Genomic DNA, 144,179 nt, shown 5'->3' with positions numbered 1-144,179 from the left:
GTAGAGCAGGATTAAGCAGGCTGGAGATACAAAGAACAACTGACATCCGGCAACAGCCTGCAATCAGACCAGGACTTAAATAAGCAGAGAGTTAGGAAAGGAAACACCCACTGCACAACGCACCTGGTCTCTGTAAAAACCCTTCCTGGCCACCAGAGGGAGCCTCCCAGCAGCCAAGACATAACTAACATTCACAACAGGTTCCGCTCTTCTAGCGGCAACGTCTTGAGGAGGCCAAGGACCAAATGGTTCATCTTCTCACACATACCGTTGGTTTGGGCATGGTAAGGCGTGGTCCGGATCTTCTTGCAGCCGTACAGCTGACAGAACTCATGGAACACATCCGCTTCAAAGGCTGGGCCTTGGTCAGTAAGCACCTTCTCAGGGTATCCATGTGGCCGACAGAAGTAAGCTTGGAATGCTCTAGCGGCGGTACGGCCGGTTAGGTCTTTGACCGGGACAACCACTATGAATCTTGAATAATGATCCACTATGGTGAGAGCGTAAGTGTACCCACTTCGGCTGGGGGTGAGCTTCACATGGTCCAGGTCGACCAGCTCCAGCGGTTGATGTGTAACGATCGGGTGCAGGGGTGCCTTCTGGCTGGCCTCGTCCTTCCTTCTCAGCGTACACGGGCCACACTCTTGGCACCAGGCCTCCACAGACTCCCGCATCCCACTCCAATAGAACCGCTCCCTCAACAGCATTTCTAATTTCTTCCATCCAAAGTGTCCGGCACCATCATGGTACGCTTGTAGAATGGTGGACACATTAGCTTGGGGAATCACCAACTGGCGGATTTTCTCATGAGTCTTTGGGTTAATCAGCTCACGGTACAACTTCCCTTGGTGTAGATACAGCCGGGTCCGTTCTTTCCACAGGCGTTGGGCTTCAGCTGGGGCGGCAGGGTCTATTCCAGCAGCGCCTTGCTCCACCAGAGTCTTGACTAGGCGGACGGCGGGCGCCTGGTTTTGAGCTTCCTGCCACTCCTGGCTGGGCAGTGGATCCAGGTTCACCCGTTGTTGGTGGACATGTACCTTCTCAGTTGGTGGCTGGTGAAATGCAGGCAACTCGATCTCTTCGAGGTCGTCATCCTCGCACCCTTCTTCTGACAAGTGGGACATCCGAGAGAGTGCATCAGCATTAACGTTGGCACGACCGGCCCTGTATTTAATTGTGAAGTCGTAGTTGGCTAGCCTGGCCACCCACCGCTGTTCCAACGCACCCAACTTGGCCGTGTCCAGATGGGTCAGCGGATTGTTATCCGTGAAAGCGGTGAATTTTGCTGCGGCCAAGTAATGATGGAACCGCTCGGTGATAGCCCACACCAGCGCCAGGAGCTCCAGCTTGAAAGAGCTGTAATTTTCAGGGTTCCTTTCAGTCGGTCGGATCTTTCGGCTAGCATAGGCAATCACTTTTTCCTTCCCATCCTGGACCTGGGACAACACTGCCCCCAAGCCCACATTGCTGGCATCGGTGTAGAGGATGAACGGGTGGCTGTAATCAGGATACGCTAGGATCTCCTCCCCGGTTAAGGCCGCTTTCAGCTGATGGAAAGATTCCTCATGCCTCTCTTCCCACACCAGTGGGGCTCCGAGGGGTCTACCACCTTTGGTCTGTCCCACGAGGAGGTCTTGCATGGGGGCAGCCATCTTCGTGTATCCCTTGATGAAGCGACGGTAGTACCCTACCAGACCCAGAAACTGCCTTACTTCCCTCACTGTGGTTGGCCTCGGCCAGTCTTGGATGGCAGTGACCTTCTCGGGGTCGGGGGTGACACCTTCTGCTCCCACCACATGCCCCAGATACTGCACTCTGGGTTTCAGCAGATGACACTTGGAGGGCTTCAACTTCATCCCGTACTTGGCAAGGGACGTGAACACCTCGGCTAGGTGTTCCAGATGGGCTTCATATGTCTGTGAATACACAATTACATCATCCAGATACAACAGGACGGTCTCAAAATTCAGGTGCCCCAAACAGCACTCCATCAGCCGTTGGAAGGTACCCGGGGCATTGCACAGCCGAACGGCATACTGTTGAATTCACAGAGTCCCATAGGGGTGGTAAAGGCAGTTTTCTCTCGGTCTTCGGGCGCCACGGCCACCTGCCAGTACCCACTGGTGAGGTCAAGGGTGGAGAAGTAGTTGGCGGTTCTCAGCGCGGACAAGGACTCCTCGATACGGGGCAGAGGGTAGGCATCCTTATATGTTATCTGGTTAATCTTCCGGTAATCCACGCACATCCGCATGGTGCCGTCTTTCTTCTTAACCAGCACCAACGGGGCAGCCCAGAGACTACAGCTGTCCCTGATAACCCCTGCCTCCCTCATATTCCTCAACATGTCCTTGGCGCACTGGTAGTGTGCAGGGGGAATGGGCCTGTACCTCTCTTTGATAGGGGGATGTTCACCGGTAGGGATATGGTGTTGGACCCCTTTAATCTGCCCAAAGTCTAGGGGATGTTTGCTAAAAACTTGCTCGTACTCCCGTACCACCCTGTATACCCCTTCTTTGTGATGTGTAGGGGTATCGTCAGTGCCCACGTGTAGCTGTTGGTGCCACTCCTCCGACTCCTCTTGGGGCGGGTGAGTGCTGGCAGTAGGTAGTGAAACTGGAGGAGCTGCGTCATGGATGGTGTGGGGATCTAGGGTGAGCAACTTGGCAAGTGTAGCATACCGGGGAAGCCTGACTTCTTCCTCCCCACAGTCCAGCACCCTCACGGGCACTCTCCCCTTCTTTACATCTACCACCCCTCGGGCGGCCATTACCGTGGGCCAGTGTTCGGAGGGCATGGGCTCTATCATGGCAGGGTAGTCACACCCCTGAGGCCCTACTGCTGCCCTACACCAAATCATCATCTCACTCCTAGGGGGCAAAGTCAACGGGGCAACATCCATCACTCTCACTCCACCAATCTCCCCTCCCGTCGAGTTTACATGCTGGCGGTACATCAAGGCTCGGATCTCACGCTGCACAGCTCTTTTTCAGCTCCCCGCCGCCGTGGCGGCCAGCTGCTGTAGTAGGGCCAACACATCACTCATACAGTGCTCCATCAGATTAGTTCCCAGCACTATCTTCGGGTTATGATCACTGGGTTCATTCATGATCACAATCATACCCTGGTGTTGCAGTTCAGCTCGCCCCACCGTCATGGCCACTTGTTTATATCCCACTTGGGTCAGTGGGAGTCCATCAGCAGCAATCAGTGTTATACTAGTATCTGGGGGAGCCAGCTCGTCTGTCCCCCAGTACCGTTAGTATAATGTGTATGGTATGGTGGTTACCTGTGATCCAGTGTCCAGGAGAGCCATCACCGGTATGCCGTTCACAGCCACGGGGATGATGGGCCGGGCCCCGATATACCGATCCCGCCAGTCTGGGGGGCCACGGGGTTCTACTCCTGAGGATTGGCCCGTGGCCCCAGGGGTTGCTCGTTTAACGGGCACTGTCGGAAGTAATGGCCAGGCTTGCTGCACCTGTAACAGGTTGGAGGTCTGTTCCGCGAGTTGTTAGCACTTCTCCGCTGCATCCAGGGAACATCCTCAGGGCTGTCGGCGAGCTGTATCTTGGTTGGAGGCTGAGAATCTTGGCGAGGTCTCCATCCATGCGGCGGACCTGGGCAGACAGTTCTTCCATCGTGCTGCTTGGAGCTGTAGGTACTGGAGAGGCTGGTAGGGCAGGGGCCACCACGACGGGGGCCGTCTCAACTGGCCACGGGGCTGGTCCCAAGACTTCCGAAGCTGGGGGTTGCAGAGTTTTAATGGCCCGTTCCTTTAACACAGCAAAGTCCACATCAGGGTGTTCTAGGGCCCACAGCCTGAGTTGTTTGCGATCCTCAGAGGACCTCAACCCCTGCACAAATTGCTCTACTAACATTTTGTTGCTGTCCGCCTCATTGATGATGTCCACCCGCTTCAGTGTGCGGAGGGCGGTTTGCAGACGTAAAGCGTAGTCCCGAATGCTGTCCACAGACCTTTGCCGACATTGGTAAAACTGCATCCTCAGCTCAGCTTCGGTACGGGTCTCAAAGGCAGTCTGTAGTTTCTCAAAGATGGTGGCGACAGAGAACCGGTCCCCCTCGGCCCAGGTCTCCGCCTCCTGCTCAGCCGCGCCGGTTAGCTGGCCCAGCACTACCGCTGCACGTTGCTTATCATTCAGGGGGTACAATTCCAGGAGCAGGTTAAGCTTTTTCCGGAAGACCTGTAACGCATCAGGTTTCCCGTCGTACTGCGGTAGCCAGGTAGCTCCGGGCACATAGGGCAAGGAGAACGGCATCACCTGAGCGAGAGCTGGGACCGCGGCACCCCCCGCCAGCGCGGCCGGGACCTGGGCAGGCCCATTCCCATCCACGGGTGCCGCTGCGGCTGCGACCGCCGCTCCTCCAGCAGCTCCGTCAGGCGCAGACATCTTGCTTCCGCCCCCTTTAGCCTCTTTCCGGCTCCTCCTCTATCGGGGCGCGGTTTTGGCCTTCGCGCCTCCACTACTCGAGAAGACGCTCGAGTGGGAACTTTTTCGCGCCAAAGATGGTGGCTTCTGAAATTTTCCGGCCGGACACCTCCGGCGGTAACAAGACGCACCTCTACCAGACGGCAGAGCGGTAAGATCCTGTTCGTGACGCCAAGTTGTCGCGGGCGGAGGAAGGGACGCTGCGCTCTCCCTCTGCTCGGGTCCGGCTGCCGCTGCTGCTGCGGCCTCTGCCGCTCGGTGGCTCGTGCGATGGGCCGGATCCCGGGGACTCGAGCGGAGTGAAAAGGGGGGTTTGGTTTTGGGGATTTATTGTCCGTGACGCCACCCACGGTTGTGGTGATTGTGTGGACACCACCGCTGCTCTGTATGGGGATCCCAGGAGCGGCGACAGGGAGCAGCTTTGTTGTTATTTCTTCCCTCCGTGGGTAGGGGGTTGGTTGTCTCGGGGTCTGGTGATGGGGTAGGGGTGGATGGCAGGCCGGGTGCAGGGCCTGGTGAGGTGCAGGGTCGCGGGGGCAGCGCTGTGCCGTACGGCACGGTGGTACTCACTCAGCCTGAGATGTTGACACAGTTCTCGGTAAAACACACAGCTGGAAGGACGGTTCCCATGGACGGCTGCTGTTGCTTTTCCCCGGTAGTTAGCGGTGACTGTCTCTTTTCCCTGCACCTATTTTCAATGTTGGTAGCGATGGATTCCCACCGGTTACCCGCTCCCCGACTTGGTTATGGGCCGGAGGAGCCCCTCTTTGCCCGCAGGCGCTGGCCCTGAGAAACTGGTGCCTTGACGGTGGCGGTGTCTCTCTCATACGGTTGGACTGTTGCCTTCAATCGGGACTTAGTTGTTTGGAGACCCGGATGTCCCCTTCACTGACGGATTTGGCAAATTCACGGTGACTCCTAGCCTTGCCGGGATCCGAAAGGCCCCTGCCAATGGTGCTGGCTTCTCCTTGTGTACCGGTCCGGTACCGCCGGGCCACCACCCGTCCACGGTCCTCACGGAAACTCCGATCAGCCTCCACTGCAGACGGTCACCGCCGTCTGCTAACCTTGCTGTCTCAGTCCGGGGCACACACCCGGACCAACTTCAGGCTTTCAAACTGTCACTTTTCTCTTTCACCACTTTCCCTCCTTCTGCTTCTAACTCCAAACTCACACTTCCTCCTCCAAACTCTAACTCTCCTCTGCACTCAAGCTCTGCCTGAGCTCAACTGCCTGTGTTTTCCTGGCTCCAGGACTGTGAACTCCTTGGTGGGTGGAGACCAACCGCCTGGCTCCACCCCCTGGTGTGGACATCAGCCCCTGGGGAAGGCAACAAGGATTTCTGGTCTAGCTTTGATGTGCCTAACCGGGGTGTAGGGTGTGGTGATGTCATTACCTGTGACCCCTGGCTTGCCCAGGGCGTCACATTATCACTCACACACTATCTCATACTGGTCACTGGAAGACAACATGGCTCGTCATGGCAAAGAATTCTCTGAGGATCTGAAAAAAAAATTGTTGCTCCACATAAAGATGGCCGAGGCTATAAGAAGATTGTCACCACCCTGAACCTGGGCTGCAGCACGGCGGCCAAGACCATCCAGTGGTATAACAAGACAGGATCCGCTCAGCACAGGCCTCACCATGGCCGACCACAGAAGCTGAGTGCACAAGTTCAACGTCTAAATGTGTGATGCCGGCATTGCTCCAGAGGTTACAGGGGTGGGGGGTCCACGTGTCAGTGCTCAGACCATACACCACACACTGCAGAGGTTACAGGGGTGGGTGGTCCACCTGTCAGTGCTCAGACCATACCCCACACACTGCAGAGGTTACAGGGGTGGGTGGTCCACCTGTCAGTGCTCAGACCATACACCACATGCTGCAGAGGTTACAGGGCTGGGTGGTCCGCCTGTCAGTGCTCAGACCATATACTGCACACTGCAGAGGTTACAGGGGTGGGGGGTCCGCCTGTCAGTGCTCAGACCATAAACTGTACACTGCAGAGGTTACAGGGGTGGGGGGGGTCCTCCTGTCAGTGCTCTGCTCAGACAATATGTCTCACACTTCAGGGGTGAGGGGTCCATCTGCCACACACTGCATCCCATTGCTCGGCATGGCTGTTGTCCCAGAAGGAAGCATCTTCTAAAGATAATACACAAGAAAGCTGCAGTTTGCTGAAGACATACAGACGACTAAAGAAATGGATTACTGGAACAATCTTGTGCTCTGATGAAACCAAGATAAACTTACTTGGTTGAAATTGTGTCAGCATGTGTGGTGGTAACCAGGTGAGGGAGACAAAGACAAGTGTGTCCTGCCTACAGTCAGGCATGGTGGTGGAGGGTCATCAGGGTTAGGATTCAGCCGGTCCTGTCCGGTTTGGGCGAACCGGTTGTTAAAATATCAGCCGGTTTCCCGAACCGGCAAGAAACGTCTCTGGTGATCTGGTTCCCTGTATTCACTTGTGTTAGTGTCTTTAAGACACTAACACAAATGAATCCCTGTACCTCTGGGTTCAGTGGAGCCTGTGCTCCCTGACTTGGCGTGCAGCGACGTGCTGACGCTGCAGAGAGGTCACAGCAGTGTGATGAGGTAGCTCCTCCTGCTGCCGCCTGTCAGCGTCAGTGTACAGAGAGCAGCGGAGGAAGGAAGACAGAGGAGCAGCCGCCGGTGCTTGGAGCAGGTAAGCGCTCATAGAGCCGAAGATGCAGGGAGCATGGAGAGGAGCCGCATAAAAATGAAAACTATATGGGAAGAGGAGGCTGCATAAAGATGGGAATATATGGGGAGAGGAGGCCGCATAAAGATGGGAACTATATGGGGAGAGGAGGCTGCATAGATGGGAACTATATGGGGAAAAGGAGCCAAATGGGACAGGATCTGCATGGGAAAAGGAGCACATGGGATGACATCTGCTGGGGAAAGAGGCCATGATGGGATTTGCAGGGGAAAGAGGCCATAATGGGATGGGATCTGCAGGGGAAAGACGTCATAATGGGATGGGATCTGCTGGGGAAAGAGGCCATGATGCGATCTGCAGGGGAATGAAGCAAAGATGGGATCTGCAGGGGAAAGAGACCACATGGGATGGGATCTGCACGGGAAAGAGGCCACATGAGATGGTATCTGTAGGAGCAACATGGGATGGGATTTGTAGGGGGAAAGGAGACACATGGTATGGGATCTGCAGGGGAAAGAGGCCACATGGGATGGGATTTGTACGAGGAAAGGAGCCACATGGGAGGAGATCTGCAGTGGAAAAGTAGCCACATGGGATGGGATCTGTATGGAGAAGGTCGTCCGTTCCAATTTTAGCAGGGCTCCTTTAGTAATGATTTTTAAAAATTGTAGAAAAAACGTTTAATACAATATGACTGACAGCAAGTGGAACAAGTGGTACTAGACAGGAGAGTGAAGGTAGAGGAAGGGAAGAAGGGGAAAGAGATTTTACTTTAAATTACTTGTATTTTTTGGTAGAGGAAAGTGCGTGAAAATGGGTGTGGCTAACAAAATGGGTGTGGTTACAGAATGGGTGTGGTTTTCAAATTGGCGGGGTTTGCAGAGAACCTGTTGTTAAAAATTTGAATCCCACCCCTGAGGGTCATGGTTTGGGGCTGCATGAATGCTGCCAGCTGTGGGGGGCTACAGTTCATTGAGGGAACTCTGAATGCCAACATGTACTGTGACATACTGAACCAGAGTAGGATACCCTCCTTTCATTTTTCAATATAAAGACCCTATATACACCTCTAACACCACCACTGCCATGCTAAAGAAAGTGATGGTAAAGGTGCTGGTGTCTCCAGACTGAAAGCGTATTAAACATCAGTGAGACATCTTCAAATGTAAAGTGGAGGGGCACAAGGTCTGTAACATCCACCAGCCTGGGAATATCATCATGGAGGATGGAAGAGGAACCAGCAGGTCTGTGGCGCCCCTGACCTGGTCAGGCACCACTGAGTACTGCACCCACACTGGGTAAGTGCAAACAGGTAATCCTGATGGCTGAAATAGGGTGTGGACACACAGACACATAGTGACCAGGTCTCACACATACCTTGAAGGGACCCCTGGGCAGACCCAAAAGGGGGCGTGGCCTCCACCTCCATTCATGGGATGCGGTAGAGAAGCTAGTTGCTAGGTTGCAGTTGCAATATAAATCCCAAAATCTTTTAAAAAATACATTAATGCCAAAAGGAAAATAAAGGATAGTATCAGCCCCTTAAAATATAATAACAAGTTAGTTATAGAGGACAATCAAAAGACTGAGATATTAAATAGGCATTTCTCATCAGTGATCACCAAGAAACTGACTGTTCCAGGAATCATTCAACAAGTGAAAAATCAAAGTTCACCATCCGATATAATTAATTTAACACAAAAAGAAGTACGCCTGTGTCTGAGTAAATTAAACATTGACAAATCCCCAGGGCCAGATGGCATTCATCCACGAATATTGAGGGAATTGAGCTCCGTAATTGACAGACTGCTGTATCTCATCTTTTTAGACTCACTTGTAACAGGGTTGGTGCCTTAGGATTGGAGGATTGCTGATGTGGTACAAATATTTAAGAAAGGTAAGAGGGTGGATCCAGGCAACTACCGTCCAGTAAGCCTGAGATCAGTAGTATGCAAATTTTTTGAGGGCATTTTAAGGGATGACATGCAAAAATATGTTGCAGAAAATAATATAATAACTGACAGACAGCATGGATTCATGAAAGATAAGTCGTGTCTAACCAACCTGTTGGGGTTCTATGAGGGGGTAAGTGCAAACCTGGATATTGGTAATGCAGCTGATGTGATTTATTTGGACTTTGCAAAGGCATTTGATCCTGTGCCACATAATAGCCTTATACTAAAGCTCCAGAAGCAAGGACTAGGGGACACAATATGCAACTGGGTGAGGAATTGGCTAAAAGATAGGAAACAAAGAGTCGTCATAAATGGTACATTCTCTAAATGGGCTATAGTCAGCAGTGGGGTGCCGCAGGGATCTGTACTGGGAGCAGTGGGGACCGCAGGGATCTGTACTGGGAGCAGTGGGGGCCACAGGGATCTGTACTGGGAGCAGTGGAGACCGCAGGGATCTGTACTGGGAGCAGTGGGGGCCGCAGGAATCTGTACTGGGAGCAATGGGGACCGCAGGGATCTGTACTGGGAGCAGTGGGGACCGCAGGGATCTGTACTGGGAGCAGTGGGGACTGCAGGTATCTGTACTGGGAGCAGTGGGGACCGCAGGGATCTGTACTGGGAGCAGTGGGGGCTGCTGGGATCTGTACTGGGAGCAGTGGGGACCGCAGGGATCTGTACTGGGAGCAGCGGGGACCGCAGTGATCTGTACTGGGAGCAGTGGGGACAGCAGGGATCTGCACTGGGAGCAGTGGGGACCGCAGGGATCTGTGCTGGGAGCAGTGTTGACCGCAGGGATCTGTGCTGGGAACAGAGGGGACCGCAGGGATCTGTACTGGGAGCAGTAGGGACCGCAGGGATCTGTACTGGGAGCAGTGGGGACCGCAGGGATCTGTACTGGGAGCAGTGGGGGCCACAGGGATCTGTACTGGGAGCAGTGGAGACCGCAGGGATCTGTACTGGGAGCAGTGGGGGCCGCAGGAATCTGTACTGGGAGCAATGGGGACCGCAGGGATCTGTACTGGGAGCAGTGGGGACCGCAGGGATCTGTACTGGGAGCAGTGGGGACTGCAGGTATCTGTACTGGGAGCAGTGGGGACCGCAGGGATCTGTACTGGGAGCAGTGGGGGCTGCAGGGATCTGTACTGGGAGCAGTGGGGACCGCAGGGATCTGTACTGGGAGCAGCGGGGACCGCAGTGATCTGTACTGGGAGCAGTGGGGACAGCAGGGATCTGCACTGGGAGCAGTGGGGACCGCAGGGATCTGTGCTGGGAGCAGTGTTGACCGCAGGGATCTGTGCTGGGAACAGAGGGGACCGCAGGGATCTGTACTGGGAGCAGTAGGGACCGCAGGGATCTGTACTGGGAGCAGTGGGGGCCGCAGGGATCTGTACTGGGAGCAGTGGGGACCGCAGGGATCTGTACTGGGAGCAGTGGGGGCTGCAGGGATCTGTACTGGGAGCAGTGGGGGCCGCAGTGATCTGTACTGGGAGCAGTGGGGGCCGCAGTGATCTGTACTGCGAGCAGTGGGGACCGCAGGGATCTGTGCTAGGGCCGATTCTTTTTAATCTCTTTATTAATGACCTTGTGGATGGGATTGATAGTAAAGTCATACCTCCCAACCGTCCCGGATACAGCGGGACTATCACGCTTTGCATTGTTTGTCCCGTTGCCACGGGCGGGACGGCCGTATCCCGGGCTCCGCCCACCCACTCTCTCCCCACCTCCCTGCTTTTCCCTCCTACCATCCTAACACGTGACGTGGCATAACAGAGAGGAGCGCGCTGCCCAAAACTAGTCTCTGTCTGCTCTGTGCTGCTGCTAAGGTAAGTAAACTGAATCTCCCCTGCGCTGATTCCCCTCCCCTCCCCTCCCCCCCACCGGCCGGAGCCTCTCTGTGCGGTCGGCCGGCCGCCTCTCTCTGCGGGCGGACGGCCGCCTGTCTCTGCGGGCGGACGGCCGCCTGTCTCTGCGGGCGGACGGCCGCCTCTCTGTGCGGGCGGCCCGCCGCCTCTCTGTGCGGGCGGCCCGCCGCCTCACTGTGCGGGCGGCCGGCCGCCTCATTGTGCGGGCGGCCGCCTCTCTGTGCGTGCGGCCGGCCGCCTCTCTGTTCGGGCGGCCCGCGCCTCTCTGTGCGGGCGCCCCCCGCTGCCTGTCTGTGCGGGCGCCCCCCGCCGCCTGTCTGTGCGGGCGCCCCCCGCCGCCTGTCTGTGCGGGCACCCCCCGCCACCTGTCTCGCCTGTCTGTGTGGGCGCCCCCCGCCGCCTGTCTCGCCTGTCTGTGCGGGTGCCACCCGCCGCCTGTCTGTGCGGGTGCCCCCGCCGCCTGTCTGTGCGGGCGCCCCCGCCGCCTGTCTGTGCGGGCGCCCCCCGCCGCCTGTCTGTGCGGGCGCCCCCCGCCGCCTGTCTCGCCTGTCTGTGTGGGCGCCCCCCGCCGCCTGTCTCACCTGTCTGTGCGGGTGCCACCCGCCGCCTGTCTGTGCAGGCGCCCCCCGCCGCCTGTCTGTGCGGGCGGCTCGCCGCCTCATTGTGCGGGCGGCCGGCCGCCTCTCTGTGCGGGCGAACGGCCGCCTCTCTGTGCGGGCGGCCCGCCGCCTCTCTGTGCGGGCGGCTGGCCGCCTCTCTGTGCGGCGGCCCACCGCCTGTCTGTGCGGGCGGCCCGCCGCCTGTCTGTGAAGGCGGGCGGCCGGCCGCCTGTCTGTGAAGGCGACCGGCCGCCTCACTGTGCGGGCGACCGACCGCCTCACTGTGGCTGCCTGCGTCTCCGTGCTGGAGGCCCGCCGGCTGCCTGCGTCTCCGTGCTGGAGACCCGCCGGCTGCCTGCTTCTCCGTGCTGGAAGCCCGCCGGCTGCCTGCGTCTCCGTGCTTGGGGCCTGCCGGCTGCCTGCCGGCTGCCTGCCTCTCCGTGCTGGAGGCCCGCCGGCTCCCTGCGTGTCCATGCTATAGGCCCGCCGGCTGCCTGCGTGTCCATGCTGGAGGCCCGTCGGCTGCCTGCGTGTCCATGCTATAGGCCCGCCGGCTGCCTGCGTGTCCATGCTGGAGACCCGCCGGCTGCCTGCGTGTCCATGCCGGAGGCCCGCCGGCTGCCTGCGTGTCCATGCTTAATGGGTGTGGATGGGGAGTGGATATGGGCGTGACTGTGAAATGGGTGTGGTTAGGGGGCGTGGCCTAAAGATTTGCCGCGGCGCACTATGCGCGCCGCAAACTTTGTCCCTCTTTTCCTTCTTTAAATGTTGGGAGGTATGGTAAAGTGTCAGTCTTTGCCGATGACACCAAACAATGTAGGATATTAAAAACTGACCTGGATAGTACAATATTACAAAAAGATCTGGATAAGATGTCAGAACGGTCAGATACTTGGCAAATGAGATTTAATGTTGATAAATGTAAAGTAATGCACCTAGGATGGAGTAATCCTATAACTGCGTATACATTAAATGGAAGTAAACTCGGGGCTACAGAACAGGAGAAAGACCAGGGGATTATGGGTACAAGTAACTGAGCAGCAGCACTCAATGTCAGGCAGCAGCTGCTAAAGCAAACAAGATTTTAGGGTGTATAAAAAGAGAGATTAGATCCCGTGATCCCATCGTATTGTTACCCCTCTATAAATCACTTGTAAGGCCACATCTGGAATACGGGATCCAGTTTTGGGCTCCACATTTTAAAAAGGACATTCAGAAATTAGAGTCTGTTCAAAGCGGGCAACTAGACTACTATAATGGAGGCCGCCTGTATGATGAATAATGGAGGTCGCCCGTATGATGACAGGTTGAAAAAGTTAGATATGTTTAGCTTAGAAAAAAGACGTCTCAGAGGAGATCTCATTTATATGTATAAATACATGTGTGGTCAATATAAAGGACTGGCACATGACTTATTTCTTCCAAAGACAATACTAAGGACCAGGGGGCACTCACTGCGGGGGAAGACAATACTAAGGACCAGAGGCAGTCACTGCGGGGGGAAGACAATACTAAGGACCAGGGGCAGTCACTGCGGGGGAAGACAATACTAAGGACCAGAGGCAGTCACTGCGGGGGGAAGACAATACTAAGGACCAGGGGCAGTCACTGCGGGGGAAGACAATACTAAGGACCAGGGGCAGTCACTGCGGGGGGGAAGACAATACTAAGGACCAGGGGCAGTCACTGCGGGGGGAAGACAATACTAAGGACCAGGGGCAGTCACTGCGGGGGGAAGACAATACTAAGGACCAGGGGCACTCACTGCGGGGGAAGACAATACTAAGGACCAGAGGCAGTCACTGCGGGGGGAAGACAATACTAAGGACCAGGGGCAGTCACTGCGGGGGAAGACAATACTAAGGACCAGAGGCAGTCACTGCGGGGGGAAGACAATACTAAGGACCAGGGGCAGTCACTGCGGGGGAAGACAATACTAAGGACCAGAGGCAGTCACTGCGGGGGAAGACAATACTAAGGACCAGGGGCAGTCACTGCGGGGGAAGACAATACTAAGGACCAGGGGCAGTCACTGCGGGGGAAGACAATACTAAGGACCAGGGGCAGTCACTGCGGGGGAAGACAATACTAAGGACCAGGGGCAGTCACTGCGGGGGAAGACAATACTAAGGACCAGGGGCAGTCACTGCGGGGGGAAGACAATACTAAGGACCAGGGGCAGTCACTGCGGGGGGAAGACAATACTAAGGACCAGGGGCAGTCACTGCGAGGGAAGACAATACTAAGGTCCAGGGGCAGTCACTGCGGGGGAAGACAATACTAAGGACCAGAGGCAGTCACTGCGGGGGAAGACAATACTAAGGACCAGGGGCAGTCACTGCGGGGGAAGACAATACTAAGGACCAGGGGCAGTCACTGCGGGGGGAAGACAATACTAAGGACCAGGGGCAGTCACTGCGGGGGGAAGACAATACTAAGGACCAGGGGCAGTCACTGCGGGGGAAGACAATACTAAGGTCCAGGGGCAGTCACTGCGGGGGAAGACAATACTAAGGACCAGAGGCAGTCACTGCGGGGGAAGACAATACTAAGGACCAGGGGCAGTCACTGCGGGGGAAGACAATACTAAGGACCAGGGGCAGTCACTGCGGGGGGAAGACAATACTAAGGACCAGGAGCAGTCACTGCGGGGGAAGACAATACTAAGGACCAGGGGCATACACTGCGGGGGGAAGACAATACTAAGGACCAGGAGCAGTCACTGCGGGGGAAGACAATACTAAGGACCAGGGGCAGTCACTGCGGGGGGAAGACAATACTAAGGACCAGGAGCAGTCACTGCGGGGGAAGACAATACTAAGGACCAGAGGCAGTCACTGCGGGGGAAGACAATACTAAGGACCAGGGGCAGTCACTGCGGGGGAAGACAATACTAAGGACCAGAGGCAGTCACTGCGGGGGAAGACAATACTAAGGACCAGGGGCAGTCACTGCGGGGGAAGACAGTACTAAGGAACAGGGGCACTCACTGCGGGGGAAGAAAAGTGATTCCGACAGCTAAATAGGAAAGGGTTCTTTACAGTTAGAGCGGTCAGACTGTGGAATGCCACCACAAGAGGTAGTAATGGCCGACACTATAACAGCTTTAAAAAAAGGGCTGGATGATTCCTCACTACACGGCATTGTTGGTTATAAATGACCAAATGAGAACTGGTGGAGGAAGGGTGAACTAGATGGACCTAGGTCTTTTTTTCAACCTAAGTAACTATGTAACTTAGGAACATCTGCACACTTGTGCATGGAGGCAGGCATACCTCCCAACATTTAAAGATGAGAAAGAGGGACAAAGTATGCGGCGCGCGTAGCAATTTTAGGCCACGCCCCTAACCACACCCATTTTGCAATCTGTCACGCCCACATCCAATCCTTTTCAGCACTGCTGATCACATTGTTTAAGGCTGCGTGCCCACGATCAGTATTTGCAGCATTTTGGATGTAGCGTGTTTTTGCTGTGTCTAAAACGCCGCATTGTACAGTACAAGCACAGTGGAGGGATTTCTAGAAACCCCGTGCCCACTGTGCTTGTTTTTTCTGCAGCAAACACTGACCTGCGGAGCGTCTTTCCAGACTGCAGCATATCAATTGTTTGCTGCAGTTGCATGCGTCCTCCGTAGGGAGAACACAGCAGGAGACCGCAGCGCACTGAACCCTGATCGTGGGCACAGGCAGCTGCGTTCTCCTGCGGAGGAGACGTGCAGTCCGCAGGTCAGGACCCGCTGCCTCCAGGACACAGCGAGTCCTGATCGTGGGCACAGGCAGCTCTGGTCTCCTGCAGAGGAGACGTGCAGCCCCGCAGGTCAGGACCCGCTGCCTCCAGGACACAGCGAGTCCTGATCGTGGGCACAGGCAGCTGCGTTCTCCTGCAGAGGAGACGTGCAGCCCCGCAGGTCAGGACGCGCTGCCTCCAGGACACAGCGAGTCCTGATCGTGGGCACAGGCAGCTGTGGTCTCCTGCAGAGGAGACGTGCAGCCCCGCAGGTCAGGACCCGCTGCCTCCAGGACACAGCGAGTCCTGATTGTGGGCACAGGCAGCTGTGGTCTCCTGCAGAGGAGGCGTGCAGCCCCGCAGGTCAGGACCCGCTGCCTCCAGGACACAGCGAGTCCTGATCGTGGGCACAGGCATACGCACATATACGGTACATATTTGAAGACAAATTCCCTAAAATACATATAAACAGACAAATCTATACACAGTCATCTGCACTGACATAAACAGATATATACATCATACATATACACACATTGGAGGTAATAACATGGGGAAGCCGGCAGCAGCCGCACTCACCTACCCCGCTTGTCTCTGTCCAGCTCCTCCTTGGCATGTGATCACTTGGCAACACTTTAACAGACCTAGCCACGCACAGTGCACACTGACACCGCTGTGTATGTATCACAAGGGAGGATGGGGGTTTTATATACTATAATATATATATATATATATATATATATATATATATATATATATATACACACACACACACACACTGTATATATACAGTATATACAGCACAAGAGGGGCTGGGGGCTACAGTATATACAGCACAGGAGGGGCTGGGGGCTACAGTACATACAGCACAGGAGGGGCTGGGGGCTACAGTATATACAGCACAGGAGGGGCTGGGGCTACAGTATATACATCACAGGAGGGGCTGGGGGTTACAGTATATTCAGCACAGGAGGGGCTGGGGGCTACAGTATATACAGCACAGGAGGGGCTGGGGGCTGCAGTATATACAGCACAGGAGTGGTGGCTGGGGGCTACAGTATATACAGCACAGGAGGGGCTGGGGGCTACAGTATATACAGCACAGGAGGGGCTGGGGGTTACAGTATATACAGCACAGGAGGGGCTGGGGGCTACAGTATATACAGCACAGGAGGGGCTGGGGGCTGCAGTATATACAGCACAGGAGTGGTGGCTGGGGGATACAGTATATACAGCACAGGAGGGGCTGGGGGCTACAGTATATACAGCACAGGAGGGGCTGGGGCTACAGTATATACAGCACAGGAGGGGCTGGGGGCTACAGTATATACATCACAGGAGGGGCTGGGGGCTACAGTATATACAGCACAGGAGGGGCTGGGGCTACAGTATATACAGCACAGGAGGGGCTGGGGGCTGCAGTATATACAGCACAGGAGTGGTGGCTGGGGGATACAGTATATACAGCACAGGAGGGGCTGGGGGCTACAGTATATACAGCACAGGAGGGGCTGGGGGCTGCAGTATATACAGCACAGGAGTGGTGGCTGGGGGCTACAATATATACAGCACAGGAGGGGCTGGGGGCTACAGTATATACAGCACAGGAGGGGCTGGGGCTACAGTATATACAGCACAGGAGTGGTGGCTGGGGGCTACAGTATATACATCACAGGAGTGGTGGCTGGGGGCTACAGTATATACAGCACAGGAGGGGCTGGGGGCTACAGTATATACAGCACAGGAGGGGCTGGGGCTACAGTATATACAGCACAGGAGGGGCTGGGGCTACAGTATATTCAGCATAGGAGGGTCTTGGGGCATAGACAGTACTTGAGGGGCATACATATTAGGCCTGTTTCAGATGTCAGTGATTCTGGTATGTATGTGCTACTTTTTATACGTACCAGAATCACTGACTTATGCAGACCCATTATAATCAATGGGTCTGCACACACATCAATGATTTTTCACTGACCGTGTCTCCGTGCGGCGTACATGCGTATCCGTGATTGCCGCACAGAAACATGTCTGTTTTTTTCTGGCATCACTGATGTCCCACAGACCACACTATGGTGTGATCCGTGAAACACGTACCAGAAAAACACGGACATTTAAAATAAAAATCTTTTTCAACTCACCTTCTCCAGCGATGCTGAATTCAGCAGCTGCTCTCTGCTTCTTCCTGACCGGCACATTATGGCATGCATATTCATTTATGCAGCCAGAGCCGACCCGGAAGTAGCTGCAGAGGTGAGAGAGCGGTGGCTGGATGCTGAATCGTGGGACTCTTCAGCACCACGGAGAGCAGGAGCGGGGGCAGGTGAGTATATGTCCATGTGCAATCACGGAGTATGGATCACGTATCATGGATTGCACATGGACAACCACTGTGTGCCGTGAATCACGGAGTATGAAGGGACATATGCGTGTTTAACACGTCAGTGAAGAACGTCTGTGTTTTTCACTGAGGGGCATACACGTTACTAAGGGGTACACACATTACTGGGGTAAATACACTTTACTGTGGGGCATACAAATTACTGGTAGCATAGATATTACTAAGGGGCATATAGCTCTGGTGTTGGGGCTTATACAGCTCTGGGGGCACTTACAGCTCCGATGGGGGGGCTGGGGGCATACAAATCTGGTGTGGGGGCTGGGGGACATACAAATCTGGTGAGGGGGGGTGGCTGGAGGCATATAGCTCTGGTGAGGAGAGGGCTGCTGGGGCATACATATCTGGTGAGGGGGGGCTGGGATACATATCTGGTGGGAGGGGGCTGGAGGCATACAGAGCTGGGGGATGCTGGGGGGCATATAGATCTGGTGGGGTGGCTGGGGGTATACAAATCTGGTGTGGGGGCTGGGGGACATACAAATCTGGTGAGGGGGGTGGCTGGAGGCATATAGCTCTGGTGAGGAGAGGGCTGCTGGGGCATACATATCTGGTGGGAGGGGGCTGGAGGCATACAGAGCTGGGGGGTGCTGGGGGGCATATAGATCTGGTGGGGTGGCTGGGGGTATACAAATCTGGTGTGGGGGCTGGGGGACATACAAATCTGGTGAGCGGGGTGGCTGGAGGCATATAGCTCTGGTGAGGAGAGGGCTGCTGGGGCATACATATCTGGTGGGAGGGGGCTGGAGGCATACAGAGCTGGGGTGTGCTGGGGGGCATATAGATCTGGTGGGGGGGCATACAAATTTGGTGAGGGGGCCATACAGATGTGGTGAGGGGGTGACTGGAGGCATATAGCTTTGGGTAGGTGGGGGGGGGGGGGGTCACATACAGCGTTCCTTGGTGTTCAGCTCCTCTTCCTGCAGTCTCTTTATCTGTGGACAGAGCTCAGCATGTTGCTCGGTAGCTCCGCCCACAGATGCACTTCCGTACACAAACAGCCCAGCAGTGAGCAGTGAGTGCACGCTGAGCTGCAGATTTAAAGTGCCGGCAGCCAGAGTGCGGCTGCCGTCCACCCATAACAGCGGCAGCACAGAGCCAAGCAGTGAAGCAGCGCTCGGCTCTGCTCTGCTCATGTGCATTAGGAGGGGGAGAAAGTCAGACGGGGAGAGAGCGGGTGGGCGGAGCCACGGGCGGGACAAAAGCCTCACAATCGTGACACCGGGACACCCGCTGAAATCCGGTACAGTCCCGCTGTATCCGGGACGGTTGGGAGGTATGGGCAGGCTCCAGACCACTAAGCAGTACCAGTGGGGACGGATTCCCGGACGAGCTCCCCCGAGTGGCAGCGGCACCCAGTGGTTTACTTCTGTGTCAGAGTCTGCTTAATGATTACACCAACATCCACACAGCCTGAGTGAGTACACTGCACACCCTGTGTCCTACCTGCCTGCATAAACTGCACAACGCTATCTGTGGTGCCCCTGACCTGGTCAGGCACCACTGAGTACTGCACCCATGATGGGGGCAGTACAATACAGGTAATTCAGAAGGCTGACCGAGGTGTGACTACACAGGCGCATAGTAATCAGGTCTCCCACATTGACCTTTGAGGGGACTCCTGAGAGATTCCAGGAGGGGGCGTGCCTCCATGTCCACTCAAGGGGTGTGTTAGAGAGCCTGGTTGCTAGGTTGCGTAGGCAAGAACAGGAGAGGAGGAGCAGTGAGCCAGTTAGTGAGTGCAGCTCAGGGAGAGCAGTCGCATGCAGCAGACCCTGGAGTCTGTCACAAGCTGACAGAGTACGCACAGTGACTACCGACGGGGGAGATCAGTCACCTGGTAGTGCCACCCAAAATCTACCCAAGGCTAGAGAGAGCAAAGGGGTGGCAGAGTAAGGGGACTGCCAGGGAGGTACCAGGCCAGCAAGGATAACAGGTCCCAGTGCAGAGATAGATTCACCTTTCTTCTGCCAAACCTGCCTGAGGGGGCACTTCAGACCCTCAAGACAACACTGCAGCCACGTAGCAAAGAGAGGGCCCATAGTTCACAGGAGGCAAGCAGCCGGAGTGACCTAGTCCAGGCTACAACCAAACGAGCCGAAACGAGAACAGGTAGCAGCAACTTCCCTGGGTGACCCCCGTAGGGACTTCAAGTCAGGGTCACCACAAACACAAAAGGGCTAAGGAAGGCGAGTTGGTAGTCACCCTCATCAGCCAGCCGGAAGGATACCTAGTTCCAGCCTGGTTCATCCCAGCTATGCCCGCGTTACTCACCCTGCCACCTAATGTGAGTAAAACCCCTGAAAGACATTCTGCTTGTGCGTGTGAGTCATTCTGCGACTTGTGGTGCCACACACTTACACAGGCCCTGGGACTTGCCTCACTCTCGGGAGGCCACTACAACTGACTGCACCCACCATCAGCTCCAGGCATCCCTTAATCTGCAGTGGCGGTCACCCTGACCGCAATACCGAGAGTGGCGTCACGAAAATCCTAAAAGAAGGTTCCCTACCTGTGACCAGACTGTTCCATCCACGTGGAGTCTCTGAAGGTAATGCACCGACACAACACCTGTGGGGCTTCACATGTGGCGTCACGAACAGGATAAGGACTAGACCTGTTAAGACAGGTGACCATGTGCCTGGGCGGTCCGCTTGAAAAATTGGAAGTGCCGCCATATTGCCACCATGAAAAGCGCTCTGAAAAACAACAGAAGCCCATGCTAGAAGAAGTTACCGCCCACGAAGAGGTGTGGCTACCCAGAGAACCCCTGCAGAGTCCTGACCTCGCAAGTGATGAGAGCGGAGGTGTGCAGAGACGGCGGGAAGGAAAGGAAGCCACAAGCCTGCTGCTGGGAGAAGAGTTACAGGAAGTGACAAGCCTGCTACTGAGAGAAGCTCTGGAGAGCAGCGACGACGCAGAGAAAATGGCGTTCACACGCAGCGATCCAGAGATGGGCTCCGCTGCCAAGTGGAACTGGGAGCTGGACCAGTGGCGTGAGAGGTTGGAGGCGAAGGTGATGCAGCAGATCCGGGAGGCACGCACAGAGATCAGCGAGATGGCTGGAGTCACCTGGGCCCATGAGAAGTGGACGGCGAGGCAAGCGACGCGCGGAGCAGCGACTACCCGAACACCGGAGATGCTGCTGAGGGGGTGAGTCATCTAATGCCCCTGCCGGCGTGAGTGCCCCGACCCCCACTGCCATGCCCGTGGTCCCTGGAGAGATGCCCGACGCAGCGACGCCGACCCAGGCCGCAGCCACGCCAGGTGCGGCCTGCCAAGACCAGGCCGCAGACACGCCAAGCCCGGCCCGCCAAGATCCCTCCGCAGCCGCGACACCCATCCACACCACAGGAGCGATGCTGAACCAGGCCGCAGCCACGCCAGGCCCGGCCCGCCAAGATCCCGCCGCAGCAGCAACGCCCATCCACACCACAGCAACGACGCCCAGCCCGGCCCGTTCAGCTCAGGCTGCCGCAGCGATGCCCTGCTCGGCCAGACAAGATCCCGCCGTAACAGCGACGCTAATCCACGCCGCAGGAGTGACACTGACCCAGGCCGCCACCATGCTAGGCTCGGCCCCGCCAAGAACCGGTCGCAGCAGCGACTCCAATACAGGCCGCTGCCATTTCAGGCTCGGCACGCCAAGACCAGGCCACAGCAGCGATGCCCTGCCCGGCCCGCCAAGACCAGGCCGCAGCCACGTCAGGCCCAGCCCGCCAAGACAAGACCGTACAATCATCTACCCCGGCCTGTAAGGCCAGAGCAGACACCGCTCCCCAGCCCAAGGAATTGGACCTCCCGTCCCCACCGGGCGAGGACCTGAGGCTTAAGGCTGATCTGGAGGCTCATTTCCCGAAGGAGATGGTGGACCAGTATCTGCTCCCTCCGCATCCCCACAAGAAGATTCTAGTAACATCCACGATAAAAAGTCCACCGCCCTGGCCTGCTGATGAGGACCCATCCCCAGCGCTACAACGGGAGGAGTGCTCAAGAGCACTAAGGGGGAGGAGAGGCCCAGAGCCAGAGATGCTGTCGTACTGGGATGAAGAGAGCCCAACACCTCCTGCTGATGAAGAGCTGACAGTACTGGCCCCAAGCAAGTACGTAGTCTGGGAGCCTGCAGTCATCAAGAAGTCCATGTAAAGTGAAGTAAGAAACACAGCAAAGTTACCAGTTTAAAGTTTGCAATGTTTGAAAAGTTCAAGAATGTACCCACATGAACTTATGTGAGAACCCTTTTGTGCACCTTTTACGAACCTTAAGGCTATGAACTGGCTATAGCCACAAACTCTCGCAGTGTTAATAGTTATCCCAGAGGTACAACCACCAGAGCCAGCCTGTTTAGGGGCCTGGCTCGCCTGTGACCAGGGAGCATGCTTGTTTATGGGGCCTAGCTCTCCACCACAAAGAGGGTACCTGGTCAGCACCAACTGTGGAGGCCACCTCTACATCCTGCCAGAAGAGGCTGAAGGTGCGGCTCCACCAGGCCACGTATACCCTGAAACCACCAGACCACGAAAGCCGCCTCTACATCCTGCCAGAAGTGGCCGAAGGCGCGGCCCAATGGGAGAGGAAGATTGGAGGAAAGGTCTGGGGAAGCGGATGGCCCAGACCTGGTTACCAAAAGGACCAGTGACCTGCCTCCTGAGAGGGTTTTGGGTGGGTTAACGGACTTGTGGGTGGAGGGTGGTGATGTATGGTACCTGGTGGTTTTATAATGTTTTAAATGTTTAACTGTTTTATGCATTTTAAAATGTTGTCTTGCAGCCTGAGGACGTGCTGGTGATAACTAAGGGGGATGTGGTGCCCCTGACCTGATCAGGCACCACTGAGTACTGCACTCATGCTGGGGGCAGTACAATACAGGTAATCAAGAAGGCTGACCAAGGTGTGACTACACAGGCGCATAGTAATCAGGTCTCACACATTGACCTTTGAGGGGACTCCTGAGAAATTCCAGGAGGGGGCGTGCCTCCATGTCCACTCAAGGGGTGTGTTAGAGAGCCTGGTTGCTAGGTTGCGTAGGCAGGAACAGGAGAGGAGGAGCAGTGAGCCAGTCTCCCCGGTGTCTCCCCTACCCGTGGAGGGATCATCACCTGGCTGCCCCACTCCATCTCCCCGGGTACTCCCATCGGCAGCGGCGGTACTCCCCACGGGTGGCGTCACAAACTATCCCTTGTAAATAACCCCCCTTTTACATTTGAAGTGGCCGCAAGCCCCAGGGTCTGGAGACCCTCGAGCCATGGCAGCTCCGGATCCAAGCAGTTTGTCTGCTCCAGGGGGTGGCACATAATGATGACACCAAACAGGTACTACTTGAAGATGCAGCCTGACAGAAAAGCAAATATGAGAAGGGGGAATGGAATAACTTGAGGCCTGCTCTTGTAGCTATTTGGCTTCCTTTTCCTAAATGTACAGGTGTTGTCGCTTTCTGTACTGATGGAGAGCCGTAGATTCTTAAGGGGGCTTTACACGCAGCGATATCGCTAGCAATCGCACCCGCCCCCGTCGTTTGTGCGTCATGGGCAAATCGCTGCCCATGGCGCACAAAATCGTTAGGAGCCGTCACACGGACTTACCTGCCTAGCGACATCGGTGGTGCCGGCAAAACGCCTCCTTTCTAACGGGGCGGTTCGTGCAGCGTCACTAAGCGGCCACCCAATAGAAGCGGAGGGGCAGAGATGAGCGGCCATAACATCCCGCCCACCTCCTTCCTTCCCCATTGCCAGCGGCCGCAGCTAAGCTGTTGTTCGTCATTCCCGAGGTGTCACACGTAGCGATGTGTGCTGCCTCAGGAACGACGAACAACCTGCGACCTCAACAATCAACGATTTTTTGAAAATGAACTACGTGTCAACGATCAACGATAAGGTGAGTATTTTTGATCGTTAATGGCCGTTCGTTGGTGTCACACGCAACGACTTTGCTAACGATGCTGGATGTGCGTCATGGAAACCGTGACCCCGGCGATATATCGTTAGATACGTCGTTGCGTGTAATGGGGCCTTAAGTCTATACAAGCCTGAATGTCCTTAGATTATTTTCTGTCAAACAATTAAGGCTGCTTTACACCAGAAGATCTATCGTGCGATAGATCGTCGGGGTCACGGTTTTTGTGACGCACATCCGGCATCGCTTGCGACCTCGGCCTGTGTGACACCTCCTAGCGACGCAGTATCGCTCACAATTTGTGAGTCGTGTACTGCTCGTTAGGTTTCATAATATCGTTTAATTTAATTGTTCATAGTTCCCAGAGTAGCACACGCCATTCCGTGTGACACCCCGGGAACGATGAACATCGCTTAACTGCGACCTGCGGCTCTCGCCGGCTATGTGGAAGGAAGGAGGTGGGCGGGATGTTTACATCCCGCTCATCTCCGCCCCTCCGCTTCTATTGGCCAGCGGCCGTGTGACGTCGCTGTGACGCTGAACGTCCCTCCCACTCCAGGAAGTGGACGTTCGCCGCCCACAGCGAGGTCGTCCAGAAGGTAAGTACGTGTGACGGGGGTTACCGACTTTGTGCGCCACGGGCAGCGATTTGCCCATGACGCAAAAAGGACGGGGGCGGGTATGATCGATTGTGAAATTGCACAATCGGTCGTACCATGTAAAGCAGCCTTTACTCTCAGCAAGTAACACTCACACAACAGTTTCCTGCAGGTGTGATGCCCTGGACTATCAGGTCGTCACAGGGTATTGTGCAATCTGCTCTTCTGCACAGTATCCAAATCCATTTTGGTTACGGATCCCTGTCCTTTGGTGTTGCTAAGAACAGAGCCAGTCAAAACCCTAGGAACAGACTGAACCACACCCACCAGACACACCAATGGGGTGCCTGAAGGAAATGGGGCTGCCCACTTGGGGGGTTAGTAGGAGAGAGTCAGAGGTGTTAGAGGAGTCAGTTGAGTGGAGTGAGTGGTGTTGGAGGGAAAGGAGAGAGGAGGTCAGGAGCAGGGCTCCCTGTAGACTGCTAGGTGGCAGATGTTGGTCTGGGCCTGGTAGGAGCTGGAACCCCGGTTGCAGGGGATCGTATCAAGGGGCACGGATCTGCTGAGAAGGGCAGCCGGCGGCCTTGAGCCATCTTGAGCCATCTCTGGGCAGTGGCCAGGGCACGACGGGGTACATGGACCCTAGCAGCTCGGCCGCTGACATGAAAGCGGTACACAGGTACAACCTGACACATCACAATAGCTTTAAAGTGCTTTAAGATCTTTTTCACCAACAGCTCACGGAGCATCACTTGCTCCATAGTAATTGACAGAAAAACTAGATTTTTCCCCAGAGGATTAATTAGTAGCACATCACTTGTACCGTCTATCATCGAAGTCAACACCCTCCTCCTCTGAAGGCATCACTACCTCGGACACCTGTTTCCCAGGTCTGGTCCATCACAAATCATCATGGCAGCCTCAGCTGACTGTAACCTCTGTGTGCTACTTTCCCTCTTGCCTGATTCTGACCTCAAGAATTGCCCATACGCAAAGTGCTATTAGCACCATGGACCCATCAACATGGCTAGGCATTAAACCACTCCTCATCATTCGAGAACAAAGGTTGACTACTCATCTCTTCCAATCAACTGGAAGTTGTTCTGGTGTAGTGTCTGCCTTACCTCAAGTTCCTGGAGTGCTGTGATCTATGGGAATATGGAGCAGACATAGATTTCATTGATGGATTTATTATTCTACTATGTAGAACATTAGGTGTTATGGTGATGGGAGTGGACTGACAAGGGCACCAATTGAAGCTTTGTTGCTGATGGATAGGTATAAATAATCGACTGCATTCTAATCCAAAAAAGTTGTTTGTCATGCGTATGTCATGAGAGTGCTATGTGGGTGTGCGATCATTTTTGAGCCTAGTATCCATATGCCATCAATATGACATGTGTATGCCATCCATATGCAATGTGTTTTTTTTTTCTCAGCAGCTATTATTTTACAATTAATTACAGGACCATTATAAGTATTCTATGCTGTAGAATGGTAAGATTTCTATAAACATCAGACACGCATATGGATGTGTGGCGCCCCTATGGCTTCAGGCGCTACAGGGTACTGCACCCCAGCCGAGGTGCAGTATTCATCTCGGGTAGGGAGGAGGTCATTCACCAGTGCACATCACAATTCATTCAACACACAGCTTAGTTGCCATCACCACTGGGACTGGTCTAGGGCAGGTGCTGAGGCTGGCCATCACGAGGTATGCGACCTCCTGCCCGCTAGTTTAGCAACCCGGGAGACGCGGCAACCTAGGGGGAAGGGAGTAGCAACATTTCAGATAGTAAGTCAAGCCGGGACCACGGTCCAAGCAACAGGAGTGAATAGGAGAGGAGCCACAGCAAGGGACCCGTGGTCTGGAGCTGGAGCTCGACAAGGGTTCTTCAGAAAAAGGGGGATCCCAGGGCTTTCGGAGCGTGCAGCAGGCACCTGTGACCAATTCCATGGCCCAGGAGCTGGGGTGGAGGGAACACTAACAGAGAGGACACACAGGAAGAACACTGGCTGTGACCACTGAACTATCCGGGATCGGCTGGAGCCCATAACAGTGGAGCCTGTCACTCCAAAGGCGTTGACAGCTTAGTCAGTAAAGACCTTTGACTGCTGTCGTCCCATCTCTGCCGGCGCCCTGCACTCCAGTGCCATAGACTACCACCATTATCCTCCCTCATTCTACCTCTGGAGAGCTGGAACACCCGAGCTGCGTCACCACCCACCCCAGAAGAGAGACTTCCCGCAGCGGTGCCTAGTAATTGGCGGCACACTACAGGTGGCATCATGAATAACTACTCCCCTCATCCCGATCCCCATCTTTCTTGACACCGCCGGGGTCACGAAACCGGGCCTGGCCGCTGTGACATCCCAAACCCTACCCTGGCTCAGTGACGAGTAACCCCCAAGACCCTGTGGGTGCGTTAGATGGACTATGAGAAGTTTGTTTTTTTTACTTGCACCCATTGACTTGCATTGGTGAGTCTCGGCTGTTTTACGCATCATGGGGCAATTTTTTCCTCAGGCCGAATACAGTGGAAAAAAAATAGCAGATCTGCTTTGTTTCATTGAATAACATTGATCTGAGTGCAGTGCAATTTTTTTCTCACATTGCACTCATCCGTTTTATATGCCAGTGTGAGTGAATTCTCGGTGTAATTTCTTGTTCAACTTATTGCTAACCAGATTGATCTCCCCTTCCCAAAAAGGACAATGTAACCACAAATGCCAGATTGGTATACAGCTTCCACATGCAGCAACAGCCCACAGTACAGGTCGACCATTGCTAAATGGACTAGTAAAACAGATATGCAAAAAGTAAAATGTCTATATTATTAAATTTTGTTTAAAAAATTATTTACTCCACCCATGAGAAAGCCATTACCAAGAATGCTAAGAAGGTTGTAAATGCACGATTGGATTGTAACCTGCTGCGACAGCTGGTGGCATTCTGCCAGACCATAGCGTTGTTACATTAGACTAGTACAATAAGTATGAAAAGCATTCAGTTTATTTCTTTTATTCTTTTCCCGATCACAAGCGAAGAAAAAAGGCTCCTGTGCTAAGGAGATACACATCGGGAAAGATACGACAACAGCCAGATATATTATTGTGGAGTGCATTGTGGACAAATTGGACTATTAGAACAGGTGTGCAAAAAGTGTGAGGACTTTCTTATTAAAAGATTTTCAGAGGGGCTAAAAAAATATCCTCTCTTTCCAAAAAATGAAGTGACAAGAAATGTTAGGCAGGATCACGGTCCTAAATTAAGTATCAGCAATAAGGGGTAGATTTGTGTGGTATGTGCGGGAGTAAAACTGGACTAATACGAGGGTACAATGAAGGAGACTTTTTTTGTTACAGGCACTTTGTGGGTGACAGTTGTCTTTAAAATAACAGGAATTTTAGAACTTTTCTTTTGTTAAAAAAAAAAAAAATACATGAACTTCAATATTGCTATACACATTAAAAATGTTAGGTACTTAGAGTTCAAAACCCATCTAACCACATTAAGATGTACCTAAATAAGGATGGGTCCCTAAGCACGACCGTCCGACCTCTCCATGTGCCAAACGGCTTCATCTGAATGGGGAGTGAAAAGACCAGGCAGCCCACAATTAGTCCTCCTTCACACATCTGTGTAAAAAAAAGTACGTTTTTCATGGTCCATTTTGGACATCCGTATGTCCGTGGGATACGTTCGTGTGACATGTGACTGACCATATCTGTCATTAGTATAAAACCTGTGTGACCGGCACCGGAAAAAACTCATTATACTGACACAAATGGGTTTTTATATTTAAAACATATCCAAAGGCAGAAAAATTATACATAGATAGATGATAGATAGCTAATAGATACAGTAGATAGATAGAAATAGATAGCTAACTAGCTTGTACAGCTATTTAAAAGAGTTAGTAATTTAAAAAAACGTGTGTTTCCCCCTAATTTTCATAATCGGTAAAGCAGCAGATGCGGGCAGCAACACTGAGTTGTCTGCTGTATCTTGGCTGGTATGGAAAAAAATAAGGGATCCATGCAGATTTTCAATTATTTGAAACCAACCAATGTATTGCGAGGGGAACCTGGGACATGTCTATAAGAGCCATCGTCACCAAGCTCGATAATGTGCTGATGCTCCTCCTGGTCGGCAGACAGAAATGACCACGTCATAGCCTTGACGTTCTTCTCAGCTGGGTGGAAATACAGAACAAAGTCGAAGCGGGAGATGAAAAGTGACCACTGGGCTTGGTGCGGGTTCAATCTCTGCGCCAACTGGAGATAGGCCAGGTTCTTGTGGTCGGTAAAGATGATAACTGAATGCCCCGCTCCCTCTATAAGTTATCGCCATTCCTCCATGGCCAATTTGATCGCCAGCAATTCTCGACTGCCAATCGAGTAGTTTCATTCAGTCGGAGAGAAGTCCCTGGAAAAGAATTCACAAGTTAGTCTTACCCGTAGCATACTTCTGCATGAGAACCGCACCGGAACCAGAGGATGAAGCATCCACCTCCAGGAAAAACTGCTCGCAGGTCTCTGGTCTAGCTACTGGGTCCGAAGAGAACAACTGCTTGAGGGTGATAAAGGCGTCTTTTGCTTCTAGTGTCCACGCTTTCGGATTCGCCCCTTTGCGGGTCAATGCAGAGATGGGAAGGACCAGTGACAAGAACCGCGGGATGAATTGCCTATAATTGCTTGGATCACTTTCAGACCGTCGGGACAAGGCCACTTCAGTACCGCTGACAACTTGTCCAGATCCATTGTTAGGCCAGGATCTGAGATGATGTAGAGTAAGAAAGTTAGGGAAGACTGCTCAAAAAGGCACTTCTCATATTTGGTGGCTCTCCCTTAACCTCTACACTACCTGACGAACATGTTTGTAGGCAGGTCTGGTGAGAATACAAGAATGTCATCTAGGTATACCACCACATACAGTTAAGTCCAGAAATATTTGGACAGTGACACAATTTTCGCGAGTTGGGCTCTGCATGCCACCACATTGGATTTGAAATGAAATCTCTACAACAGAATTCAAGTGCAGATTGTAACGTTTAATTTGAAGGTTTGAACAAAAATATCTGAAAGAAATTGTAGGAATTGTCACATTTCATTACAAACACTCCACATTTTAGGAGGTCAAAAGTAATTGGACAAATAAACTAAACCCAAACAAAATATTTTTATTTTCAATATTTTGTTGCGAATCCTTTGGAGGCAATCACTGCCTTAAGTCTGGAACCCATGGACATCACCAAACGCTGGGTTTCCTCCTTCTTAATGCTTTGCCAGGCCTTTACAGCCGCAGCCTTCAGGTCTTGCTTGTTTGTGGGTCTTTCCGTCTTAAGTCTGGATTTGAGCAAGTGAAATGCATGCTCAATTGGGTTAAGATCTGGTGATTGACTTGGCCATTGCAGAATGTTCCACTTTTTTGCACTCATGAACTCCTGGGTAGCTTTGGCTGTATGCTTGGGGTCATTTTCCATCTGTACTATGAAGCGCCGTCCGATCAACTTTGCGGCATTTTGCTGAATCTGGGCTGAAAGTATATCCCAGTACACTTCAGAATTCATCCGGCTACTCTTGTCTGCTGTTATGTCATCAATAAACACAAGTGACCCAGTGCCATTGAAAGCCATGCATGCCCATGCCATCACGTTGCCTCCACCATGTTTTACAGAGGATGTGGTGTGCCTTGGATCATGTGCCGTTCCCTTTCTTCCCCAAACTTTTTTCTTCCCATCATTCTGGTACAGGTTGATCTTGGTCTCATCTGTCCATAGAATACTTTTCCAGAACTGAGCTGGCTTCATGAGGTGTTTTTCAGCAAATTTAACTCTGGCCTGTCTATTTTTGGAATTGATGAATGGTTTGCATCTAGATGTGAACCCTTTGTATTTACTTTCATGGAGTCTTCTCTTTACTGTTGACTTAGAGACAGATACACCTACTTCACTGAGAGTGTTCTGGACTTCAGTTGATGTTGTGAACGGGTTCTTCTTCACCAAAGGCCCCCTTCACACGTCCGTGAAACACGTGCGTGTTTGGTCCGTTTCCGTATATGCCGGAGACACGGCCAAACGTGCACCAATGTTAATCTATGATTGTGGTCACACGTCCGTTATTTCATTATGTCCGTGTGTGCGTGTCCGTGATCCGTATGTGTGTGCGTTTGGCACGGATGCATGTCCGTTATCTGCACGGAGCACGCACACGTGGACACAATGAAAGTCTATGGGTATGTGCACACACGTTAGTAAACACGTACGCATCTACCTATAGTCCGTGTCCGTTTGGTGTTTTTATTTCTAGTGATGTCGGCTATTCTTTCTATTTCTGTGTATGTCGGTCAATCTCCCTGAGTCCGTCGGTCAGTCTCTCTGTCTCTCTGTCGGTCTCTCTGTCTGTCTGTCCCTCTCTCACAGTCTGTCGGTCAGTTTCCCCCCCTCTCTCATACTCACCGTTCCCCGATCTCCGGCGCAGCGCTGCACGGCATTCACACTGCTGCGGCGGCTTTTCCTCTTTTGAAAAAGCCGGCCGCCCATTAAACAATCTCGTATTCCCTGCTTTCCCCGCCCACCGGCGCCTATGATTGGTTACAGTGAGACACGCCCCCACGCTGAGTGACAGGTGTCACACTGCACCCAATCACAGCAGCCGGTGGGCGTGTCTATACTGTGCAGTAAAATAAATAAATAAATAATTAAAAAAAAACGGCGTGCGGTTCCCCCCAATTTTAATGCCAGCCAGATAAAGCCATACGGCTGAAGGCTGGTATTCTCAGGATGGGGAGCTCCACGTTATGGGGAGCCCCCCACCCTAACAATATCAGTCAGCAGCCGCCCAGAATTGCCGCATACATTATATGCGACAGTTCTGGGGCTGTACCCGGCTCTTCCCGATTTGCCCTGGTGCCGTTGGCAAATCGGGGTAATAAGGAGTTATTGGCAGCCCATAGCTGCCAATAAGTCCTAGATTAATCATGTCAGGCGTCTATGAGACACCCTCCATGATTAATCTGTAAGTTACAGTAAAAAAACACACACACCCGAAAAAATCCTTTATTTGAAATAAAAAACACACACAAATTCCCTCATTACCAATTTATTAACCCCGACAAACCCTCCATGTCCGGCGTACTCCACAGTCCTCCAGCGTCGCGTCCAGCTCTGCTGCATGGAGGTGACAGGAGCAGCAGAAGACACCGCCGCTCCGGTCACCTCCACACAGCAACTGAGATGAGTAGCGCGATCAGCTGCTGTCAGTCAGGTAACTCGCGGCCACCGCTGGATCCAGCGGTGGCCGCGAGTTACCTGACTGACAGCAGCTGATCGCGCTACTCATCTCATTTGCTGTGTGGAGGTGACCGGAGCGGCGGTGTCTTCTGCTGCTCCTGTCACCTCCATGCAGCAGAGCTGGACGCGACGCTGGAGGACTGTGGAGTACGCCGGACATGGAGGGTTTGTCGGGGTTAATAAATTGGTAATGAGGGAATTTGTGTGTGTTTTTTATTTCAAATAAAGGATTTTTTCGGGTGTGTGTGTTTTTTTACTGTAACTTACAGATTAATCATGGAGGGTGTCTCATAGACGCCTGACATGATTAATCTAGGACTTATTGGCAGCTATGGGCTGCCAATAACTCCTTATTACCCCGATTTGCCAACGGCACCAGGGCAAATCGGGAAGAGCCGGGTACAGCCCCAGAACTGTCGCATATAATGTATGCGGCAATTCTGGGCGGCTGCTGACTGATATTGTTAGGGTGGGGGGCTCCCCATAACGTGGAGCTCCCCATCCTGAGAATACCAGCCTTCAGCCGTATGGCTTTATCTGGCTGGCATTAAAATTGGGGGGAACCGCACGCCGTTTTTTTTTAATTATTTATTTATTTATTTTACTGCACAGTATAGACACGCCCACCGGCTGCTGTGATTGGGTGCAGTGTGACACCTGTCACTCAGCGTGGGGGCGTGTCTCACTGTAACCAATCATAGGCGCCGGTGGGCGGGGAAAGCAGGGAATACGAGATTGTTTAATGAGCGGCCGGCTTTTTCAAAATAGTAAAAGCCGCCGCAGCCGTGTGAATGCCGTGCAGCGCCGGTGATCGGGGATCGGTGAGTATGAGAGAGGGGGGGACACTTCAGTCAATCGGGGGATTAGCGGTCAACGGTGAATCCTTCACAGGTGACCGCTAATCAGTACTCGACACAGACAGAGCCGCGGTATGAGGATGAAGTCGGGTGAAGTTCACCCGAGTTCATTCTCATCGCGCAACTCTGTCTGCTGTCAGCCGACATTTATAAACGACATTGTGCATCACACACACGGACATTACACACGGACATTACACGTACACATACACGTTAATTCCACACGCACACACGGACGTTCTGCACACAAACACGGCTAGCATACGCAATTCACACAGGTGCCACACGGACCATAAAAACGGACACAAAAACGGGACACGGACCCGAATAACGGCCCGTAACACACGTGCGTGTTTTTCACGGACGTGTGAAGGGTGCCAAAGAAAGTATGCGGCGATCATCCACCACTGTTGTCATCCGTGGACGCCCAGGCCTTTTTGAGTTCCCAAGCTCACCAGTCAATTCCTTTTTTCTCAGAATGTACACGACTGTTGATTTTGCTACTCCAAGCATGTCTGCTATCTCTCTGATGGATTTTTTCTTTTTTTTTCAGCCTCAGGATGTTCTGCTTCACCTCAATTGAGAGTTCCTTAGACCGCATGTTGTCTGGTCACAGCAACAGCTTCCAAATGCAAAACCACACACCTGTAATCAACCCCAGACCTTTTAACTACTTCATTGATTACAGGTTAACGAGGGAGACGCCTTCAGAGTTAATTGCAGCCCTTAGAGTCCCTTGTCCAATTACTTTTGGTCCCTTGAAAAAGAGGAGGCTATGCATTACAGAGCTATGATTCCTAAACCCTTTCTCCGATTTGGATGTGAAAACTCTCATATTGCAGCTGGGAGTGTGCACTTTCAGCCCATATTATATATATAATTGTATTTCTGAACATGTTTTTGTAAACAGCTAAAATAACAAAACTTGTGTCACTGTCCAAATATTTCTGGCCCTGACTGTATATGTACCAGTACACTAATTGGACTAACTGTCCCAGGAATATTATTAAGTAGTAAATAGTTCAATTATTCCAATTTTATAAGATTTTTTATTAATTTTGTATAAATCAAAACCACATACCACCAACGTGCATATATAACCATAAGCACTAGACCAACGGTCGCATATATCAATCAAAATACACAGACAATATGTACAATAAACATATACAGTTTGTCAAAAAAGTGAAGGTTCACAAAATAGGGGATAGAGTCAGAGCCCAAACTTATCCTTGGGACCACACTGAATGGTTCAGGCAGCGCCACATGGTATGGAAGATTTCAATCCTTATAAGTCCAAGGAGGTATATAGGGGTGCTCTCCAACAATTCCCTTTGCATTGATAAAGGTGAGCCTTCAACTTCATAGATTGGATTAACTCCACATCAATCAGATTATCTCCACCTCAACGCGTTTCCCCATACAACACAAACGTATGGTTCATCAGGAGGCCAACGAGATATCGTTGGCCTCCTGATGAACCATACGTTTGTGTTGTATGGGGAAACGCGTTGAGGTGGAGATAATCTGATTGATGTGGAGTTAATCCAATCTATGAAGTTGAAGGCTCACCTTTATCAATGCAAAGGGAATTGTTGGAGAGCACCCCTATATACCTCCTTGGACTTATAAGGATTGAAATCTTCCATACCATGTGGCGCTGCCTGAACCATTCAGTGTGGTCCCAAGGATAAGTTTGGGCTCTGACTCTATCCCCTATTTTGTGAACCTTCACTTTTTTGACAAACTGTATATGTTTATTGTACATATTGTCTGTGTATTTTGATTGATATATGCGACCGTTGGTCTAGTGCTTATGGTTATATATGCACGTTGGTGGTATGTGGTTTTGATTTATACAAAATTAATAAAAAATCTTATAAAATTGGAATAATTGAACTATTTCCTGACTGTATATGTATAGCAGATCTTGGAATATGTAGACAAATTCCTGAAAGATCGCCATGCATTGCTAAGGCCGAATGGCATCAACCGATACTCATAGTGGCCGTCACGGGTGTTGAAGGGTATCCTCCATTCATCTTCAGACCATATCCGGACCAGAGTGTACACACCACGGAGGTCGAGCTTGGAGACAATCCTGGAACAATTGCAGTATAAATGGTTGTGGATATTTGTTCTTGATTGTGATTTGATTGAGACTTCTGTAGTCAATACAAGGCAGAAGGGACCCATCCTTTTTCTCGACAAAGAAGAAACCAGCATTGGCAGGTAAGGAAGACTTTTGAATGAAACCACTTGCCAGATTCTCCTTTATGTACTCGGATATAGCTTAGTCTCAGCCTGAGGCTCCCTTCACACGCACGTGTCTCCGGTACGTGCCCACATGTCTCCGGTACGTGCCCACATGTACCGGAGACACGGGCACACGTAAACCCTTTAAAATCAATGGATTTATGTGCACGCACGTGTGCAGCCATTGGCCCGTGCCTCTGTGTGGAGCACATGTGAGCCCATGTGCTCCACACGGATGCATGTCCGTGTTTCTCCGGCAGCACGGGTGTCACGCGGCCCGCACACGTACCACATGGATGTAGTGTGGATGCGGGCCCATGTGACACGCACCAGAGAAACACACGTGTCATATTAAAAAATTAAAAAAACACACACTCACCTCCACGAGCCCTGCAGTCTCTGCCGCGGCTGTCACCTGCATCCGACCCCCAGTGAATTTGATCAACGCATCTTCTTCACTGGGGGCCGGAAGCAGCGTCAGCGGGGCGTGGCCTGTGCCGGACACTGTCATTCAGCACTGTCATTCAGCACCACAGACAGCTGCGGAAGAAACAGGTAAGGCGGGGCTTTCCGTTCTCCGTGTGTTATTACGTATAACACACAGAGAACACACGTAGTGCCATAAATACGGCACACGGAGGGGAACACGCACCTTTGACACATCCCTGAAACACGTGCGTGATTTTCACGGACGTGTGAAGGGGGCCTGAGACAGAGGGTAAATACATCAGCAGGGAGTAGACCCAGGGAGTAGGTCAATATGGTAGTCATACTGTCTGTGTGGTGGCAGAGTCTCAGCCTTTCCTGTCTGTCCCTAGTATCGCCCCCTCGCCTTTCAGTCCCATTGTCTCCGGTATTGCCTCCTGTCAGACCCTGTGACCTCGGTATCGCCCCCTCTCTCCTGTCAGACCCTTTGTCCCTAGTATTGCTTCCTTTCTCCTGAGACCCTCTGTCCCCGGTATCACCTCCTCTCTCCTGTGAGACCCGGAATTGCCTCCTGTCAGACCCTGTCCCCGGTATTGCCGCCTCTCTCCTATCAGACCCTCTGTCCCCTGTATAGTCTCCACTCTCCTGCCAGTCCCTCTGTCCCAAGTATTGTCCCTTTTCTTGTCAGACCCTCTGTCCCCGGTATCGCCCCTCTCTCCTGTCAGTTTCTCTGTGTCCCTGGTATCAACTCCTCTCCTTTCTGTCCCCCAGTCCCTGGTATCCTCTCCTCTCACCTGTCAGTCCGCGGATATGTCTCCTCTTTCCTATCAGTCACCAGTATTGTCTCCTCTCAGTCTCTCCTTCACCGGTATCTCCTCTCTCCTGTCAGTCCCAGTCCTCAGTATCACCCCTGTGATGACATGGACTATGTCAGTGCCAAGCATGGATTAAGTTTCTTAAAGGAAACCTGTCACCTAGAATATGCGTTCTGACCTATCAGCAGACGCATGTGTGCCCTAATTACACCTCCCTACCCATCCCTGTGTTATAAAATTGTATAATATGAAAGTAATAAAAAACGTTTTATTACCTTCATATTTCCTATGTAAATTAGAGAGCTTCTGGTCACAGGGGCGGCGCCTTGCCCCTGCATACTTTCCGTGCTATCACGCCCCTGTGGGCATGATACCATAGAGTCACATGAGCGACGTCACCGTACGCATATTCTAGGTGACAGGTTCCCTTTAACATTCATCCAAACATGATGATAGTTTATAAACGGGGGATAAGCCTATCATTGTTTCTACAAGACTCTTAAGGTGGTGTCACACACAGTGACGGCGACGACGTCGCTGCTACGTCACCATTTTCTGTGACGTAGCAGCAACGTCCCGTCGCTGTCGCTGTGTGTGACATCCAGCAATGAGCTGGCCCCTGCTGTGAGGTCGCCGCTCGTAGCTGAATGTCCTGCTTCATTTTTTGCTCGTCGCTCTCCCGCTGTGAAGCACACATCGCTGTGTGTGACAGCGAGAGAGCGACGAACTGAAGCGAGCAGGGAGCAGGAGCCGGCGTCTGGCAGCCTGTGGCAAGCTGTAACCACGGTAAACATCAGGTAACCAAGAAGCCCTTTCCTTGGTTACCCGATATTTACATTAGTTACTAGCACCGCGCCTCTCACGCTGCCAGTGCCGGCTCCCTGCCCACGTAGCTGGAATACACATCGAGTTAATTACCCGATGTGTATTCCAGCTACGTGAGCAGGGAGCCGGCACTGGCAGCGTGAGAGCACACCGCTTAGCGCTAGCTCCCTGCACACGTAGCTGGAGCCGGAGTACACATCGGGTAATTAACCCGATGTGTACCCTGGCTAGGAGAGCAGGGAGCCAGCGCTAAGCGTGTGTGCTGGTAACCAAGGTAAATATCGGGTAATGGTTACCCTATATTTACCTTAGTTACCAAGTGCAGCATGGCTTCCACAGCGACGCGTGTCGTTATGATCGCTGCTGCGTCTGCTATGTTTGACAGCTAAGCAGCGATCATAACAGTGACTTACTAAGTCACTGTTGCGTCACAGAAAATGGTGACGTAACAGCGACGTCGTTGTCGCTGTCGCTATGTGTGAACCCAGCTTTAGGAGTCTAGTGTTAAAGTTCTTGTTGACTCATGTAATTGCCTTGGCCAGTGAAGGTCAGCTACCCAGACAAATCCCATCACTCTTCTTCTTAGTGAAATAGCCCGTACGCAGCCTGGAGGTGTGTTTGGGGTCATTGTCCTGTTGAAAAATAAATGATGGTCCAACTAAACGCAAACCGGATGGAATAGCATGCCGCTGAAAGATGCTGTGGTAGCCATGCTGGTTTAGTATGCCTTCAGTTTTGAATAAATCCTCAACAGTGTCACCAGCAAAGCAACCCCACACCATCACACCTCCTCCTCCATGCTTCACGGTGGGAACCAGGCATGTAGAGTCCATCTGTTCACCTTTTTTGCGTCACACAAAGACACGGTGGATGGATCCAAAGATCTCAAATTTGGACTCATCAGAGCAAAGCACAGATTTCCACTGGTCTAATGTCCATTCCTTGTGTTCTTTAGCCCAAACAAGTCTCTTCTGCTTGTTGCCGGTCCTTAGCAGTGGTTTCCTAGCAGCTATTTTACCATGAAGGCTGCTGCACAAAGTCTCCTCTTAACAGTTGTTCTAGAGATGTGTCTGCTGCTGGAACTCTGTGTGGCATTGACCTGGTCTCTAATCTGAGCTGCTGTTAACCTGCGATTTCTGAGGCTGGTGACTGGGATAAACTAATCCTCCGAAGCAGAGGTGACTCTTGGTCTTCCTTTCCTAGGGTGGTCCTCATGTGAGACAGTTTCTTTGAAGCGTTTGATTGTATATGCCACTGCACTTGGGGACACTTTCTTAAAGTAATGATGGCCACTCGTTTTTCTTTACTTAGCTGCTTTTTTCTTGCCATAATACAAATTCTAACAGTCTATTCAGTAGGACTATCAGCTGTATCCACCAGACTTCTGCACAACACAACTGATGGTCCCAACCTCATTTACAGTGCCTACAAGTAGTATTCAACCCCCTGCAGATTTAGCAGGTTTGATAAGATGCAAATAAGTTAGAGCCTGCAAACCTCAAACAAGAGCAGGATTTATTAACAGATGCATAAATCTTACAAACCAACAAGTTTTGTTGCTCAGTTAAATTTTAATAAATTTTCAACATAAAAGTGTGGGTCAATTATTATTCAACCCCTAGGTTTAATATTTTGTGGAATAACCCTTGTTTGCAATTACAGCTAATAATCGTCTTTTATAAGACCTGATCAGGCCGGCACAGGTCTCTGGAGTTATCTTGGCCCACTCCTCCATGCAGATCTTCTCCAAGTTATCTAGATTCTTTGGGTGTCTCATGTGGACTTTAATCTTGAGCTCCTTCCACATGTTTTTAATTGGGTTAAGGTCAGGAGACTGACTAGGCCACTGCAACACCTTGATTTTTTCCCTCTTGAACCAGGCCTTGGTTTTCTTGGCTGTGTGCTTTGGGTCGTTGTCTTGTTGGAAGATGAAATGACGACCCATCTTAAGATCCTTGATGGAGGAGCGGAGGTTCTTGGCCAAAATCTCCAGGTAGGCCGTGCTATCCATCTTCCCATGGATGCGGACCAGATGGCCAGGCCCCTTGGCTGAGAAACAGCCCCACAGCATGATGCTGCCACCACCATGCTTGACTGTAGGGATGGTATTCTTGGGGTCGTATGCAGTGCCATCCAGTCTCCAAACGTCACGTGTGTAGTTGGCACCAAAGATCTCGATCTTGGTCTCATCAGACCAGAGAACCTTGAACCAGTCTGTCTCAAGAGTCCTCCAAGTGATCATGAGCAAACTGTAGACGAGCCTTGACATGACGCTTTGAAAGTAAAGGTACCTTACGGGCTCGTCTGGAACGGAGACCATTCCGGTGGAGTACGTTACCTTATGGTATTGACTGAAACCAATGTCCCCACTGCCATGAGATCTTCCCGGAGCTCCTTCCTTGTAGTCCTTGGGTTAGCCTTGACTCTTCGGACAAGCCTGGCCTCGGCACGGGTGGGAACTTTCAAAGGCTGTCCAGGCCGTGGAAGGCTAACAGTAGTTCCATAAGCCTTCCACTTCCGGATGATGCTCCCAACAGTGGAGACAGGTAGGCCCAACTCCTTGGAAGGGTTTTGTACCCCTTGCCAGCCTTGTGACTCTCCCCGATCTTGTCTCTGATGGCCTTGGAATGCTCCTTTGTCTTTCCCATGTTGACCAAGTATGAGTGCTGTTCACAAGTTTGAGTCTTAATTAGTCAGAAAAGGCTGGAAAAATAGATAATTAATCCAAACATGTGAAGCTCATTGTTCTTTGTGCCTGAAATACTTCTTAATACTTTAGGGGAACCAAACAGAATTCTGGTGGTTTGAGGGGGTTGAATAATAAATGACCCTCTGAATAAACTTTTCACAATTTTAAAAAAAAAAAAGAAATAACATTCTTTTTTGCTGCAGTGCATTTCACACTTCCAGGCTGATTTACAGTCCAAATGTCACAATGCCAAGTTAATTCCGAATGTGTAAACCTGCTAAATCTGCAGGGGGTTGAATACTACTTGTAGGCACTGTATAAGGCAAGAAATCTCACTTATTAAACCTGACAGGGCACACCTCTGAAGTGAAAACCGTTTCCGGTGACTACCTCTTGAAGCTCAGCAAGAGAATGCCAAGAGTGTGTAAAGCAGTAATCAAAGCAAAAGGTGGCAACTCTGAAGAACCTAGAATATAAGAAATATTTTCAGTTCTGCCACACTTTTTTGTTAAGTATTTTTTTCCACGTGTCAATTCATAGTTTTGATGCCTTCAATGTGAATCTACAGTTTTCAGTCATGAAAATAAAGAAGACTCTTTGAATGAGGTGTGTCCAAACTATTGGTCTGTACTGTAAGATTTATATATATATATATATATATATATATATATATATATATATATATATATATATATATATATATATATATATATATATATATATATATATATATATATATATATATATATATATATATATTCTGGATGGAATTCTTTCGGCTGTCTCCAAACATACACTCGTCGGCCGGAGGTCGGAAAAAGGGGTAAACGATGATTCATCTGAGAATATCACATTTCCACTGCTTGCGGGACCAATTATGGAGGTTTCTACACCACTCTAAATGCTTGGACAGATTTGTCATTGAGAGCAGCGGTTTTCTAATTGCAGCTCTTCTGTGGAATCCAGATTTGTGCAGCTCCCGACAAACAGTTTTTGTGGAAACTGGGTTCTGTAGGTGTTCTTTGAGCTCAGCAGTGATTTTCGGAGCCATGGTCTTGCGATGCTCTCTCACAATTCGCTTTAGAGTCCGACGGTCTCTCTCAGTCAACTTCGACTTTCGTCTGGACCTGTGCTTTGCTGCGGACGTTTTTCCTTCTCTTTCAAACGCAAACATTACTTTGGAGACAGTACCTCTTGACACGCCAAGCATTCGGGCACTTTCTCTTACACTAGCGCCTGCCATACGAGCACCAACAATTTGGCCTCTTTGAAAATCCGAGGTCTGCCATTGGTATCAGGTTCTCATCAATGTTCTTACAATTCTGCAAAACAGTTAATTTACATACACATATCACAAATAATCAACTACAAAACATTTAACATATGTCACAGTTTGCATGTTTATAACATATTCGAAGATTAATATGCCAAAACCATTATTTTGTCCAACCCCTGTGTATATAAAGAGAGGAGATGGTGGTAAACAGTGTCGAAAGCTACAGAGAGCTCAAAAAGAATAAGCAGAGAGTAGTTACTATGACGTTTAGCTGTCAAAAGGTCATTGGTCACTTTGACAAGGGCAGTTTGTCTAGAATGTAGGGGGCGGAAACCAGGCTGTATTGGATCTAGAAGTGAATGAGTCCAGAGGTAATGGGTAAGGCGGGAGTAGACCAGGCGCTGCAAGAGTTAAGAGATAAAGGAGGGATTGGAAACTGGTCTGTAGTTATTTGTGCAGGATGAGTCAAGAGGAGGGTTTTTGTTTTTTTTTAACAACAAAGTAATGATAGAGAATTAAAGGAGGAGAGGAAAACAACAGAGGAGAGTGAAGATTTCAGTTAAGTGAGTAATGACGACTGGAGAGAGGGACTGGAGTAGGTATGAGGGAAAGAGGTCAGTAGTCCAAGTGGTAGCCCCTCTTTCTTGTCAGACCCTCTGTTCTCGGTATTGCCTCCTTTCTCCTGGCAGACCCTCTGTCCTCGGTAGTCTCCTCTTTCCTGTCAGACCCTCTGTATCATCTCCTCTCTCCTGTCAGACCGTCTGTCCTCGGTATCGTCTCCTCTCTCCTGTCAGACCCTCTGTCCCTGGTATCTCCTCCTCTCTCCTGTCAGACCCTCTGTTCTCAGTATCGCCTCCTCTCTCCTGGCAGACCCTCTGTTCTCGGTATCGTCTCCTCTCTCCTGTCAGACCCTCTGTTCTCGGTATTGCCTCCTCTCTCCTGGCAGACCCTCTATTCTCGGTAACGTCTCTTCTCTCCTGGCAGACCCTCTGTCCTCGGTAGTCTCCTCTTTCCTGTCAGACCCTCTGTATCATCTCCTCTCTCCTGTCAGACCGTCTGTCCTCGGTATCGTCTCCTCTCTCCTGTCAGACCCTCTGTCCCTGGTATCTCCTCCTCTCTCCTGTCAGACCCTCTGTTCTCAGTATCGCCTCCTCTCTCCTGTCAGACCCTCTGTTCTCGGTATCGTCTCCTCTCTCCTGTCAGACCCTCTGTCCCCGGTATTGTCTCCTCTCTCCTATCAGACCCTCTGTCCCCGGTATCGTCTCCTCTCTCCTGTCAGTCCCTCTGTCCCCGGTATCGCCTCCTCTCTCCTGTCAGACCCTCTGTTCTCAGTATCGTCTCCTCTCTCCTGTCAGACCCTCTGTCCTCAGTATCGTCTCCTCTCTCCTGTCAGACCCTCTGTCCCCGGTATCGTCTCCTCTCTCCTGTCAGACCCTCTGTCCTCAGCATCGTCTCCTCTCTCCTGTCAGACCCTCTGTCCCCGGTATTGTCTCCTCTCTCCTATCAGACCCTCTGTCCCCGGTATCGTCTCCTCTCTCCTGTCAGACCCTCTGTCCTCAGTATCGTCTCCTCTCTCCTGTCAGACCCTCTGTCCCCGGTATCATCTCCTCTCTCCTGTCAGACCCTCTGTCCCCGGTATCGTCTCCTCTCTCCTGTCAGACCCTCTGTCCCCGCTATCGCCTCCTCTCTCCTGTCAGACCCTCTGTCCCTGGTATCTCCTCCTCTCTCCTGTCAGACCCTCTGTCCTCAGTATCGTCTCCTCTCTCCTGTCAGACCCTCTGTCCCCGGTATCATCTCCTCTCTCCTGTCAGACCCTCTGTCCCCGGTATCGTCTCCTCTCTCCTGTCAGACCCTCTGTCCCCGCTATCGCCTCCTCTCTCCTGTCAGACCCTCTGTCCCTGGTATCTCCTCCTCTCTCCTGTCAGACCCTCTGTTCTCAGTATCGCCTCCTCTCTCCTGTCAGACCCTCTGTCCTCAGTATCGTCTCCTCTCTCCTGTCAGACCCTCTGTCCCCGGTATCGTCTCCTCTCTCCTGTCAGACCCTCTGTTCTCAGTATCGCCTCCTCTCTCCTGTCAGACCCTCTGTCCTCAGTATCGTCTCCTCTCTCCTGTCAGACCCTCTGTCCCCGGTATCGTCTCCTCTCTCCTGTCAGACCCTCTGTCCCCGGTATCGTCTCCTCTCTCCTGTCAGACCCTCTGTCCCCGGTATCGTCTCCTCTCTCTTGTCAGACCCTCTGTCCCCGCTATCGCCTCCTCTTTCCTGTCAGACCCTCTGTCCCTGGTATCTCCTCCTCTCTCCTATCAGACCCTCTGTTCTCAGTATCGCCTCCTCTCTCCTGTCAGACCCTCTGTCCTCAGTATCGTCTCCTCTCTCCTGTCAGATCCTCTGTCCCCGGTATCGTCTCCTCTCTCCTGTCAGACCCTCTGTCCCTGGTATCTCCTCCTCTCTCCTGTCAGACCCTCTGTTCTCAGTATAGCCTCCTCTCTCCTGTCAGACCCTCTGTTCTCAGTATCGCCTCCTCTCTCCTGTCAGACCCTCTGTCCTCAGTATCGTCTCCTCTCTCCTGTCAGACCCTCTGTCCCTGGTATCGTCTCCTCTCTCCTGTCAGACCCTCTGTCCTCAGCATCGTCTCCTCTCTCCTGTCAGACCCTCTGTCCCTGGTATCGTCTCCTCTCTCCTGTCAGACCCCCTGTCCCCGGTATTGTCTCCTCTCTCCTGTCAGACCCTCTGTTCTCGGTGTCGCCTCCTCTCTCCTGTCAGACCCTCTGTCCCCGGTATCGTCTCCTCTCTCCTGTCAGACCCTCTGTCCCCGGTATCGTCTCCTCTCTCCTGTCAGACCCTCTGTCCTCAGTATCGTCTCCTCTCTCCTGTCAGACCCTCTGTCCCCGGTATCGTCTCCTCTCTCCTGTCAGACCCTCTGTCCCCGGTATCGCCTCCTCTCTCCTGTCAGACCCTCTGTCCCCGGTACCGCCTCCTCTCTCCTGTCAGACCCCCTGTCCCCGGTATTGTCTCCTCTCTCCTGTCAGACCCTCTGTCCTCAGTATCGTCTCCTCTCTCCTGTCAGACCCTCTGTCCCCGGTATCGTCTCCTCTCTCCTGTCAGACCCTCTGTCCCCGGTATCGTCTCCTCTCTCCTGTCAGACCCTCTGTCCCCGGTATCGTCTCCTCTCTCCTGTCAGACCCTCTGTCCACGGTATCGTCTCCTCTCTCCTGTCAGACCCTCTGTTCTCGGTGTCGCCTCCTCTCTCCTGTCAGACCCTCTGTCCTCAGTATGGTCTCCTCTCTCCTGTCAGACCCTCTGTCCTCAGTATCGTCTCCTCTCTCCTGTCAGACCCTCTGTCCCCGGTATCTCCTCCTCTCTCCTGTCAGGCCCTCTGTCCCCGGTATCGTCTCCTCTCTGCTGTCAGACCCTGTCCCCGGTATCGTCTCCTCTCTCCTGTCAGACCTTCTGTTCTCGGTATCGTCTCCTCTCTCCTGTCAGACCCTCTGTCCTCGGTATCGTCTCCTCTCTCCTGTCAGACCCTCTGTCCTCAGTATCGTCTCCTCTCTCCTGTCAGACCCTCTGTCCTCGGTATCGTCTCCTCTCTCCTGTCAGACCCTCTGTCCTCGGTATCGTCTCCTCTCTCCTGTCAGACCCTCTGTCCTCAGTATCGTCTCCTCTCTCCTGTCAGACCCTCTGTCCTCAGTATCGTCTCCTCTCTGCTGTCAGACCCTCTGTCCCCGGTATCGTCTCCTCTCTCCTGTCAGACCCTCTGTCCTCAGTATCATCACCTCTCTCCTGTCAGACCCTGTCCCCGGTATCGTCTCCTCTCTCCTGTCAGACCCTGTCCCCGGTATCGTCTCCTCTCTCCTGTCAGACCCTCTGTCCCCGGTATCGCCTCCTCTCTCCTGTCAGACCCTCTGTCCCCGGTATCGTCTCCTCTCTCCTGTCAGACCCTGTCCCCGGTATCGTCTCCTCTCTCCTGTCAGACCCTCTGTCCCCGGTATCGCCTCCTCTCTCCTGTCAGACCCTCTGTCCCCGGTATCGTCTCCTCTCTCCTGTCAGACCCTCTGTCCTCGGTATCGTCTCCTCTCTCCTGTCAGACCCTCTGTCCTCAGTATCGTCTCCTCTCTCCTGTCAGACCCTCTGTCCTCAGTATCGTCTCCTCTCTCCTGTCAGACCCTCTGTCCTCGGTATCGTCTCCTCTCTCCTGTCAGACCCTCTGTCCTCAGTATCGTCTCCTCTCTGCTGTCAGACCCTCTGTCCCCGGTATCGTCTCCTCTCTCCTGTCAGACCCTCTGTCCTCAGTATCATCTCCTCTCTCCTGTCAGACCCTGTCCCCGGTATCGTCTCCTCTCTCCTGTCAGACCCTGTCCCCGGTATCGTCTCCTCTCTCCTGTCAGACCCTCTGTCCCCGGTATCGCCTCCTCTCTCCTGTCAGACCCTCTGTCCCCGGTATTGTCTCCTCTCTCCTGTCAGACCCTGTCCCCGGTATCGTCTCCTCTCTCCTGTCAGACCCTCTGTCCCCGGTATCGCCTCCTCTCTCCTGTCAGACCCTCTGTCCCCGGTATCGTCTCCTCTCTCCTGTCAGACCCTCTGTCCTCGGTATCGTCTCCTCTCTCCTGTCAGACCCTCTGTCCCCGGTATCGTCTCCTCTCTCCTGTCAGACCCTCTGTCCTCAGTATCATCTCCTCTCTCCTGTCAGACCCTCTGTCCTCGGTATCGTCTCCTCTCTCCTGTCAGACCCTCTGTCCCCGGTGTCGTCTCCTCTCTCCTGTCAGACCCTCTGTCCTCAGGATCGTCTCCTCTCTCCTGTCAGACCCTCTGTCCTCGGTATCGTCTCCTCTCTCCTGTCAGACCCTCTGTTCTCAGTATCGTCTCCTCTCTCCTGTCAGACCCTCTGTCCTCGGTATCGTCTCCTCTCTCCTGTCAGACCCTCTGTCCTCAGTATCGTCTCCTCTCTCCTGTCAGACCCTCTGTCCCCGGTATCGTCTCCTCTCTCCTGTCAGACCCTCTGTCCTCAGCATCGTCTCCTCTCTCCTGTCAGACCCTCTGTCCTCAGTATCGTCTCCTCTCTCCTGTCAGACCCTCTGTCCCCGGTATCGTCTCCTCTCTCCTGTCAGACCCTCTGTCCCCGGTGTCGTCTCCTCTCTCCTGTCAGACCCTCTGTCCTCAGTATCGTCTCCTCTCTCCTGTCAGACCCTCTGTCCCCGGTATCGTCTCCTCTCTCCTGTCAGACCCTCTGTCCCCGGTATCGTCTCCTCTCTCCTGTCAGACCCTCTGTCCCCGGTATCGTCTCCTCTCTCCTGTCAGACCCTCTGTCCCCGGTATCGTCTCCTCTCTCCTGTCAGACCCTCTGTCCCCGGTATCGTCTCCTCTCTGCTGTCAGACCCTCTGTCCTCAGTATCGTCTCCTCTCTCCTGTCAGACCCTCTGTCCCCGGTATCGTCTCCTCTCTCCTGTCAGACCCTCTGTCCCCGGTATCGTCTCCTCTCTCCTGTCAGACCCTCTGTCCCCGGTATCGTCTCCTCTCTGCTGTCGCCCCCTCACGCAGCAGCGCACACTGTCTCTAGTCTCGCGCTCTGTCTCCCTGGTGACTGATCACGTGATCGCAATAGCTTTCTTTTCTTCCGGTGTGAGGTGGAGTTTTAGTTTGTTCCCGCCCCTCACAGTCACAGCTCCTCCCTCAGCGCCGCCCCCGCCTCGGCCTCTGGCTGTCGCTGCTCAGTGTCCGGCGGCCTGGAGCGGGGCTCGGTGCAAGGACGGAAGACAGCGGAGGAAAGGAACAGTCACCGGGCGGAGACACCCGGGAGCCGTCTACAGGAGGGGACGGAGATAGCGGGAGACACCGAGCGCTCTGTGGTCAGGAGGGTGTTATAGGGTGATAGGGGGTTGTTATTAGGTGGTGTGTGGTCAGGAGGGTGATATTAGGGTGACAGGAGGGTGTTATTAGGGTGGTGTGTGGTCAGGAGGGTGTTATTAGGGTGACAGGAGGGTGTTATTAGGGTGGTGTGTGGTCAGGAGGGTGATATTAGGGTGACAGGAGGGTGTTATTAGGTGGTCTGTGGTCAGGAGGGTGATATTAGGGTGACAGGAGGGTGTTATTAGGTGGTCTGTGGTCAGGAGGGTGATATTAGGGTGACAGGAGGGTGTTATTAGGTGGTCTGTGGTCAGGAGGGTGATATTAGGGTGACAGGAGGGTGTTATTAGGTGGTCTGTGGTCAGGAGGGTGATATTAGGGTGACAGGAGGGTGTTATTAGGTGGTCTGTGGTCAGGAGGGTGATATTAGGGTGACAGGAGGGTGTTATTAGGTGGTCTGTGGTCAGGAGGGTGATATTAGGGTGACAGGAGGGTGTTATTAGGTGGTCTGTGGTCAGGAGGGTGATATTAGGGTGACAGGAGGGTGTTATTAGGTGGTCTGTGGTCAGGAGGGTGATATTAGGGTGACAGGAGGGTGTTATTAGGTGGTCTGTGGTCAGGAGGGTGATATTAGGGTGACAGGAGGGTGTTATTAGGTGGTGTGTGGTCAGGAGGGCGCTATAGGGTGACAGTAGGGTGTTATTAGGGTGGTGTGTGGTCAGGAGGGTGATATTAGGGTGACAGGAGGGTGTTATTAGGTGGTGTGTGGTCAGCAGGGTGATATTAGGGTGACAGGAAAGTGTTATTAGGGTGATCTGTGGTCAGGCGGGTGATATTAGGGTGACAGGAGGGTGATATTGTGGTGGTCTGTGGTCAGGAGGGTGTTATTGGGGTGACCGGAGAGTGTTATTGCGGTGGTCTGTGGTCAGGAGGGTGTTATTGGGGTGGTCTGTGGTCAGGAGGATGATAGGGAAGTATTATTGGGCTGGTCTGTGGTGAGGAGGTTGATGGGATGGTATTAGGGTGGTCTGTGGTCAGGAGGGTGATATTAGGGTGATAGGATGGTATTATTAGGGTGGTGTGTGGTTGGGAGGGTGATTTTTGGGTGGTCTCTAGTCAGGAAAATGATAGGTGACATGCCGGTGTTATAGGAGAAAGGTAGGGCCACGTGACTGTTTCTGTATTGTCGGTGACTGGACGCCGTCCACCTTGGATTGTCGGTGACTGGAGGGCGTCCACCTTGGATTGTCGGTGACTGGAGGGCGTCCACCTTGGATTGTCGGTGACTGGAGGGCGTCCACCTTGGATTGTCGTTGACTGGAGGGCATCCGCCTTGGATTATCGGTGACTGGAGGGCGTCTACCTTGGATTTTCTCCGTCCGGAGGGCGTCCGCCTTGGATTATCTCCGTCCGGAGGGAGTCCGCCTTGGATTATCTCCGTCCGGAGGGAGTCCGCCTTGGATTATCTCCGTCCGGAGGGCGTCCGCCTTGGATTTTCTCCGACCGGAGGGCGTCCGCCTTGGATTGTCTCCATCCGGAGGGCGTCCGCCTTGGATTGTCAGTGACTGGAGAGCGTCTACCTTGGATTTAGAGTGACCGAAGACTGTCTACCTTGGATTGTCAGTGACCAGCCGCACATGGGGATAGTCCTGCTGGTTTTAGTGGCTGTATCTGGTGTGTGGACTGTGGCCCCTGCTGAGTGTCGGGGGCCCTTCCCCTGCGGTGTTGGCATACATGTAACCAGTTGTTGGCTATGGAATCGGCAGAAGTGGACGGCGGCGGGGACGGGGGGATGCTGAGCAGTCAGGGCTCATGCCGTCTGCGTCCCTCCTCCTACAGGGCCCTGCGCAGCGCGGTCTCCAACCTAGCTCGCATCGACGACTTCTACTGTGAGAAGATCGGGTCTGGATTCTTCTCTGAAGTCTTCAAGGTAAGACTCTAGTCACATCCAGAGCTGTACGTGTAATATCTTACTCTGATCACATTCAGAGCTGCACATGTAGTGTCTTGCACTCCGGTCACATCCAGAGCTGCACGTGTAGTGTTTTATTCTCTGGTCACATCCAGAGCTACACGTGTAGTGTCTTATTCTCCGGTCACATCCAGAGCTGCATATGTAGTGTTTTATACTCACATTCGGGGCTACATGTGTAGTGTCGTATTCTCCGGTCACATCCGGAGCTGCAGAGACACTTCAGTGTTTTGCTGGTCCTCAGTTACTAGGATCTCTGCTGCCTCCTGTTATTTCAGTGTCTGGGTGTAGTAGTCTGTGCTGTGATGCATTGTGGGAGTCGTAGTTTCATCCTAGCTCTGATGCTTGGGCTCTGCACCTCATATGTTGCAAAAGGTCTTGTGATTGACCTCTGCTTTATATAAGGAAGGTATGGTATAACCCGTATCCTCTCTGGAGTGTAGATATGGAGAGGGTTCTCCCATGGATAGGGTTGGGAGGATGCCCCGGGTGTGTGGATAGGACGTAGCGTACACCCACCCCTGAAATGATGTCGAGGGCACCTCTGGAGCTTGGATAGGATGTAGAGTTTGCTCCCGGTATGTTGGCATGCTGTATAGAGTGCTCACTGTATATTGAAATGATGTAGAAGACATCCCCGATGTGTGGATATGTTGTAGAGTACGCCCCCGGTATGGCTGTGGACATGTAGAGCAGGGGTGGGCAATTAATTTACCCATGGGGCCGCTTGAGAAATTGGGATGGTTTTAGAGGCCGGACTAATATAATTCCCTCAGTTCTACCCAATACTGTATATAGTATATACTAACCCTCCATAAACAAACAGTGAGTTAAACAATACAGAGATTCAATGATAATATGGACGCCCTAATGACACCATTATTTACTGAGATGATGAACTTTACTGGACTTGGGATTGCTCACTTTAGAAAATTGTCAACTTTACAGTGTTTCAAAAACTAAACCTCACGTCTTGACCAAAAATAGTACATTTTTCAAAGACTGGCATCCTGGCATCTGATCAGATCTGAGAATGACTTGTATATAACACCCTGTATCCACACTTACTGGATGCACACTATATACTTATGTGCTCATTAATCCACTTCAAAAGGAGCCTTAGGAAAAGACATCTATGAGGTCACAGATCCTGGCAGATACGGCTACACGGCAGGTATGTGGGGTCCAGCTGCAGCATCTCCCTCGCGCTGATGGGCGCACGATCAGGCCCTGTAATGGCGGTGCGCCACTGCAGGGGAGGGGGCACGTGGTACCCGATGTAACTCCGGTACCACTAACAGTTTCAGGCTCTTCGCTATGCTAAATCTAGGTACCAAACCCGCTCTAGCTATGTTTGAGCTACTCTCTTCTCTTCTCTTCTCTTCTCTCTCTCACTCTCTATCTATCTATCTATCATATATATAATGCATGCGCGCACACACACACTCTCCATATACTACATCACTCCACCCCCCCCATATCCTGCACCTGTAATATACATCACTACATCCCTATACACTACACCTGTAATAAACTACACCTCTATATACTATACCACTATATACTACACCTGTAATATGCTACATCACTACACCCTCCCATATACTACATCACACTACATCACTATATACTACACCTGTAATATACTACATCACTACATCCCCCATATACTACATTATACTACATCACTATATACTACATTATACTACACCACTACATCACTATATACTACACCTGTAATATACTACATCACTACATCCCCCATATACTACATTATACTACATCACTATATACTACACCTGTAATATACTACATCACTACATCCCCCATATACTACATTATACTACATCACTATATACTACACCTGTAATATACTACATCACTACATCCCCCATATACTACATTATACTACATCACTATATACTACATTATACTACACCACTACATCACTATATACTACACCTGTAATATACTACATCACTACATCCCCCATATACTACATTATACTACATCACTATATACTACATTATACTACACCACTACATCACTATATACTACACCTGTAATATACTACATCACTACATCCCCCATATACTACATTATACTACATCACTATATACTACATTATACTACACCACTACATCACTATATACTACACCTGTAATATACTACATCACTACATCCCCCATATACTACATTATACTACATCACTATATACTACACCTGTAATATACTACATCACTACATCCCCCATATACTACATTATACTACATCACTATATACTACATTATACTACACCACTACATCACTATATACTACACCTGTAATATACTACATCACCACATCCCCCATATACTACATTATACTACACCACTACATCACTATATACTACACCTGTAATATCCTACACCACTACATCACTATATACTACACCTGTATTATTCTACACCCCTATATACTACACCTGTAATATCCTACACCACTACATCACTATACAGTGGTACCTCGCTTAACGAGTAACCCACGTAACGAGAATTTCGCTTAACAAGCAAAGCTTTCTGTAAATTTGTAACCCGGTTTACGAGAAAGCTGTGCTGTGCGAGCAAAATCCTCACCGCACACACTTCCAGTTTCGTCCATCCACCGCGCTCTGACCCGCACTTGCAGTCCACACAAACACACACAAGCACGCACAAACACACACGCGCACACACATACAGTATTATGCTCACCTTACCTTCCGTTTCATTGCCGCTCTCATGGTTCTTCTAGTTCCCGGGTACATCGCGACGTGCTCGCGGCAAACTACAAGTACCATGAGGCCGGCGGTGGAACGGAAGGTAAGGTGAGCATATAATATGTGTACCTTCCGTTTCATCGCCGGCCTTCTGGGTCCTGTAGTTCGCCGCTCCGCGCCACTCCAGGCTATGCATCGGCATCTATAGCGACGAAGCAGGAACTTCCTGTCACCGCTACTCAAAGGCAGCGCGCTGGCCAATCAGAGGCAAGCGGCTCTGCCTTTGACGTCAGCGCTCTGGCAGGAAGTTCCTCCCTCGTCGTTATGGTAACCCGATACATGGCCCGCACCGGAGAACAGCCAGTCCCAGGAGACCGGCGATGGAACGGAAGGTAAGGTGAGCATAATATGTGTGTGTGTTTGTGTGTGTTTGTGTGTGTGTGGAATGGCACAATAGGGGACCAGGATGGGACATTTAACTAGTTGTGGAACGAATTGTCTGCATTGCAATGATTTCCTATGGGAAATCTTGCTTTGCTGAACTAGTAACTTGGTTAACAAGCACACTCCCAGAACGGATTGTTCTCGTTAAGCAAGGTTCTACTGTATACTACACCTGTATTATACTACACCCCTGTATACTTTACCTGTAATATCCTACATCTCTATATACTACACCTGTAATATCCTACACCACTATATACTACACCTGTATTATACTACACCACTACATCACTATATACTACACCTGTATTATACTACACCCCTATATACTACACTTGTAATATCCTACACCACTATATACTACACCTGTATTATACTACACCACTATATCACTATATACTACACCTGTATTATACTACACCCCTATATGCTACACCTGTATTATACTACACCCCTATATACTACACCTGTAATATCCTACACCACTATATACTACACCTGTAATATCCTACACCACTACATCACTATATACTACATCTGTATTATACTACACCACTACACCCCTATATACACACTACACCTCTATTTACTGCACCTGTAAAACTACATTCCCATATACTACATCACTACACCCCAAATATTTGTCAACAGTTATATCCCTCCCCCAGCCCCCCCTCGCCCCCGCCCCCCATTATCCCCGCAGGTTTCTAGTAACTACTCACCTCTCCCTCCTTATTGTCCCCTCAGGCATCTCCGAACGGGCCCCCCGCCGCTGCTTCTCTCCGTACAGGCCCCAGCTGGTGCTGCTTCTTCTCCTGCCGGGCGGGAACTTTTCAAATGACACACACACACGCAGTACTGACGACATCAGGGCGCGCGTGTGTCACAGAGAAAGGTGTCGGGCAGGGAACAGAGGACAGATTCCTGCGTTCCGCTGCCTACACTGTGCGGAGCTGCAGGATCGTTCACTGCCCGGCATGCAGCGTGTGATGAGGGCGATCTGACCAGGGACCTCTCCGGAGCCTGCAGCTCCGGACGACAGGTCAGATTGCCCTCATCACTTACCGGCCAGCAAGGACGCCCTGAACCAGGCGGGCCAGTCACAGAGAGTAGGCGGGCCGGATGTGGCCCGCGGGCCGCACCTTGCCCAGGTCTGATGTAGAGGATGCCTCCAGTTTGTGGACATGATGTAGAGGACGTGCCCAGCTACTAGTGATGGGGAGTCCGGCTCTTTTTGGTGATCCGGCTCATTCGGCTCGTTTTCGACTCCTTATTAAATATGTGGTTACCCCAGGTGAACACATTTTAAGATTATAGTAACGCCGCCAAAACCCCGCCCACCCGCGGCTAAACCCCACCCACTTACAAGTGACCAATTATATTGTTGAGTAGGCGGAGTTTAGCCGCAGGTGGGTTGGGTTTCAGCGGCGAAAAGAACCAATTAGTGATTTTAGTGGCTCACACTGGTGCTCCGGCTCCTGTCTGTCACAGCAGGGAGCTGGATCTTTTTGTCGGATCGTTCACGACCGACACATCACTACCAGCTACATTGACAGAATGTAAAGATTGTTCCTGGTGTGTGGACACAATGTAGACGGGGCCCCTGGTATATGGATAGGATGTAAAGAGTGTCCCTGGTGTGTGGACATGATGCAGAGAGCGCCTCCGGCGTGCAGACACGATGTAGAGCGTGCTCCTGGTATGATGATATGGTGTCAAGAGTGCTTCCGGTATATTGAAAGGATGTAGAAGACACCCCCAATGTGTGGATATGTTGTAGAGTAGGTCTCGTGTGTGTGTGTGTGTGTGTGTGTGTGTTTGTGTGTGTGTGTGGACACAATGTAGAGGGCATCCCTAGCTATATTGATAGGATGTAGAGGATATTCCCGGTGTGTAGACTCAATGTAGAGGGTCAACTACAGTGTGTGGAAACAATGTAGAGGGTGCCCCTGGTATATGGATAGGATGTAAAGTGTGTCCTTGGCTTGTGGCCATGATGTAGAGGGTGCCTCCGGTGTGTGGACACGATGTAGAGGGCGTCCCCCTCTATATTGATAGGATGCAGAGGATATTCCTGGTGTGTGGACACAATGTAGAGAACACCTACAGCTTGTGGAATCAATGTAGTGGGTGCTCCGGGTATATAGATAGGATGTAAAGTGTGTCCCCGGATTGTGGCCATGATGTAGAGGGCGCCTGCCGCGTGGGGACGTGATGTATAGGGCACCTGCTGCGTGGGGACGCGATGTAGAGGGCTCTTGCCGCGTGGGAACGCGATGTAGAGGGCGCCTGCCGCGTGGGGACGCGATGTAGAGGGCGCCTCCAGCTATATTGATAGGATGTTCCCGGTCTGTGTACACATTGTAGATGGTCCCCTGATATATGGAGAGGATATAAAGGGTGTCCCCAGCGTGTGGACAGTGTATAGGGCGCCCCCGGGGTAAGGATCGCATGTAGAGGACGTCCTCGGTGTGGCAAGTTCTTTTGTTAACAATTTGATGTCAGCCTTTATTAAAACTTGATTCAGGATTTGAGGCTGAGAGTCAGTAACACAAGGCTATCCCCCCATCACCCCTCGAGAGCAGTCCAGTATTATACACAGGGTTGTATGTGTATATAACCTCCATGTTGGATGTGTAGAAGTAGCAGAATATAGAACACTGCTCTGCACATAACATTTAATATAAGCCCTCACTGGAGTATGGTAGGGGCGGTGGATGTCAGTAAGGACATAATATGGGCGCAAGACAGGAGGGTGATTGCGAAGTTTCTCTGGATCAGTCAATCATACTGCATTGTTGGTCTCATGTGAGGTCACTCCTGAGGTGCAAGGCATTTTAATGTGTCTAATGTTCATGAAGCCTCAGGAGGCTCTCCTATTCTTCTGGATATGAGTGGGTTAATTCACGTTGAGCATTCACTTCAACTGGTCCTTATAATGCTGTAATAAGGGGCTTACGAGGATTTCTTCGTGAGCCTCCTAGATTTGATAGTTAATGCACTGACACATTAGGACCTTGTTCCATCAGAAGGGGACCATAGGGGTAAAACGAAGGGTGGTGGGGATTATATAATACAAGGTTCCTGGTGCCAAGCACTCAGCTTGTTGATGATGAAGGTGCTGATGGTCTGCAGATGGGCTGGTGAAGGTTCATGGAGCTGAGTACTTGGTATGACGGTGATGAAGGTACTGATGGTCTGCAGATGGACTGGTGAAGGTTCGTGGAGCTGAGTACTTGGTATGATGGTGATGAAGGTGCTGATGGTCTACAGATGGACTGGTGAAGGTTCGTGGAGCTGAGTACTTGGTATGATGGTGATGAAGGTGCTGATGGTCTACAGATGGGCTGGAGCTGAACACTTGGTATGACGGTGATGAAGGTGCTGATGGTTTGAAGTGTGGGTTGATGAAGCTATTTACTAAAAGCTGTCCACGCTTTGCAGCAAAGCAGTCCAGACCATGACATGCCTTCTCCACATATTGCCACAATCACGGATATTTGCAATGTTTTTTCTGTTAGAAGCGATACCCTCCATGATTTTTCCACCATTCTTGATCTATGTTCTTCTAATAGTGTGCTTGTATTTACCGTATTTTTCGGACTATGAGATGCACCGGACCATAAGACGCACCCTGGTTTTAGAGGAGGAAAATAAGAAAATAAAATTTTAAGCAAAAAATGTTGTCATGACACACTGTTATGGGGCGAGGATCTGCTGCTGACACTGTTATGGGGGTAATGTCCCCAAATTCTCTACTAAGGTACCCCATCCTGGTAATGATCCTCCTGCCTTGTTTATGATCCCCGTTTTTGTATATATGTCCCCCATCCTGCTATACAGCCCCATCCTGCTATACAGCCCCATCCTGCTATACAGCCCCATCCTGCTATACAGCCCCATCCTGCTATACAGCCCCATCCTGCTATACAGCCCCATCCTGCTATACAGCCCCATCCTGCTATACAGCCCCATCCTGCTATACAGCCCCATCCTGCTATATGCCCTCTATCCTGTTGCACAGAAAAAAATAATCGTTTATACTCCCCTTTCCTCACTCCAGCAGCATTGCTCGTCCTCCTGTCTGTGTCAGCAGCAGCGCTCGTCCTCCTGTCTGTGTCAGCAGCAGCGCTCGTCCTCCTGTCTGTGTCAGCAGCAGCGCTCGTCCTCCTGTCTGTGTCAGCAGCAGCGCTCGTCCTCCTGTCTGTGTCAGCAGCAGCGCTCGTCCTCCTGTCTGTGTCAGCAGCAGCGCTCATCCTCCTGTCTGTCAGCAGCAGCGCGCTGATGTGTGTGGAGCTGGTCACCGTTCCCCACAGCATCGCGATGTCCTCCTGGAGAGCAGTGAGCACAGGGATGACGTCATCCCTGTGCGCACGGCTCCACACACATCAGCGGGCCGGCAGACTGGAGGACATGGCGATGCTGCAGGGAACGGTGAGTATACTGTACTTATTCACTGCCACCCACGCTGATGATGATACGCAGGGGGCAGTGAATATAGCCGCACATGATCATTCTAGGCTGTAGTTGCCAGGCGTGATCACGCAGTCCGGCTCTTTACTATGCGCGCACCCCTGTCCATCTTCCCGCTCAGGCAGGAGGATGCATGCATATGAAATGAGAGGGCCCATGTGGTCACGGCAGGCGCTGCTACAGCCTGCTTATGCCGCTGATGACTCGCTCCATCGCAGCACCCTCATTCCTTGCAGCCCTGCATTCAGACTATAAGATGCACCTCCCACTTTCCCCCAATATTTGGGGAAAAAAAGTGCGTCTTATAGTCCGAAAAATCCGGTAATGGGTGAAGTAGCAGAGAATCCTGCAGACACTGCCAAACTCATCTGCATTATTGAAACACATTTTGGAGAAGTTACTCAGAGGTTCGTGTAATTTTTCTCTTTGCTTTGCAGAATTTTGCTCAGTAAATGACATGAACAGAACAATTCTCTATGATTAGTGATAGGCGAACCTGAATTGTTAAGTTCAGGGTCCGTACCGGACACCTAGTGTCCATGAACGGATGCCGAATACGGACAAGAGAGCTTTAAACTAGAACAGCGTGGGAAGGGAAGAAAAAGGCCAGGGAAAGCCATAAAGGTGACAAATACTACTGACAACTCTGCTGCTAGAAATGGAAAGGAAGAACTAAGACAAAAAATCAGAATAATGAAAATATGGGGGAAAGAAAAAGCAATCACAAACTAAAATGTTTTTATATAAATGCACAGAGAGTATGGGCAACAAACAAGGAGAATGGAGTTACTAACTCAGGAAAGGAAATATGATGTCCCTGGCAGCACTGAGACCTGGTGGAACGATCCACACATGACTGGAATACACGGCGAGAAGGATACAACTTATCTGCAAGACACAGACCTAATAATCGAGCATGAGGTGTCGCATTGTATGTTAGAAAATCCTATATCTCCACAGAGACTGAAGCTTCAGAGACTGGGAGTTCTGTGGAAGTTGTAAGAATACACGGAGAAAACAAGGGAAAAACCCCATTGTAGGCGTGTACCACAGGCCACCACAACAAGCGGAGGATATGGAGAAAATCTTTAGGCTATGTGCGCACTTACCGGATTTTGCCGCGGATTTGCTGCATGTTTCGCTGCAGAAAATGTTCATAACATCTCTGCAGTGAATCACCAGCAAATCCTATGGAGAAAAAAAATCCTGTGCGCACTGGGCGGAATTTGACAGCTGCATGTTTTGCTGCGGAAATCCCGCAGCAAAAACAAGTGCATGTCACTTCTTTTCCGCACGTCGCTGCGGGATTTCACTCCATTGACTCAATGTTAATCATGAAATCCCGCAGGGAATAACGCAGGCAGCAAATTCTGTGCGGTTCACTGCGTTTTCCTGCGTTATTCCCTGCGGTATTTCGCGGTTTACCTCCGGTAATGTGCATCGCTTGTCTGCGGTTTTGCAGGGAAGTGATGTCATTACAGGAAGAGGAAGCCGTGCAGAGAGTAAACACACAAATCACAGACATAGAACACATAGACACAGACACATAGAACACACATAGAAAGAAAACGGAAATATAGAAAAAAAAGAACGTGGGCTCCGCTGTATTTTTACCTTCCAGCCGAGGTAAGCACACAGCGGCGGCCCGGTATCCTCAGGCTGGGGAGGGAGAGGGGCAGGGGTAATGTCCCCCGCCTCACTCCCCCTCCCGCAGCCGAGAATATCAGTCGCAGCTGCCCCGACACTGTCGCATGCAATATGCGGCAGTAGCGGAGTGTCCTCGGCTCTTCTTGCCACCATGTAGCAGTGGTGGCAAGGTAATACAAGGGGTTAATGTTGGTGGGGGACCACCGCCATTAACCCCAGGCTTGATCATGGCAGCGTCTATGTGACAGCTGACATGATCAACCCGTAAGTAAAGTGAAAAAACAGACACCAAAAATCTTTTATTTTAAATAAAACCAACAAGCCTCGTCCACCATTTTATTAACCCCTCCCGCACCAAAGCTCCGGCGTAATCCACCGCTCCGACATCCACAGCTCCGGCTCCGGCGTCCTGCACTGCTGACATCCAGCCGCGATGTGTCACAGACACAGGCTGAATGAAAGCAGCAGACAGCAGAGGTAATTACCGGTCATTTCCCACGGCCGGTAATGTGAACTCACTGCCGACCGTGGGAAATGCAGCGATCTGTCCTCTATCTATCCCTCTATCTATCTATCTGTCTGTCTATCTATCCCTCTATCTATCCCTCTATCTATTCTTCTGTCTATCTACTATCAGAATTAAATGTATTTTTTTTTTTTTTTTCTTCAATGTGCTTTATTGCATTGAATGCAATAAAGCACATCCCAACCCGCACGCGGCAAAACCGCGGCAATACCGCGGCAAACCGCATGCGGTTTTCGGGTGCGGTTTCCCGCGGTTTTTTACCGCGGGTGCGGTAATCTTTGAGAGCATGCGGAATTCTCTCAAGGAAATTTCATTTCCCAGTGCGCACAGAGCCTTATACATCAGATGACCAACTTCTCAAAAAAATATGATGTTGTGATCATGGGAGATTTCAACTCTCCAGACATTTGTTGGGAATCTCTCTCAGGCAATAGTAACAGTTCCAACAAATTCTTATCCTCTGTTGCTGACAACTTTATCTTCCAAAAGGTGGAGGAGAAAACAAGGGGATCTGCTACCTTGGATATAATCCTTACAAACAGGGAGGAAATAGTTGAGGAGGGTAAGGGTGGCTGGAGACCCTGGGAAGCAGTGACCATGCTATCATAGAGGAGGTAAGGGTGGCTGGGACCCTGGGAAGCAGTGACCATGCTATCAAAGAGGAGGTAAGGGTGGCTGGACCCTGGGAAGCAGTGACCATGCTATCATAGAGGAGGTAAGGTTGGCTGGGGCCCTGGTAAGCAGTGACCATGCTATCATAGAGGAGGTAAGGTTGGTTGGGGCCCTGGTAAGCAGTGACCATGCTATCATAGAGGAGGTAAGGGTGGCTGGGGCCCTGGGAAGCAGTGACCATGCTATCATAGAGGAGGTAAGGGTGGCTGGGGCCCTGGGAAGCAGTGACCTTGCTATCATAGAGGAGGTAAGGGTGGCTGGGACCCTGGGAAGCAGTGACCATGCTATCATAGAGGAGGTAAGGGTGGCTGGGACCCTGGGAAGCAGTGACCTTGCTATCATAGAGGAGGTAAGGGTGGCTGGGACCCCGGGAAGCAGTGACCATGCTATCATAGAGGAGGTAAGGGTGGCTGGGGTCCTGGGAAGCAGTGACCATGCTATCATAGAGGAGGTAAGGGTGGCTGGGACCCTGAAAAAGCAGTGACCATGCTATCATAGAGGAGGTAAGGGTGTCTGGGACCCTGGGAAGCAGTGACCATGCTATCATAGAGGAGGTAAGGGTGGCTGGGACCCTGAAAAAGCAGTGACCATGCTATCATAGAGGAGGTAAGGGTGGCTGGGACCCTGGGAAGCAGTGACCATGCTATCATAGAGGAGGTAAGGGTGGCTGGGACCCTGGAAAGCAGTGACCATGCTATCATAGAGGAGGTAAGGGTGGCTGGGACCCTGAAAAAGCAGTGACCATACTATCATAGAGGTAAGGGTGGCTGGGACCCTGGGAAGCAGTGACCATGCTATCATAGAGGAGGTGAGGGTGGCTGGGACCCTGGGAAGCAGCGACCATGCTATCATAGAGGAGGTAAGGGTGGCTGGACCCTGGGAAGCAGTGACCATGCTATCATAGAGGAGGTAAGGGTGGCTGGGCCCTGGGAAGCAGTGACCATGCTATCATAGAGGAGGTAAGGGTGGCTGGGACCCTGGGAAGCAGTGACCATGCTATCATAGAGGAGGTAAGGGTGGCTGGACCCTGGGAAGCAGTGACCATGCTATCATAGAGGAGGTAAGGGTGGCTGGGACCCCGGGAAGCAGTGACCATGCTATCATAGAGGAGGTAAGGGTGGCTGGGACCCTGGAAAGCAGTGACCATGCTATCATAGAGGAGGTAAGGGTGGCTGGGAACCTGAAAAAGCAGTGACCATGCTATCATAGAGGAGGTAAGGGTGGCTGGGACCCTGGGAAGCAGTGACCATGCTATCATAGAGGAGGTGAGGGTGGCTGGGACCCTGGGAAGCAGCGACCATTCTATCATAGAGGAGGTAAGGGTGGCTGGGGCCCTGGGAAGCAGCGACCATGCTATCATAGAGGAGGTGAGGGTGGCTGGGACCCTGAGAAAGCAGTGACCATGCTATCATAGAGGAGGTAAGGGTGGCTGGACCCCGGGAAGCAGTGACCGTGCTATCATAGAGGAGGTAAGGGTGGCTGGGACCCTGAGAAAGCAGTGACCATGCTATCATAGAGGAGGTAAGGGTGGCTGGACCCCGGGAAGCAGTGACCATGCCCTCATAGAGGAGGTAAGGGTGGCTGGGACCCCGGGAAGCAGTGACCATGCTATCATACAGGAGGTAAGGGTGGCTGGGACCCCGGGAAGCAGTGACCATGCTATCATAGAGGAGGTGAGGGTGGCTGGGACCCTGGGAAGCAGCGACCATGCTATCATAGAGGAGGTGAGGGTGGCTCGGACCCTGGGAAGCAGTGACCATGCTATCATAGAGGAGGTAAGGGTGGCTGGGGCCCTGGGAAGCAGCGACCATGCTATCATAGAGGAGGTGAGGGTGGCTGGGACCCCGGGAACCAGTGACCATGTTATCATAGAGGAGGTAAGGGTGGCTGGGACTCTGGGAAGCAGTAACCATGCTATCATAGAGGAGGTGAGGGTGGCTGGGGCCCTGGGAAGCAGTGACCATGCTATCATAGAGGAGGTAAGGGTGGCTGGGACCCTGGAAAGCGGCGACCATGCTATCATAGAAGAGGTAAGGGTGGCTGGGACCCTGGGAAGCAGTGACCATGCTATCATAGAGGAGGTGAGGGTGGCTGGGACCCTGGGAAGCAGTGACCGTGCTATCATAGAGGAGGTAAGGGTGGCTGGGACCCTGAGAAAGCAGTGACCATGCTATCATAGAGGAGGTAAGGGTGGCTGGGACCCCGGGAAGCAGTGACCATGCTATCATAGAGGAGGTAAGGGTGGCTGGGACCCCGGGAAGCAGTGACCATGCTATCATAGAGGAGGTGAGGGTGGCTGGGACCCTGGGAAGCAGCGACCATGCTATCATAGAGGAGGTGAGGGTGTCTCGGACCCTGGGAAGCAGTGACCATGCTATCATAGAGGAGGTAAGGGTGGCTGGGGCCCTGGGAAGCAGCGACCATGCTATCATAGAAGAGGTAAGGGTGGCTGGGACCCTGGGAAGCAGTGACCGTGCTATCATAGAGGAGGTAAGGGTGGCTGGGACCCTGAGAAAGCAGTGACCATGCTATCATAGAGGAGGTAAGGGTGGCTGGACCCCGGGAAGCAGTGACCATGCCATCATAGAGGAGGTAAGGGTGGCTGGGACCCCGGGAAGCAGTGACCATGCTATCATAGAGGAGGTAAGGGTGGCTGGGACCCCGGGAAGCAGTGACCATGCTATCATAGAGGAGGTAAGGGTGGCTGGACCCCGGGAAGCAGTGACCATGCCATCATAGAGGAGGTAAGGGTGGCTGGGACCCCGGGAAGCAGTGACCATGCTATCATAGAGGAGGTAAGGGTGGCTGGGACCCCGGGAAGCAGTGACCATGCTATCATAGAGTTTTGGATAATTAGAGGATGAACACCGGTGAAAACTCAGACTTCAAGGCTGGATTTCAGAAAGGCAGATTTAAGTTACTCAGAAAGAGGATAGCAGGGATTCAATGGCCTTATGTCCTTAAGGACAGATGTCCAGGAAGGATGGGACATCTTGAAAAATGAGATTCTCAAAGCGCAATCGTTAACAATCCCTAAAAGAGGGAAGAATAAGAAACATTTAAGGAAATCAGGATGGATGAACACAGAACTTAAACACATGCTAAAAAGGAAGAAAGAAATGTTTATCAAATGGAAAGAGGGAGGCATATCTAAAGAAGAATATAACACCGTCTGCAAAACCTGCAGGGCACACATCAGATTAGCCAAAGCTCCTAATGAAATAAGGCAGCAAGAGATGTCAAAAGCAATAAAAAAGGATTTTGGAGTTATGTCAAAAATAAAATAAAAGTCAAAGATGTTATAGGAATTTTACAGGTGAAGTTATAAAAAATGATGTTGAGAAGGCCGAACTTTTAAATTGTTATTTTGCATCTGTTTTCTCTGAAAAAGTAAAAGTAAAATCAACTGATCTTCACCGTTCTATTGTAGGATTAGAAGAATCCGGGCCATCAATAAACAAAGCGATAGTGAGGGAATACTTAGCTAACATTAATGAATTCAAGTCCCCCAGGTCCAGATGAATTACACCCCAGAGTACTGAAGGAGTTAGCAGAGGAAATATTAGAACCACTCTTCATAATTTTTGAAAATTCCTGGAGAACAGAAGTTCCAGAAGACTGGAGAAGAGCAAATGTTGTCCCTATCTTCAAAAAGGGGAAGAAGGTGAACCAGGGAACTACATGCCTGTGAGCCCGACTTCCATACCAGGAAAGATCTTTGAACAAATTATTAAACAATATTTATGCAAGTACCTGGATGAGAATGAAGTGATTAACCAGAGCCAGCATGGGTTTGTAACTAATAAGTCATGTCACACTAACTTAATTTCCTTCTATGACAAAATCACTGACTGGGTGGTTCAGGGAAATGCAGTAGATATAGTATATATTGACTTCAGTAAAGCATTTGACAAAGTATCTCATACAATCCTTATTGAAAAAATGACCAAGTGTGGAATGGACAAGACAACTGTTAGATGGATTCATAACTGGCTTAGTGATCGCAGTCAAAGAGTGGTCATAAATGGCTGCACATCCAGTTGGAAGACTGTCACAAGTGGGGTACCACAGGGCTCTGTCCTGGGCATGGTGCTGTTCAACATCTTTATCAATCATTTAGATGAAGGAATTAAGGGTAAACTGATTAAATTTGCTGATGACACAAAGCTAGGAGGAATAGCTAATACTAGAGAAGAGCGAGAGAGTATTCCACAAGATCTAAACAAGCTGGAACAATGGGCAGCAACTAATAGAATGGTTTATAACCGGGAGAAATCAAAGTCATACATCTCTGCAAGAATAATGAAAAGAGCATATACAGCATGGGAGGAATAGAGCTATCCAACAGCATGTGTGACATATACAGCATGGGAGGAATAGAGCTATCCAACAGCATGTGTGATATATACAGCATGGGAGGAATAGAGCTATCCAACAGCATGTGTGATATATACAGCATGGGAGGAATAGAGCTATCCAACAGCATGTGTGACATATACAGCATGGGAGGAATAGAGATATCCAACAGCATGTGTGAAAAAGACTTAGGTATACTAATAGATCACAGACTGCACAGGAGTCAACAGTGTGACGCAGCAGCAAAAAAGGCAAACCCCATTCTAGGATGTATTAACAGAAGCATACAGTCTAGATCACGTGAAGTCATTATCCCTCTTTACTCCTCTTTGGTCAGGCCTCATCTGGAATATTGTGTCCAGTTCTGGCACCACATTTTACAAGAGACATCAACAAACTGGAGCAAGTTCAGAGAAGAGTGACCAGAATGGTGACAGGACTGCAAACCATGTCCTATGAGGAGCGGATACAGGATTTAGGATTGTTTAGCTTGCAAAAGAGAAGACTTAATAGCTGTCTACAAATATCTTACAGGCGGTCACAGTGTAGAGGGATCAGTTTTATTCTCATTTTCACAAGGAAAGACTAGAAGCAATGGGATGAAGCTGATGGGGAGGAGACACATATTAGATATTAGAAAAAACTTTTTGACAGTGAGAGTGATCAATGAGTGGAACAGGCGGCCACGAGAGGTGGTGAGGTCTCCTTCAATGGAGGTCTTTAAAAAGAGATTGGACGGACATCTGTCTGGGATGGTTTAGTGAGTCCTGCTTTGAGCAGGGGTTGGACTATATGACCCAGGAGGTCCATTCCAACTCTAATATTCTATGATTCTATGACTTCTCAGGGAAGTCCGTGTTACTGTTCGGGTTCGGCCACCCAGATAAAAATGTTTAAAAAAAGGTAAAAGAAAGCAAAATAGAGATTAAAGTTTGGACAGTTAGGGTATGTGCGCACTAGGCGTTTTTTTCACGCTACGTTTTTAGGTGCGTTTTTGTCTCAAAAAACGCACCCGCGGCTAAAAAAACGCGGCAAAAACGCATGCGTTTTTGCCGCGATTTGGTGCGTTTTTTGCTGCGTTTTTGCTCACTGCGTTTTTAATCAGTGCACAATGCCATTAAAGATTGTTGATGAAAAAAAAAAAAAAAGGTCTGATGTCATTTCCTTCTTCAAAATGTTCATTGTATGCAGGAGAGCAGACAGCTGCAGAACTAGTGTTTGCAGGAGAGCAGACAGCAGCTGCAGAACTACAAGGCTCAGCATCCTCCATTCACTAGTGTATGCAGTTTTTTGCCCAAAAAGAAAAAAAAAATGACATGGGCTTCGCCATATTTTTGTATGCTAGCCGGGTACAGCAGGCAGGTACGGGCTGCCCCCAACCCCCAGCTGCCTATTTGTACCCGGCTGGGAACCAAAAATATAGAGAAGCCCTTTTTTTTTTAATTATTTCATGAATTTCATGAAATAATTAAAAAAAAAAAAAAAAAATGACGTGGGCTTCGCCTAATTTTTGAGTCCAGCCGGGTACAACTAGGCAGCTGGGGATTGGAATCCACAGTGCAGGGTGCCCAAGATCTCTGGGCACCCCCACTGCGAATTGCAGTCCGCAACCACCCCAGAAAATGGCGCTTTCATAGAAGCGCCATCTTCTGGCGCTGTATCCAACTCTTCTAGCTGCCCTGATGCCGGGTGGCTAGCTAGGTAATAATGGAGTTAGGGCTAGCTGTATATTATCAGCTAGCCCTAAGCCCGAAATTCATGGTGTCACGCCAATATTAGACATGGCCACCATGAATTTCTAGTAATGATAAAAAAAAAAAAAAAAAAAAACAACACACAGAAAAATTTTTTTATTAGAAATAAAACACAACACAATTAGTGACTCCATCTTTATTGAAATAAAACCCCCCCCTCCGCAGTAATCCTGGGTTAGGGTCCCGCGCCGTCCAATCTGGATCCAATATCATCTGATCGGTTTGCTGGAAGGCAAAGCGATCAGATGATGTGTCAAGTTCAAGTGCCTGAATCACATCACACATCGGCTGATTGTATAAAAGCCGATTATACAATCAGCTGATGCATCAGTAGAAAAAAAAAAAATAATACTCACTTATGTGCTGATTACCGGCAGCTCTTGCAGCGATCGGATGAGAGTCTGATCCTGTCCCATCGCTGCCGGAGCTGCCGGTAATCAGCTGATGAAGTCCCCTGACGGCAGGATCAGCTGATAACCGGCCGGGCGACACCGCGAGAATTACGATCAGCTGATGCGTCAGGTGACTGCATCAGGTGATCCACCGCCAGGTCCTGCAAGCTAGGTCCTGCCCCGGGGAGACTGCACACAGCCAGAGCGGCGGGACCGGGACAGGAGCGGACATGGCACCGGGACCCTGCAGACAGGTGAGTATATATGACATTTTTTTTTTTTTCTACTGTTCACTTTGGTTTTCGCCGCTGATTCCACCTCCCGCCCAGACATGGCGCCGCACGGAGCTGACATGCACAGGACGGGAGGTGGACGCAGCGGTGACGGTACCGGGAGGATTCATGCTTCTGTGTTTACCAACAGAAGGAATCCTCTTCCTGTACACGTCACTGTAGTACCCACCCCTTGCGTTTATAGCTGCGTTTTTAGTCATAGAAACGCAGCTATATTTGCAATGTGCCTTTTTCATTGCGTTTTTGAACATCTCATTGAACTCAATGGGTGAAAAACGCAGTGAAAAACGCAGAAATAATTGACATGCTGCGTTTTTGTGGTCACCACAAAAACGCAGCTAAAAAAAAACGCTGTGTGCAGACAGCACTTCTGAAAACCCATTGACATTGCTGGGGAAGCAATGTCACTGCGTTTTCAGCACAAAAACGCGGTAAAAAACGCCGCTAAAAACACGGCAAAAACGCCTAGTGCGCACAAGGCCTTATACTTGCCGAGTTTCCTCTGCGGCTGTCACACTACTTCCGGGTCCGATCATTACCTCTCATGCATATTCACTGCTACCCCCGCACACCCTCTGACACAGGGTCTGTAATTGGTTGCAATCAGACTGCCGGCGTCTGTGTTGGTTGTAGAGTGGAAAATGAAATAAATTATTGACAAAAATAATAATTGACACTCCGTGTAGATAAGTCAGATGGCTACAGGCTTCAGCCCTTAGCTGTGTGCTTATCTTGGCTGTGTATCAAAATACGAAAGAACCCCATTCGGCTTTTTTATTTTTATTCTTTAAATAATTAAAAAAAAACAAAAAATAAAACTATTGATACGCAGCCAAGATAAAGCGGACAGCTGGTGGCTGGTATTCTCAGGTTGGGGAGGCCCATGATTATTGCCCCCCCAGCTTAAAAATTGCAGCTTGTAGCTGCTTCCGAATTGTTGCATCCATTAGACGTGACAATTCTGGCACTTTACCTGGCTCATCCCGATTGCCCTGGAGAAATGGCAATTGAAGTAATGTAAGGGGTTAATGACAGACGTGAGTTGTCAAAAATCACAGCTGTTAGCAAGCTTGAGGTTAGTAATGGGAGGGGGTCTATTAGACCCTCCATTACTAACCCTGTAAGTAGAAAGAAATAAACACACCAAAATCCTTTATTTTTTTTAAAAAAAACCCACACCCTCTCTCCAATATATTAACTCCCAAAACACGCCTGTAGATCCAATATAATCCACATAAGGTCCTACAACGATCCTGGCTCTGCTACATTTGAGTTTGCAGTGCACAGTCACTTTAGAAAACGAGACCACCCACTTCGAGCTGCCGACACACTCACTGACTCAGCCGCAGCTGTGAGCGAGGACGTCATTGAGTTCACCTGAGGTCACCGCTGGAGGTTCCCACACTACCCCAGCTATGACCTCAAGTGAACTGACCTGAAGTAAACTCCGTGACCTCACCTCAGGTGAAGTCATTGAACTTAATGCCGGATTACCGGATTAGGCAATGTGTGCACATTGAGTATTTACATGTATACATTTCTGCACCAAATCTGCATTTCCTGGCAAAACACACGCCCAAACCGCATCAAAACATATGGGATTTTGGGGCGGTTTTTTTGCCGGGATATGCCTCCAGCGGTCTGATTTATTTGCACTTCGTATGAATATATGGGGACCCTACGCCATTTTTTTTCCAATTATTTATTTTTACACTCCACAAGCAATCACAGACGCCGGCAGTCTGAATTTCAACCAATCACAGACACTTGTCACAGAGGGTGGGCGGAGGAAGCAGTGGATATGCATGAAGGTTAATGAGTGGACCCGGAAGCAGTGTGAAAGCCGCGTGGTAAACTCAGTAAGTATAATACTCCTATTTGGCAGTCCCCTAGCTCTTTCTACCACCATTTTACAGTGCAATGATGGGGTAACGTAGAATTATTTTGGGTTCGGTGTTCACGTAGATGATTGGGTTAAAGTCCAGTCCCGAACCGTACTTTTTTTTTTTTTTTTGTTTTTAAGTCCGGCCGGCTGTCACACTGTCACTGTCTGTGATTGGAAGAATCAGATAGGCTCACACAGGCTAGGGGTGCTGTCTGACTGCAACCAATCACAGAGGCCGGTGGGCAGGGGAAGCATTGAATATGCATGAGCCTAATGAGCGGCCCTGGAAGAACATGCATGAGCCTAATAAGCGCCTGTGGGAGTAGTGTGACAGCCGCGCCGGTGATCGGTGAGTATGAAGTGCTTGTTCTTACACCCTTGCAGCCAGCCAGATAATAGGAATTACAACCTACTGGTAATGATGTTTCCAGGATCCATCATGACAGCACCACAGGAGGTTGCTTCCTCCGTCCTCTACAGGGACAGGAACACAAGAGGTTAAAAATCTCTCCCCTTCCCAACCTCTCCAGTGGCTTTTCAAGTACCACACCAGGATGGGTATAACACTAAGTTTATTTATGCTTGTGAACCGACATTCAATGTTAATGCACACAAAGTAGAAAACAAAGGAAGGGGGAAATAAGGGTGCTGTCATGATGGATCCTGAAAATATCATTACCGGTAGGTTGTAATTCCTATTTTCCAGGACCACATGACAGCACCACAGGAGAGTACTGAATTAACCTATCCTCAGGGGGGGACCACTGCTTGGAGGACCTTCCTACCGAACGAGGTCTGGTGTGAAGACGATATATCCAACTTGTAGTGCCTACAAAAAGTGTTTGGACCTGACCAAGTGACTGTTTTGCAAATCTGGTCTAGAGAGGCCCCCGCCCTTTCTGCCCATGTGGTAGACAGTGATCTAGTGGAGTGGGCTCTAAGGTGATCAGGCAGGGTCTTTCCTGCCAATTGGTAGGTCGAGGATATCGTTGACCTAATTCACCGAGACAGTATAGCCTTAAGGCCCTGTCACACACAGAGATAAATCTTTGGCAGATCTGTGGTTGGAGTGAAATCATGGACATATTGTTCCATTTGTACACAGCCACAAACCTGGCACTGATTGTCCACAATTTCACTGCAACCACAGATCTGCCAAAGATTTATCTCTGTGTGTGACAGGGCCTTTAGATGACGTTTTACCCCGATTTTTACCTCTGAACTGAAGTAATAAGTTTGACTCCAATCTCCAGTTCCGGGTTTCCTCCAAATAGCTCAGTACTGTTCCTTTCACATCCAAGGAATGCAGATGCTGTTCCTTCTGGTTCGCGTAGTTGTGGCAAAAGGATGGTAAAACTACTTCCTGTTCTAGGTTAGCAGAGGATACCATCTTGGGACGAAACGTCGGATCGAGTTTCAGAACAATTCTGTCATCCAAAATCTGAAGATAAGGCTCCTTGATAGATAAAGCCTGTAATTCACCGATTCGTTTAGCTGTGGTGATGGCCACTAAAAACACTGCCTTGAAGGACAAATGTTCCATTGAAATGGCAGACAAGGGCTCAAATGGAGAATCACAAAGGCCATTGAGTACCAATGTCAGATCCCAGGGAGGCACTGTGGACCGAATGGTAGGCCGAAGCCGCTGTATGCCCTTCACGAATCGGGCAACCCAGGGATTGGAAGACAGTGGCATGTCAAAGAAGACGCTGAGTGCCGAGATCTGGACCTTTCAAGATGCTAGGTGTTAGACCCTTGCGGAATCCCAGTTGTAGGAAATCCAAGATTTTTAGAATATTAGGACGAGAACTGTTAACAGGTTCTTCACCTAAAAAACGAGCAGAATTTCTTCCAGATTTTCCCATATATTGTCCGGGTAATCTGCTTTCTACTTGCCTGGAGTGTAGAGATGACATCAAGTGACAATCCTTTCCTTTTCAGGAACCTCCCTTCAAGATCCAGGTCTTGGTGAAGAACTGGACCCTGGCTGAGGAGATCGCCCGTCAGGGAAAGCAGGACCGCCTCTGCAATCGCCAGGTGTCTGAGTAAAGAGAACCAGCTCCTCTTGGGCCAAAAGGGGGCTATGAGGATCACATTGGCTCCATCTTGTTGAATCTTCCGGAGTACTCTGGGGAGTAATGGCAGGGGCGGAAAGGCATACAGCAGACCCACAGACCAGGGCTGGGCCATGTCGTCGATCGCAGCAGGAGCATCCCGTGGATTCAGAGAGAAGAAAACCTCCAGCTTTGCATTCGTTCTGGACGCAAACAAATCTACCTGGGGTCTGCCCCATTGTCGGACCAGATCCTGAGAGACACTGTCTTTCAGTTCCCATTCCGAGGGGTCGATCGTGCGTCTGCTGAGGAAGTCTGCGAGATGGTTTTCCGAGCCTTTGAGATGAACCGCTGACAGGGAGAGAACCGAATGTTCTGCCCACTGAAATATTATTGATGCCAGAGCTTGCAAAGGTGGGTGGCGAGAGCCCCCCTGATGTCGAAGGAAGGCCACTGTCGTAACATTGTCCGACAGTACCCGAACATGTCGACCCTGGAATAAAGGAGGAGCTGTCTTCGGAGCCTGCCAGACAGCTTGTAGCTCCCTGAAATTGGATGATTGGTTCGACACGTCTGGAGGCCATCTGACCTGAAAGTAAAGGGAGTTCACATGGGCGCCCAAGCCCGTCTGTCTTGCATCGGTCGTGAGCGTGACGGACGGCAAACAGGCCCACAGAACTCCCAACTGAAGATTTTTCCTGCACATCCACCATCTTAGATCTTCAATGACCAAAGGAGTCAGGGAAATCTTGTAATGGAGGGACCAGCGGGGATCCCACAGTGTACGACAGGACTAGTTTTTGGAGTGGCCTGGAGTGGAATTGACTCCATCGAACGCATTGGATGCAGGAAGTCATCATGCCCAGGACACTCATGGCCTCTCTGATGGAACACTGCTCCATCCGGAATCTTTTGTACCGGACCCACAGATTGAGGGGCTTTAAATTTATTATTGTCCGGAATTCTCCGGAGGGTTTGGCAACAGAGAATAGGGAAGAATAATGGCCCAGAAACTGTTCTGAGACTGGAACCGGGAGGATTGCCCCGGTCTGCAGTAAGGCATCCACATCCGACCACAGGCGGTTGGTAAGGGATCGCGACTGGGGTTTCATCAGGGTGAACCTGTTTGGGGGGGGGGGGTCCTTGAAAATTTTCAATCTGTAGACCTTCCCCTACCACTTGAAGGATCCACGGATTGGAGGTTATTTGTTGCCAGCGTCCCAAAAAATTGCTGAGCCTCCCCCTGATAATGGCGTCAGGATCTATCCTGCTTCTTTCTGGGGTCGAAGTAGGGCTGTCTATCTGGTCCGCCCTTATGGAAACCCCATCTTCCTGCTTTACCCCTGCCTTTATAGTCCTGCCTAGCAGGACGAAACCTCTGGGAGGGAAGAGAACGTGGAGGTTTAACCTCGGGGAACACGCCCTTTTTATCGGAAGCCTTTTCTAGAATTTCGTCTAGAGCAGGACCGAATATCCGGGCACCTGAAAAGGGGATGAAGCACAGCTTATTTTTAGATGCTCCGTCACCAGACTAAGTTTTCAACCATATGGCCCTGCGGGCAGAATTAGTAAGGGCCTCATTCCTGGCAGAAAACTGCACAGACTCAGCGGAAGCATCTGCCATGAATCCGGTCGCTAGTTTCAACATAGGAAGGCAGTCTAAGATGGTGTCCCTAGGGACGTTATCCCGAACCTGAGATTCCAGGTCCGACAACCAACAAGACATAGACCGTGCCATGGAAGTAGTGGCTATGTTTGCCTTTATGGTGGCTGCTGAAGCCTCCCAAGCCTTTTTAAGGAGACCATCAGCCTTCCTATCCATGGGGTCCCGTAGACCCGAGGAGTCCTCAAACGGGATTGACGTCTTCCGTGCGACTTTCGTCACTAGGACATCAATCTTAGGAACGTCTTCCCATTCTTTGATGTCGCCGGGTTCAAACCGCAGCCTGGCCTTGAAGTCTCGAGGAATTATTAATCTCTTCTCCGCCTCTTCCCATTCGTCCAGGATCATCGCACGCACGTGGTGATTGACCGGAAAGACCCTGTGGCGCTGAGACCCCAAACATCTTGTCCTGTACGGTTCGCGGTTTTTCCGCATCCTCCACCATCATAGTTTTCCGTACGGCACGAAGCAGATCATCCGTGTTGCCCACTGAAAACAAGTAACGCCTCTCTTCCTCCGGCAACGAACCCAGGACCTCATCTTCCCCTGGTGAGTCAGAGTTCCCGGACATCTCATCTTCCTCCGAGGAATCTAACATATGGCGTGGACGCTTTTTAGGGGGCGCCGGGGGCTCTGGCGGAGAAACCTTGCTAGATATGACAGCCTAAACTTCCTCCCGTATCAAGGACCTCATGTCCGACAGGAGGGTAGTTCTTTCCTCAGAGATCAGCTTATTAATGCAGGTCTCGCAGAGCTTTTTAATATAGGCGTCTGGGAGTTTTGCATCACACACCGCACAGCGCTTAACTTTAGTGTTACATTTCTTTTTGGGGATGGTGCCAGAACCCACAATAGAACCTCCACCCTGCAAAAAAGAACAAGGCTCAGACAAGTCTCCTGACTACAGGGCAAGGAAACCTTGACTGGCTGACACTTACAGAGACCTGGGCATCCTTAGGGGTTTTTGTGTCTGAACGCTCACTCTCATCCATAACCGAACAGCGCTGTGTGAGGAGCCTAACTGAAATCAATGTACCCCCCTACCCTTCCAGGTTTTTATTACCTGAGTGAAGGTGTCTCCAGGTCACAGTCTTGCCTCCCGAATTCCGGATTCGAAATTCGCGCCAAGCTCCCGGGCCGCAGTAATCCGGAAACGTGAAGTGCGTCGTCCGCACATGCGCCGGCGTTCGTCCATACCGCGCCTCCCGGAAGTATCGCGTGGCTGTGGCAGGAGGCCGAGAGCCCTCCTCGGAGCGAAGCGGCAGGCACCGGGAGCTCTGGCTCGACCGACGCGACTGAGGGACCTCTCGCTGAGAGGTGTCGCCCTGGGGCGTCTTGACAGGCTGGAAGGAGAGAGAGCGATGCCCCCCCCCCCCCTTCCCCCGATCCAACTGGACCCCTTACATCCCGGTAAGTTCCTATGTCCATCCTGTACAGGGACAGGGAAAACACTGGAGAGAAGGGTTAGGGGTTTTTAACCTCTTGTGTTCCTGTCCCTCTAGAGGGTGGAGGAAGCAACCTCCTGTGGTGCTGTCATGTGGTCCTGGAAACCCCCGCCAACCCTGAGTCGGCGGTGGGATTGATTTGAGAATCCTCCCATCACTAGTGAGAAACGCAGGGACAAAACGCAAAAAGATAGATCATGCTGCATTGTTTTGTCAGACGTTTGTGACAAATAATCTGCAGACAACGAAACTGCAATGTGCGCTCAGCAAATCTGAATTCTCATTGACTTTGCTGGGAAGTCAAAAGTCAGAACTTTCTGACAACTAAACTGCACCAAAAAACGCAACAAAAACGCATCTAGCCTTATGGTCCTATGGAGCTCTGGCTGTGGCTCAGGACGCTGGTTACTCTAGGTCACGGGTTCGTGTTCTCGGGGCTGGAATCTTTCTTACTGAGTCTTCATATTACAGACTGATGTGTAATTGGGAAGTGAATGACCCTGTAGTTATGATTGGACTGCTGGGATTTGTGGTGACGTTATACGGTTGATCTTGGCTTGCTCCCTCCATCCAGACGTCTGCTTCTGGCAGTGCTGACCGCATGTGACCCTAGTGAACCCCACCCTGCTCCAGTCACCCCTCCCTGTACACACACGGGGCCACATTTGGCTCTTATCACTCCGAGTGTTGGCCATGGTCTGCGCCTTTCATACACGCCACACCTCTGCTTAATCACCGTGATGCTGAGAGGTGGACATCATACGAGCCATGTGCAATGGAAGATGGGGGCAGTGAGGTGATTATTGCATGGTGGAATGCCAACCATACCACATAATGAAGGCACGTCAGAGGGGCGTATGTGAGAAGTGTTATGTATAGTATGGATGGGACGCGTTCTGGTACAGGTGGCCATGTTGATAGCCTGGAGGTCCTGTTGTTTCTCGCTCTTGGTTCCACATTGTAATTATAATGAATTATGGACGACACGCAGAAGCAGCAGCGTTCTGTGCATCATCAGATTTGAGGTAACGTTGATCCTGATTATCTTTCTGCCATATTAAATTCATTAGTGATGGATGTTTCAGATTCTACAATGATCCACCACTAGGTAGGTCATGTGAGTGTCGTTTTTTTTTTTTTCTTTCCGGTTTCTGGAGTTTTATGTATCGTAGATCAGTGCGGTAGTCTTGTTCATGTGATTGTCTCTGCCCATCGTATGATCAGTATGGTTGCCCTGGTCCTCTGATCCGTGCTGTTCTAATTTTGTGATCGTCTCCATGCTCTCCATCCTGTGGCCAGTGCGGCAGTCCCAATCTTGTGCTTTGTGTCTATCCATCCCATGATCAGTGCGGTAGTTGTGATTATGTGGTCAGTGCGGTAGTCCCAATCTTATGCTTTGTGTCTATCCATCCTGTGGTCAGTGCGGTAGTCCCAATCCTGTGATTCTCCGTCCATCCCTTGATCAGTGCAGTAGTCCCGATCCTGTAATTGTCTCCGTCCACCCCATGTTCAGTGCGGCAGTCCCAATCTTGTGCTTTGTGTCTATCCATTCTGTGGTCAGTGCGGTAGTCCCAATCTTGTGCTTTGTGTTTATCCATCCTGTGATCAGTGCGGTAGTCCCAATCCTGTGATTCTCCGTTCATCCCATGATCAGAGCAGTAGTCCTGATCCTGTGATTCTCCGTTCATCCCATGATCAGAGCAGTAGTCCTGATCCTGTGATTCTCCGTTCATCCCGTGATCAGTGCAGTAGTCCCGATCCTGTAATTGTCTCCGTCCACCCCATGTTCAGTGCGGTAGTCCCAATCTTGTGCTTTGTGTCTATCCATCCTGTGGTCAGTGCGGTAGTCCCAATCTTGTGCTTTGTGTCTATCCATTCTGTGGTCAGTGCGGTAGTCCCAATCCTGTGATTCTCCGTTCATCCCATGATCAGGGCAGTAGTCCTGATCCTGTGATTCTCTGTTCATCCCATGATCAGGGCAGTAGTCCTGATCCTGTGGTTCTCCGTTCATCCCATGCTCAGGGCAGTAGTCCTGATCCTGTGATTCTCCGTTCATCCCATGATCAGGGCAGTAGTCCTGATCCTGTGGTTCTCCGTTCATCCCATGATCAGGGCAGTAGTCCTGATCCTGTGATTCTCCGTTCATCCCATCATCAGTCCAGTAGTCCTGATCCTGTGATTCTCCGTTCATCCCATCATCAGTCCAGTAGTCCTGATCCTGTGATTCTCCGTTCATCCCATCATCAGTCCAGTAGTCCTGATCCTGTGATTCTCCATTCATCCCATGATCAGAGCAGTAGTCCTGATCCTGTGATTCTCCGTTCATCCCATCATCAGTCCAGTAGTCCTGATCATGTGATTCTCCGTTCATCCCATCATCAGTCCAGTAGTCCTGATCCTGTGATTCTCCGTTCACCCCATGATCAGAGCAGTAGTCCTGATCCTGTGACTCTCCGTTCATCACATGATCAGAGCAGTAGTCCTGATCCTGTGACTCTCCGTTCATCACATGATCAGAGCAGAAGTCCTGATCCTGTGATTCTCTGTTCATCCCATGATCAGAGCAGTAGTCCTGATCCTGTGATTCTCTGTTCATCCCATGATCAGAGCAGTAGTCCTGATCCTGTGATTCTCTGTTCATCCCATGATCAGAGCAGTAGTCCTGATCCTGTGATTCTCTGTTCATCCCATGATCAGTGCGGTAGTTGTGATTATGTGGTCAGTGCGGTAGTCCCAATCTTGTGCTTTGTGTCCATCCATCCTGTGATCAGTGCAGTAGTCCTGATCCTGTGATTCTTTGTCCATCCCGTGAGCAGTGTAGTAGTTGTGATTCTGTCATCAGTGCGGTAGTCCCAATCTTGTGCTTTGTGTCCATCTTTGCTGTGATCAGTGCGGTAGTCTTGATCCTGTAACTGTTTCCGTGCATCCCATAATCAGTGTGGTAGTCCCGATCCTGCAATTGCCTCTTTCTATTTCTGTGATCAGTGCGATAGTCCCGATCCTGCGATTGTCTCCATCCCTCGTTTGATCAGTGCGGTAGTCCCGATCCTGCGATTGTCTCGATCCTGCGATTGTCTCCATCCCTCGTTTGATCACTGCGGTAGTCCCGATCCTGCGATTGTCTCCATCCATCCTTTGATCAGTGCAATAGTCCCGATCCTGCGATTGTCTCCATCCATCCTTTGATCAGTGCAATAGTCCCGATCCTGCGATTGTCGCCATCCATCCTTTTGATCAGTGTGGTAGTCCCGATCCTGCAATTGCCTCTTTCTATTTCTGTGATCAGTGTGGTAGTCCTGATCCTGCGATTGTCTCCATCCATCCTTTGATCAGTGCGATAGTCCTGATCCTGCGATTGTCTCCATCCATCCTTTGATCAGTGCGATAGTCCTGATCCTGCGATTGTCTCCATCCATCCTTTGATCAGTGTGGTAGTCCCGATCCTGCGATTGTCTCCATCCATCCTTTGATCAGTGTGGTAGTCCCGATCCTGCGATTGTCTCCATCCATCCTTTGATCAGTGTGGTAGTCCCGATCCTGCGATTGTCTCCATCCATCCTTTGATCAGTGCGATAGTCCCGATCCTGCGATTGTCTCCATCCATCCTTTGATCAGTGCGGTAGTCCCGATCCTGCGATTGTCTCCTTCTGTTTCTGTGATCAGTGTGCTAGTCCCAATCCTGTGATTGTCTGCATCCATCCTTTGATCAGTGTGGTAGCCCTATCCTGCGATTGTCTCCATACATCCTGTGAAGAGTGCAGGAGTCTTCCTCTGAACAGGGCTGTAGTCCCGATCCTGCGATTGCCTCCCTCTGTTTCTGTGATCAGTGCGATTTGTTTCCAAAGATCCTGAGATCAGTAGTCCTGATCCTGTGATTCTTTGTCCATCCCGTGAGCAGTGCAGTAGTTGTGATTCTGTCATCAGTGCGGTAGTCCCAATCTTGTGCTTTGTGTCCATCCCTGCTGTGATCAGTGCGGTAGTCTTGATCCTGTAACTGTTTCCGTGCATCCCGTAATCAGTGTGGTAGTCCCGATCCTGCAATTGCCTCTTTCTATTTCTGTGATCAGTGCGATAGTCCCGATCCTGCGATTGTCTCCATCCCTCGTTTGATCAGTGCGGTAGTCCCGATCCTGCAATTGCCTCTTTCTATTTCTGTGATCAGTGTGGTAGTCCCGATCCTGCGATTGTCTCCATCCATCCTTTGATCAGTGTGGTAGTCCCGATCCTGCGATTGTCTCCATCCTTCCTTTGATCAGTGTGGTAGTCCCGATCCTGCGATTGTCTCCATCCATCCTTTGATCAGTGTGGTAGTCCCGATCCTGCGATTGTCTCCATCCTTCCTTTGATCAGTGCGATAGTCCCGATCCTGCGATTGTCTCCATCCTTCCTTTGATCAGTGCGATAGTCCCGATCCTGCGATTGTCTCCATCCTTCCTTTGATCAGTGCGATAGTCCCGATCCTGCGATTGTCTCCATCCATCCTTTGATCAGTGCGGTGGTCCCGATCCTGCGATTGTCTCCTTCTATTTCTGTGATCAGTGCGGTAGTCCCGATCCTGTGATTGTCTCCATCCATCCTTTGATCAGTGCGATAGTCCCGATCCTGCGATTGTCTCCATCCATCCTTTGATCAGTGTGCTAGTCCCGATCCTGCGATTGTCTGCATCCATCCTTTGATCAGTGTGGTAGCCCTATCCTGCGATTGTCTCCATACATCCTGTGAAGAGTGCAGGAGTCCTCCTCTGAACAGGGCTGTAGTCCCGATCCTGCGATTGCCTCCCTCTGTTTTTGTGATCGGTGCGATTGTTTCCATAGATCCTGTGATCAGTGCTTGAGTCTCGATCCCCTGATAATCTCCTTCCATCCTATGAGCAGTCGTGATCTTTTTCCTTTCTCAATTGTCTTCTTTGATGATTGAATTCTTGTACTGATGAAGCTTTGGTCTGATTTTTATTTTTCATGTTTAAGATTGGGTTTGATTTAATTTCGGATCCGTTCGCATCATCTCCTCTGGAGATCGGAGACTTCTGTACTTGTCCTCTTCTATAGAAGTCGTTCACATGACCGTTCCGTTTTTGTGGACCGCAAAAAAATGGAAGGAGAGTTACATGAAGTCTGGGGTATCTGGCCAGATGCAGGTCCTATGGGGAACAGAATCTGGGGCAAAGGGGTGGGAGCACGCGCTACATTCTCACCGATCAACTGTCACACTGCTCCCGCAGCGTGTGTGATTGGTTACAGTCAGACACGGCCCCACGCTGAGTGACCGCAGTCTGACTACAACCAATTACAGCCGCATCCAATGTGGTTTTTTTGTAGGATTGGATGCAGACGGAAGTGCTTCTGTGTGCCATCCGATCCTACACAAAAGACATTGAAAAGATGTTCCTGTCAGTTGGTCCGTAAAAAAACAGGAACAGGACAGACGGAACGGTCGTCTGAATAAGCCCATACCAGTATTGCCTAAATTCAGCATGTTTTCTGGATCTTCTTAGTATTGCCCAGATGGTAATTCCATCACCTGTACAATACTAGGGATATCCTGAAATGAACTTTTGGTGGCTCTCGACGAGTGGAGTTGGGATCATCAAACTCTTCCATCCCTCCTCTACCGGCGAGACAATTCTATCGAGGGTTGTACTATCCGGCTTCATCCGCTCTTTGTCAGTGACCCTCTGCTCAGGGTCATTAGTTGGTGCTCCCCTGTATGATTTTTACATGAGGAAAGCCCTTTGAATGTTTAACCCCTAATTATCTGGAACTTTGGATGTGAATGATATACGATATGACGCTCAAAGTTACGGAGCCTGCAAGGACATATTTATCACATAACGGTGCACTCTGGCTCCTGATACGGGGAGGATGATGACCTGATCTGTGCCGTTAACATTGTTGATCATTTATGGTGCGTAGATCCCTGATCCTTAACAATAAACAATTTTCTCCATAAAGATCCAAAAATAGGCGCATGTATAGTTATCCTTGTCCTCATGTCTGTATGTGGTGGAGGCACCTTATGGATTACGAGCTTTAGGGATTAGAAGAGACTCTCACCATGTGTCTGGTATACACTGGAATGGAGCTGGGCTGCGTTACTAGACACCATCATGTATAGACGGGCAAGCAGTATAGCTGTTTCCAATCAGTGCCGTGATGTCTCATCAGCTATTCTACCATTTCTCTGTTATCAGCCTTTATAAGGCCTGTGAGCTGCTGTCGTCAGACCCCGTGGTTTGAGGTGTGGGCTGTGACTCTGCGGCTCCAGGACATTGATTTCTAGCCAGTCCTGTACACACCACGTACTCGATGTAGGGGGAGTCCTGCACTCTGAAGGCAACCCTACTGATGGCGTCTGAGAGGAGTGATGTCAGCGGCAGCTGCTGCCGGGAGAGACAGACAAATATGGAGCCAAGGCAGCAAGGGCTGGAGAGGAAGTACTGAGCGCTGCTCCGAAGCTCAAACTGCCAAAAAACAAACCTCTGCCTGTACATCCCCACAAGTGTCACACACCGCACAGTACCCCATCATCCCCGATCACAGGAGATCAAAAAACAAACTTCTCCTTGTACATCCCCACAAGTGTCGCACACAGCACAGTGCCCCATCATCCCCGATCACAGGAGCACAAAATCCCAAAAAACAAACTTCTGCCTGTACATCCCCACAAGTGTCACACACTGCACAGTGCCCCATCATCCCCGATCACAGGAGATCAAAAAACAAACTTCTCCTTGTACATCCCCACAAGTGTCACACTCAGCACAGTGCCCCATCATCCCCGATCACAGGAGATCAAAAAACAAACTTCTCCTTGTACATCCCCACAAGTGTCACACTCAGCACAGTGCCCCATCATCCCCGATCACAGGAGCACAAAATCCCAAAAAACAAACTTCTGCCTGTCCATCCCCACAAGTGTCACACACAGCACAGTGCCCCATCATCCCTGATCACAGGAGCACAAAATCCCAAAAAACAAACTTCTGCCTGTCCATCCCCACAAGTGTCACACACAGCACAGTGCCCCATCATCCCTGATCACAGGAGTACAAAATCCCAAAAAAACAACTTCTGCCTGTACATCCCCACAAGTGTCACACACAGCACAGTGCCCCATCATCCCTGATCACAGGAGCACAAAATCCCAAAAAACAAACTTCTGCCTGTACATCCCCACAAGTGTCACACACAGCACAGTGCCCCATCATCCCTGATCACAGGAGCTCAAACTCCCAAAAATCAACTTCTGCCTGTCCATCCTCACAAGTGTCACACACAGCACAGTGCCCCATCATCCCCAATCACAGGAGTGCAAAATCCCAAAAAAACAACTTCTGCCTGTACATCCCCACAAGTGTCACACACAGCACAGTGCCCCATCATCCCTGATCACAGGAGCACAAAATCCCAAAAAACAAACTTCTGCCTGTACATCCCCACAAGTGTCACACACAGCACAGTGCCCCATCATCCCCGATCACAGGAGCTCAAACTCCCAAAAATCAACTTCTGCCTGTCCATCCTCACAAGTGTCACACACAGCACAGTGCCCCATCATCCCCGATCACAGGAGCTCAAACTCCCAAAAATCAACTTCTGCCTGTCCATCCCCACAAGTGTCACACACAGCACAGTGCCCCATCATCCCCGATCACAGGAGTTCAAAATCCCAAAAATCAACTTCTGCCTGTACATCCCCACAAGTGTCACACACAGCACAGTGCCCCATCATCACCGATCACAGATCAAACTCCCAAAAATCAACTTCTGCCTGTCCATCCCCACAAGTGTCACACACAGCACAGTGCCCCATCATCACTGATTACAGGAGCTCAAAACCCCAAAAACCGTATATCATTCCCATCATTCCTAGCTCACCATTATGTATAGCTTCCATTATGCCTGGTTGATCATCTGCTCTGTAGACCGCAGAGTGCTGTTCTCCTCATGTTCTGCCATACACCAGGAGCCCCCTTCAAAACTCGAGATATGTATATACAGTCATGGTCAAAAGTGTTGGCATGAAATTTGTTCAGAAAATGAATTATTTCTCCCATAAAATTATTGAAATTACACGTTTTGTTATACACGTGTATTTCTTGTGTATTTCCTGTGCATATGGAACAACACACAAAAAAATAAAAAGCAAAAGCAAGTTGTCCTTCATTTCACAGAAAATCACAAAAAATGGGCTGGACAAAATTGTTGGCACCATTCCAAAATTGTGAGTTAACAATTTTTGTTTCCAGCTTGTGATGCTCGTTCACACTCACCTGTGGCAAGTAACATGTGCGGGCAATATGGAAATCACACCTGAAACCATATAAAAAGGGGAGAAGTTGACTTAATCCTTGCATTATGTGTTTGTGTGCCACACGAAGAGTGAAGTACAGAAAGAGGAGAAAAGAACTGTCTTAGGACCTGAGAACCAAAATTGTTGGTATTTTTCAACACTCTCAAAATTACAAGTCCATCTCCAGAAATCTTGATGTTCCTACGTTCATGGTGTGCAACATAATCAAAAAGTTTACAACTGATGACATTGTAGCTAATCTCCATGGATGTGGGTGGCAGAAAAAAAATTTATGAAAATTTTGTAATGCAGGATAGTTCCAGAGAAATTCGAGGTGCATCAGTGTCAGCGCAAACTATCCAAGGAAATTTCAATTTAAATGAAATGCTATGCTATGGAGGAGACCCAGGAGGACCCCACTGCTGACACAGACATAAAAAAGCTAGACTGCTCTTTACCAAAATGCATGTGAGTAATCCAAAATCCATCTGGGAAAGCCTACTGTCTTGTGGACAGATGAGACCAAGATGGAGCTTTTTGGCAAAGCATTCATTCTGCTGTTTACCAAAAACAGAATGAGGCCTACCAAGAAAAGAATACAGGACCTACAATTACAAATGGTGGAGGCTCAGAGATGTTTTGGGTTGTTTGCTGCCTGTGGCACTGGGGGCCCTGACTGTGTGCAAGACATCATTAAATCTGAATATTACCAAAGGATTTTGGATTGCAATGTAGAGCCCAGTGTCAGAAAGCTGGGTGTGTGTCCTAGATCAGGGGTCGTCCAGCAGGACAATGACCCCCAAACATACTTTAAAAAGCCCCAGAAACGAACAGAAACAAAGCACATGGGAGTTTTGAAGTGACAGCAATGAGTCTGGATCACAATCACATTGAACAGGGAGAGATTTTAAAGTTATTGTTGGGAGAAGACGCTTCCACATACGAGAGTCATTTACTAGGATCAACCCATAGGACCTGCTGTATACTAGGAACAGCCCACAAGACCTGGTATATGCAGGGATTTAATCACAGGACCTCCCATACACCAGGAACACAAGACAAAAACTTTTGAGTACTGAGAACATTCCACAAAACCTGTTGTATGTTTGGAGTCCCCCAAAATAAGTGTATTCCTGGAACACCCCACAGGACCTGTCGCGTGCCTGCAACACCCCACAGGACCTGTCGCGTGCCTGCAACACCCCACAGGACCTGCCGCGTGCCTGCAACACCCCACAGGACCTGCCGCGTGCCTGCAACACCCCACAGGACCTGTCGCGTGCCTGCAACACCCCACAGGACCTTTCGCGTGCCTGCAACACCCCACAGGACCTGTCGCGTGCCTGCAACACCCCACAGGACCTGTCGCGTGCCTGCAACACCCCACAGGACCTGTCGCGTGCCTGCAACACCCCACAGGACCTGTCGCGTGCCTGCAACACCCCACAGGACCTGTCGCGTGCCTGCAACACCCCACAGGACCTGTCGCGTGCCTGCAACACCCCACAGGACCTGTCGCGTGCCTGCAACACCCCACATCAGACCATGAGCCAGTTGTCACAGTCGCTCAGATCCTTATGATTGCCCATTTCTGCTGATCACTGGTGATCTTCTATTCGCTCCCTGACGAGCGCCATTATCACCTAAATAGTGTGTTGTGGCTGATCCCAGCATTTCTCACCTCTCATGTAATGTTGGGTTAGGATGGCACAGCACATTCCAGTCTTATCAGTGGAGCCAACGCCTGCTGTGACCGGCCAAAGTACCTGTGTGTACAGCAGCATCAGGAGCTGGAGGAGCATTGCACAGAGCAAAGTGCACAGCAGCAGCATTATCACTGTGCTGTGTGCGGCCCTACTGCCTGCTCACCATACCTGTGTATACCACCTCTCACCATGTGTGCTGCCTCTTCCTCACCGTGCCTGTGTGCGCGCAGCCTCGTCCTCACCGTGCCTGTGTTTGCGCGGCCTCTTTCTCACTGTACCTGTGGTTATGCCGCCTCCTCACCATACATGTACACACCACCCGCTCTTCACCTTGCTTGTTTGCCAGGCGGCTCTGCGCCTTTATTATCTTTATGTGCTGACACACACCTCACTAGGGGCAACAGGGGTAAATATTATTTTCTGTGGAGGAGAGTGAGATATTAGCACTGCTACCCTCCCCGTGTCCAGAGCTGACGCGCGTCTCGCCCTTCCTGAAATTCATTATTGTAAGGAAGGTCCCTGTCTGTAGATTACACCCCTATGATCATCAGTAAGGAGGATCCTGTATAACTTTGCTTTGATCCCTACACTATGGCGTTAAAATGTCTCGTCTATAGATTATATGTTATTATAGCAGATGTAACATTATAATCCCGGAGTATTATGTCCGCCTTCCCTGTGTATTACATGTATGCAGCACCTGCTGCAGTGCACTGCGCCCGAACATTGGTGTAAGTATGTGTTCTATATATTAGGTACACACTGCAGTGGAGACGTGATGTGCGTCCTCCCTTAATTGCTTTATATACAGTACATATAAGTCTACACGCCCTTGATAAAATTCCAGGTTTTTATCATAGAAAAAAATCCTACCAAGAAGAATCATTTCAGAACTTTTCCCCCTTTTAATGTTGCCTGTAATATGTACAAATCCATTGAGAAACCAGCTAAAATCATTGTGAGGGGTAGGGTGCATAAGTGTGAACACCCTCTTATAATTTAGCCCTGTGATGCACAGTAGTCAGTGCTCGGCCACTATCATTCACATGGATTCTGATTAACCCCTGAAAATGTTTTGCTGTTGTATGAGGATTTTTCTGCCATTTTCCAGTCCATAAACAGCTGACAACACAGCAAAGGGTCTAATTATGGAAAGGTTTTAGGAGAAAGTACAAAAGCAATATCCCGACAGTAGATACTATGGAGGCTGTGAAGGCATCATCAAGAAGGAGCTGAGATTTGGCAGAACAGTGACATCACTGAGAACTGCAAATCAAAAAAGGTCCATGGAGCCTCTGTTAGGAGTTTCGAAACAGAAAATAGCCAGAAGGACCTAGCCAAGGAGTGGCTCTTTTTAGGAGACCACCATATTAAGTGACCCTTTTAGTCAATATCTAACTCTTTGACGAGTTTAAAGATCTGTCAAGGGAAATACCAAGGCCACGTATCCATCCACAGACAGCTGTTTTGGGGTAGTGCCCCTCATCAGTGTGGAGTAGGATTCTGGCCAGGTGGGAGCAATGCCTAGTAGACCAACAAGACAAAACCATCACAGATCTCTGGAAAACCAGCCAGAGAAAAACACTGCCGGCAGCCAACAAAGGCGCTCAAAACAGTGAAATCCTAGGTGCTTTGCCCCCTGGTAAGTATGCAAATCAAAAAAGGTGGAGCCTCTGTTAGGAGCCTCAACACAGAAAATAGCCAGATATCCCTCCGGGAAGGACCCAGCCAAGGAGAGACTCTTTTTTAGGAGAGGTCCTACCCGGAGGGATATTTGGCTATTTTCTGTGTCGAGACTCCTAACAGAGGCTCCACGGACCTTTCTTTGATTTGCATACTTCCCAGGGGGGCAATGCACCTAGGATTTCACTATAACCGAGAACTAGACGTCCCTCAAAAATGAATGAAAAGACAAGAAGAAACTTAGTTTGGTTGGCTGCCAAGTGGCCAATAGCAACATTAAAGGAGCTGCAGGAATTTCTGGAAAGTACTGGTGGTCTCCTCTATATTCTTCATATGTCCGGCTTGAGATTTACAGGGCAAAGACGGAAGCCTTTTCATCTAAGCCCGGTTGTCCATTACCAAAATTATCTAAAACCTTCAAGTTTGCCAAAAGCATGTAAGAAATATGTTCTATCTCGTGAGACTGAGGAGCAACTTTCTGGCCAGAATACCAAAAGTTTCAAAGTCAACAATGTGCATCACCAGAAGTACACAATCCCCACAGTGAGGCCTGGTGGGAGCAGCATGGGGCTCTGCTGCTGGTTTTTGGGCAGCCTGAACTGGAATGTTAGTCAAGGTGCAGGGGATTACGAAGGGAACAAATATCAGTCAATTTTGCAGCAAAACCTTCAGTCTGAAGATGAAGAGGAATTTCACCTTTTGGGCTACAATGACCCCAAGTGACCTCCAAATCACAAAAGAATGGCTTCTCCAGAAGATGGAAGTTCCGGACCAGTCGAACTCAGCCCTGAGTCCAAGGGGAAATCTGCAGTGACCTGAAGAGGAGACCCCCGCAGTCTGACAGATGGAGAGCTTACTGCAAGGAGGAGCAAAGATGGCCAGTTCTGGACGTGATAGACCCCGACCCAAAAAGACTAAAGAGTGCTTTACACGCTGCGATATCGCTAACGATATATCGTTGGGGTCACTGTGTTTGTGACGCACATCAGCGTCGTTAGCGACATCGCAGCGTGTAACACCTATGAGCGACCTTAAACGATCGCAAAAGAGGCAAAAATCGTTGGTATGTGACACGTCGTTCATTTACCAAAAATCGTTGTCTGGTCAGTAGTGAGGTGGTTCGTCGTTCCTGGGGCAGCACACACCGCTGTGTGTGACACCGCAGGAACTCCGAACATCTCCTTACCTCCGTCCACCGGCATGAGGAAGGAAGGAGGTGGGCTGGATGTTATGTCCCGCTCACCTCCGCCCCTCCGCTTCTATTGGCCGGCCGCTTAGTGACGTCGCTATGACACCGAACGCACCACTCCCTTGAGGGAGGGATTGTTCGGCAGTCACAGCGACGTCGCTGCAATGGTATGTGCGTGTGACGCTGCCGTAGCGATAATGTTCGCTACGGCAGCGATCACCAAATGCCGCACAAACGACGGGGGCGGGTGCTATCGCTAGCGATGTTGCAGCGTGTAAAGCACCCTTAAGACTATTTTCTTTTTTTTTTTTCTTTTTCCATTCAAAAATATTTCAATGGGTTTATACAATTATGGGCAACACGACAAGTGGAAAATCTTCTGAAATTCCATCTTCGTAGAAATTTTATTTTTCATGATAAAAACCTGACTTTTTATCGGGGGCGTGAAGACTTTTTATAGCCACTGTAGAGATGTCAATGGTAAGAGTCACTGTGATCATATCCCTCTATATACATGTGATGCGGAGGAGATGTGATGTGTGGCCTCCAAAATCACAAGTGACTGTATATTGGGGGCTCAGCGGTCAGGCCGCTCAGGAGGTGTCTCAGCCTCATGGTCAGTGACTGCCTCACACACGGGGACACAGACCGGCATGGACACACCAGCATAGACATAGGAGCTTAATGGGAAGTCACAATGACTGATTGATTCTTTCTTTCTTTCGGTGTCTCCAGGTGCGGCATCGCCAGTCCGGCCAAATCATGGTGCTCAAGATGAACAAGATGATGAGCAACCGTGCCAACATGCTCCGAGAGGTGCAACTGATGAACCGACTGTGTCACCCCAATATCCTGAGGTAAAGGACACCTTCATCCTGTTCTAGCCCATCACCCCAATATCCTGAGGTAAAGGTCACGCTGATCCACCCAATCACCCCAATATCCTGAGGTAAAAGTCACCTTGATCCAACCGATCACCTTAATATCCTGAGGTAAAGGTTGCCTCATCCACCTGATCCCTCTCCCCCACCCCCCAATATCCTGAGATAAAGGTCGCCCTCATCCACTTGATCACCTCAATATCCTGAGATAAAGGTTGCCCACATCCACCTGATTTCCCCCCCCCCAACATCCTGAGGTAAAGGTTGCCCTCATCCACCTGATCCCCTCCAATATCCTGAGGTAACGGTCACCCTCATCCACCTAATCACACCAATATGCTTAGATAATGGTCGGCCTCATCCGTGTTTTGTCCGTCCACATTTGGTGATCCCTCTCATCATTAGTCCTATCTGCTGCCATTGTCCTTCATGCACCTCGTCTTTCTTTTTAGGTTCATGGGTGTTTGTGTGCAGCAGGGTCAGCTTCACGCCCTCACTGAGGTAAGTGGGGTGCACACGGGGGTCTGGTGCTCCCTTCTCTTCTGAGGTCCATTATGAACCTTCTCATTCACTTACACGAAGCAAAGATTTTGTAAATGATGTAGAATAAAATCACAACATTATGCATTCTGGGTAGTACTGCAGGATGACGTCACCCTGTGCATGCTGGGTAGTCCTGCAGATTGACGTCACCCTGTGCATGCTGGGTAGTCCTCCAGGACACAGTCACCCTGTGCATACTGAGTAATCCTATCTCCTCTCCTTTCAGTACATTAATGGCGGTAACCTGGAGCAGCTTCTGCAGAGCGCGGAGCCTCTTTCCTGGTCCGTACGCGTCAAACTGAGCCTGGATATTGCCCGAGGCCTGCGCTACCTGCATGCCAAGGGCGTCTTCCACCGTGACCTCACCTCCAAGGTAATGACTCGTGTACTGCTGGCCTCAGCAGAGATGAAGACTAACCTCCACCATATACAGTGATGTCCTGTAACCCGACGCTCGCCCTCTCTGCCTCTCTCCCCAGAATTGCCTGGTGCGATATGACGACAGCGGATACACCGCCGTGGTGGCTGACTTCGGATTGGCTGAGAAAATTCCTGATCGCAGGTAAGAGCCCGGTGTCATGTGACACAGAGTGTGCGGTGGATACCGGTGCTGGAACAGCGCAGTGCATTCCGTGGGCAATCGCCGGCATATTACATTGCACACCTGAGTGAGACGCCGGCACGCTACAGCGCACACCCCAGTCAGATATCAGCAAATTACAGCGCACACATCAGGTAGACACCCAAGATCATGACAGTAGGCGCTACGGGCAGTATTCCTCCTCTCCAAGAAGGTGACCCTTCCTTTTGCTTTTGCAGTCAGACAGAGCCGCTGTCGGTGGTGGGCTCTCCATATTGGATGGCCCCTGAGGTCTTGCGGGGAAATGTGTACAACGAGAAGGTGAGACGCTGCTGCGGTGACTTGTATGTTAATATTTGGGGTGATCCCAACCCCTCTCTGTCCTCACCCGGCTCTTCTGCCCTCACCCTGCTCTTCTGTCCCTCACCCTGCTCTTCTGTCCCTCACCCTGCTCTTCTGTCCCTCACCCTTCTCTTCTGTCCCTCACTCTGCTCTTCTGTCCCTCACCCTGCTCTTCTGTCCCTCACCCTGCTCTTCTGTCCCTCACCCTGCTCTTCTGTCCCTCACCCTGCTCTTCTGTCCCTCACCCTGCTCTTCTGTCCCTCACCCTGCTCTTCTGTCCCTCACCCTGCTCTTCTGTCCCTCACCCTGCTCTTCTGTCCCTCACCCTGCTCTTCTGTCCCTCACCCTGCTCTTCTGTCCCTCACCCTGCTCTTCTGTCCCTCACCCTGCTCTTCTGTCCCTCACCCGGCTCTTCTGTCCCTCACCCGGCTCTTCTGTCCCTCACCCGGCTCTTCTGTCCCTCACCCGGCTCTTCTGTCCCTCACCCGGCTCTTCTGTCCCTCACCCGGCTCTTCTGTCCCTCACCCGGCTCTTCTGCCCTCACCCTGCTCTTCTGTCTCCTTCTAGGCTGATGTCTTTGCCTTTGGAATCATATTATGTGAGATAATTGCACGGATTCCTGCGGACCCCGACTATCTTCCTCGCACTGAGGTGAGTTCTGGAGACCCTCACTATCCCCCACTCTGAGGTGAGTCCTGCACACCCTCATTATCCCCCCACACACTGAGGTGAGTCCTGCAGACCCTCATTATCCCCCCACGCGCTGAGGTGAGTCCTGCAGACCCTCATTATCCCCCCACACTGAGGTGAGTCCTGCAGACCCTCATCCCCCCACACTGTGGTGAGTCCTGGAGACCCTCACTATCCCCCACACTGAGGTGAGTCCTGGAGACCCTCACTATCCCCCACACTGAGGTGAGTCCTGCAGACCCTCATTATCCCCCCACGCGCTGAGGTGAGTCCTGCAGACCCTCATCCCCCCCACACTGAGGTGAGTCCTGCAGACCCTCATTATCCCCCCACACTGAGGTGAGTCCTGCAGACCCTCATCCCCCCACACTGCGGTGAGTCCTGCAGACCCTCACTATCCCCCACACACACACACACTGCGGTGAGTCCTGGAGACCCTCACTATCCCCCACACTGAGGTGAGTCCTGCAGACCCTCATTATCCCCCCACGCGCTGAGGTGAGTCCTGCAGTCTGTTGTTGCCTTGGTGGACTGAATGACTGGAAGGACTTTTGTTGTTTTTTGCCGTTTTCAGGGGGCTGATCTGAGCCCCTGTTCCTCTACTTGCTTCTAATAGAGGGCCTCAGTATGAGCCTTGACTGATCATTCTCAGTGTCATGGCGCCATCGTGTGGTCACATTTGGGTATTACATGCGGCTTTAGTCCTGATTCATAGCCATTCATCCTGATGAGGCAGATGGGGTGGATTTGGCCTCCTGTCCTGCGGAGTCCATCTTTTTTAGCCACACTCAATCGTACAGAAGACTTTGCTGTGTTTCTCTCATGTGTTAAAAGAAAAATGTTTTGGTACCGTGTTATCCAGATGAAACATGATTGATTGCTCTCGGTGAGAGGAACAAAATGATATAATCTTGTAGTTGTGATACCTTTTAATGGCGACTAAAATAAAATAAAGTGATGTTACAGAGCAGCTTTCCAGACATCTCAGGTCCCTTCATCAGGCATGGTATGACAAAATATCTGAAGAAGCACAAATATATGCACAAACAGCAGAGGAGGTAGAATAACAGGACATTTAATAAACACTGAGCTTAGAGAGGGAATCCTTAATTAGCTTTGATTAGTGGTGTGAGAGTTTTATTGTCCCAATATCCATGTAGGGAAGGCAGGTTCCTTAATGCGGGGAGGCGGGTTCCTTAATGCGGGGAGGCGGGTTCCTTAATGCGGGGAGGCGGGTTCCTTAATGCGGGGAGGCGGGTTCCTTAATGCGGGGAGGCGGGTTCCTTAATGCGGGGAGGCGGGTTCCTTAATGCGGGGAGGCGGGTTCCTTAATGCGGGGAGGCGGGTTCCTTAATGCGGGGAGGCGGGTTCCTTAATGCGGGGAGGCGGGTTCCTTAATGCGGGGAGGCGGGTTCCTTAATGCGGGGAGGCGGGTTCCTTTAGGCGGGGAGGCGGGTTCCTTTAGGCGGGGAGGCGGGTTCCTTAACGCGGGGAGGCGGGTTCCTTAACCCCTTAACGACCCATGACGTACTAGATACGTCATGGATCGTGTTCCGGTAAGCCCCGCCCCCTGCCGCCGGCAGGCGGCGGCAAGACGCGCACATATCAGCTGTTATCGCTTCCACCCGCGGCCATTAACCCCTTACATTTCGCTGCCAAAGTCTTGGCAGCGATATGTATATGGGCGCCGCCATGACAGTGACTTACCCCGCCCCCGCCGGAAGTCATGTGACATGATCACGTGACTTTCGGCGGTTGCCATGGTAGCACAGGGTCATGTGATGATGCCTGTGGCTAACATGAGTCACTTCCTCTCAATGCCGGAATACAGCCGGCATTGAAAGTGAAGCAGCAAATCTGCAGTTCTCAGCTCTGTAGCTGAGATCTGCAGATTGTGCAAAGCGATCGGATTGCTGATCGCAATAGCCCCCTAGGGGGACTAGTAAAATAAAAAAAAAAAGTTTTAAAAAATTAAAAAAATAAAAAAACCTAAAAGTTCAAATCACCCCCCTTTCACACCATTGAAGATTAAAGGGTTAAAAAAATAAAAAATACACACATATTTGGTATCGCCGCGTTCAGAAATGCCCGATCTATCAAAATATAAAATCAATGAATCTGATCAGTAAACGGCGTAGCGGCAAAAAAATTCCAAACGCCAAAATTACGTTTTTTGGTCGCCACAAATTTTGCGCAAAATGCAATAACAGGCGATCAAAACGTAGCATCTGCGCAAAAATGGTACCGTTAAGAACGTCAGGTCAAGACGCAAAAAATAAGCCATCACTGAGCCTCAGATCTTGAAAAATGAGAACGCTACGGGTTTTGGAAAATGGCGCAAAACGTGCACCACGTTTTTCGGACAAGCTTGTGAATTTTTTTTAACCCCTTAGATACAAGTAAACCTATACATGTTTGGTGTCTATAAACTCGCACCGACCTGAGGCATCATACCCACACATCAGTTTTACCATATAGTGAACACGGTGAATAAAATATCCCAAAAACTATTGTACAATCCCACTTTTTTTGCAATTTTTCCGCACTTGGAATTTTTTTGCCGTTTTCCAGTACACTATATGGTAAAACTTATGGTTTCATTTAAAAGTACAACTCGTCCCGCAAAAAACAAGCCCTCATATGGCAAGATTGATGGAAAAATAAAAAAGTTACGCCTCTCGGAAGAAGGGGAGCAAAAAACAAAAACGCAAAAACGGAAAGTGCCCGGTGGCTGAAGGGGTTAACGCGGGGAGGCGGGTTCCTTAACGCGGGGAGGCGGGTTCCTTAACGCGGGGAGGCGGGTTCCTTAACGCGGGGAGGCGGGTTCCTTAACGCGGGGAGGCGGGTTCCTTAACGCGGGGAGGCGGGTTCCTTAACGCGGGGAGGCGGGTTCCTTAACGCGGGGAGGCGGGTTCCTTAACGCGGGGAGGCGGGTTCCTTAACGCGGGGAGGCGGGTTCCTTAACGCGGGGAGGCGGGTTCCTTAACGCGGGGAGGCGGGTTCCTTAACGCGGGGAGGCGGGTTCCTTAACGCGGGGAGGCGGGTTCCTTAACGCGGGGAGGCGGGTTCCTTAACGCGGGGAGGCGGGTTCCTTAACGCGGGGAGGCGGGTTCCTTAACGCGGGGAGGCGGGTTCCTTAACGCGGGGAGGCGGGTTCCTTAACGCGGGGAGGCGGGTTCCTTAACGCGGGGAGGCGGGTTCCTTAACGCGGGGAGGCGGGTTCCTTAACGCGGGGAGGCGGGTTCCTTAACGCGGGGAGGCGGGTTCCTTAACGCGGGGAGGCGGGTTCCTTAACGCGGGGAGGCGGGTTCCTTAACGCGGGGAGGCGGGTTCCTTTAGGCGGGGAGGCGGGTTCCTATATACAGATCTTGTTAGACCCCTCATAGCATAAGGTAATACATATCCAGGACCCCTCATGACAAGAGGCAGTTGTGCAGGAGTCCCATATGCTGGAGGTGTGATTGACGCCTCCGCTCTATACAAACGTCCCGGGGACAATTCCTCCGGCTATTTCTGCAGGATACAGATAATCCAGCCGAGCGTATATCCGTGCTGAGGATTGATCAGGTTCCGTGGATTGTACTCACATGGATAAAACAGCGATATAAGATCATGTAGAGGGATTATTATTATTTATATAGCACCAGTGATTCCCGGTGAGAAGAGAGAACATGCAAAATACAAATAGAAATGACATAAAAAAACTAACACTTGTGTGTCTTCTTTATGTGCGTGTGTAAAGTGGGGCTAAGAAAACAAACAAATACCGTAAAAAGTATAAAAAAAGTGTAAAAATTAAAAATATGGAAAATATTCAGATCCCCATCTTTATCCCGTATTTAATCTCGTAACGACCCCCGATAGACATTTACACTGCGGCCGCTCGGGGTCTTATTCCCTCACCGCTACCAAGTATGGCTCAGACCCCGGGAAACACAATCGGGGCCGGCTTTTATGTTCTTCAATCACATGATCGCCGTTATTCAATAAATTACTGCAATCCCGTGAAAAAATAGTGACCTCAACACTAATAATGAGTTCTCTCTGATGTGATCTAATATGTCAGAGGAGAGAAATGGAGTCCCCCAAGATACATCAGTAGCGGTAACATCATCCCCCGGCCACTACCCTCCTCTTCATGGAGCAGAATGACAGACGCTTGCACTGTGCGTCCCCCGAAATCTGCCTTCACCTCCAGTACTTCAGTCCCCCCTGCACTGTGCGTCCCCCGAAATCTGCCTTCACCTCCAATACTTCAGTCCCCCCTGCACTGTGCGTCCCCCGAAATCTGCCTTCACCTCCAGTACTCCAGTCCCCCCTGCACTGTGTGTCCCCCGAAATCTGCCCTCACCTCCAGTACTTCAGTCCCCCCTGCACTGTGCGTCCCCTGAAATCTGCCTTCACCTCAAGTACTTCAGTCCCCCTTGCACTGTGCGTCCCCCGAAATCTGCCCTCACCTCCAATACTTCAGTCCCCCCTGCACTGTGCGTCCCCCGAAATCTGCCCTCACCTCCAGTACTTCAGTCCCCCCTGCACTGTGCGTCCCCCGAAATCTGCCCTCACCTCCAGTACTTCAGTCCCCCCTGCACTGTGCGTCCCCCGAAATCTGCCCTCACCTCCAGTACTTCAGTCCCCCCTGCACTGTGCGTCCCCCGAAATCTGCCCTCACCTCCAGTACTTCAGTCCCCTTTGCACTGTGGGTCCCCCGAAATCTGCCCTCACCTCCAGTACTCCAGTCCCCCCTGCACTGTGCATCCCCCGAAATGTGCCCTCACCTCCAGTACTTCAGTCCCCCCTGCACTGTGCATCCCCCGAGATCTGCCCTCACCTCCAGTACTTCAGTCCCCCCTGCACTGTGATATCCAGATCAGTCCTTTTCCTCACCAGCCCTCTGGTATAATAGTTGATGTAACTAACTTTACCCCCTTTTGATTTTTTCTACATTTTTGTTACCCCCCCCCCCGAAGTCCTATCATTAATTGCCCAAATTTATATCCCCGTCAATATATTTCCCAAAAACCCAGTCTCGTTCATTCCCATTCATGGATCCCCACAAATGTCCCCAAAATCATTTTGTTTTTTAGGTATTACCCTATTATGGGTTTAGTAAAAGAAAATCATTGCAGTTTCCGCTCCTACCGGGTATCCTCATCTGTGCACAGCACCGCGGTATAGAGCCAGATATCAAAGCCTAGTGAGATTGCTCCATTTTAGTTTCCTAAATCCCCCAAGAAATGACCCCAACTATGATCGGCTAAATAAATGGAGACCCATAAGTTCCCCCCTAAAAGATTCATTTCTAAATTCCTTTACACCGGAGCAAAATGTTGCAGTTGACGAGTCCTCACCGGTCTGCTATCATTTTGCCAATTTTTTCCCTACAAGCAAGGAAAATGCGGTGTAAAATGATACAAAATGTGAGGGACAACAGGGTCATGTGCACCTTTCTTATATACGAAGGTAGGGACCGCCAAATCAACCCCCCCAAACTGCCCCCAGACTACTGGCAACCCAGGTAAAATTCTCTGGGAGTGAATGACTCCATTTTTACATGAAGGCTACTGGGTGTGCACGGACAATTATCCCTCCATTATCCCCCCAAATAAATCCCTCCATGAGGATAGTCAGTCATAATAAAAAAACTGTTGGTTTTCCGTCTTAGCTGGTGTCCAGACATGTGGAGAAGAGGCGTAGACGTCACTTGCCAGTGAGAATGACATGTGACCACCCTGCATGTGGACACCAGTGTGACGGTCAGAGACTGCCGGTCGCTGTACCAGAGTGCAATACATTTATGGAAGGTGAAGACCTTTAGGACCTGGTCCTTCAACCATATCTGGTGAAGTGTAAGATCAGGGCCTGGTACAAGGCCTCTACCTCATCCAGGCTGCTGCCTTTCTCATCTTTGTCCTGTACAAGAAGTCACAAGGAGCGCTCGCCTTCCTCCAGCATGAGGAGAACATTTTTGAGAGTCTCCTATTTGACTTGATGACACCAAAGGCAGCCTTCAAGTCAGAGGATATCTGGAGACTGTCCGAACGCCATTCCATTTGCCCCGTCCCGAAAAACGATGCAGTGTATGTAGGAAACATGGCAAATGGAGTGATTCCCGATATTATTGCCCCATGTGCCCGTCCTAACCCAGCCCCTGTATCTGCCCTGGCTTTGAGAACTACCAGACATCTTCCCATTATTGAATTGGCATGAATTACACCAAATTGTGTGGTAGCGCCTTTTTTCTCCCACATAATGTATATTTTCTGTGTAATGGACCACCAAGGAGAGGAATTTTTACTGGACAAGATATAAAATATTTTTATCAGTAAAATACATTTCACAATTTAATGATGAGTGAGGACTAAAGTGCAGGAGCGCTCATTACTCCGGGGGGCGCTCTGACGGGGTCGAGTGATGAGTGTAATGATCGGGCAGCTCGGCTCTCCGCAAACATTCGGCCGGCTCTGTCTGTCCAATGTTTCATGAGTGACACATGCAAGCACCCGCGATAATCGGCTGAGTACCAAGTGTACCCGAGCTCGAGCACCGATCAGTGGTGAGCATCCTCGCCCATCATTACAATTAAGTCCAGGACTTGATCACTCACCAAAGCCTCGTCCACATGCCCACATCCATATACTCCACAGTGCTGCCTCACATCCGTATACTCCAGAATGTGGACCTCACGTCCGTATACTCCACAATGTGGACCTCACGTCCGTATACTTCAGAATGTGGACCTCACGTCCGTATACTTCAGAATGTGGACCTCACGTCCGTATACTCCAGAATGTGGACCTCACGTCCGTATACTCCAGAATGTGGACCTCACGTCCGTATACTCCAGAATGTGGACCTCACGTCCGTATACTCCACAATGTGGACCTCACGTCCGTATACTCCACAATGTGGACCTCACGTCCGTATACTTCAGAATGTGGACCTCACGTCCGTATACTCCAGAATGTGGACCTCACGTCCGTATACTTCAGAATGTGGACCTCACGTCCGTATACTCCAGAATGTGGACCTCACGTCCGTATACTCCAGAATGTGGACCTCACGTCCGTATACTTCAGAATGTGGACCTCACGTCCGTATACTCCACAATGTGGACCTCACGTCCGTATACTCCAGAATGTGGACCTCACGTCCGTATACTCCACAATGTGGACCTCACGTCCGTATACTCCAGAATGTGGACCTCACGTCCGTATACTCCAGAATGTGGACCTCACGTCCGTATACTTCAGAATGTGGACCTCACGTCCGTATACTTCAGAATGTGGACCTCACGTCCGTATACTCCAGAATGTGGACCTCACGTCCATATACTCCAGAATGTGGACCTCACGTCCGTATACTTCAGAATGTGGACCTCACGTCCGTATACTCCACAATGTGGACCTCACGTCCGTATACTCCAGAATGTGGACCTCACGTCCGTATACTTCAGAATGTGGACCTCACGTCCGTATACTCCAGAATGTGGACCTCACGTCCGTATACTCCAGAATGTGGACCTCACGTCCGTATACTCCAGAATGTGGACCTCACGTCCGTATACTCCACAATGTGGACCTCACGTCCGTATACTCCAGAATGTGGACCTCACGTCCGTATACTCCACAATGTGGACCTCACGTCCGTATACTCCAGAATGTGGACCTCACGTCCGTATACTCCAGAATGTGGACCTCACGTCCGTATACTTCAGAATGTGGACCTCACGTCCGTATACTTCAGAATGTGGACCTCACGTCCGTATACTCCAGAATGTGGACCTCACGTCCGTATACTCCGGAATGTGGACCTCACGTCCGTATACTTCGGAATGTGGACCTCACGTCCGTATACTCCAGAATGTGGACCTCACGTCCGTATACTCCAGAATGTGGACCTCACGTCTGTATACTCCAGAATGTGGACCTCACGTCTGTATACTCCAGAATGTGGACCTCACGTCCGTATACTCCAGAATGTGGACCTCACGTCCGTATACTCCAGAATGTGGACCTCACGTCCGTATACTTCAGAATGTGGACCTCATGTCCGTATACTCCAGAATGTGGACCTCACGTCCGTATACTCCAGAATGTGGACCTCACGTCCGTATACTTCAGAATGTGGACCTCATGTCCGTATACTCCACAATGTGGACCTCACGTCCGTATACTCCACAATGTGGACCTCACGTCCGTATACTCCACAATGTGGACCTCACGTCCGTATACTCCACAATGTGGACCTCACGTCCGTATACTCCAGAATGTGGACCTCACGTCCGTATACTCCAGAATGTGGACCTCACGTCCGTATACTCCAGAATGTGGACCTCACGTCCGTATACTCCAGAATGTGGACCTCACGTCCGTATACGTCCGTATACTCCAGAATGTGGACCTCACGTCCGTATACTCCACAATGTGGACCTCACGTCCGTATACTCCACAATGTGGACCTCACGTCCGTATACTCCACAATGTGGACCTCACGTCCGTATACTCCAGAATGTGGACCTCACGTCCGTATACTCCACAATGTGGACCTCACGTCCGTATACTTCAGAATGTGGACCTCACGTCCGTATACTCCAGAATGTGGACCTCACGTCCGTATACTTAAGAATGTGGACCTCACGTCCGTATACTCCAGAATGTGGACCTCACGTCCGTATACTCCACAATGTGGACCTCACGTCCGTATACTCCACAATGTGGACCTCACGTCCGTATACTCCACAATGTGGACCTCACGTCCGTATACTCCACAATGTGGACCTCACGTCCGTATACTCCAGAATGTGGACCTCACGTCCGTATACTCCAGAATGTGGACCTCACGTCCGTATACGTCCGTATACTCCAGAATGTGGACCTCACGTCCGTATACTCCACAATGTGGACCTCACGTCCGTATACTCCACAATGTGGACCTCACGTCCGTATACTCCACAATGTGGACCTCACGTCCGTATACTCCACAATGTGGACCTCACGTCCGTATACTCCACAATGTGGACCTCACGTCCGTATACTCCACAATGTGGACCTCACGTACGTATACTCCAGAATGTGGACCTCACGTCCGTATACTTCAGAATGTGGACCTCACGTCCGTATACTCCAGAATGTGGACCTCACGTCCGTATACTTCAGAATGTGTTATCCTGAACCACGTTATGTGGCACAAATAGGGATTGATGGGGCTCAGCAGACGACCTATGACCAGTCTCTAAGAATAATCCTGTCCTCCTCCCCCTGCTGGTGATCTCTCATCTTTGGAACAAGGTTTCCCACATAGTTTGGTGCATTTTCCTCCACATTATGGCCATTTTCCCTTCACTTCAGTACAGTTTATTCTTCCTGCTGCAATAATACACAATTACAGGACACAGTTTTGTGAGCAAGACCACGTTTTGTTATCAGCCGGTGTGTTTTTCGGGGCACAGCTCCCATTATGAGTCCTGGAAGGATTTTCTGTGGCTGTGAATGGGTCCTGACATCCCATGAATGTTCCCCTGAAGACCTAATGGTGCCCATCTATTACAGGCCCCTGCGCAGGCCCAAGACTCACATTGGTGCAATATTCGGTGGATTTCTGAACACGGAAAAACGAGTGCAATAAAATATGAGACGTGTTCATCATCAAAACGTAGAAAATAGACTCATAAATGTGAGAGAAAGAAATGCAAATTGTAAATTTTCAAACTTTTATTTCATTAACAATAAAAAATAGGGGCTATCCAACTACTCCTTCATCCCTAAATACATTGGTGGATATAATTTACAAAAAAAACCCCAAAAAACATTTCGGGGGGGCTTTCTGTTGTTCTCGAGCTTCTGGGGCCGCACGTGACAATCTGTTCCAAATAGAGACAAATTTGATTTCCAAAATTCCAATATTGCTCCTTCCGTTCCGAGCCTGGACATTTGTCGAAACCAAGGTATTTGACCACATGTGGGGTATCCCCGCGCTCATAAGAAGGCGGGTAACAAACAGTGGGGTCCACTTTTTGGTATTACCTCTTAGAAAAGGGGGAAATTTAGTGCTAAAAAAACATTTTGTGTGAAAAAAAAAATGAAACCTTTTCAAAATTACTGCTTAATGTTATCAAATTGTGTGAAGTACCTGTGGGTTCAAAATGCTCAGTAAACCCCTAGATAAATTCCTTGAGGGGTCTAGTTTCCAAAATGGGGTCACTTGTGGGGGTTTCTGATGTTTAGGCACCTTAGGGGCCCTGCAAATGCAACATGGTGCCCACAATCTATTTGAACCAAATTTCTGTTCCAAAATTCAAATATTGCTCCTTCCGTTCCGAGCCCGGCCGTGTGTCCAAACAGAGGCGTCTGACCACGTGGGGTATTGGTGCGTTTATAAGAAGGTGGGGAACAAATTGTAGGGCCCATTTTCTCAGCTATTCTTTGTTAAAGGGATTCTGTCACCAGTTTTTCCCTATTAAAAAAGGTCTGGATGATTTCCTCAGTGCACACAACATTGTTGGTTATAAATGACTTAGTGACCAAATGTAGAACTGGTGGAGGAAGAGTGAGCTAGATGGACCGCGGGCTTTTTTTCAACCTATGTAACTATGTAAACCAAAAATATCACCTTCTGCAGCTTCTGGGCTGCATTCTAGGAAGGTGCACCTTGTTGCTGGCCCCCTTGCAGACCCCTAAAAGAACTTTATAAAATCTTACCGTTTCCTATGCAAATGAGTTTTGTTGGCAGATGGACGGGCTCTAATTCGGCTCCTGTCCTCCCTCCTGCCACTGTCCTCTGTCCCCCAGTAATGATTTACATGGATGACGCCGCCCCCGTCTTCGTCCTCGCTGCTGGAGTCTCGCACAGGTACATTTCGCTGTGCCCCTATTGCGGGGCTGAGCATAAAGTTTCCCTTGCGCAAGCGCCGGTGATGTAGTTACGCAGGCTCGAGATTATGGGCAGGTACGAGGATGATGCTGGTGAGGTCATACACTAGGGTCAAAACCGTAGCAAAAGTGCAGAAAAGAATTGACATGTTCATTCTTTTCAGAATGCAGCAAAACCGAAGGTGGTTCACAAAACCGTCAGGAAAATCCTGGAGGTGATTGTGAGTGTGTGCATGAGATTGCAGAAATCTCATAGACTTTGCTGGGACTGTAAAAAGTGTGATCATAGTTTTAGTTTCCATCTGCTCTCTATACAGACACATCTGCAGGTTTTTCCCTCCGCTCTGTATACAGACACATCTGCAGGTTTTTCCCTCCGCTCTGTATACAGACACATCTGCAGGTTTTTCCTTCCGCTCTTTATATAGACACATCTGCAGGTTTTTCCCTCCACTCTGTATACAGACACATCTGCAGGTTTTTCCCTCCGCTCTGTATACACACACATCTGGAGGTTTTTCCCTCTGCTCCCTATAAAGACGGTTCCCTCCATGTCATTAGTATTTAGTGGCATTGCCCTTACACTGTGTGACAGCTCTGGTGGAGCTGAGCCATGTTTGGAGGTCGCCGCTCGCTCCGGCCTTTTCAGCTTTGCCCATACATTTTCCATAGGATTGAGATCAGGGCTTTATGATGACCACTGCAAAACATTGACTTTGTTCTCCTTAAGCCCCTGTGTAACCAGTTTGGCAGTAGCTTGATTGTCTATTTGGAAGACCCATTTCCGTCCAAGCTGTAAGTTCCTGGCTGATGTCTTGAGATGTTCTTCAGTATGGCCACATAATCTTCTTTCCTCATGATGCATCTATTTTGTGAAGTCACCAGTCGCTCCTGCAGCAAAACAACCCCACAACATGATGCTGCCCCCGTGTTTCACAGTTGGGATGGTTCTTAGGCTTCAAAGCGTCTCCCTTTTTCCTCCAATCATATCAATGTCATTATGGCCAAACAATTCAATTTTAGTTTTGTCAGACCACAGGACATTTCCAAAAATAAAGGTCTTTGTTCCTGTGCATTTGTAAACCTTAGTCTGGTTAGTTCTGTTTCTTTTGGAGTAATGGCTTCTTCCTGGTAGAGTTGCCTTTCTCTACTCGTTTCACTATGGATAATGACACAATGTTACCAGCTTCCGCCAGCATCTTCACAAGGTCTTTTGCTTTTGTTCTTGGGTTGATCTGCACATGTCTGACCAAAGCACGTCCATCTCTGGTACACAGAACCCGTCTCCTTCCTGAGCAGTATGATGGCTGCACATTCCCATCTTGTTTGTACTTGTGTATTGTGTGTGAATTGTTTGCACAGATGAATGAGGCTCCTTCAGGTATCTGGAAATTGCACCCAAGGATGAACCAGACTTGTGCAAGTCCACAACTCTCTTCCTGAGATCTTAGCTGATTTCTTTTGATATTACCATGATGCTACACAAAGAAGCCGTGTGTTTCAGGTGTGCATTACAAGACAGCCACAGATGTCTTTTATAGAGAGCGGAGGGAAAACCTGCAGATATGTATGTATAGAGAGCAGAGGGAAAACCTGCAGATGTGTCTGTATAGAGAGCGGAGGGAAAAACCTGCAGATGTGTCTGTATAGAGAGCGGAGAGAAAAACCTGCAGATGTGTCTGTATAGAGAGCGGAGGGAAAAACCTGCAGATGTGTCTTTATAGAGAGCGGAGGGAAGACCTGCAGATGTGTCTGTATACAGAGAGGTGGGAAAACCTGCAGATGTGTCTGTATAGAGAGCGGAGGGAAAACCTGCAGATGTGTCTGTATAGAGAGCGGAGGGAAAAACCTGCAGATGTCTGTATAGAGAGCGGAGGGAACAACCCGCAGATGTGTCTGTATAGAGAGCAGAAGGAAAAACCTGCGGATGTGTCTGTATAGAGAGCAGAGGGAAAAACCTGCAGATGTGTCTGTATAGAGAGCGGAGGGAGACTAAAGGGTGTTTTACACGCTGCGACATCGGTAACGATATATCGTCTGGGTCATGTCGTTAGTGACGCACATCCGGCGCCGGTAGCGACATCGCAGCGTGTGACACCAATGAGCGAGGATCAACGATCGCAAAATTGTTCAAAAACGGTGATCGTTGACACGTCGCTCCTTTCCTTAATATCGTTGCTGCCACCGGTACGATGTTCGTTGTTCCTGCGGCAGCACGCATCGCTGTGTGTGACACCACAGGAGCGACAAACATCTCCTTACCTGCGTCCCGCCAGCAATGCGGAAAGAAGAAGGTTGGCGGGATGTTCCAGACGCTCATCTCCGCCCCGCCGCTTCTATTGGCCGGCTGCTTAGTGACGCCGCAGTGACGTCGATATGATGCCGAACACACCTCCCCTTGAAGGAGATATTGTTCAGCGGTCACAGTGACGTCGCTGAGAAAGTATGTGCGTGTGAAGCTGCCGTAGCGATAATGTTCGCTACAACAGCGATCACCAAATGTTGCACCAACGACTGGGGAGGGAGCTATTATGCATGACATCGCTAGCTATCGTGTAAAGCGGCCTTTAGGCTTTCAACTATATTGTCTTGTTCATCATCTGTGCACTTTCATTTTTTTTGTGTTTTACTACAAACTTGATTTCCTTTATATGAGCAGCCGGGCTCTACTTTATACGGGGAGGTGGGCTTTCTTATACTTGGAGGCAGGCTTTCATACATGGATGTGTGCTCACTTATACATGAAGTCGGGCCTCTCTTGCGCGGGGAGTCGGGCCTCTCTTGCGCGGGGAGTCGGGCCTCTCTTGCGCGGGGAGTCGGGCCTCTCTCTTGCGCGGGGAGTCGGGCCTCTCTCTTGCGCGGGGAGTCGGGCCTCTCTCTTGCGCGGGGAGTCGGGCCTCTCTCTTGCGCGGGGAGTCGGGCCTCTCTCTTGCGCGGGGAGTCGGGCCTCTCTTGCGCGGGGAGTCGGGCCTCTCTTGCGCGGTGAGTCGGGCCTCTCTTGCGCGGTGAGTCGGGCCTCTCTTGCGCGGTGAGTCGGGCCTCTCTTGCGCGGTGAGTCGGGCCTCTCTTGCGCGGTGAGTCGGGCCTCTCTTGCGCGGTGAGTCGGGCCTCTCTTGCGCGGTGAGTCGGGCATCTTTACACAGGATACTGTCTCTTTTATATGCAGATGTGTTGTAGAGCGCTTTGTCTCTTGGAATTGTCTCTTATTTACTGCTTTGGTTTCTGCAGGACTTCGGCCTGGATATCACGACGTTCCGGGACATGGTCCCTCCGGACTGCCCTCCCGCCTTCGTACAGCTGGCATTTCACTGCTGCTGGGTATGTGCTGCTGTGTGACTGGTCACACCATTAGTGACAGCAGCTCTGGGTGTGACTGGAGTGTGAGTTGTGATACAACCACTGCGTCTCTTAGTTTGCGTGAATCCTTCTCTTTTTACAGATGTCGCCAGAGTCCAGGCCGTCCTGCTGCGAGGTTAGTCAGCGACTCGAGGCCATCTTGGACAGTATGGATGCCCAAATGTCCCCCAAGATAGACGTTTTGGAGCTGAAAACACCAGGGAAAGGTGAGTGATCAGTGACCATGGGGTTTCCTTTTGACATTACCTCTTGTGATTTCTCATAGTAAATGGTTTTCCTTCCTGTAACCCTCTACATGATTGTATCTGGAAGCAGATGCCACCTCCCATACCGTGAACTCATGTATTAACTGTATTTTTTGGATTATTAGATGCTCTTTTCCTCCCAAAAATGTGCGTCTTAAAATCCGAATATAGCTTACCAGGAGGTGGAGAATGGGCGCTATGCTGTCTGCCTGTGCGGGAGGCTGTCTGCCTGTGCGGGAGGCTGTCTGCCTGTGCGGGAGGCTGTCTGCCTGTGCGGGAGGCTGTCTGCCTGTGCGGGAGGCTGTCTGCCTGTGCGGGAGGCTGTCTGCCTGTGCGGGAGGCTGTCTGTCTGTGCGGGAGGCTGTCTGTCTGTGCGGGAGGCTGTCTGTCTGTGCGGAAGGCTGTCTGTCTGTGCGGGAGGCTGTCTGTCTGTGCGGGAGGCTGTCTGTCTGTGCGGGAGGCTGTCTGTCTGTGCGGGAGGCTGTCTGTCTGTGCGGGAGGCTGTCTGTCTGTGCGGAAGGCTGTCTGCCTGTGCGGGAGGCTGTCTGCCTGTGCGGGAGGCTGTCTGCCTGTGCGGGAGGCTGTCTGCCTGTGCGGGAGGCTGTCTGCCTGTGCGGGAGGCTGTCTGCCTGTGCGGGAGGCTGTCTGCCTGTGCGGGAGGCTGTCTGCCTGTGCGGGAGGCTGTCTGCCTGTGCGGGAGGCTGTCTGCCTGTGCGGGAGGCTGTCTGTCTGTGCGGGAGGCTGTCTGTCTGTGCGGGAGGCTGTCTGTCTGTGCGGGAGGCTGTCTGTCTGTGCGGGAGGCTGTCTGTCTGCCTGTGCGGGAGGCTGTCTGTCTGCCTGTGCGGGAGGCTGTCTGTCTGCCTGTGCGGGAGGCTGTCTGTCTGCCTGTGCGGGAGGCTGTCTGTCTGCCTGTGCGGGAGGCTGTCTGTCTGCCTGTGCGGGAGGCTGTCTGTCTGCCTGTGCGGGAGGCTGTCTGTCTGCCTGTGCGGGAGGCTGTCTGTCTGCCTGTGCGGGAGGCTGTCTGTCTGCCTGTGCGGGAGGCTGTCTGTCTGCCTGTGCGGGAGGCTGTCTGTCTGCCTGTGCGGGAGGCTGTCTGTCTGCCTGTGCGGGAGGCTGTCTGTCTGCCTGTGCGGGAGGCTGTCTGTCTGCCTGTGCGGGAGGCTGTCTGTCTGCCTGTGCGGGAGGCTGTCTGTCTGCCTGTGCGGGAGGCTGTCTGTCTGCCTGTGCGGGAGGCTGTCTGTCTGCCTGTGCGGGAGGCTGTCTGTCTGCCTGTGCGGGAGGCTGTCTGTCTGCCTGTGCGGGAGGCTGTCTGTCTGCCTGTGCGGGAGGCTGTCTGTCTGCCTGTGCGGGAGGCTGTCTGTCTGCCTGTGCGGGAGGCTGTCTGTCTGCCTGTGCGGGAGGCTGTCTGTCTGCCTGTGCGGGAGGCTGTCTGTCTGCCTGTGCGGGAGGCTGTCTGTCTGCCTGTGCGGGAGGCTGTCTGTCTGCCTGTGCGGGAGGCTGTCTGTCTGCCTGTGCGGGAGGCTGTCTGTCTGCCTGTGCGGGAGGCTGTCTGTCTGCCTGTGCGGGAGGCTGTCTGTCTGCCTGTGCGGGAGGCTGTCTGTCTGCCTGTGCGGGAGGCTGTCTGTCTGCCTGTGCGGGAGGCTGTCTGTCTGCCTGTGCGGGAGGCTGTCTGTCTGCCTGTGCGGGAGGCTGTCTGTCTGCCTGTGCGGGAGGCTGTCTGTCTGCCTGTGCGGGAGGCTGTCTGTCTGCCTGTGCGGGAGGCTGTCTGTCTGCCTGTGCGGGAGGCTGTCTGTCTGCCTGTGCGGGAGGCTGTCTGCCTGCCTGTGGGGGCGGCTGTCTGCCTGCCTGTGGGGGCGGCTGTCTGCCTGCCTGTGGGGGCGGCTGTCTGCCTGCCTGTGGGGGCGGCTGTCTGCCTGCCTGTGGGGGCGGCTGTCTGCCTGCCTGTGGGGGCGGCTGTCTGCCTGCCTGTGGGGGCGGCTGTCTGCCTGCCTGTGGGGGCGGCTGTCTGCCTGCCTGTGGGGGCGGCTGTCTGCCTGCCTGTGGGGGCGGCTGTCTGCCTGCCTGTGGGGGCGGCTGTCTTTCTGCCTGTGCGGGCGGCTGTCTGCCTGCCTGTGCGGGCGGCTGTCTGCCTGCCTGTGGGGGCGGCTGGCTGGCTTTCTGCCTGTGCGGGCGGCTGTCTGTCTGCCTGTGCGGGCGGCTGTCTGTCTGCCTGTGCGGGCGGCTGTCTGCCTGCCTGTGCGGGAGGCTGTCTGTCTGCCTGTGCGGGAGGCTGTCTGTCTGCCTGTGCGGGAGGCTGTCTGCCTGCCTGTGCGGGAGGCTGTCTGCCTGCCTGTGCGGGCGGCTGTCTGCCTGCCTGTGCGGGCGGCTGTCTGCCTGCCTGTGCGGGCGGCTGTCTGCCTGCCTGTGCGGGCGGCTGTCTGCCTGCCTGTGCGGGCGGCTGTCTGCCTGCCTGTGCGGGCGGCTGTCTGCCTGCCTGTGCGGGCGGCTGTCTGCCTGCCTGTGCGGGCGGCTGTCTGCCTGCCTGTGCGGGCGGCTGCCTTTCTGCCTGTGCGGGCGGCTGCCTTTCTGCCTGTGCGGGCGGCTGCCTTTTTGCCTGTGCGGGCGGCTGGCTTTCTGCCTGTGCGGGCGGCTGGCGGGCTGTCTGTGTGGAGCAGGGCAGTGCGGCGAGTGTCATAGATGCTCTGGCTTCAAATAATGGCGCCCAAAATCGGCACATGCACAGATGGAGCTCTTGGCTTCTCACTGAGCCAAGATCTCCATCTGCTCATGTGCCAACTCAGGGCACCATTTCTTTGAAGCCTGAACCGCCGACAGAGCATCTGTGATACTCGCCGCACCACCCTGCTTCACGCTGCCAGCACAGCCCCCACGGCTGCCAGCACAGCCCCCACGGCTGCCAGCACAGCCCCCACGGCTGCCAGCACAGCCACCACCGCCGCCAGCACAGCCACCACCGCCGCCAGCACAGCCCCCACGGCTGCCAGCACAGCCCCCACGGCTGCCAGCACAGCCCCCACGGCTGCCAGCACAGACCCCACGGCTGCCAGCACAGACCCCACGGCTGCCAGCACAGCCCCCACGGCTGCCAGCACAGCCCCCACGGCTGCCAGCACAGCCCCCACCGCTGCCAGCACAGCCACCACCGCCGCCAGCACAGCCACCACCGCCGCCAGCACAGACTTCACTGCCGCCCTTGCAGCAACGCCCTACTCTACCACCGCACCTGCCTCCTGTGACCCTGCTTCACCACTTCTGCTGCCGCTCTCCAGTAGAACACCACCAGAGCATAAGACGGACAACACTTTTTTTTTTTTGTTTTCTTTTTTACATTTTTCATCTCTAAATTTGGGGTGCGTCTTATTATCCGGTCTGTCTTATAAAACAAAAAATATAGTATATCATTATAACGAGCTTTATTTCTCTTGCAGATGGAGGAAAACGTTCTGATCCCTCAGTTAAGGAGGAGCGGACCAGGGATGTTCCCACCCCACCAGACCAGCGCTTGTCCCGGAGTCAGTCTGACATGTTCTCTCCTCCGACACCACTGGCTCTCCGCTCTCATGGCCCCTACATCGACCTCTTACCTGACACTCCGGCCCGCTTCAATCCCTTCTCACAACGAGAAGATCTGAAAGGTGGAAGAATCAAACTTTACGACACCCCAAGCAAATCGGTGATTTCGTTAACCTTTGACCTCCCCCCACCAATGTCTTACCAGTTGAGCAGTCCCGTAACTCCTGAGCCCATGGTGGACGCCAAGTGTGAATTTTCTGACATGATGACAAAGCCGCGACGTTGCAGATCCCTTCCTTCCTCACCTGAAACTGAACGTAGAGGTAGTCTCTGCCCCGTCACCACCCCAGTCCAAAGAAGCCATCGAGATAATGGAGAAAGTAGCAACTACTGGCACACGCCAGGCAGCAAGGAAACCCGGACACTCAATGGTTTCTTACCAGAACATTTTTCAAATTGTCTTCCCCAGGAGAACTCCCCTGACAATCTATCTGTACGCATGAAATCTCCCAAAAATCTGCAATCCAATGGGATAGCCAGCCCTCTGTTAGAAAAAGATTGGACCTTGAACCCAGAATGGAGAGCAATGCAGCCTTCTGACCTGCAGACACTAAGGGGTGACATGAAGGAGATCCCTACAGAAGGCCGCACCTCACAGTATAATGGAGATAAGACCACTAGAAGTCCTCCAGCTGAAGATAATGGGCTTCTGGACCAGAAAACTATAGATTCTTCCTCCAGTGTCCATGAATGGAAGGATGATTCTTTCGGGAATGTGTCTGATTCAGGAGGCCAGAAACTTCAAGGCAGATTGAAGGACTGGAGTAGAAAGTTAAAACCCACTGGAGCTTCATCAGGGGTTCATTCAGAGGTGGATCACCCTGGGACAGGAGAACCTATGGATTGCTCAAGCAGTCCTGATAGTACAGAAGAGAACACGTTCTGCAGAAGGCCACCACACTTACAAAACAATGGATCTATTCTGGCTGCTTCCTCTCCTCCTCACTCCTCATCATCTTCGACGCCCTCGTCTTCCCGTTCCCCATCCCCTCCAGTCAGTACCTGGCAACTACAGCCACAAAGTGTTCCGAACAGCATGAGCCTCACAGACAACAACAATGTAGTGGGTGGTAAACCCATCAGGTGGGTCGGCCTGCTCAATCCACACCCACTGGGCTCTCTGGAGGGGAACTTATGGGAGGGGAGCTTACCCGGACTCGGCTGTGAAGGTGCAGAGAGCGATAGCATGGCTCCTCTCCACGCGTCTTCCAGTTCTGTGCTGGACCATGAGGAGACTGTGTCCTGTCCCACCTGCTGCTTAGGGGGATTTAGTTTTATATCAGTATGCCGAAGGTCACCCCCAGACACATCCCGCTATCAGAACCTAAACTGTGAGGCGAGCCGAGGACTTATTCACACAGCACCGAGGCTCAGCACTCCACGTCCAGGACCCAGTAGGAAGCTGCCAGGTGCACAGACTTAGCGGTGTGCATGGAATGATGCCTGAAGTCCTCTCCAGCCACGCGGCCTGTGGTGGCTTTGTTTACAGTATCCGGTTGACGTCTTTACTCGAGATTTGTTCTCAGCTTTAGCTATGACCAGTGCAAACGAGGATTAGATAAAATGTACCCAAAATGTCATGAGCGTGTGGAGCACAAGCTTGGCTACGATCTAGGGGTCCTCCGGGTATGTGTATGTCTAGTACATTCTGGGACAGGGACCCTCATCACCCTTCACTAAGTTCTTATATCAGTACAATAACAGCAGGAATGACGCGGTCTGTATCTCCATAAGCCTAACGCATAGAAATTTCTACAACCTCTGTTGAGATGCTCTAAAGTGTTAATGAATCCATATCTGCTTGTCATGACAGGGAGACCATTGCACAAGTCTTGCAACGTGCCCACCACACCACAGGCCTTGGTTGCCTCCTATCAGCAGCTTATCTATGCACTGCACCAGCTTATCTGAGCCACTGCAGTTCATTTGACACACTAGCGGCAGATCGCCTTGCACGCCGCCGGTCTAGCACGCCGCAGGGGCCGCCGGTCTAGCACGCCGCAGGGGCCGCCGGTCTAGCACGCCGCAGGGGCCGCCGGTCTAGCACGCCGCACGGGCCGCCGGTCTAGCACGCCGCAGGGGCCGCCGGTCTAGCACGCCGCAGTGGCCGCCGGTCTAGCATGCCGCAGGGGTGGTAGCCATCATTCTGACAGTTTATTTGGCATTGATATGTGATGTTTTCCACCAAGTGTTTTGGAAATGCCAGAAGATGCTGCTCTCCTTTGGCTGATAATTGCTGCCGCCACATGACCTGAGAGATGGAGACACGTCTAGACAAGACAGTGGGTGGATGGAGGTGATGATACTGATATAAGGCTGCCCGGCCTGTGGGTGACCCCCTCCCAGCTCCATGACACACACTTCACAATAGGATAGTATATTACATCTCCATATAACACTGAGTGTGGGTACAATCCCCCATGCTTTATACTACAGTCACACATCCCATAATCCTCAGCACTGCTGCAATGCTTGGTGGGAGACTTTTTTCTTTGCTACTGTTCAGTGACCTTTAAACACTACGTCTCCCACAATGCACTGCGGCACACCGCTTTAGCATGCGGCAGCATGGAAGTGAGAGGTGGATCTGTAAACGCAGCTCTGGATGTGACTGGAATATAAGACACGTGAACGGTTCGGTCATCCTGCGGCTTCAGAGCGCTGCGCTCCTGCATCTTCAGCACCTTCGACAATCTACTGTCCAATCATGCGCATTTTTAGGTTGTTCACTGTGTCAGCCCCTAAACAAGCACTTTATCCCATGTTGATCTTCCTGCTGCCCGGCCCGATCACCAGCGTGAAGCACTTTATGTCCCATCACTGTATATCGTAGAAGGATTTTGCCTTGATGGAGACTTTGGTGATGATGACGAGGGTCGTGGCGATGGTGGTGATGACCCAGTCCTTTTTCGATGACCTGCACTTTGTCGTCTTGTTCCTGGTTATGCTACTGAAACTTTTGATGAACTAAAGCACTTAACCTCCCCGATGCCCCGGCGTTCCTCACCCTGCATACTTGGTGCCAGTGTCGCCCGCTCACCCTTACGTCCCTTTCACATTGCTTTGTACTACCTCAATGCATGTAACACTGATCCCCCCCCTCCCCCCCGCAACGCACTGTTTTTTGTAGAATATTTTGTAGCCTCTAGGGTTATTTCTCTGACACATAAAGTCTACAAGCCCCCAAGCACTAGTCGGCTCTGCCCCATATAACGGGAGAGTCCAACCATGGTATTTATTAGTGTTTTCTTACTCGTTGGGTTTCCCTTCAGTGCTCTAGGTTCCTGCATTGATGGTTGATCATAGATGGGTCTAAGTAAATGTCCTTCAGAGCAATATTAAGGTGGCTGTATAAGAGGGTCCCCCTTCTATGCAGTCAGTGGGGCAGTTTTATGTTGACACATGCCGATCCCCGGTATCTCTGCTCCGAATTCTTCTGGTACACGTTGATTGACCCCCATTGACGCAACAGATTTGTAGCACTCCCCTTCCTACCTCCCAAACAAGAACGTCAGTGTACCCAGCTAAACGGGTTCTATGTTTCCAGCTCAACGGGCGCTCATACATCATCTCCCCCCCAGAAAGACCCAGGTTTGGAGTAGTCGGACCCCTCTGATGTGTCTGCCTTTGACTATTAAGGGCTCTCTGTTTCTGTGCATTGCATCTGCACCCCACGCCTTCTGGTCATCACTATAATCCACAATGGTTTTTGCTTTTGAAAATTTTGCAGCTTTTTCTTTCCTTAATAACCTAGGTTTCAGTAATCCCCTCTGTAAATAAAGGTTTGTGTCCCTTTCCCTCGAAACCAGTGGTCCCTGATCTTGTAACTGTGCACTGCCGATTTGTGTTTATTTTCTTTGATTTTATTTTATTATTTTTGAAATGGTACCCAAAAAGAATGCGAGTAATATATACCAAGCTTATTTAAAATGTTCAATAAAATTATATATTACAAAAGACAGAGGCGTCCTGTGTTATTCCAGACCTGTGCTTAGGGTTATCGTAGACCTGTGTTTAGGGTTATCGTAGACCTGTGCTTAGGGTTATCGTAGACCTGTGTTTAGGGTTATCGTATACCTGTGCTTAGGGTTATCGTAGACCTGTGTTTAGGGTTATCGTATACCTGTGCTTTGTGTTATTGTAGACCTGTGTTTAGGATTATCACAGACCTGTGTTTAGGATTATCACAGACCTGTGTTTAGGATTATCACACACCTGTGTTTAGGATTCACAGACCTGTGTTTAGGATTATTTTAGTCCTGTGTTTAGGGTTATCGTAGACCTGTGCTTGGGGTTATCTCAGACCTCTGCTTAGTATTATCGTAGACCTGTGCTTAGGATTCTCGTAGACCTGTGCTTAGGATTATCATAGACCTGTGTTTAGGATTAACACAGACCTGTGTTTAGGATTATTTTAGTCCTGTGCTTGGGGTTATCACAGACCTCTGCTTAGGATTATCGTAGACCTGTGCTTAGGGTTATCGTAGACCTTTGCCTTGTGTTATCGTAGGCCTGTGCTAAGGATTATCGTAGACCTGTGCTTAGGATTATCGTATACCTGTGGTTAGGGTTATCGTAGACCTGTGCTTAGGGTTATCATAGACCTGTGGCTTGTGGTATTGTAGACCTGTGCCTTGTGTTATCATAGACCTGTGCCTAAGATTATCGTAGACCTTTGCCTTGTTTTATCGTAGCCTTGTGCTTAGGGTTATCGTAGACCTGTGCCTTGTGTTATCGTACACCTGTGCTTAGGGTTATCGTAGACCTGTGCCTAGGGTTATCGTAGACCTGTGCCTAGGGTTATCGTAGACCTGTGCCTAGGGTTATCGTAGACCTGTGCCTAGGGTTATCGTACACCTGCGCTTAGGGTTATCGTAGACCTGTGCCTAGCAATATCACAGACATGTGCCTTGTGTTATACACCTGTGCCTAGGGTTATTGTAGATCTGTGCTTAAGGTTATCATTTTATTTATTTTTATTGATTTATAAAGCAGCATTTTATCCCTAAGCGCTTTATCCATTGGGGGCTAACAATCTAAATTCAAACTCAAATACAGACCTGTTATTCCGAACCCGTGCCTCGTGTTATTCTGGACCTGTGCCTCGTGTTATTCTGGACCTGTGCCTCGTGTTATTCTGGACCTGTGCCTCGTGTTATTCCGGACCCACTGCCTCGTACTGTTACGGACCCGTGCCTCGTACTGTTACGGACCTGTGCCTCGTACTGTTACGGACCCCTGCCTCGCACTGTTACGGACCCGTGCCTCCATACTGTTACGGACCCGTGCCTCCGTACTGTTACGGACCCGTGCCTCGTGCTGTTACGGACCCGTGCCTCGTACTGTTACGGACCCGTGCCTCGTACTGTTACGGACCCGTGCCTCGTACTGTTACGGACCCGTGCCTCGTACTGTTACGGACCCGTGCCTCGTACTGTTACGGACCCGTGCCTCGTGCTGTTACGGACCCGTGCCTCATGCTGTTACAGACCCTTGCCTCGTGTTATTCCGGACCCACTGCCTCGTACTGTTACGGACCCGTGCCTCGTACTGTTACGGACCCGTGCCTCGTACTGTTACGGACCCACTGCCTCGTACTGTTACGGACCCGTGCCTCGTACTGTTACGGACCCACTGCCTCGTACTGTTACGGACCCGTGCCTCGTACTGTTACGGACCCGTGCCTCGTACTGTTACGGACCCACTGCCTCGTACTGTTACGGACCCGTGCCTCATACTGTTACGGACCCGTGCCTCATGTTATTCTACACTTGTGCTTCGTGGCATGAGGTTGTTACAGAGACCTGAGAGTAAAAATCCCGTAATTACAGTCCTTCACCTCTTCTTCTATTTTTGATCTCATTGTTTTTTTACTCATTTATACCACTTTGTCTTGTTTGAGCTTATTATGCACCATTAACTTTGAAGACGGCTCAGTGACCGGTTGATTGACTCCTTTGTGCATAAGTATTAATAAATCTTGCAACTTAATAGCAAAAGCCATCATATGGAAAATATAATATACTAGAAGGTAGCTCGATTTTATGCATCGGGTATTCTAGAATTTACGTATTGTGTAGTTAATGTATGATTTTTGATGTTGTTGTGTGTAGTTACCAAGTGTTTGTGTAGGGTGCTGTACATGTTCCGGGTGTTGTCTGGGTGTGGCGGGGGGCGAGAGCGGTGTTGTATGTGTGTTGCGTTGTTTGTGGAGCGCTGTGTGTCTGTAGCGTTGTGTGTGTGTTGCGCGGTTTGTGTGGGTGTGGTGTGTTTTGGGGGAGGTATGTTTTGTGCAATGTGTGTTGTGCGGTATGTGCGTATATTTATGTATGCCGCGGTGTTTGTGTGTTGGGTGTTGTGTGTGTGCGGCGTTGTCTGTGTGTGTGGGTGTCTGTGTAGGGCGGTGTTTGAGGTTCCCAGTGTGTGTGGTGTGTTGTGTGTGTGTGTGTGTGTGTGTGTGTGTGTTGGGGGGAGGTGTGCACCTCCCATCGTGCACCATCCCCCATGCTGCGCACCCCCCATCGTGCCCCATCCCCCATGCTGCGCACCCCCATCGTGCTCCATCCCCCATGCTGCCCAACCCCCATCGTGCTCCATCCCCTATGCTGCGCATTCCTTATCGTGCTCCATCCCCGATGCTGCGCACCCCCCATCGTGCTCCATCCCCCATGCTGCACACTCCCCATCGTGCTCCATCCCCCATGCTGCGCACCCCCCATCGTGCTCCATCCCCCATGCTGCACACCCCCCATCGTGCTCCATCCCCCATGCTGCGCACCCCCCATCGTGCTCCATCCCCCATGCTGCGCACCCCCATTGTGCTCCATCCCCCATGCTGCGCACCCCCATCGTGCTCCATCCCCCATGCTGCACACTCCCCATCGTGCTCCATCCCCCATGCTGTGCACTCCCCATTGTGCTCCATCCTCCATGCTGCGCACTCCCCATCGTGCTCCATTCCCCATGTTGCGCACCCCCCATCGTGCTCCATCCCCCATGCTGCGCACCCCCCATCGTGCTCCATCCCCCATGCTGTGCACACCACATCGTGCTCCATCCCCCATGCTGCACACTCCCCATCGTGCTCCATCCCCCATGCTGCGCACTCCCCATTGTGCTACATCCCCCATGATGCGCACCCCCCATCGTGCTACATCCCCCATGCTATAATAGTTCTTCTATTATACTCAGAGAGGAGTATAATAGGAGGACTATAATAGGAGGAGTAGTCCTGGGGGGAGAGGAGTATAATGCCGGCTCCCTGCACATGTGTACCGGGATCCGGTGTACGCTGGTAACTATGATACACATCGGGTAACTAAGGGACCTTAGTTACCCGATGTGTATAATGGTTACCAGCGTTCACCGGCTCCGTCACGATCCCAGCATCGCAAGGTTATGTCTGGCGCTGCTGGGATCGTGACGGAGCCGGTGTACACTGGTAACTATGATACACATCGGGTAACCAAGGGACCTTAGTTACCCGATGTGTATAATGGTTACCAGCGTACACCGGCTCCGTCATGATCCCAGCAGCGCAAGGTTATGTCTGGCGATGCGTGCGGAGGGCCGAGGCGAGCGGGCAATCCATGCGGAGGGCGGGGCAAGGCCGAGGCGAGCGACCAATCCGTGGGTGGGGGAGGAGCCGAGGCAAGGCGAGCGGCCAATCCGTGCGGGGGGGCGGGGCCAGGGTGAGCCCAGCGGCCAATCAGCTTTGTGTCACCGTAAGGACACAATTTTGGAGCAAGACAGACAGACAGACGCAATTAGATATATAGATAAAGCTGAATGTGTGTGTATGTCCAGGATTGGCATCTGCACCGTCGCAGCCATGTCCACAAAATTTTGCACACTCACACTTCTGGACCCCGAGAGCGTCATAGGCTATGTTCTGAGGCGAAACTTTAACCCCGCGCGTTCCAATTTACCAATCAATTTTGCCACTATCTACATAATGGGGAAAAAGTGGAACGAAAAGTGTATCCGCACCATCGCATTTACAATCACGAAATTTTGCACAGACCCCTCATGTGACCCAGGGAACGTCGTAGACTATGTTTTGACAGGAAAATTTAACCTCGCGATTTACAGTTACTCTCCAAAAAACATGCCTCCATTAAAGTAAATGGAGCCTGGAACTACAGGTTATTAGTAGGAACTGTGATTGGTTGCTATAGGAACAAAAGACATTCATAGTATAAGAAGCTTATATGTGAGGTAATAAGATGTCGGTGGGGAGACGGATAGAGACAGACAGAGAGACAGATGGGGAAAGAAACAGAGATAGAGACAGACAAAAAAAGAGACAGACCGACACAGGCAGACGGGGAAAGAGACAGACGAGGAAAGAGACAGACGAAGCACACTACTTGGCCAATTTAGTTAAATCTGTGTGGAATATCTGTGGTGTTGAAATATATGTTGTGAAATGCTTCTATTAGCTTAGTTTTTGCCTATTAATTACATTTCTATTTGTTTTGTGGTTTTTGTGTGCAGAATACATTTTTGTTAATACATTCTATTTTGTTAACAGCAGTTATTAACCCGGGCGAAGCCGCGTAGTACAGCTAGTAAAATATATAGACAATTATGGAGGACCCACCATAAGCCGGCTGCTTCCTATTGCCATAATATCTGATTATCACACCCTCCGGTAGCTTAAGGCCCCGTCACACTAAGCAACATCGCTAGCAACATCGCTGCTAACGAACAACTTTTGTGACGTTGCTAGCGATATTGCTGTGTGTGACATCCAGCAACAACCTGGCCCCTGCTGTGAGGTCGTTGGTTGTTGCTGAATGTCCTGGGCCATATTTTAGTTGTTGCTGTCCCGCTGTGAAGCACAGATCGCTGTGTGTGACAGCGAGACAGCAACAACTAATGTGCAGGCAGCAGGAGCCGGCTTCTGTGGAGGCTGGTAACCAATGTAAACATCGGGTAACCAAGAAGCCCTGTCCTTGGTTACCCGATATTTACCTTTGATACCAGCCTCCGCCGCTCTCACTCAGTGCCGGCTCCTGCTGTGTGCACATGTAGCTGCAGGACACATCGGGTTAATTAACCCGATGTGTGCTGTAACTAGGAGAGCAAGGAGCCAGCGCTAAGCAGTGTGCGCTGCTCCCTGCTCTGTGCACATTTAGCTGCAGCACACATCGGGAAATTAACCCCATGTGTGCTGTAACTAGGAGAGCAGGGAGCCAGCGCTCAGTGTGCGCTGCTCTCTGCACATGTAGCTACAGCACACATCGTGTAATTAACCTGATGTGTGCTGTAACTACGAGAGCAGGGAGCCAGCGCTCAGTGTGCGCTGCTCCCTGCTCTCTGCACATGTAGCTCCGTGCGGTGGTAACCAAGGTAAATATCGGGTTGGTTACCCGATATTTACCTTAGTTACCAAGCGCAGCAGCTTCCACGCGGCGGTGGGGGCTTGTCACTGGTTGCTGGTGAGCTCACCAGCAACTTGTGTAGCCACGCTCCAGCGATCCCTGCCAGGTCAGGTTGCTGGTGGGATCGCTGGAGCGTTGCAGTGTGACATCTCACCAGCAACCTCCTAGCAACTTACCAGCGATCCCTATCGTTGTTGGGATCGCTGGTAAGTTGCTTAGTGTGACTGGACCTTTAGTAGAGCAGTAAACCTCTAAGAAAGATCTCGAAGAGATATGGAGCTATTGTGAAAGACTGTCAGCTCCTAGGTGTCACATGGGCTCCTTCTGTCCGCAGTGGGTTAGGGTACCTTCACACTTAGCGATGCAGCAGCGATCCGACCAGCGATCTGACCTGGTCAGGATCGCTGCTGCATCGCTACATGGTCGCTGGTGAGCTGTCAAACAGGCAGATCTCACCAGCGACCAGTGAACAGCCCCCAGCCAGCAGCGACGTGCAAGCGACGCTGCGCTTGCACGGAGCTGCCGTCTGGAAGCTGCGGAGACTGGTAACTAAGGTAAACATCGGGTATGGTTACCCGATGTTTACATTAGTTACCAGTGTGAGCAGGGAGCAGGGAGCCGCGCACACTGAGCGCTGGCTCCTTGCTCTCCTAGCTACAGTACACATCGGGTTAATTAACCCGATGTGTAATGCAGCTACATGTGCAGAGAGCAGGGAGCCGCGCACACTGCTTAGCGCTGGCTCCTTGCTCTCCTAGCTGCTGTACACATCGGGTTAATTAACCCGATGTGTACAGCAGCTACATGTGCAGAGAGCCGGAGCCGGCACTGGCAGCGTGAGAGCTGCAGAGGCTGGTAACTAAGGTAAATATCGGGTAACCACCTTGGTTACCCGATGTTTATCTTGGATACAGCTTACCTCAGCTGTCAGACGCCGGCTCCTGCTCCCTGCTCGCTTCATTTGTCGCTCTCTTGCTGTCACACACAGCGATCTGTGTGTCACAGCAGGAGAGCGGCTTTGAAGAAAACGAACCAGGGCTGTGTGTAACGAGCAGCGATCTCGCAGCAGGGGCCAGATCGCTGCTCATTGTCACACACAGCGAGATCGCTAATGAGGTCACTGCTGCGTCACAAAAAGCGTGACTCAGCAGCGATCTCGGCAGCGAGCTCGCTGTGTGTGAAGCACCCCTTAATGCAGAGGACAGTGTTGACATTTACACTCTGAATAGAGTCCTATTGTCTTTCTCTCTATAAAGTCATCGTAGGTGTGAGCAGTGAATGAGCTCATTGTCTGGATGGATTTCTACTTGTATAAAAGAAGGACAGATGAGACACTAATGAAAGATCTTATAAAATGTATTGTCTATGAAGAATCAGGCTGCAGACTCCATGATAGTGATGAGCTGCAGTAAAATATGAAGGAAGCTACTGTGCTAGCGAAAAAAATGGATGGATCGAGAAGATGTAAGTCTAGGATCTTGGGGAGAAAGGGGGTTGCAAAATGAAAAGCGGAATTACTAATATGGGGTTGGCAGGTCAACGGTAATAGAAGGTAAATACAATTAGCCTTCCCCAAAAAAATAAATTAGTTGTAAGAAAAATAAGAATCTTTACTGTGACCTGAGGAAACCGTAAGAATCTGAACCAGGAGCAGAGGAGACCCTAAGGATCTGTAGCGGGAGTAAAGGAGATCATAAGGATCTGTAACAGGAGGAGATGCGGCCACAAGGATCTGTAACAGGAGAAGATGGGGTCACAAGGATCTGTACTGGAAGATCAGAAGTTCTGTCCTGGGAGAAGTGGACACTGGGAGCAGAGATGACCACAAGTATCAGTACTGGGTGCAGAAAAAGACAAAAGGATCTGTACTGGAAGACCACACGTTCTGTCCTAGAAGAAGGGGACCTCATTAGGTTCTAAACAGGGATCAGTACCAGGTGTAGAAGAGACTGAGGATCTGTACTGAAAGACCACAAGTTCCCTACTGGGAGCAATTAAGGCTATTACATACTGTAGAGGGTGCATTGAAGACCCTAAACATCTATAACACAGCACAACAATGATTTTGCTACTGAGGGTAAAACATGTGTTCTTTACTAATTTGAACATGCTGATTCCAAATATGAACTCAGAATTTGCACAGCACGTCCAGATTTTGAGTTATACTTAGAAAAGGCCATACGCCTATTCAGGCATTGTTGAAGGCATTGCACATGCGGTTGGAATGAAAGAGACCTATGCTTCTATGCAGATCATTCTGAAATTGATTAAATATTCAGAACATCAATGGAACATTTGTGCTGACCTCAAAGTTGTTGCACTAGTCCTTGGTTTGCAGTTAGGTTACACTAAGCATATGTGCTTTCTGTGCCTATGGAACAGTCGAGATGACAACAACCATTATAAAATTAAACGGTGGCCCAATAGAGATGAACATAAGATTGGTAAGCACAATGTTCAACACGAATCACTTGTCGATCCACTTAAAGTTTATCTTCCACCTCTTCACATTAAACTAGGACTAATGAAAAATGTTGTAGTAGCAATGGATCGTCAAGGGAATGGATTTAAGTATCTGAAGGAAAGGTTTAGTGCATTGAAAACTGAGGCCAAACTCAAAGCAGGAATCTTTATTGGTCCTGAAATCCACCAACTAATCCATGATGAAATCTTCAAGAAAGAACTCACCCCACTTGAACTAACTGCATGGGATGCATTTATAGTAGTAGTTCAAAACTTCCTTGGAAACGAAAGAGCAGAAAACTATGCTGAACTAATAGACAATATGCTTCAAGCATACGAAATGCATGGTGCCCGAATGTCATTGAAAATGCATTTCCTACATTCACATCTTGACTTCTTTCCTCCAAATATGGGTAATGTCAGTGACGAACATGGTGAGAGATTCCACCAGGACATTTCTACTATGGAAAAAAGATACCCAGGTCGCTTTAACCCCAACATGATGGGCGATTACTGCTGGTTTTTGCAACGGGCCACTAGGACCACTCACAAGCGCAAAAGCAAGTGCCTGAAGCACTTTTAAAAGTACTCTGCTGAGTTCAAGGCGATTTCTTAAGCTACTATAAGTGATTTTTAAGTTTTTTGGTTTATTTACCTATACTTCTTTTTCAATAAAAATGGTAATACATGTTGTGAAACTGTGGGACATAACGATTCTGTATCTTTATTAATTGCTTATTTTAATTTTCACAAAAATTGGAATAACTTAATATCCTGACGTGCTACAAAAAAACTAACTTCAGATTTGGATTCAGCGCATTCGATTTAGTATAGCGCACATGGTTTTTGCCAAGTAGCAGACAAAAAGTGTTTATTTCTTGTGCTGTGTAATGGTCGCAGTTCAGATGACGAGATTATGTACTAGAAGTAGCAGAGACCACTAGATTCTGTACTGGGAGAACTGAAGACCACAACAATCTGTCCTCTGAGAACAAGTGTTTGCTGGGCTACTGGGCAGCTTCGATCCGTTCTCATTTTGACCTCCTATGGTTCTCTAAAACTGATTTCAAGCCAACATAGAAACATATGATCTAAGTATGATTCAGAAGAACTGTCATCCAGTCATGGACCACAGGGTTAGAGATCAAGTTAGTCAGTGTTGACAAGAAGATGAGTAGTGGCAAAGCTAGAAATATTAGGCTATATCAGATATGGAAATCTTCAGAGAATATAATGGAGGAAGGACGTTGTCTGCACCGCTGGTCTTCCCGTTGGAAGGTGGTAGTAATGGCAGATACTATAACAGCTTTTAAAAAAGGGCGGATGATTCCTCAGTACACAACATTGTTGGTTATAAGTGACTTAGGGACATAATGTAGAACTGTTGGAGGAAGCTTGAACTAGATGGACCTAGGTCTTTATTCAACCTAAGTAACTATGTGATTAATTAAGATAATCAAAGGATTTCCCATCTAGTGATTAAGTGAAAATACTATGCCAACTCTGGGTCCGTAGAATTGTTTCTATACTAACAAAATTATTGGTTTTTATAGCGCCATTTTTTCCATGGCACTTTACATGAGAGAAGGGGTATACATAATAGGGACAATAACAATAATGAAACAATACAAGGCACAGACTGGTACGTGAAGAGCGAGGACCTCTCCCACGAGGGCTCACAGTCTACAAGGGCTGGGTGAGGATATAGGAGGAGAGAGGACCCTGCCTGCTAGGGCTCAGTCTACAAGGGATGGGTGAGAATACAGTAGGTGATGGTGGTAGTGATGGTCATATGGTGCTATGGAGGACTGAGGGTTACTGCAGGTTGCAGGCTTGGCGGAAGAGAGAGGTCTTCAGGTTCCTTTTTGAAGCTTTATTAGCTACTTCTACTGTTGTGTCTGATAACGCTCAGCTTAGGCATCTGTTTCTTCTAGTAATGATAGTACAGTGGAAACTGGGAGTCGAGCCGAGGAAGTCGAAATCAAGGCGCATGTCCTTGGCAATTTACATCATATCCTGTCAATCACATTTCTATCGACCACCAATCACAGAAAAGCCTTAAACCACAGGTTCTAGAACATTCACTTGTATAAAGTTGATCAAATACATAAATAACAATGCAAATTTTTATTTAAATACACTCATCAGAAAGTTTATCAAAAAATGGTTTTAACAATAATTGTTGTAATCATAATGTGGTATAATATCATGCCTTTTATTCAGTCCCTGCGGCGATCTGCTTTGTAAACGGTAAATCCACGAGGACTCCCGATTAAGCAAAATCCTACCAAGAGAGGATATGTTGAAGGATATAAAATGGTGTAAGGATAGTAAGTTTTGGTAAACAACAGAAAGAGATCACGTTTGTTACACAATTCAGTCCTTAGTTTGATAGAATTAAGGGAATACTTTCAATATTTCTACCAATCCTTCAGAATCTGAATCTCAAAAACATTATCTGAGCCAATAAGATTTGTGGCCACTAGATCACCAACGTTACAGACTATGTTATCCCCTCTTTTTATGTGGGGATAGGAATAATATGGATAATTTTTTTGCAGACTATAAGTGTGGTCACAGCAGATGTATTTGCTGTGACCATGCTGTTAAGGTAATTTTTTTTTGTCTCCACATCTACAGGAAAGAGATTAAAAATAAAAACATTAATTGCAGTACGCAAGGCCTGATTTATCTTATAACTTGCATGACATACAGCCTACAATATGTGGGCTGCACGTCAAGGCCACTAAAATTCAGATCTGCAGGCATTTGTCTGATGCGGTAAAAAACCTTACAGTTAAATGTTCCGCTATTACCAGACATTTTTCCACTGTCCATGGGGGAGACACTAGTATGTGCAAAATTCAATAAATTGAGAAAGTTAAATTACCGGTACGGGGAGGTGATCTTGGTAGGATTTTGCGAAATTGGGAGTCCTGGTGGATTTACCATTTACAAAGCAGAACGCCGCAGGGACGGAATAAAGGGAATGATGATATACTCCATTACAATTAGAACAATTATTGTTAAATGTATTTTCTGATGAGAGTATTTAAATATAAATTTGCATTGTTATTTATGTATTTGAATTAACTTTATACAAGTGAATGTTCTAGGACCTGTGGTTTGAGGCTTTTCTGTGATTGGTGGTTGATAGACATGTGATTGACAGGATATGATGTAAAACGCCGAGGACACATGCCTTGATTTATACAATGGATGGGAATTTGAAGATATGAAACGCGTTTATTGCTGAAGGATTTTCCTCTTATTGCGTTTTCTTGGTTTTATTGAATAAAACCATTTTTTCATGTATGTATATATATATATATATATATATATATATATATATACATACATAGATATATATATATATACATATATTTCAATAATTATGGATTTTTTGGAAACTAGCGCCGGATCCTTCCTCTTCCTATTTACCACCAGTGGACACAGCTGCTTTCCATTGCATGGTTCCATGATGGATGGGTGAGCTGACTTTTTTTGTACTTTTCTGCTTCTACTGATTGCAAATGCTTTTTTTTTTAAAGGGCATTAATACTGAACATTTCCATTTTCTACCAAGAACCAATTCTGGTCAAAATAATTAAAATGGTTTATAGAGGGTGTGAGCGAAATTCACTTTCTTCCGAGCTCCAAATATTAAAATACGTTTTGAGATCTTGAGAAAATCAATACAGCACAGCCTTCTATGGTGTGATTAGATTCGACTTCTCCTTTATTGGCGCATGTTGGCACATAAAATAGTGTAACTGACAAAGGAAAGTTGGCTCCAACCTATGAGTCAATAGGACCAATAATGGCATGAAAAGAAATGTGAAACTTCCCTCCCGATTCACTGTTAATTGATCACTATGACATCAGAGTTAAGTACAAGATGGAGACTAGAAGAACAAAATGGATTCTGTTCTCTCACAATCCTCCTTTTTGTGACCAATTATGGGTATATCATGATATATAGAGGAGCACATTATCCGTGTCCTCGGGACTTTCCTACCTGCTTCACCTCAGTTCCCTACCTGAATACCCATAATTGTATCACAACTCTGGATCTCTTCTTCTTTGAAGTCTGTAACATACAGTAAGTGCAGGGGTTCATTAATAGGATTTCCCTTACATGTGGACCGGCGTCACACGGTGTTTGGCTGTAAACTCACCGAGTATCATGGCGGTTGCAGACTCCGACTCTCCACGTTATGGTTTCTCTGGTGCTTCTGAGTTGCACAGGCAGGCTTGAACATCGACCAGCTGTGTGCTAGTAGTGATCGGGCTAGCGGGAGTTAATTTCTGCTAGCCTGCTGGTTCCCTTTTAAATCACATGTTGAACAATTATGCCATTAATATTATTATAACAGGAAAAAAGATCATCGTCATCATTCTGCTGGTGGTGTGACTTTTACAATGGTTGGCATGAATCCAAGTGGGTTTTCCCCTCAAGCTTCTCCGAATGGGCTGGAATTGGAATGGGCTGTCAAACCTTGATTCAAGGCAATTAGGATGTCTTTTTACGACCACCCAGTCTCCAGGCTTGAGATCATATGTTCCAGACACTGATTCAGGGTCTAGAATAGAAGAATACACCTGTTTATGCACAACATTATCTATTATGCAAGGCTTGTACATAGCTGTTCAAGTTATCACGTTGTATCGGAAGGAACTGTGGTAAGTATAGTCCTGTTCTAGGTGCTGAACAACAAAGTATCTCATATGGAGAGAGACCTGTTTTTCTACCTCAAGTGTATCTCATTAAGAAAGGAGCTAAAGGCAAACATCCGGTGCATGGCTTGCCTGTCTCCTCTGTTGTCTTCTGAAATTTTAACTTTAATGTTCCATTTAGTCTTTCAACCTTCCCACTACTCTGTGGATGGTAAGGAGTATGAAGAACGTCCACAATGTCCAGAGACTAATATCTCTCTCATCAACTCTACTGTAAAATCTATACCTCTATTACTTTCAATTACTTCAGGAACCCCATATCTGCATACCACCTCCTTCATGAGTTTTTGAGCAGTAACCTTAGCTGTAGCTTTCTGCACCGGATGAAAGAGATCAACACAAATGAGCACAAACCCATATACACCTACTTGTGGTAGCTGTATATTGTCAATCTGCAATCTCTGAAACGGATATTGAGGACGATGGGTGTCTTTCTGCAGTTTTTATAGTTATTCCCACACTGTGTTGGGCACACGTCATGCAAGACTGGGTATACTTGGCCGCCTGTGTACCGAACCCTGGTGTCACCCATACCTTGTCTACCAAAGCACATACATATATGGTTTTGACAAATACACAAGTCAGAAGGGGCTTACCTGGGCCATCATTGAGAAGAAAGCTTGTGGCAGATAAAGTTTACAGCCTTTTTACCACAATCCTTCCTCAGACAGCTGCGTTCCTTGCGTTTCTCACTTCTTTTCCTGTTGAACCACCTTTTTTAGGGACTTAAGAATATCAGGAATGACATGTGCCACTGAGGTCATGGTCTGAATTTGCTCTAGACTCTCAACTCCAGGACTCTTCTCTGCTTCCTTGACTGCTGCATCTGCACAAGTATTTCTTCTGGCTTCATCAGTGTCAGCTCAAGTGTGAGCTTTTATCTTCACTACATCAAGCTTAGTTGGTAACAGAAGAACCTCCATCAGGGCTCATACACTCTGCATTTTTATATTGGTGTCCCATTTGACATTTGAAAAGATATAGCTTTCCATATTGTACCATAATTGCGACAAGTTCCAAAAGAATATCTGCTATCGACATACACATTGGCCCTCTTACCCTTTGCCGCTCTACACGCCTCAATGAGGGCCTTCAGCTCTGCCTGCTGTGCCGACAGGCTAGGACGGAGTGGTTAAGCTGTTATTACCTCATGTTGTGTAACCACAGCATATCCAGTGTATAATCGATTACCATCTCGTTATCTGGATCCATCTACAAAAAACTCAATCTGCATTAGCAATGGGCTCATCTGAGACATGTTCAAACCCTGCCGTTTCTTCTTGCTTTAGAACAACGCAATCATGAGGTGTATGTATGTTCATGATTTCCTTCTTTGCTGATAAATGTAAAATTAGATCACTGTCCGCATCTTTCCCCCCTTCTGAAGCCAGTGGCAGAAGTGTGGCTGGATTATAAACTTTACACTGTTTTCAGTTCTACAGTTGGTGGCATTGGCAAAGTCAAAGCTGCCAAGTCATTGAGATGTCTTGGTTGTACCTGACTGAGGACACTATGAATATCATGTTGAGTCTAAAGAATGACCTTGTAATCGAGAATTTTTTCTGTGGCCTTTGAAAGCATGGCTTGAACTCCAGCAATAGCTCTGACAAAGAAAAGGTGCACCCCTGGCAACGGGATCTTGTCTAGCTGAATAATATGCCACACGTCTTTTGTTGTTGTCCATGTTTTTGTATAAGTACTGAACTGGCATAGCCATTCATCTCAGTACAGAACAAAGAAAATGGTCTAATATAGTTGGGTAAACTAAGACCTGGGGCACGGTTAATCAAAAAATTTTGGGAGTAAAACTTTTGTTCAGCTTCTGGGGTCAGATGGAAGGGTTCTGTGGCCAAACAATCATACAGGGGCTGAATGAGTTGGGATGCTGATTGTATCCATGGCTTATAATATGACACCAAACCCAGCAAGGTTCTGAGTCGTGTGATGTTTTTGGGGCAATTTAAGCTATTGTATTGCCATCTTTATTTCTTCTGTGAGATGCTTGGTACATTTGAGCTGGACAATGACCTAAAAAGACTACCTTCTGCAAACAGAACTAGAGTTTAGTCTTAGATGATTTACATCCATGTTTTGCAAGAAAACACAAACGAGAGATGGATTGTTCGTGACATTTGATCCGGGCAATAAAGCAATGGATTTTGCACATACTGAAGTAACACAAACTCTGAATATGGAGAAGCTCATTTTTTTGTAACACTGAGGACATTGCAGCACTATTCATTGTTGGTGAATTTTGGGCACCTTGTGGCAGCACTATCCAGTTATGCTATTTTGACCATGAATGAAAGCAAATAGACACTGGCAGCCTGGCTGCAGAGGCACGGAAAAGAATGCATTTGCTCTTTTAATCAATGTAAAATGTGTGGAATTTGAGCTAATAGAGTATGAGAATTTAGGATTATAGGGGTTATGAGCTCAGTGACCTCATTTGTAGCTCAAAGATTATGAACCATATGGTAATTTGCTGGTTGAGCTTTTTCAACTGTTTATCTTTTTGCAGTACAGGGGCGTATTACAAGTGGAGGTAGTAGGAATGATTGTCCTTGACTTGAGCAACTCTTTTTATCATTATTCCAATAGCTGCATCCTGTGTAGGGCTGAGGGGGTACTGTTTAATAGAAATGAGTGAATGAGCGGAGTACGATATAGATTCGCCAATTTCAAATTCGGTACGAGCCTTAGCATGTTTGGTTCGGGCTCGGCTACCCATGCACTTTGGTCAAATGTCAGCAATGTTCAGGTTAATTTGCAGAAAACCCACTCCCGGCCCCATTACAGCTATGTCAAGTATTGGTATGGCTGTGATTGGCAAGGAAAATCAGTGTAAAAAAAAGAAGCAAAAGGGTGAAAGCAAGACATACTTACCGAGTCTTCCGCTGCTGTAACTGCTCCCGCAGCTGTACTTCCGGGGGCCGCTGATTATCCTCATACATATTCACTGCTTTATTCGGCCACCAGCGTCTCTGGCTGCAGATAGACTTTAGACTTTACCCTCAGACAGTATGTGATTGCTTGGAATCACAGACACTGTGCGCGGGTCTATCGTGGTATAAACGAAATAAATTAAAACAATTGGCGTAGAATCCCACATCTATTGATAACAGCACAGATAAGCACACGGCTGGGGGCTGCAGCCTGTAGCCATGCGCTTTATCTTGGCTATGTATCAAAACAAGAGGAACCGCATGTGGCTTTTTTAAATTAAATAATGAAAGAAAACAGCCTGTGGTCCCCCACAATTTTGGTACCCAGACAAGATGAAGCCCGACAGCTGAGGACTGGTATTCTAAGGCTGGGGAGACCCATGCTTATTGATGGCGATTGCTGGATGATAAAATTGCACACAAGTGGCTTGTATAGGGCGCTGTTCACACATGTAGGTGCACAGTAACTGGTTAGCAGCCTATTAGTCACGCCCATACTATTCGACCAGGCGGGCTGCGCCAGTACTATCCAAGTGCACCATACAGGGATGGGAACTCCTATATACAAGGCCTAACATTAACTATACAAGCCACTAGTGTGGAATTTTATCATCGAGCAATCGCCCCCTCCATTGATTGGAAGTGTGTGAGTGATTTGCTTCTTTTGCACCTGTGATGCCTCCACCTTATTGGAGACCTTGCTGCATTCAACTAGTGCATTAGTTCCTTGGCTTATGCAGGTTATAACTGCTGCCCTCTATTTTACCTTAAGTAATTGCTGAATTTTTGGAGGAGATTTTATCCCTCTCTTTGTTGCTTTTTTTCACCACTTTATTAAATCCGAAAAAACACCTGATGGTCTGATGTAATCCACACGAGGTCCCACGATGATCCTGGCTTTGCTACATCTAAACTGAAAGTGCGGCCATAGCACATGACCGCACTCTGTAACTTCAGGCAGAGACTCAGTAGCGATCAGCTGTGACGTCACTCGGGTTATTTTCGTTCACAGCTGGAGGTTGCCATGGCCCTCCACCTATGATTGTAGGTAACCTAACCTAAATGAACTTAGTCACCTCACTTTAGGTGACGTCACTGAGTTCACATACCCAGATCTCCAGAGATGCAGATTTGGCACTGAAATTTTTACACTGTAGTCTTGCACTCAATCTACACCTCCTGGCAACCGCATCATACCGCCTGAGGTTTTGATGCGTTTTTTTTGCAAGGAGGTGTAGATTAAGTGCAAGACTATGCTGTAAAAACCGCATCATACCGCCTGAGGTTTTGATGCGTTTTTTTGGAAGGAGGTGTAGATTGGGTTTAGATTGGAGATAGGTTTGGAGATAGGAGGTGTAGATTGGGAAACATTTCAGCACCAAATCTGCATCTCTTGGCAAAAACATGCACAAAAACAGTTTTGATGCCGTTTCGGTGGAGATTTCTGCCAGGAGGTGCACATTTCTGCTGAAATGTCTGCACCAGATTTCAACACCAAACTTGCACCTCCTGTCAGAAAACCATGCTGAAACGGCGTCAAAACCATTTTTGTGCATTTTTTAGCCAGAAGATGCAGATTTGGTGCTGAAATTTTTACACCATATTCCTGCACCCAATCTACACCTTCTAGGAAAAAAAACCCCAACATATGAAAACTGCATCATAACGCATGTGATAAAGATGCGATTTTTTTTTCCAGGAGGGGCAGCTTGGGTACAGGAATATGGTGTAAAAATTTCGGTACTAAATCTGTATCTCTTAGCAAAAAAAACCCCCACACTTATGTGCCAGGGGATGCAGATCTATATTCGCTGCTGGATAGGAGAAGCAGGGATAATGCCGCGCTGCCACCGATTTAGAGAAATTGTTGATTATTAATAAATTATTTTATTAGGTCTATGCGTTTTAGGGATGATCAATCAATAAAAGTCAGGTACACTATATATATATATATATATATATATATATATATAAATATGTAGGACATCAGAGTTCTAATGTCTTTATTTAGGTTTTTTCATCTTTTTTTCTTATTTTTTGTAATTTTATTTTGTCTTTCAATTTTTGATATTTATTTATCTAATTGCAATAATGAACCATATTTTATATCCGTGTGTGAAAGTCCGATGTTTTGTAATTCTTCATTGTATAAAATACTACGATAGAGGCAGATGTGCTTGCTCGCCGATTTTTTTTAATCTTCAGTGCGCGGTCTCTATTGCATCACATGTGTATATAACTGTCAATCTCTGTATGTCTGCATATTGTTGATTCTCCTTTTTGTCCTGAAGAAGGGGACTGGATCCCTGAAACGCGTAGACCTATGAAATAAAAGAATTTGTTAATCATCAACAATTTTTCTATTCGGCGGAAGCGCGGCATTAACCCTACTTCTCCTCTCCAGCACTGAATATTAACCCACGTGGGGCTGCAGCAGTCGCCATTATTTTTCAAGCCTTCATAGGGGTTGTGACTCTGACAACCCTGAAAGGTTAGTGTAATAACTTGTACACCACATTTTTAGTCTGGTAAGACCCTATTTGCGCTCTCTTTCCTCGGTTTTGCAGGAGATGCAGGTCTGTGAGTTCATTGAGGTCCACTGAGGTCAGGTTACCAGCGGTCACAAGTGAAGGGCCATGGGAACCTCCAGCTGTGGCCCGCAGCTCACCTGAATTAAGTCACTGCTGATCGCTTTGGTTCATTTTCTGCCTGCAGATACAGCTGGCAGTTATGTTCTTTGGCCTCGCACTGTAATTTCAGATGTAGCAGAGCCAGGATCGTTGTGGGACCTAGTGTGGATTATGGTTAACCTTCATGGGCGTTTTGAGGGATAATAAATTGGTGAAAGAGGGTGGGGTTTTTTTGTATTATATTTCAAAATAAGGATTTTTTTTTTGTTGTTTGTATCTACACTGGGTATGGAAAGTATTCAGACCACTTTAAATTGTTCACTCTTTGTTTCCTTGTAGACATTTGGTAAAATAAAAAAAAGTTGTTTTTTTCATTAATGTACACTCTGCACCCTATCCCCCATCTTGACAGAAAAAAAACAGAAATGTAGACATTTTTGCAAATTTATTAAACAAGAAAACCTGAAATCTCACATGGTCATAAGTATTCAGCCCCTTTGCTCAGTATATCGCATGGTCATAAGTATTCAGCCCCTTTGCTCAGCATTGAGTAGTGGCACCATCCCTTTGAGCTAGTACAGCCATGAGTCTTCTTGGGATCCTGGATTTTGGGATCCTCGGCCATTCTTCCTTGCAGATCCTCTCCAATTCCGTCACGATGGATGGTGAATATTGGTGGACGCCATTTTCAGGTCTTTCCAGAGATGCTCAATTGGGTTTACAGTCATATGAAAAAGTTTGGGCACCCCTATTAATGTAACCTTTTTTCTTTATAACAATTTGGGTTTTGCTATTTCAGTTTCATATATCTAATAACTGATGGACTGAGTAATATTTCTGGATTGATGTGAGGTTTATTGTACTAACAGAAAATGTGCAATCCGCATTTAAACAAAATTTGTCCAGTGCAAAAGTATGGGCACCTCAACATAAAAGTGACATTAATATTCTGTAGATCCTCCTTTTGCATAAATCACAGCCTCTAGTGGCTTCCTGTAGCTTTTAATGAGTTCCTGGATCCTGGATGAAGGTAGATTTGACCATTCCTGTTTACAAAACAATTCCAGTTAAGTTTGATGGTCGCCGAGCATGGACAGCCGCTTCACATCATCCCACAGATGTTCAATGATATTCAGGTCTGGGGACTGGGATGGCCATTCCAGAACATTGTAATTGTTCCTCTGCATGAATGCCTGAGTAGATTTGGAGCGGTGTTTTGGATCATTGTCTTGCTGAAATATCCATCCCCTGCGTAACTTCAACTTCGTCACTGATTCTTGCACATTATTGTCAAGAATCTGCTGATACTGAGTTGAATCCATGAGACCCTCAACTTTAACAAGATTCCCGGTGCCAGCATTGGCCACACAGCCCCAAAGCATGATGGAACCGCCACCAAATTTTACTGTGGGTAGCAAGTGCTTTTCTTGGAATGCCGTGTTTTTTGCCTCCATGCATAATGCCTTTTTGTATGACCAAACAACTCAATCTTTGTTTCATCAGTCCACAGGACCTTCTTCCAAAATGTAACTGGCTTGTCCAAATGTGCTTTTGCATACCTCAGGCGACTCTTTTTGTGGCGTGCTTGCAGAAACTGCTTCTTTCGCATCACTCTCCCATACAGCTTCTCCTTGTGCAAAGTGCATTGCATTGTTGACCGATGCTGCAGATGGTGTCACTGTGCAAGATGATGCTGCAGGTCTTTGGAGGTGGTCTGTGGATTGTCCTTGACTGTTCTCACCATTCTTCTTCTCTGCCTTTCTGATATTTTTCTTGGCCTGCCACTTCTGGGCTTAACAAGAACTGTACCTGTGTTCTTCCATTTCCTTACCATGTTCCTCACAGTGGAAACTGACAGTTTAAATCTCTGAGACAACTTTTTGTACCTTCCCCTGAACAACTATGGTGAATAATCTTTGTTTTCAGATCATTTGAGAGTTGTTTTGAGGAGCCCATGATGCCACTCTTCATAGGAGATTCAAATAGGAGAATAACTTGCAAGTGGCCACCTTAAATGCCTTTTCTCATGATTGGATACACCTGCCTATGAAGCTCAAAGCTCAATGAGGTTACAAAACCAATTTAGTGCTTTAGTAAGTCAGTAAAAAGTAGTTACGAGTGTTCAAATCAAGAAATTGATAAGGGTGCCCATACTTTTGCACCGGTCAAATTTTGTTTAAATGCAGATTGCACATTTTCTGTTAGTACAATAAACCTCATTTCAATCCAGAAATATTACTCAGTCCATCAGTTATTAGATATATGACACTGAAATAGCAAAAACCCAAATTGTTATAAAGAAAAAAGGTTAACATTAATAGGGGTGCACAAACGTTTTCATATGACTGTAGGTCAGGGCTCTGGTTGGGCCGGTCAAGAATGGTCACAGAGTTGTTCTGAAGCCACTCCTTTGTTACTTTAGCTGTGTACTTAGGGTCATTGTCTTGTTGGAAGGTGAACTTTCGGCCAAGTCTGAGGTCCAGAGCACTCTGGAAGAGGTTTTCTTCCAGGATATCTCTGTATTTGGCCGCATTCATCTTTCCTTCAGTTACAACCAGTTGTCCAGTCCCTGCAGCTGAAAAACACCACCATAGCATGATGCTGCCTCTACCATGTCTCACTGTGGGGATTGTATTTGGTAGGTGATGAGCAGTGCCTGGTTTTCTCCACACATATCGCTTAGAATTATTACGAAAAAGTTCTATCTTCGTCTCCTCAGACCAGAGAATCTTATTTCTCATAGTCTGGGAGTCCTTCATATGTTTTTTTACAAACTCTATGCGTCTTTCATACGTCTTGCACTGAGGAGAGTCTTCTGTCGGGCCACTCTGCCATAAAGGCCTGACTGGTGGAGGCTGCAGTGATACACTTTGTGCAACTTTCTCCCATCTCCCTACTGCATCTCTGGAGCTCAGCCACAGTGATCTTCTTTACCTCTCTCACCAAGGCTCTTCTCCCATGATTGCTCAGTTTGGGTGGACGGCCAGGTCTAGGAAGAATTCTGGTGGTCCCAAACTTCTTCCATCTAAGGATTATGGAGGCCACTGTGCTCTTAGGAACCTTGAGTACTGCAGAAATTCTTTTGTAACCTTGGCCAGATGTGTGCCTTGCCACAATTCTGTCTCTGAGCTCCTTGGGCAGTTCCTTTAACCTCATGATTCTCATTTGGTGTGACATGCAGTGTGAGCTGTGAGGTCTTATATAGACAGGGGTGCGACTTTCCAAATCAAGTCCTATCAGTTTAATTACACACAGCTGGACTCCAATGAAGGAGCAGAACCATCTAAAGGATGATCACAAGGAAATGGACAGCATGTGACTTACATATGAGTGTCTGAGCAAAGGGGCTGAATACTTATCACCATGGGATATACTGAGCAAAGGGGCTCAATACTTATGACCATGTGATATTTCAGTTTCTCTTGTTTAAACAATTGGCAAAAATTTCTACATTTTTGAGGTTTTTTTTATCTGTCAACATGGGGGATGGGGTGCAGAGTGTACATTAATTAGAAAAAAATTGAACTGTTTTGAATTTACCAAATGCCTGGAATGAAACAGAGTGAAAAATGTAAAGGTGTCTGAATACTTTCTGGACCCACTGTATTTACTTTCACTTACAGATTAGTAATGGGGGTTCTCATAGACCCTCCCCATTACTAATCCAGGGATTAGTGGCAGCTGTGAATTACGATTAATCCCTTATTACCCCGATTGCCACCACACCAGGGAAATCGGGATGAACCAGTAAAGTGCTGATATTGTCACATCCAATGGATGTGGCAATCCCAGGCGGCTGCAGGCTGCTAATTTTAAGCTGGGTGGGCCCAATAACCATGGGTCTCACCAGCCTGAGAATATCAGCCCCCAGATATCGGGCTTTATCTTGGCTTGGATTCAAAATTGGGGGGACCGCACTCTGTTTTTTTCAATAAGTAAAAAAAAGCTACATGCGGTTCCTCTTATTTTGATACATAGCAAAGATAAGTGCACGGCTGGGGGCTGCAGTCTGTACTCCTGCACTTTATCTGTGCTGGTATCAATACATGGGGGGGAACGCTATGCCAATTACATAGTTACATAGGTTGAAGAAAGTCCAATTATATATTTTGTCATTAAATCATTTATAACCAACAATGTTGTGTGTACTAAGGAAATCATCCAGCCCTGATACAAAGCTGTTCTAGTATCTGCCATTACTACCTCTTGTGGTAGGGCATTCCACACTCTGACAGCTCTAACTGTAAAGAACCCTTTCCTATTTAGCTGCTGAAATCACCTTTCTTCCACTTGTAGTGAGTGCCCCCTGGTCCTTAGTATGGTCTTTGGAAGGAATAAGTCCTGTGCCGTCCTTTTTATATTGACCACACATGTATTTTTATATATATATATATATATATATATATATATATATATATAATGAGATCTCCTCCGAGACGTCTTTTTTCTAAGCTAATCAAATCCAACTTTTTTCACCTCTCATAATACGGGCGGCCTCCATTCCTCATCATACGGGCGGCCTCCATTCCTCATCATACGGGCGGCCTCCATTACGCATCATACGGGCGGCCTCCATTACTCATCATACGGGCGACCTCCATTCCTCATCATACGGGCGGCCTCCATTACTCATCATACGGGTGGCCTCTATTACTCATCATACGGGCGGCCTCCATTCCTCATCATACAGGCGGCCTCCATTCCTCATCATACGGGCGGCCTCTATTCCTCATCATACGGGCAACCTCCATTACTCATCATACGGGCGGCCTCCATTACTCATCATATGGGCGGCCTCCATTGCTTGTAATAATCTAGTTGCTGACTGAACTGACTCTATCTTTTTAATATCCTTTTTAAAATGTGGAGCCCAAAACTGGATCTCATATTCCAGATGTGGCCTTACAAGTGGTTTATAGAGGGGTAACAATACGTTGGAATCACGGGATCTAATCTCTCTTACTGTACACCCTAAAATCTTGTTTTTCCCAGTACAGATCCCTGCGGCCCCCACTGCTGACTATGGCCCATTTAGAGAATGTACCATTTATGACTAATCTTTGTTTCCTATCTTGTAGCCAATTCCTTACCCATCTGCTTATAGTTTCCCCTAGTCCTTGTTTCTGGAGCTTCAGTATGAGGCTGGGGCCACATGGGGACTAATGCGTTCCTCGCATGACACTCAGCTCACACTGGCAGTACAGCAGGAGCTGAGTGTCATGAGAGTGTCAATGCGACTGAGGTCCTCAGCTGCGGGGGACGGGACGGCGCTGAGGAGGAAAGGGAGGGATTTATCTCCTTCTCTCCTCTGTAGCCGGCTATTGCCATTCTCGCCCTGCACTCGTGGTGCACTGGTGTACCGCGAGTGCAGTGCGATCTTTCTCTCGCAGAGAGAAGCATGCTGCGATTATTATCTCAGCCCCAATCGGATCGAGAAAACAATCACTCATGTGTGCTGACTCATAGGCTAATATTGGTTCGAGTGGAATGCGATGTTTTATCACACTCCACTCGGTCCAATTTTCATACCGTGTGTCTTAGGCCTAAGGCTATTATGTGGTACAGTATCAAATGCCTTTGCAAAGTCAAAATAAATCCAATCAGCTGCATTACCAATATCCGGATCTGCACTTACCTCCTCATAGAACCCCAACATGTGGTTAGACACGAATTATAATAATAATAATCTTTATTTTTATAGCGCCAACATATTCCGCAGCGCTTTACAATTAAGGAGGTTCATATACAAGCAAGTAACAGTTATAGAAAATACAATAATTAGAGCAAAATAGACAACCCTGCTCATAAGAGCTTACAATCTACAATGAGATGTGGGGGAGACAAGTTACAGGTGCACTGCTCATTTCCAATGACAATCCAGCCATCTCAGAGAAATGGGGGATAGATGGACCAGTCAGCCAAAACTTTGAGATGCTTTTGGGTGCAGTGGAGTTTCACATGGAGTTGTGTTCTGAGAAGTCATGGTGGGACTATGTGAATTGAATTTGATTAGGGAGTGTGATAGGCCACCCTAAAAAGATGCATTTTTAGGGAGCGTCTGAAGCTGAGTAAGTTGTGGTTCGCCCTAGTTTCTTGGGGTAGAGCGTTCCAGAGGATTGGTGCAGCTCAGGAGAAGTCTTGGATCCGAGACTGGGAGGTTCAGATTAGTGTGGATGTTAGTAGAAAGTCATTTGCAGAGCATAGAGAATGGGTGGGGTGATAGACAGAGGAGGGTGGAGATGTAGGGGGTGCTGCACTGTGGAGAGCTTTGTGGTGATAGACAGAGAGGAGGGTGGAGATGTAGGGGGTGTCGTACTGTGGAGAGCTTTGTGGTGATAGACAGAGAGGAGGGTGGAGATGTAGGGGGTGCTGCACTGTGGAGAGCTTTGTGGTGATAGAGAGGAGGGAGGAGATGTAGGAGGTGCTGCACTGTGGGGAGCTTTGTGGTGATAGAGAGGAGGGCAGAGATGTAGGGGGTGCTGCACTGTGGAGAGCTTTGTGGTGATAGAGAGGAGGGTGGAGATGTAGGGGGTGCTGCACTGTGGGGAGCTTTGTGGTGATAGAGAGGAGGGCAGAGATGTAGGCGGTGCTGCACTGTGGGGAGCTTTGTGGTGATAGAGATGAGGTGGAGATGTAGGGGGTGCTGCACTGTGGAGAGCTTTGTAGTGATAGAGGAGGGGGGAGATGTAGGGGGTGCCGCACTGTGGAGAGCTTTCTGGTGATAGACAGAGATGAGGGTGGAGATGTAGGGGGTGCCGCACTGTGGAGAGCTTTGTGGTGATAGAGAGGAGGGTGGAGATGTAGGGGGTGCTGCACTGTGGAGAGCTTTGTGGTGATAGAGAGGAGGGCAGAGATGTAGGGGGTGCTGCAGTGTGGAGAGCTTTGTGGTGATAGAGAGGAGGGTGGAGATGTAGGGGGTGCTGCACTGTGGAGAGCTTTGAGGTGATAGACAGAGAGGAGGGTGGAGATGTAGGGGGTGCCGCACTGTGGAGACTTTTGTGGTGATAGACAGAGATGAGAGTGGAGATGTAGGGGGTGCCGCACTGTGGAAAGCTTTGTGGTGATAGACAGAGAGGAGGGTGGAGATGTAGGGGGTGCTGCACTGTGGAGAGCTTTGTGGTGATAGACAGAGAGGAGGGTGGAGATGTAGGGGGTGCTGCACTGTGGAGAGCTTTGTGGTGATAGACAGAGAGGAGGGTGGAGATGTAGGGGGTGCTGCACTGTGGAGAGCTTTGTGGTGATAGACAGAGAGGAGGGTGGAGATGTAGGGGGGTGCTGCACTGTGGAGAGCTTTGTGGTGATAGACAGAGAGGAGGGTGGAGATGTAGGGGGTGCTGCACTGTGGAGAGCTTTGTGGTGATAGACAGAGAGGAGGGTGGAGATGTAGGGGGTGCTGCACTGTGGAGAGCTTTGTGGTGATAGACAGAGAGGAGGGTGGAGATGTAGGGGGTGCCGCACTGTGGAGACTTTTGTGGTGATAGACAGAGATGAGAGTGGAGATGTAGGGGGTGCCGCACTGTGGAGAGCTTTGTGGTGATAGAGAGGAGGGTAGAGATGCAGGGGGTGCTGCACTGTGGAGAGCTTTGTGGTGATAGAGAGGAGGGTAGAGATGTAGGGGGTGTTGCACTGTGGAGAGCTTTGTGGTGATAGAGATGAGGAGGAGATGTAGGGGGTGCCGCACTGTGGAGAGCTTTGTGGTGATAGACAGAGAGGAGGGTAGAGATGTAGGGGGTGCCGCACTGTGGACAGCTTTGTGGTGATAGACAGAGAGGAGGGTGGAGATGTAGGGGGTGCTGCACTGTGGAGAGCTTTGTGGTGATAGAGAGGAGAGTGGAGATGTAGGGGGTGCTGCACTGTGGAGAGCTTTGTGGTGATAGACAGAGGAGGATGGAGATGTAGGGGGTGCTGCACTGTGGAGAGCTTTGTGGTGATAGACAGAGATGAGGAGGAGATGTAGGGGGTGCCGCACTGTGGAGAGCTTTGTGGTGATAGAGAGGAGGGAGGAGATGTAGGGAGGTGCTGCATTGTGGAGAGCTTTGTGGTGATAGACAGAGAGGAGGGAGGAGATGTAGGGGGTGCTGCACTGTGGAGAGCTTTGTGGTGATAGAGAGGAGAGTGGAGATGTAGGGGGTGCTGCACTGTGGAGAGCTTTGTGGTGATAGACAGAGGAGGATGGAGATGTAGGGGGTGCTGCACTGTGGAGAGCTTTGTGGTGATAGACAGAGATGAGGAGGAGATGTAGGGGGTGCTGCACTGTTGAGAGCTTTGTGGTGATAGAGAGGAGGGAGGAGATGTAGGGAGGTGCTGCATTGTGGAGAGCTTTGTGGTGATAGACAGAGGAGGGTGGAGATGTAGGGGGTGCCGCACTGTGGAGAGGACGGGTAGGTGATAGACAGACATGAGGGTGGAGATATAGGGGGTGCCACACTGTGGAGAGCTTTGTGGTGGTAGACAGAGGAGGGTGGAGATGTAGGGGGTGCCGCACTGTGGAGAGCTTTGTGGTGATAGACAGAGAGGAGAGTGGAGATATAGGGGGTGCCACACTGTGGAGAGCTTTGTGGTGGTAGACAGAGGAGGGTGGAGATGTAGGGGGTGCCGCACTGTGGAGAGCTTTGTGGTGATACACAGAGAGGAGAGCGGAGATGTAGGGGGTGTCGCACTGTGGAGAGCTTTGTGGTGATAGACAGAGATGAGGGTGGAGATGTAGGGGGTGCCGCACTGTGGAGAGCTTTGTGGTGATAGACAGAGATGAGGAGGAGATGTAGGGGGTGCTGCACTGTGGAGAGCTTTGTGGTGATAGAGAGGAGGGTGGAGATCTAGGGGGTGCTGCACTGTGGAGAGCTTTGTGGTGATAGAGAGGAGGGCGGAGATGTATGGGGTGCTGCACTGTGGAGAGCTTTGTGGTGATAGAGAGGAGGGCGGAGATGTAGGGGGTGCTGCACTGTGGAGAGCTTTGTGGTGATAGAGAGGAGGGCGGAGATGTAGGGGGTGCTGCACTGTGGAGAGCTTTGTGGTGATAGAGAGGAGGGCGGAGATGTAGGGGGGTGCTGCACTGTGGAAAGCTTTGTGGTGATAGAGAGGAGGGTGGAGATGTAGGGGGTGCCGCACTGTGGAGAGCTTTGTGGTGATAGAGAGGAGGGTGGATATGTAGGGGGTGCTGCACTGTAGAGAGCTTTGTGGTGATAGAGAGGAGGGCAGAGATGTAGGGGGTGATGCACTGTGGAGAGCTTTGTGGTGATAGAGAGGAAGGTGGAGATGTAGGGGGTGCTGCACTGTGGAGAGCTTTGTGGTGATAGAGAGGAGGGTGGAGATGTAGGGGGTGCTGCACTGTGGAGAGCTTTGTGGTGATAGAGAGGAGGGTGGATCTGTAGGGGGTGCCGCACTGTGGAGACTTTTGTGGTGATAGACAGAGATGAGAGTGGAGATGTAGGGGGTGCCGCACTGTGGAGAGCTTTGTGGTGATAGACAGAGAGGAGGGTAGAGATGTAGGGGGTGCCGCACTGTGGAGAGCTTTGTGGTGATAGACAGAGATGAGGAGGAGATGTATGGGGTGCTGCACTGTGGAGAGCTTTGTGGTGATAGACAGAGATGAGGAGGAGATGTAGGGGGTGCTGCACTGTGGAGAGCTTTGTGGTGATAGAGAGGAGGGTGGAGATGTAGGGAGGTGCTGCATTGTGGAGAGCTTTGTGGTGATAGAGAGGAGGGTGGAGATGTAGGGGGTGCCGCACTGTGGAGAGGATGGGTAGGTGATTGACAGACATGAGGGTGGAGATATAGGCGGTGCCGCACTGTGGAGAGCTTTGTGGTGGTAGACAGAGATGAGGAGGAGATGTAGGGGGTGCTGCACTGTGGAGAGGACGGGTAGGTGATAGACAGAGAGGAGGGTGGAGATGTAGGGGGTGCCGCACTGTGGAGAGCTTTGTGGTGATAGACAGAGAGGAGGGTGGAGATGTAGGGGGGTGCCGCACTGTGGAGAGCTTTGTGGTGATAGACAGAGAGGAGGGTGGAGATGTAGGGGGTGCCGCACTGTGGAGAGCTTTGTGGTGATAGACAGAGGAGGGTGGAGATGTAGGGGGTGCCGCACTGTGGAGAGCTTTGTGGTGATAGACAGAGAGGAGGGTGGAGATGTAGGGGGTGCCGCACTGTGGAGAGCTTTGTGGTGGTAGACAGAGAGGAGGGTGGAGATGTAGGGGGTGCTGCACTGTGGAGAGCTTTGTGGTGATAGAGATGAGGAGGAGATGTAGGGGGTGCCGCACTGTGGAGAGCTTTGTGGTGATAGACAGAGGAGGGTGGAGATGTAGGGGGTGCCGCACTGTGGATAGGACGGGTGGGGTGAGGGTGGAGATGTAGGGGTTGCCGCACTGTGGAGAGCTTTGTGGGTGAGAACAAGCAGTTTGAATTGGATCCTGTGATATATGGGCAGCCAGTGCAATGACTGGCACAGAGCAGAGGCATCTGAGTAGCGGCTAGCCAGATAGGTGACCCTGGCTGCTGCATTAAGGGTGGACTGTAGAGGAGAGAGTCTAGTTAGGGGGAGACCAATTAATAGTTACAGTAGCCAATGCGAGAGTGGATCAGGGCCACGGTGAGGGTTTTTGTCGTTTCCATGGTGAGAAAGGGGCAGATTCTAGAGTTGCAAGCGACAGGAGCGGGCAAGAGATTGTATATGGGAGGTTAAGGAGAGATCGGTGTCAAGTATAACACCCAGAAAGCGAGCCTACAACCTAGGAGCTATCGTGGTGCCGCACACAGAGCAGGACATATCAGGTTTAAGGAGGTTGGAAGACAGAGGGAGGAGAAGTTCAGTTTTGGAAAGGTTGAGTATCAGATAGAGATCAGACATGATGTTGAAACTGCAAACACACAGTCACTTCTGTTCTGTAGTACAGCGGGGGTGAGGTCAGGGGATGAGGTGTATAGCTGTGTGTCATCAGCATAAAGATGGTACTGGAAGCCAAATCTGCTGATGGTCTGTCCAATCGGAGCAGTGTAGAGGGAGAATAGAAGAGGGCCCAGGACTGAACCTTGAGGGACTCCAACGGTGAAAGGAAGAGGAGAAGATGTGGAGCCAGCAAATTATACACTGAATGAGCGGCCAGAAAGATAGGAAGAGAACCAGGAGAGCGCAGTGTACTTTAGGCCAATTGAATGGAGCATCTTATCTTTTTCATGATTGTATGCTGGTAATCAGTTATTATATTATTGTCTCTAATATATCGTTTAATGTCATCTCTTAAAATACCCTCAAACACCTTGCACACCCCTGATGTAAGACTTAGTGGACGGTAGTTGCCTGGATCCACACTCTTATGTTTGTTACATATGGGTACCACACCAGCCATTCTCCAATCCTGAGGCACCAACCCTGTTACAAGGGAGTCTAAGAAAATGAGATATAGTGGTCTGTCAGTTACGGAACTCAATTCCCTCAATATTCGTAGATGAATGTCATCTGGCCCTGGGGATTTGTCAACGTTTACTTTACCCAAATGCAGATGTACTTCTTCTTGTGTTAAATTAGTTATATCGGGGGGAAGTTGATTTTCGCCTTGTTGAATTGTTTTATTTTATACTCTGTTAGACCTATCCAACCCATCACAGACACTGTCTGGGGGTGCGGTCTGACAGCAGCCAATCATAAACGCCAGTGGCTGAAGAATGCAGTGAATATGTATGAGACTAATCACTGGGCCCGGATGTACAGCCACAGGAGCAGTTACAGCTGTGGAGAGACTCGGTAACTATGTAGGTGGGTTAAGGGTTAGATCCACACCTGTATCTGTACCCAGCACACTAATATTCTGTTTGTAACTGTAAATGCCTTGTGTAATTTGCCACCAGGTGGCAGTGTTGCAGCAGGATTGTCCTGGCACCTGGGTGGGGAGGAGGAGAACAGAGACTATATAAGAGAGAGACAATGGGAGAGGGAGGAGAACAGTCCCCGGGAAGATGAATTAGTGAGAACCCACAAGTAGAAGATTCTGGCCCAATGGGTCACCCTGCGACCATAACACGTGAGATCCGGTCCGGTGTGGAGAACCGTGTCCCCCAAGGAGAGGGGTATAGTCGGATGGTTGGGGGCCTGACGTCGGTATCTACTGGCTGAAACTCAACGAATTCCACACTCACTGAAGGGAATTCAAAATGGAGTAAAGAAGGGGTTAAACGCCGCGCATCAGCCAAATGAAACTATATAGATGTTGATGAATAAATATCATTACTTTATTTCATCGGTCTGCGCGTTTCAAGGTCGAAACCTCTTCCTCAGGACTAGTACATCAACAAAAGCATTTTGAATGCTCATCCACGTGGGGCTGCAGCAGACGCCATTATCTTATGCTTATCAGTGGTTGTGACTTTCACAACCGAATTAGGTGAGTGTATATTTCCTATATACTACACTTGTTCATCTGGTGTTACACTATCAGCGCTTCTTATTTTTAGATTTACACTCACTGAAGGGTCAGTGCGCCCTCAGGTAGAAGGGTATGTCTGGATGGCATGGGCACAGTCAGGATAGCCTGTTCTGCGGCGGACCCCCCTGGTGCTAGAATGAAGTGTAGTCTGGAAGGAGAGACCTGGAGGTGACATAAGGTATCCAGGTGCCAGTGATATGGACTGCTATTAAATTATGTAAAGTATGGAAGAGTGGATGGAACCCCCACAGGAAGAATACCGGTGCCAGCGAGATGAGGACCGAGTTGATGCGGACAGTTCCAGAAAATAAAGTTGGCATGTTTGAGAAACAAGATTGAGTCTGGACTTTATTTACTGAAAAAAAGTGAAAGTGTGTTGCCTAAGACTGTTACGGAGTCCTCCTGTGTGTGGTGCAGCGATGGGGAGGCGAGGGGTTAATGACAGGCTGTGCTGTGACCTGTTGTTCCCCCTGCCCTCACGACTACGATGACTGCCTGCCTCGTGCCCTCCACCATAAGTATGTCCTGCTTTATTTTCTTTATTTTACAGCCCCTCTGCACCATTTTACAACATATACAGTTAGGTCCAGAAATATTTGGACAGTGACACAAGTTTTGTTATTTTAGCTGTTTACAAATGTTCAGAAATACAATTCTATATATAATATGGGCTGAAAGTGCACACTCCCAGCTGCAATATGAGAGTTTTCACATCCAAATCGGAGAAAGGGTTTAGGAATCATATCTCTGCAATGCATAGCCTCCTCTTTTTCAAGGGACCAAAAGTAATTGGACAAGGGACTCTAAGGGCTGCAATTAACTCTGAAGGCGTCTCCCTCGTTAACCTGTAATCTATGAAGTAGTTAAAAGGTCTGGGGTTGATTACAGGTGTGTGGTTTTGCATTTGGAAGCTTTTGCTGTGACCAGACAACATGCGGTCTAAGGAACTCTCAATTGAGGTGAAGCAGAACATCCTGAGGCTGAAAAAAAAGAAAAAATCCATCAGAGAGATAGCAGACATGCTTGGAGTAGCAAAATCAACAGTCGGGTACATTCTGAGAAAAAAGGAATTGACTGGTGAGCTTGGGAACTCAAAAAGGCCTGGGCGTCCACGGATGACAACAGTGGTGGATGATCGCCGCATACTTTCTTTGGTGAAGAAGAACCCGTTCACAACATCAACTGAAGTCCAGAACACTCTCAGTGAAGTAGGTGTATCTGTCTCTAAGTCAACAGTAAAGAGAAGACTCCATGAAAGTAAATACAAAGGGTTCACATCTAGATGCAAACCATTCATCAATTCCAGAAATAGACAGGCCAGAGTTAAATTTGCTGAAAAACACCTCATGAAGCCAGCTCAGTTCTGGAAAAGTATTCTATGGACAGATGAGACCAAGATCAACCTGTACCAGAATGATAGGAAGAAAAAAGTTTGGAGAAGAAAGGGAACGGCACATGATCCAAGGCACACCACATCCTCTGTAAAACATGGTGGAGGCAACGTGCTGGCATGGGCATGCATGGCTTTCAATGGCACTGGGTCACTTGTGTTTATTGATGACATAACAGCAGACAAGAGTAGCCGGATGAATTCTGAAGTGTACCGGGATATACTTTCAGCCCAGATTCAGCCAAATGCCGCAAAGTTGATCGGACGGCGCTTCATAGTACAGATAGACAATGACCCAAAGCATACAGCCAAAGCTACCCAGGAGTTCATGAGTGCAAAAAAGTGGAACATTCTGCAATGGCCAAGTCAATCACCAGATCTTAACCCAATTGAGCATGCATTTCACTTGCTCAAATCCAGACTTAAGACGGAAAGACCCACAAACAAGCAAGACCTGAAGGCTGCGGCTGTAAAGGCCTGGCAAAGCATTAAGAAGGAGGAAACCCAGCGTTTGGTGATGTCCATGGGTTCCAGACTTAAGGCAGTGATTGCCTCCAAAGGATTCGCAACAAAATATTGAAAATAAAAATTTTTTTTTTGGGTTTGGTTTATTTGTCCAATTACTTTTGACCTCCTAAAATGTGGAGTGTTTGTAAAGAAATGTGTACAATTCCTACAATTTCTATCAGATATTTTTGTTCAAATCTTCAAATTAAACGTTACAATCTGCACTTGAATTCTATTGTAGAGGTTTCATTTCAAATCCAATGTGGTGGCATGCAGAGCCCAACTCGCGAAAATTGTGTCACTGTCCAAATATTTCTGGACCTAACTGTAAGTTTAGCCTCTCGTTGAATTCAATTGGCTCGGTATGTTCAATGAACAGGTTCGTCAAACTATTTGGCAAAGACCGGGAAGCTCGGGAAAAATCGGCGAACCGAACTTTGAAAGGTTCGCTAATCTCTACTGTTTACCACATGGCAGTGAGACATCTGGTTTTAGCTTTGCCTCTACTGGTGGAACTGGTAGTCTACCAACATCAGTGTTCCCCGTCATCCACAAGGTTTCAGGGACCTGAGCTAGACAGTCATCTGATGAATGATTTTTTCTCAGGCTAATGCGGGCGTCACACGGTATGATATCTCTGGCGATATGTCGTCGGGGTCATGTCGTTAGTGACGCACATCCGGCATCGTCAGAGATATCGTACCATGTGACACCTATGAATGAGCAGAAATACTCACCTTCTTGTTCATCATTGACACGTCGTTCATTTTCATAATCTCGTTCCTCCTTCTGTGTTCCGGTTGTTTGTCGCTCCCGTGGCAGCACACATCGCTCCGTGTGACTCCCCTGGAGCGACGAACACAGCTTACCTGCGTCCTGTCGGCAATGCGGAAGGAAGTAGGTGGGCGGGATGTTTACGTCCCGCTCATCTCCGGCCCTCCGCTTCTATTGGCTGGCTGCCGTGTGACGTCGCTGTGACGCCGAACGTCTCTCTCCTTCAGG

The 144,179-nt window shown here is 49.8% G+C and overlaps 1 protein-coding gene across 1 annotated transcript; it reads left to right on the top strand.

Annotated features, from left to right (window-relative positions):
• Window positions 1–46,255: 46,255 nt before the first annotated feature.
• On the top strand, window positions 46,256–110,662 carry LOC142258042 (dual specificity testis-specific protein kinase 2-like). The gene is made up of 10 exons (XM_075330474.1): window positions 46,256–48,371; window positions 86,360–86,481; window positions 86,958–87,006; window positions 87,275–87,421; window positions 87,528–87,610; window positions 87,868–87,949; window positions 88,538–88,621; window positions 102,757–102,846; window positions 102,968–103,091; window positions 106,559–110,662. The coding sequence occupies exons 1-10, from the start codon at window positions 48,195–48,197 to the stop codon at window positions 108,124–108,126; spliced, it is 2,526 nt and encodes an 841-aa protein (XP_075186589.1). The 5' UTR covers window positions 46,256–48,194; the 3' UTR covers window positions 108,127–110,662.
• Window positions 110,663–144,179: the final 33,517 nt, after the last annotated feature.

This window comes from Anomaloglossus baeobatrachus, chromosome 1 (genome assembly GCF_048569485.1).
Source record: "Anomaloglossus baeobatrachus isolate aAnoBae1 chromosome 1, aAnoBae1.hap1, whole genome shotgun sequence".
NCBI classification, from domain to species: Eukaryota; Metazoa; Chordata; class Amphibia; order Anura; family Aromobatidae; genus Anomaloglossus; species Anomaloglossus baeobatrachus.
Note: the sequence above shows the minus strand (reverse complement) of the source record. Positions and strands in the feature narration are given on the sequence as shown.

Excerpts from the sequence above, each read along its gene's own strand:
- LOC142258042 (XM_075330474.1), top strand. The coding sequence starts at position 48,195 with ATGGAATCGGCAGAAGTGGACGGCGGCGGGGACGGGGGGATGCTGAGC. Across the intron at positions 87,007-87,274 it reads AGCTTCACGCCCTCACTGAG|TACATTAATGGCGGTAACCT; the intron begins GTAAGTGGGGTG and ends CTCTCCTTTCAG. Across the intron at positions 102,847-102,967 it reads TGGCATTTCACTGCTGCTGG|ATGTCGCCAGAGTCCAGGCC; the intron begins GTATGTGCTGCT and ends CTCTTTTTACAG.